General features: G+C 39.6%; 2 protein-coding genes across 6 annotated transcripts; both read right to left on the minus strand.

Moving 5' to 3' along the window:
- Positions 1-2,566: 2,566 nt before the first annotated feature.
- On the minus strand, positions 2,567-106,983 carry LOC104911596 (amphiphysin). Of its 5 annotated transcripts, none has more exons than XM_085226667.1 (22): positions 106,835-106,983; positions 62,749-62,829; positions 50,923-50,977; positions 44,730-44,824; positions 42,177-42,272; positions 40,833-40,940; positions 40,342-40,427; positions 38,447-38,522; positions 37,478-37,560; positions 34,552-34,690; positions 32,983-33,111; positions 29,247-29,354; positions 26,073-26,096; positions 24,519-24,542; positions 21,866-21,898; positions 20,454-20,504; positions 18,098-18,214; positions 12,759-12,815; positions 9,267-9,401; positions 8,023-8,274; positions 6,291-6,392; positions 2,567-3,735 (listed from the first exon to the last, which is right to left on the minus strand). In XM_085226667.1, the coding sequence occupies exons 1-22, from the start codon at positions 106,901-106,903 to the stop codon at positions 3,628-3,630; spliced, it is 2,028 nt and encodes a 675-aa protein (XP_085082793.1). In that variant the 5' UTR covers positions 106,904-106,983; the 3' UTR covers positions 2,567-3,627. The 5 variants fall into 5 exon arrangements, with proteins under 5 accessions (XP_085082793.1, XP_085082792.1, XP_085082795.1 ...); XM_085226666.1 differs by having other exon boundaries at positions 9,252-9,401; positions 106,835-106,979; XM_085226669.1 differs by lacking the exon at positions 18,098-18,214 and having other exon boundaries at positions 9,252-9,401; positions 106,835-106,978.
- On the minus strand, positions 21,906-24,456 carry LOC146544181 (uncharacterized). Its single transcript, XM_085226672.1, has one exon. It carries the CDS (start codon positions 24,188-24,190, stop codon positions 22,415-22,417), a length of 1,776 nt encoding a protein of 591 aa, XP_085082798.1. The 5' UTR covers positions 24,191-24,456; the 3' UTR covers positions 21,906-22,414.
- Positions 106,984-129,620: the final 22,637 nt, after the last annotated feature.

Consider the following 129,620-nt stretch of genomic DNA (forward strand, 5'->3'; position numbering starts at 1 on the left):
TGCTAGGGCATCAGTAACCAGAGCAGCGTGCAAACAAGTCCCACGCAGTTCAAGATGGTACCCACAGCACACTTTCTCTCCTGGTGGCAGGGACAGATGCATCCAGGTGTGAGATAGGGAAGGGGTGGGACAAGGGCAGGGGGGAGGGAGAGGAGGAGGAGCAGGAATGGGACAAAAGTGCCATTCATCTTGCACACTTTCCATTATTCGTGAAAGGTTGCAAACTGGAAAGGCAAGCTGCAAATACACAGTTTGTCAGTTTGCTCTCATGCAACGCTCCTCCATCTTCAGTTACTCTGACTTACTTCCAAGGCCACACGTCCACAACCCACAGGATCAGGACATCGGGGCCCTACATATTCTCAGTGTTCATTCAGTGCAGAAATAAAAATGATAGCTGCTGTAGGTTAGCAGTGTGTGCTGTCCTAGGCATAAATAAGTCTCTGGAGAAATCAAGACACAACGGGCTATTGCTTTACAATCACCTGGAAAGCATAAAATCTGGTAATTCACCAAGTCCCATAGAGTGCGTTAAGCAGAGAAATGCAAGAGTGGGAAATAGTTCTGGGCTAACACAGCTCTGGGGAGGAGGGTATCACTTGAATGTTACAGCAAAACAAACAAACAACAAACAAGAAGAAAATAGAAAAATTTCCCTTGCTTGCCCATGAATAAGCTCATATAATTCACCAAGAAATACATCTATTTTATTCTACGCATCTCAGGAGCTGCAGAAATAAACGTGTCTGAGAGAGAAGTCTGACTGTCTGACGAAACACGACTGAGAAGAAATCAAATCTGAGAAACAGCTCTAAATTCCAAATGATAAATCTTTCTATTCACCAGCTCCATATTTCAGAGGGAAAGTTAGGACAAACAATAGTTTGGCTAGTCCATCAATGTCCTTCCTTTTGCATCTATCATCTTGTTATGCGAATTTTTGCAAGGACTTTTAAGGATAACAGTAATAATTCTCCTCATCCTTCCCACAAGAAGCTTCCCCCATTTGCTTTGTGGATCCGAGGTGTGGATGTGAGATGGAAGATGTGCTTCATGCCAGCACGGTGTCATGTCCACGGTAACCTGCAGCACATCAATCACACGTGCACCACGTGCAGTAGCACGGCTGCTGGGACGTTACCTGTACACCTTGGTACTTCCAGCAAATAATGACAGTGCTTGCAGCGAGAGGCAGTCGTTGGGTGGTTCTTGAAATTGTATTTTTCTTTGCACTGAAGAGATTTTTAGAAACACAGAATAGGAGTAAGAAGTGTTGCTGAAGAGCTTATCAGAGGGAAGCACGACAATTCTTTGCTGTAGATCAGGCACCTTTCCCATCTACGTGCAATCTCATGCGTACTCAAACCCCTACCAGTGCATTTGCACATACACCTATACCAAGGTCTTAGGAGTATCAAGGTCAGGAGTGCTACATTTGACTTGGGTACTTCTAGCAAGAGGGCACAAAGATAACTGCAGGCAGACATCACTGGATAAAGAGATTCCTTGGGGATCTCACACAGTCTTTGCTCCTTCAGCAACACGGCTGTCATGACGGACCTGCCTGATTGTCTGAGAAGTGAGCACGCAGACTGCACAGGGAAATGGAGGCTCCTCTGTGGGTCATCTGCAGTGATCTGTAGAACAGCTATTGCTGAAAAGCGGACGTTGAGATCTAGGTAAGCAGGAAACTGTGGCCTGGAGGTTATCGGAGTTGCACCACACATGAGGTTGAACAGGTCACTGTGACAACCCGCTGCACCGGAGTCTGGAATTTGCTGTAACATCAAAAACAGATGAGAAGTTGTTCCCCTGGACAAATTCTTGGTCCTGGATCACTATCGAAGCCTGTTAAAGGGAGGAAAAGAAAACCAAGGAGCTTCCCACAACATCCCAAGACTCCAGTTGCTCACTGTAACATTTTAAAGCCAAAATCCCAGCCACCACAGTCGAGCCACTCCACTTCTCCACAAAATACAGCTACCATCAAAGTTCCTTTGCAAAGCTACTGAATTCAGTAGATACCAAGAAAGCAACTTCCCTCCTCCTTCGGAGGAACAACAAAATTCTCTCTCTTCAACTGAAGTCTGACAAATCAGACTAGAAAGAACTTACACGCACACAAAAAAGCTCCCAACCAAAACATCACAACAAATAACTGAACTGCTAGGAAAATGTGGGTGCTCCTAAATGCTTGCAGCTTCCACGCACCAGCAAACAGAACAGAGCAGACTGATGGAGAATTTTCTTTTCACACAAGAGAAAGGGACGAGCAAAAACGAATAAGAGGTAGCAGTCTGAGTGACAGCTGGGCACAGACAAGTTCCCTTGTTGCTGCTGGTGGCCACAGCCCATGTCCAGGAGGAGCAGCCAGGAGATGTGCTGAGCTGGGAACCGGACCTGTTGGAATCTTGAGGTTGAAAGCAAGAGTTTAGATGGTGCACCAGTTGCGCTGTGTTGCTTTGGGAAAAGAGGTATTAAATTAAAATTAGATTCCCTACTAGAACACGTGAGCCACGCGAAATTCCTTGTAACAGAACTTCAAAAGCATCACAGATGAAACGTCTTTGGATCAAAGGTTTATTTTTAATGACACAGCACTGGAAAACATAAGTTACAGATGACTTTTTGATACAGGATACATTATATATCTTAATTTAAAAGGATTTGTGAAGGTACGCTGCATAAATACTTATTGTGAAAATATATTATGTTTATTTCTCAGAGATTAATTTTGCTGTGGTTTTTTTTATTCAGCCAATTAAATAAAAAAGTATAGATGAGCATCACAACAGCTCCCCTTCCAGATTATCTCACTGGAACTACTGCAGCCGGAAGAGGAAACTGAGCCATGCCTTCTCAAAGGTTTAGCAGCCTTGAAAACGATGCTATTCATCATCTCAGAACAAAAAGTTCACATTACTAACACGGATACTGTTTGATGTTTTGGCAATGGAGCAGCTAGTTTTGCTTTGGAACAAAACTGTTTCCTGTAATGCCAGACAGTGAGAGAGCAATGCATGTACTGATGACACCACACAGTCAAAGAACTACAATGAAATTGTTCAAATGCATATATACCCATATGCACTTACATATACACATTCAAGTTCCTGTGTATATATATTATGCATGTCCAAAAGTAACACTGAAAAACGTTGCAGCAGTTAATTATATTTTTTCAACACATGAAACTTAGAATAGTTTGACCTCATTACTACAGGATTACTCATTAAATTTTCTGCAGTGCAACTCAATACAATACACTTAGTGCAGAGAAGTTAAGGTTTTGGTACCAAGGAGGCTAATTTTGGATTTCATGGGAAAGGACCAAATACAGGATCACCATAGCTCTGACAAAGCACAAACAAACCTGTTGCCACGTACATGTGAACAAATAAGGACATTTCTGTTTGTATGTGATTTTTTTTCACGCACTGCTTCAGAAATTGCTAGCTTCGCTGTTTGCACTCATGCTCATTTTGATATGCTTCAACAAGCTTTGTCTGGCACCAATCTGTGAACCATTCGCAGCCTGAACTACAAAAAAGTGGGCTCCTGTGTTTCAAAGAGGTTAAGAACCTACTGGCTGGGCTTCGTACCACATCCGTGTGCCTGTGAGAAGAACTATTCCAGGTGGCGTGTGAAGTTCTCTGGGAAAAGTCCTTTATAGCTGTTTGCATCTCTGTACTGAAGCCACTCAGATTCCTTAATGCCTGTCAACCAGCCGGCCTCCTGCAAGGAAAAAGACAGAGCATCTTCAGTTTCAGGCCTCTCCCATTCCTTTCCACCTACTCCAGGCCCGGAGAAGTTTTACAGTCATGTGGCTAAAAGAAGTGGTGGTTTGGTTAAATAGTGTACTCTGATTTTGCACAGATTGTTTTCTCTGTTCTGCCAGACCGTGGTTTTGTGAGACTGACTGTGAGCATATTATATGGCCTTTATCCCACCCGACCTCCAGCTGAACTGAAAATTGGATCATCAGCCTCTGGAGTCACCCAGTGCCATAGCAAGTCTGCATTTGTGCAAGTGCACGGGGAGATGTTGTCAACGTTCTCACAGTAATATTGGGATACCTGCACAGTAAGAGCATAGCAGTGTGCTGCAATCATTGCAGGATGCCACAGATGAGGGGAACAAAACCAATCTTTTTATCTGATTATTTTTTTCCGAGCGGTCTTTTCTCTCGTTCCCATATTGACAGTCAGAAGAAATCACAGTTCTTGTTTTCTCTGCCATCATAATCTCTAGAAACTAAAGGTCAGCTGACGTTCAACTGCCTTTTTCAAAAACTCCTGGAAACTTCAGCCTAAGCCAGATCTCGACATGCAGTACTGCAATCCAAATCCTCAGCAGCACAATCACTCAAAAGGAAGATTTCTTATTGGAAAGCGCTGGGTTCTCTTAAGTGCTATCCATTTCACCTGGAACAAAATCCATTCTGTATTTGTTGCAGAGATCAGCCTATTTTCATCTCACCAAGTGACTAACTCTGTGCTTCGTTCCTTTTAAGAACAGGAGTCAGAGTAAAGTGATGACTGATTAACAGGCAATTTCTAATGCTGATTCGTTATTATTCTACAGAAAGTACAAAAAGAGATGGAGTAACTGGCAGCATGCTTTTGAAGCTCATGTTTTGGAAAACCTGAGACGGGGGAACTGAAGTTTTCTACCGTGGGCAGAGTGGATTCTACTAAGGACTGAAGTTTTAATGGATAATAACTTCAACTCAGTGATTACGGAAAAAAATGGAAGTCACCGGGTGGGATTAGTTGGCTTTGAACAGGGAACACAGGCTGACAGCACTAGCTGTGTCAGAAGGATGCTTTTACACAGATCAATTTTGCAGGAGAAAAAAGAACCAAGAGAAAACACTCTCTGTAAGTCAACAAAGTATCTGGTAAAAGAGAAAAATTAAGTTTTATGGTGACGTTAAACATGAAGGGCAAATATGCACTGAGTAATGAAGATATGAGCAGAATGATCTCGGAAACATGAAGACATGGAGCTTTATTTTCTCCATCACTGCACACGATTTACTCCAATCAGTGCTAATGGGATTTGGATGCACACCACAAGAGAAAAACAAGTAAGGGATTCACCAACTGAAGGTTATATATATTTGATACAAAACATCGTAAGGAAAAATAACTGAGGACAACCTATTTTTATATCCTTAGAGTGGCATTCTGCAAATACTGACAATAAAATCAGTTGGACAGCCCAAGAGGTACGACGCAGCACCGTCTGAGTAAGTATAAGAGAATCTGCCCCTACAAAACTAACGAAGTGTCCTAGTGAAAAGGAAAATAAAAATAATCTCTTGTATTAAGAGAGAGTTCAGCTTAGATAATGAACAGTCTCTGGCTCTCCAAATACGCTCTAGACAGTATTTGGGCATGTTTTAAGCAGTGTTCTTCATTCAGAGCAGAGCACTGGCCATCTCACTGTGCAGGATCCAGACCCCAACCTCCCAGCCCCTACTTCAGTGGGATTCTTTTCATCAACACTTCCTGCCACGACAGCCACAAAGTGGCTCGTACTAATTGTACAAGATGGTCTTCTCTTAAAGAAATAGTCAAAAATTAATTCACTTGGCTGCAATCCAATGCAGCATGTGGAATTCAATTGTTTAAAAATTAACCTGGAACACGCCGTTAAAACAAAATATCTTAAATGACACTGAACTGCTGGCTTCTTGCATCAAAGACAAAGTGATTGCTGGTGCAGTTCAAGAGCACAGCTGTGCGAGGCTCAGGTTCCAAGAGGCACACAGAACATGTAGGAATGCCTCTGTGCCACTTAGCTGCAGCACAGAACTGTTTGTGTGCAGTCTCAGTGCTCTCTCTGGGCAAATGTATATTTCTCAGGATCTCCACGTAAGACTCTGAACGTGTGGGGAACATACAATCAGTTCTGACTCGATGTTACAACAAAATGACAGCAACAGGATGCACAGTTTGTAAGCCATCTTCTGTATTAAGCCTGTGTAGGTATGTAAGCCTGTATAAAATTCACTACCAAGTAACATAAAAGCGCCCTAGAAAAATGTACTGAAGTTGGATCCTGTTGGTAGTATATACCTGGGACTTTAGCTTAGTTAACTGTGCTGGTTGGTCACAAATTAAACCATGTGAAAGGACAAAATAAGGACGTTGGTGTTTTCTAACAGTAAAGATGTCTTGAATCAACATTTCAAATTAACTGTAAACAGTGAGAAGAAAACTGAGACGAAGGGAAACACGAACAACAGAAATAAATCATATAAATCAAATAAATGGTGTTGTTACCTGATCAGCCGTGGTCTCAGAAGGAATTACTAGCACAATATCCCCGCGTTTTAAATTAAGCTCATCACTGTTAGCTGCCTCAAAATCATGCAGGACTTCAACCTAAAGGAAACACCAAATATACAGAAATGAGCAAAGTAGAGACATTGTGAAAAAAGAAAAACGTACTCTTTCACTTCTTCCTTAATGGAAATATATGGCCAGAGATAAGTACATTCAAGCTGTTAATGTTCACATCAAAGTTTCTATTTATAGTTTATGAAACAGGTATAGCTTCAGTAAATCCTCCTGAAACTACTGAAAGAAAGCAAACATCCTCTCCCAAGGTTGCAGAAGCCCACAAGTGCTGCCTCTTGGACAAGTCCTGTTCCATTATGCCTACCGTGCAAGGAACTTGCTTCCATTTCCCACCATCATTACAGGACCTGAGGAGAGGGATGGCAGGATTTTGCTAATAAGCTTGGCAAAGAATCACAGGAAATGTTACTTCAGACCCTTACTTATGCTGTCTGCTAGATACTATTATTGGTGCAAACATCCCTGGAAATCAGAGTGAGAGGTACAGCACCAGTTTCCAGATAAGATAAAAGAAGTTAATAATGGGAACCACAGCTCCTGTTTGTCCTGGAAAGAACTCCCACTTACTGCCAGATAGGAATGCCAAAAATACCTCTCTTCCAAGAGGTGATTATTAAAACATCTGTGGGGTTAGCACTCTGATCATTTGAACAGATCATTTCAACTAAACGGCTCTTCCTCCTTAAGAGAGACACTACCCTAGTTTTCCCAAAGGCACAGGCAGTTCCGTGGTAACTCTGCAGTAATGAAATAATACAGCACCGAGAGCCAGATGGCAGTCATATATTCTGCTGCTTCTTATTTATGTTTGACCCAAGGAAGCGTGACAAAAAACAAAAGATGAACTGTGGCAGCACGTCTGCATCAGAACTGCACAATCCTGGTCACTCTAACCTTAATGTTATTCTCACAGTTTGCTGAAAATCCTGACCAATGAAAATGGATCAGAAAGAATGGCGTATCTATGGAGTGCTATGGGACCGATTAGTCTCAAGTATGCAAATGACAGCAGGAAGCATCTAAAGTTCACCTATCCTCAAGGAGCGTTTCTCCTGCTCGCTGATTCTGAAGTGGAAAGAACCTTGTGAACCAGGAATCCCTGTGGGTCTTACCAGCCAGGGAGAGCATTTCCCTCAAGCTTCATTAAACTTTTCTCTCTGACTACCCTAACAGTTTGTAAGTATAGTAATGCTAAGGACATAAAATAGCACTTCAACTTCACTACAGTCAATTGTTGAAGTCCCACAGATTTCAATAGGGCTGGAACTTCCTCCACGGATTCTCAGGCCAGAAAAATGCCTTTTTGGTATTGTTAGCAAACGGCCGTATAATATTGCTGACTAAATCGCTGGCAATGGAATTTTACTTAAAAGATTCCCTGTCAGTACTGATCTGGGGAGATGAAAGGAGAACTTCAATGATTCTTACAGCTACAAAGGGATATGACCAACAGAATCCACGTGCAGAAAATAGATTTCTCAAAATTCACGTATGGAGGAAAAACACAACCAAAGGTTGGGTGAGTGCATGCGCATGCAAGCAGGTGGCTGTGAAGCTAGGCGTCCTCAGGAAACCTCATAAGGACTCAACTGTCAGACACATCCACAGAAGCTAGCTCTGGAAAGATGTCTAAAAGAAAAACAAACAAGCAGACCTTAAAGAGAAAGCCCGGTGGCATGTCAGAAGCTGTGTCTCCTGCAGGCTGATCTTGAGAAGGTGCAGCCTGGATTTCTTCAGCTGGTTTCTGCTCACTTCCAACTCGGGAAGTTTCCCTGTCAGTGCCCTGAGTGCCCGTCTCTGCTGCAGCATCTTTGGACTCATTCATGATGACATCATGTTCTTCTCCTTCCCCTTCGTTGTTCGATGCTGGCTCTATTACTACTGAAGGGATGCTGCTGACCTTCTCCTAGGAAAAGAAATAAAATACAACAAAAGCACCAAAAGAGAACTTAGTCCTTTACTTCAAGTTGAAAAACACGTTTCTTTACTTCTGCTGAAGGTGGGATTCTTACATCAGGACACAGACAATAATTGTGCAGAAAAGTAAAAGTTCTAAGAGCTGAGAGGAACACGAGGTGCAAAAGCAGAAGTGACCTGAACCTCTTTCAGGGCTGTCCCAGGGTCCAGGTGTGAAATCCATCCAACACCAGAGCACCTTCAGGACTGAGGGAGGTTGTTGCCAAGAGCCACGGGACACACATTACTGTACAAGACTTACTGTGGGATGTTTAAGGGAGAAACCAGAAGCAGTGGGTGGATTGAGGTGATTGGGGAGGAACAAGTGTGGGACAACAAAGGCACAGATAACAGGATAAATGGGCTGGTTGCAGGTAAGCAGTGGATAGTTCAAATGTTATCTGGCCATGCCCTGCACCTGAGGAGTGTGGTCTGTCCTATCTTCTCATTAAGTTGCTTGCTAACTCTTCTCCGGGGTGAGGGCTGTCTCTTGTGTGTACACCAGGGTCAGACCATGGATTGGAGGGCCTGTGTGCCCATCTGCCAGCTGCATGAGAGATCCAGGTGCCAGCCACTGGAGACACTCAGCTGAGTGGACTTGAGTGACATCAGCATGTATGTAAGAATATATACATTCTCACTAGTAGATCTCTACCCTGCTCAGCCAGAGGTGAACGTGATGAGGCTTCTGGTAATGCTTGTGTTTGTGTGAGTACCCCGTGTGTCTGTCTGTGATTTCCATGGCTGTCTGTGTACGTACAAATATCGTGTCTACGTGTGCTCTGTGTGTGACCACTGAGGATACATGCTCATCCTCACTGCTTGTTGGACCCTGGGGCGTGGAGCTGCATCAGCCTTGCCTGTGCTGGGAGCTGCTGGCTCTGCCTGGATTCCTCTACTGCTGCCCCACACAACAACAGGAGGTACCTGAGAAGCATCAACCTCCTTTTCTTCTCCCTGAGGTTTGTCACCTTCAGCAGCAGCCTCCTGTGCAGTGGGAGCAGCACCCTCACCAGCTCCTGCTGCCACCACCACGCCGTCTTCCACTGCCACTGCCCCATCCGCAGCACTCACCACCTGCAGAACAAAAGGAGAAACCTTTCAGGACATGAGCTGTGAATATCAGCCGCAGATATCCTGTGCTCTGTGATCTCCTTAGGTGCTGCCGGCCCCTGGCTTTGGTTTCATTGGGGTTTCTCCTGACCCAAGGGGGAAAGCAGCACTGCAGGCTGCCATCCTATACCTGAAGCACCATGTAGGGAACACAGGGGTAGGCTTGCACAACAAAGCTGATCAACAGGCACGAGAGGGACATTTACAAAACCTTCCTGTGAACATGCAGTAGAGTTTCAGATGGCTATTGCTAGTGTAGGAAAAATTTCTCAAGGCTCATGTGTTTTTCATTTGTCGTTACTCTGTGTTGAAAAGTTAGCGTGCATTTTATTTCAGTCATGAAAGGTGGACAGAAAAGTACCTTTCTACAGGCTGTTGTTAAATCCTTCCTCCAGCAGAGAGAATTTATCAATCACCCTAACATCTGTGTCGGTACATACTGGTATTTGCTTACAGTAATATACTTGAATTAAGTTGACTGTAGATTCATCTTAAGGCTTGATGGTGAAGGTAAATGAAACACCACATTCTGTCAGTTCAATCGACTTCGGAAAGTTTTTAACACTAAAGAGAAGCTATTTTCTAGGTACCAACGTCAAGCTAAGTTTAGCAGAAATTCAGTTAGCAGCCTGATGCTCTGTTTTCTCAGTTTGATTTTCCACCCATGAATGAGACTAATTCAGCCATCTGAGCTCAACTTGAACTACCTGCATTTGTTCATGATCATTCATCAGTCATTGTTTTTAGCTGTACCTACCCCTAGTGACTGATATTAACTGATGTGATAAATCAATTCTTCTGCAGTCCTTGAAAGCAGAAAATACTCTAGTGTTTTGCAGAAATCACTGGAGAAGTTTAAGCTTGAGCTGGAAATTCTGCTAGGGAAGGATGCTCTGTCACAAACAGAAGTAATATCAAAAGACGTGGATGAATGTTGACATCTTCTCCTGTGACTTGGAAGGCATGCAAGCCTGTCTCACAGAATATTACCAATTTAGCAGTCTTGACCCAGGTGAGTATTCAAATAAATGGTGGATGTAAAAGCCTTGGAAGAGACCAGCATGAAAGAAGGGGAACAGAATGCACAGCAGATTGATTTTATAACATGTGCTTCTAACAGCATGCTGCAGAAATTGATCTTGCTGTCTGTTGTGATTAGGACCAACATTTACTTTCTATTTATTGGATTTGTATAGCCAATTTTCTTTTACTGTGGAGGTGAATTTTAATTCACATGAGTCAGCTCTCAAATAGTCAGCACTGAAAGAGTGATGCTCTCAACAGCTGTAGCTGTAACTCACTGAATGTACAGCACATTCACATATGCAGAACTGTGTATTTCCCGTGTCTTAGAATACAAAACCAAAGAAAGATAGATAATTAAAAAACGGCTTTTACAAAAGTGTGTTTGCTAGTGCTGAATAAATCTCACAATTAGTATCAAATATCTTTGATTAAGAAGAAGAAAAAAACTAAACTAAACTAAAAAGAGGGAGGCTCAATTCTACTGAAATCAGAACAGCAAGAATCCCACTCCTAGCTATAATGGGCCACGTACTTTCAGGTATTTCCTGTCTTCGTTTGAAGAACCAATTCTACAAACCTGTTTTCCATAACATTACACAGACTAAGAGCTATCTACAGAAGTGTTACTGAAATTTGCACAGCCACACAGGAGAAAAAACGAGGGCCATCCAATATAATGAAGGCTGTGATAAAAGAGCCACATGACTTTTAGTTGCAGTAAAAGTGAATGCTTCTTTACCCAAAGTGCAGCTGATCCACACGGTTGGATTATCCTCTAATTAACACCACTGTCAGCTCAGTGCAATGCCACAGATTCAGCAGCAACATGAATGAGGCCATGAAGAGGAGGAGAGCTATGAGTCTGCAGCTAGGAGTCTGGGAGGAGCTCACTGAGCTCTCCCCATTTTCCAGAGCTGAAGATCTTGCTCCACGGCTTGATTTAGAAAAGGACTGGGTAATTTTTATGACAGTTAGTCATAATTATAGCTAAGCCGTCTAATATAAGATCAAGAACTAATTATCATGCTTTAGTGAGCACACCAATTGCTTGCAAAGTCTTGGAAGGCTTTTGGAGTAATACTGAAGAACTGGTTATGAAAGTTGCATCAGAAGGACAATCCCACTGGAGCCAGGATATCATCTTAGCAAACAGTTTGATCCCTGACAGCATCTCTTCTGCATTCAGTAATACTGCTCCTCTAAACAGGTTAAACTTACCTGATAAAAGTACCTTTACAAGGGCATGTACTTTGGAAAACAGAGGAAAGGTGCATTTCAAAGGCCTAGCCTTTATGCTCAGGGGATAGCAAGGCGTTTCTTGGCCCAGACTTGGTAGTGATAAGACAATGCTAGAGAAGCAGTGCAACTCACATTTGCAGCGCATCAACACCAGTAGCTATAGAAACTGGATTTGATCTACCTCTCCCATTTGCGTAAATTCTTTTAGTATAATTCCCCTGGTTTCTAGACAGCAGGCTGGTGAGGATTATGGCACCAGTGAGTCAGGGCTACGGGTCACAGGAAGAAAGCAGCCCATAGAAGTCGGACCTCATCCTGGCTCAGCCATGCTGCCCAGCAAGGACAGCTGCTGGCAAATCTTGCTTCCATGCAACACAGGGTACCCTGGGTAGCCATAGAGCATAGACATATCCCAGATTCCAGAAGGGCTAACAGTGTAACAAACCCAAGCTTGTACAAAAGGATTCATAGTGTCTTGCTTTCTATAAGCAAAATACAACCATACCATCCTTAGATTTCAACATGCCCACTTAAAGAGAAATTAAGTATGTCACAGAGTTTTTCAGTTGCTTTGTAGTTTGCCTAATTCAATGCCAGATTTTTATTTTAGAAAACGAACTTGTAGCATGATTATTTTCATCTGTGCTAGGAAAAACAAATGATGAATCAAAATTTCCTTTCTTTTTTTAAAGATGTTTAGAGGAAGGCTAGACAAACAAATTCAAGGAAAACGTAAAAGCTACTGTGAATCTATGCAGCATATTCTCTCTTTACCACAAATGCCAATAGAAACAGCATTATACCACTTTCTTTTCAGGGATCAGTTTCATGTATTGTTTTCTGTCCCAAAATATTTATCAGTCCGTACTGCTGCAACAGTCAGTTTCAAAGATAGGTCTTGCATTGAATGAGAAATGTTCTGGTACCACAGCTGGCTCACAGTCATATTGTATTGCCTGCATATTGATAACATGCAAATGACATATATATATTTTTGCCACACTCCTCTTGAAGATACTAAAGCAAAACCATATTCCTGAGGCTCTTCATATGTACCTCGCTCTCTTTCTCAGCAATTCCAGTTGTCTCCTTATCCCCTGCCTCGATACTCTCCTGTATAAAGAGGAAATATGGTCATCATCTTACTCATGCTGAGGGAATGACTGCAGAGAAATTGGCATTAATCAAGCTTAGTGGAAGAATGGCATGTATGGGATGCAATGGAATGAATGGTGGGAACTAAATGGGATAGTATACAGTGAGTGGAAAGATTCTCGCTGCTACATATCTGAAATAAAAGTAGCTATAAGATATAAACAAAACAAAACAAAACCACAGCAAAACACCATGAGAAATAAAGCCTGTTAATTATATAATGATCACCACACTGGAAGTGCTAATGTCAATTTTATTTACTTTTACTATCAGTATTCTCATAATAGCACCACACTGGATGAATTTTTTATTAAGCAACAACCCAGAACACTGCTGACCTTACAGTTTTCCAGCTACCTCAAATTTCTCCCACCCAAGACTCAGAATGTTCCCATTATAACCTGCTGCTGCCCCTGTAACTCACCAGTTTCCAGGAAAACTTTCTAAAACACTTCTTCCACACACGTTGGGCTGAAACACATTTAAGGGGATTGTTCAAAGAGGTGGGTCACAAAGTTCATCAGTTTTTGCAGAATCACTTTTCTCTAGGTCCATACTCAGTAGTACATGCAGTGAGTGCCTGACATTTAAAACATTAGACATGTGTTCAGTGGCTTTCTAAATCTGGCACCCATGAAGATGTTCAAGGGATCAATTGCTCTGAGCAGTAATGGGCTCACTCCAAACAATACTTTTTACAGCACAGATGATATCTAACACAAGGTCCTTTTCTACAGAAGCTGTAGAACTGCATGAGTTCCACGTTTTGGAAGCGGAAAAAATGTACAATTTCCTAAACTCTGTGGGACAGTTGTGCCCCTGCTGGTATTCAATTCTACTGTATCATTTTGGGATTCAGTCAGCAACATCCCTTCTGCTTGAGCTTGGATTCAGTTTTGGCTGTTGCTCAGCCTAGATCAAGAGGTCTAGTTTAGGTCAACAAACAGTCTTATGGCTATAATTCATGTCTCGTTTGGAATACTTGGAAGTGCTTTTCTCTTCTGTTCAGTCTTGGCTTCCTGCAGAGTGCAGGATATTTCAAAAGATGCTTTTCAGAGGAAAAGTAAATCTAAGCCCCCTTATAGAAATCTCTTTCACTAATAAATGTTGAGGTTGCTTTGCAAACATACATACGTCAGATTTTTCAAAGGCCCTGTAAGGGTGAAGACAAGTCATGCAAATCTAACTGAGTGCATGGTAGATCAGATTGCCATCTTTAGCAATTGTGATAAGACCTCAAGTGCTCAGTCTAACTGCCTCCACACACCTGCCACACCAAAATTTCTACAAGTTTCATCTGAAATGCTTACATGTTATTTTTTATAATAAAAGGATGCTGAGTTATATCCAAACTTCACATCACTCACGTGTTTTCTAATCTAATCTTCCAGTATTGCCTGCAGTCACCTCATAAGACCCAGACATGTCCAGATACCAGGGCCAGGCAGTTGCTGACAGCAGCGTTACCATGGAAACCCCTCATAGCTTTATCCTGTTAAAATTGCAATGTTACATAACCCTTTCTTTTATATGTATAGGATTAATTCTTCTTTCAAGCTGCCAAACCATGCTGTGAAGTCCTGATTTTTACGTTAATTTTAAAAGAGGCTGTAGAGAGTCTTAAACAGAAAACAATCCCATGAGCTTCAACTGCAAAATATAATTATTTCTTACTCTAGCAAAGCATGCATGCTTGCTATAGCATGTTGTTTTGTTTTTTTTTTTAACAGGGGAGGTAAACAAATATTTCTATTGCCTCATTAAAGCTATGCGTCTAATGGCAATGGCAAGTTGGTACACAAACACTTTTCTGACTTTTAATATTAAAAAGTGCTGAAATACTTCAATAAGCTGTATTTAGAAGTCAATTTGTCTTCAGAAATGAGCACTGTTCTATGTCAGGAATGTGTTTATCCCTACTCTTCTCTTATCAGTAACCTGGAAATTCTCTCCCATAAGAATTCCATCAATCAAGCTTACAGCTTGGACCTCATTACAAAATCTGATGCATTCATACATATACTTTCAAATGAGGGCTCTGTTCAAGCGTAACTGGAAGCAGATTTTGTGGGAAAGAGAAAAGTAAGCAGAGATGCCCTTACTTCTTAAGGATTATTTTGTACTAGGAAAATTAGCAGCACTGATCTTTTTGAGGAGTTGGGATGGTAAGGATGACCGAATTTTAGAAGGGAAGCATGGTAATGCAATTTTTATTTTTATGCCGTACTAGGCGTAAACGTCTAGAAAATAGGATTACTAAAATAATGCCTAAGTAATGCTGCAATTCCATAAACAGAGTGAAATCTGCTTCTGCTGACGTAGAACAGAAGAACACTATTCTACATCAGTTCTCTCCCATTTTTGAAACAAATATTTTAGTCTTTAAATGGCCTCATACTCCAGTGTTGTACCTGTACTTTGCTCCATGCTCAGCTTTTGGACACAGTTGACCACTCTTCTATATCTGACCACTGGATTGCTCTCCCAGGTTATATTATTTGCAGTTTGGGTGCCACGAATTGCACCTACCATGGGATTCAACCATAATTAGACATCTGTAAGCTGAAGGCTCTTTCTTGGCCTCTGTCATTGTTCAGTGTCTGAGAGAGCTGCCAGCTGTAGTTTCATATGTGCCTACACAAAGCTTTGAAAATCACTGTGTCTAGCTGTGTGTCTGACTGATTTAATGAGAGAATATTAAAGTCCAGGCAAGCATCAGACCCAAAGCACAAAAAGGCTCTTTCCAAACCAATGAGCATACTGGAAGTCAAAAAAGCTGATCTCTGAGTAATGCTGTGAACTCTGGGTGCAGGATTTCACAGATAGGAGAACAAAATAACAAGACTTCCTAAGATTTCTCTTTGTTCTGTACACTTGCCATCTTTGCCTGACTTTGAAAAATTGATGTGGTGAGAGGGATATTATTATTTGAAACTGAAATCAATCAGTGGTTAATAAACTATACCTTTTAGACTGCATCCTTTGGATTTTACATACTATGGAAATAAGGAAACAAAACAGTTTCTGAGGGCAAAAGTCCATGCAAGAAGGACTTTTTACCATGGTTCGCTTCAGCTCTTCTGGTGCACGTGGTGATTCTGTCCCTTTAATTGTGAAAAATTTTGTTCCCAGCAACCAAGATAAGAATCAATGGTTGCCAGCACCTAATAGAAATTTTATTTGTTCTGTGGCCGCCAATGGATCAAGACAAGAACATGTAATAAGATTCCATGTAGCAATTAAGATGAGCTCTTGGAATGAAGTGTTTGGCAATACACTTCAGGCAGATTATGAAACTGTAAGTAACAGAACCCAAACAAAACCCAAAACAGAGCAGGGAATTGTACCCTATTCTCTGGACTACCCTCTCCTCAGTTTAAATGAAAGTCCTACCAGAAAATTCACTCAAAACTCCTACAACAAGTAATTAATGCCATACATTCTATGAATTAATGTGGTCTGACAGTAAATTCACCACAGAAAAATTGTGCTGATTAGGGGCTGTCACCACAAACTTGAAATTACTAAAATCAATAGAAGATTCCTATCGGAAAGATATTATTAATATTTTACCACTCCACTTTTAAGTTAGTCGTCACTCATAAAGTGAATGAATGCTCAACTGCTGCTGAGAAATGACATGCTTTCATATTTTGCATCTCAGTAAAATCTTCTTAGCTTTGATCATGGTTGTTGTTAATCCTGATGTTCAAGACTTTGCAAGTTCTGGAAAGCAATTCCTGAAATAATAGCCCCTCAGAGCCAAATGAAGAATAATTCTACTTCTGAATTTTTAAGAAATCAACACTTAGCTTATTTTCCTAGACATCTCTTCCAAATTGATACAGACAGCTTTGTATTCTAAAGGTAACAAAAAATGAAAATAAACCTAGTCAAAACTGTCTAACTTCTATTTAATGCCTATGACCTTCCTCCTGGATTGCCACTAAGTTGCCCATCTCTCACACTGTCTTTCTCTCCCCGCCCCCAATAGCTCTGCACCATTTGGAGTGTGAAAGAACATGGACTGAGAATGCCTCAGTAATGGTTAGGCAGCAAAACAGGTCACAGGGCAGGGCCAATAACTGGATGAGTGGTGCTGAACCCCAGCCTGTCATCTAATTAGCACCTCAGACACTGAAGATTTTAGAACTTTGTCTTAGTACAAGAAAAGGAGTTGGCTTCCTTTTAGAAAAAAATATTTCCATCACAATTTTTCTTTCCTTCATGAAATCCTTACAGAATCCTTACAGAAAAAACAGACTCAAACCATACAGAAACAACCTTTTAAGCTTCTTTGATATCTGTTCTTCACTTTAATTACTGCCACTCAGTTACTACAAGGGACCTCCTGACTAATGACTGATGTCCCATCCTTCCTCTAATCACCATCCTTTCTTTCTTCTTTATTCCAAACCATCAAATTTACTCTGTCTAGCCATGAAGGATTTTCTACAACAGTCTGTCAGAACAATGTGCTTCAGATAGACAGTTTCACTGTTTGCTTTACTTTAGAGTTGACAAGTTATTACAGTGATTTATATAAACTCAAAAGAAAACACGCATAGGGGAAAAGCCTGATTCACATTCGATACCAGTTTTTAATCCAGTGACACAGTTGGAACTATCCAGGCAAAATCATCTATCTGTCTTTGAGGAGTTGTTTAAACTACAGCTGTACTCCATAGCCTTCTGCTGAAGACAGTTTGCGGGGTATCACGAGTGGCTTTTGCAGTGATCCAACACCACCAGCAAACAACCAACCTGACACTGGTTGAGTAGAGCTTCATGCCATTTCCAAGCCACTCCTCGGTTCTGTTTGTACGCTTTCCTAATGCTGTTCCCCCGTGTTAATAAATGTCACAATCAGACTTGTAGTGCCTGAGCCATTGCCACTAGCAGGAATGTGAAACACAATCAGCTCCGCAGACAGATCCATGCAATGCTATAGTGTCTGCATTTCTGATAAGCCTTTTGTTGATGCTCTGCACTGACCTCTGACTGCCTCTAAGACCATTCAGGTGAACTTCCAGCTAAAATGCCAGTCTTAAAGGAATGACATTTTAGGACCAAAAGGAGCAAATGTTGCTGGAGAGGCATGCTGTGACACAGCTGGACGCTGAAAAATCCAGCCATGATGAGGAACGGAGAGGATGGCTGAAATACAGCAGGCACATTCACTGTGATGAGAGATGGCTCAGATGAGGCTAGGAGATGGACATAGGGGACAGATCACTCACCGCAGCCTGCTCTGTTGGCTCATCTGACTCAGCAGGGATGGCCTCCTTTTCCACAACAGCAGCAGTAGGGGTTTCCTCGACCTTGAGTTCCCCAGGTGGAGCTTCTTCAGCCTCAGTCTTTTGTTTTATTGATTTTTAAGTAAACAGTGGAAAATTTGTTGAGGAGCACGTGATAGTGGAGAGGGAAGAAGGGAATGGGAGCTCTGCCTGGCATTACAGTGCTGCTTCACTCCTAGCAGACTCAGTCCCACATGACTTTGCCAGGAAGAGGACAGCCTTACATTACTAATTAACATCTACAGAGCATCTTCATTCTCAGTGTCCTGTACATAAACTGAGTCAGTCCTACATCCCTCCCTTGCAAGGAAAGAGAGTGCTAGCTGCTTGAGTTATTGAAAGCAGCAGCAGAAATGGGGGAGAAGTAATCAGTTTGCTCAGAAATGCTCTAGAAAGTGAGGACAAAGTGAGGAGTGTCCCAAATTATGATTTCAAATATGATTTTTCAAAATTATCTCCTATCCCCCTAATTCTGCTAGTTCTCAGACAAAAAGATCCCTTCCCTGTTGAAAGTAGAAGACATTTTGCAGACTCTGTTTTCACATAGGCATACACTAACTACATGAATTCTGACATTGAAAATCATATAATCATCGAATGACTTGAATTGGAAGGGACCTTAAAGACCATTCAGTTCTAATCCCCCTGCTATGGGCCACCCATTAGATCAGGATGACCAGGACCCAGAGGCATCCAGAGCTTTTCCAGGCAGCCTGTTCCAGTACCTCACCACCTTCTGAGTAAAAAATCATCCCTAGTTTCTTTTTAATGTTTATTTCATCCTGAGATCTCAATCACCTACAAAGCTTCCATTTATTGGCTAAGCTTCTGGAATTCCTACCCTCTAAAATTCTGGCCTATGCTTATTTTTTAGGAAGTGTATCTAGTAAACATCACCAGTCCTGCAAGATGTTTGGTCCTGTAGCAAAACAGCTTCCAGTAAAAGTAAAGTACTATTTCTGCTAGGGACAAAACCTTGCAAACACATACATGCTAAAGGAGAGAGCTGCAAGCTGTGCTCAGCATATTCCATTTATAAAGTGGCTGACTCAACCAGATAAAATAACCCCAGTAGATTAATTTGCCATGAACAAATTGCTCAGCATAATATGAACCTCAAAAACTATTTAGCTGCTTTGCAGTTGATAAGATGCAGCTGGTTAGAAGTCTTCTGTAATAAAGAGACATCTTCCGTGAAATTCTTAAAAATACTAAAGTCTTCTCCCTCGCGTTTTTCAGAAAACAACAACAAAGCAAAACCGAACAGAAAAACCCACCACCAAACCCAAACATATTCTTTCAATTCTTTTCTCACATATTCTTTTAGCAGGCTCATTTTTAATGAGGCATAGAGAAGTCTGCCTAAGCAACACCTTCAAGATTTGGCAAAGAATAAAGAAACATTCATTATATTATACCACACCGTGCAGAAGTCTGTCTTGTGTGATAATACCAGTTCCAAGGAATTTCACAAAAAAAAAACATGATTGTAATGAGAAACAAAAGACAGATTTATCCCAGGTGAGATGGCTGATGAGTTTCCTGGGGCCTAATACTGGAAGAAATTTTCAGGCTTAAAATCAGAGGTAATATGTTACAATGCAGACTGTACTGATGCGCTTTGAGTCACTTGTGGACAAGCAGTCTGTAGACTACTTGCCACATTTGAACTACAAATAAAAATACTAAAAATGCTCTCAAGGTATTCAGTAACCAAAGTCGCATTAAAAAATAGTATCACTCTTCTGCTCCTAAGTAACGGTAGCGATCACCCAACAGTGCTGCTACTCCATATCCTTAATTCAGGCTAACCGAAGACAGCAAGAGGAACTAGGAAACCACCAAAGTATGATCACTTTCAACAATATTCCCACCCCTAAAAGATGGTACCTACTAAAATGTGGAGGATAGATAAAGCTGTAGTAATATTAGAGGTATGTGTACTGACATTACACGTGAGCACTTCCTTGCTGTACACTGGACCATAGTACTCATTCTTGCTGTTCCTTAAGTGCAACAAATAAGTAAACTGACTATACCTCCAAAAATTAAAAGTATCTAGGGCATCCTGTTTTTCCTTTTTTGCAGTGCTATCCTTGTGAAAGACTTTTAAAAAGTAAAGATTTACAGCTGCAATGGTATACCCACCTATTCTTTCAGGTTAAGATTTAATGAATTAGAGGATGGAAAACACCCATGTTTTTGCACAAAGCAGCAAATATTTTTGTACAAAGAAAAAAACAGTACCCTTTTTTTTTTTTACACAACATTTAGAAAAGAAGCAAAATCCACCACTTACCAGAGTCTCTGTCACATTCTCATTTGATTGCACTGTAAATGCAGCTGTATCCTACATATAGAAAATAAAAACAACGAAGCAACAATATTTGACACGGGATGTATCTAGTAAAGACCTGATTTTTTATGGCTTACTCAGGCATAACCATCAATAACTGAGCTTAGATGGAAAAACGATAATCTAAATAGGTATGAATATTAACATTAAAGACCTTCCTTTTTCAAATGTGTTCCATGATTCTAAAATGTTTTAAGTTATTCAAATCAGTGAAGAATCCTTCGCTGAATACAAGTGAATTGCAGGGACTTTGCTTCAGGCACACTGCACTTCTAAATAGCAAACACCAGAATTTTATTTTGCCAGACTGCATGCGCAAAGGGAGTTCACTAGCTCTAAGTTACTTACACATCCTCTGGATTCTGGGCTTTTATTTGAATAGCACATACACTGCTAAGTAATTAGAGATGTGAAGCTTTATATGCATTAATAAGGCACAGAAGCTGAGAACAAATTTTCCAACGTCTTATTCAGAAACAATTTGGAAAACACTTATGTTTGTTCCTTCTGTGAGAGTGGGAAGGATCAAATTTTTGTTTCACCCCCAGGTGAACACTTTCCCTTAAAGAAAGTGGTGGCAGCTTTGTATTTTAGCCCTTCCTTCTGAATACTTTACTAATGTAAAAGGCCTGTAGCAAAATTAATAAGCACTGAAAGACTCATTTTCAGCCTTGCAAATGCCCAGCTTTTTTTGTGCAAATCTAAAAAATGGTGTGCAGAGAGTGCTGTGGGTAAGCCAGCCTCTGAAAGGCTGCTGGAATTTAAGAAGGCCCCAAATTATCTGCATTATCACTTGGGATGATGGCCCTGGAATTTGAGAGCATAAACGTGTACTGCACTGCTGCAGTGCCTCATGCAGTTTGTCAGCATTATCATAGCAGTAAATAAACAACTCAGATTTAATTCCCGGACTAAAACGTATTTTAAATGAAAACAAAATTGCAGAAACAAATAAAACTCATTTTGTAAATACACAAAATACATAGAGTCACTGAACATGTGTGAAAGCTATGAGGAAGCCATGCTTTACAGGATTTTGAGATTGTTAGAAAAATCCAAAAAAGAGCAACAAAAATACTAATCCAGTTCTTTCATATGGAAAATAAGAAGACAGTCCTGCTAAGCTAGTGGGTGTTTTCCAATTAAATTCAGTTAGGCCAAGAGTGCCAAGAATATTAGCAACCTTCTAGGAACATCCAGGAATACATTCTGAGGGCAGACAAGTTCAGGATTTGTGTCAGCGTGACATTATTGTGCAGCTGGTCTGTAGAGCAGAGATTTCAAAACTGTGCAGCTAGTCTTAATCTCTTCCCAGCAAAACAGAAAAAAACTCTCAAAATTTGCTTGTTTCTTACCTGTGCAAATCCATTAAATGCCGTGCTGGATGCCTAAGTAGAAGTGAAGATCAGAACAAGTTATCACATGTTTACTAATTGAGAACATGGATAAAATGTTTCTATTTACAAAATAAAAATAGGCCAGACATAAAACAAAATAAATAACAAAAGGAAGGGCAAGGCAGAAAGATACTTGATGACAGTGCTATTCGATAACAGATTTCACAGGCTTAAAGAGAGCACCAAAATGAATACAAAAAGCGGAGTGACTTAAGTATTTCTATAAAAAGAAAAAAGAAAAGACTGGAGATGCATTTAAAATTATACATATAAAGTACAAAAGCTATGAGACACAGTGTGCCTCCACAGCGTGAAGCTTCCTTCACCTTTCTGAAATGCATTTTTGTCAGCCTGCTTCATTACATGGCTGAAGGGCACCACACTATGAACAGTTGCGTGACAATTTTTTAGAAAAAGAATTGCAAGGGCTTAGGAGGGGTAGCAGGAAACACACAGGTGGATTGGTTTTAAACGACAAGGTTATGCATGACCTAAGGAACTCTTTGTCTAGACTAGGCTACACACTGGGGTAGGTACCTCTTCTTTATCAGCCTCAATTTCCTGGTACAACAATCCATATCTCCGGTTAGCAATTTCATCTTCAGATAAATCTGAGTTGTTGGTCTCATTGTCTTTAGGACTAGTTGAACTCTCGGTGCTAGCATTTCGGGAATTTCCCATTTGAAACAGAGCCAAGGGTCTAACTATCTCACTGCTAAGTCCAGTATTGCTAACACTTGCCTGCTCCCCAGGCAAACCTTGTTTTATTGGTTCCTCCTGATTTTTATTGCTTGTGCTTACACTTACTTCTCCCCAGATGTTATCAGTCCCTCCCAGGTCCTGTGTAGACCACTTATCACTAATGCCTAACCAAGCATTTTCCATGTTACCTTCCTCTGAACCTTGCTGGTCGGGGAAAAAGGGCCAATTATCCAGTCCATTGGCTTGGCCATCTGACATATTAGAAAACCCCCAGGAATCATTAGTAACTGTTGGATCCCAGTTTGCAAGCCAGGGGTCTGTTTCCAAGGTTTCAGGAACACCACTGCTATGAGGATGCTCTTCAGTGGCTGCTGCTGCTGCCCTACCTGTCATTTGGTCTTCTCTATTATCTAGGCAAGGATTACCACAGATTGTGCTAGCAGCATGAGATGTTTCGGGCATCAATTCTTGTGGACACTCTTTGTCAGCAGCAGCTTGACTTTCATTGGTAGCACTACCATTTGAGAGGATGCTGATGCTACTGTCTTCGGCTTCTTTACCAGACTCTTCTGCACTGAATAATTCAGCATCACAAAGAATATTTCCAGTATTTGTATGGTTCTTTTCTGCGTGGTCAGTGACCATCACGTTTATACCCTCTGTGGATGTATTCTGTCCAGTAACATTGTCAGCTTGGTTTAAGCCATCCTCAAATACTGTTTCATGGCCCTGATTCCAGATACCAAAGACTCTCTCAGGTTCATTGCCAGTGCCTTCTGAAGTTTTACAGCTGTCCACTACTACTTTGTTCCCATCTTCCAACCCTGCGCTCAGTAATGGTTTTTCTGAATTTGTCTCCTCAATGACATTTACTCCTTTGAATTCTTTTTCCCTAGGGATTTCTAGGTTATCAACACTAACTCTTCCAGCTTCCCCACTGCTAACTTCCAACTCACGTAAACTGTCTATCTCAGTGCTGACTGAAGTTTCACACTCTGACTCAGCTAAGCACTTATGAAGCTCTGCCTCACTATTTCCTTCCATTTCACCACCTTGCTCTTCCATTTCCTCTGTACCTTCTACCTCCTTGTAGTTAACAGCTCCATTCTCTACCTTTTCACTTGGCTTGACACCTGCCCACAGAGATCCTTCTTCCTCGTGCTTTTCCTCTTCCTTTTGCACATCACATGGAAGGGGTTTATCCGATAAGCTATCAGTTCCCAGGATAGGTGTCTCAAAACCAGTTATGTTCTCTAAACGCTGACTGGTTGCCACATCTTCCCATGGGACATTCTTAGCATCCAACAGGTCCTCCAGCGAAGTCCTCTGGTTTTCATTTTCTGAAGCAGACCCTGGTGCAGCATCCTCCTGCTGACCTACAGCAGGCCAAACACTAGCAGGTGGAGTACCCATGGATTTGCTTGAGGTTTGCTCTGCCCCAGGGAAAAGCAAAGAACCGCCTGTAGTAATTTCCTGGCTGACACTGGGTGTGCTAACATCTAGGCCCCAGTTGAGTGAACCTAGATCAGTTTGGGATCTGTTAACATCTTCTGATGACCCACTGTTTGGGATTTCCTCCATGACCAGGTTACACAGGGAAAGACTTTTTGAAGAATCAGGCTTTAAGCAGACAGAAAAGCAAAGAAAAAACACAAGATGAAAAAGATAAAGGCGGACTTGATGAGAAAACACAAGATTTATATTTTACTACAGCAATTTTAATCTAAAGAATGAAAGTGACTAAATTAAGCAGTTTAAGGAAAAGCTATGTGGCTTGCAACATTTGGAGGCAGTAGATTGCAATCTAGAAGAGCAGCACCGATAGACAGAACAAAAAACTATATATTAAATCACATTGATTAAAGCATGCATATAGAGCAGTTGCAATGTTGGGTGGAAGTTTGCTTACCGGCTGCACCAATTCGCTTGTTGTCTGTATAGAAAAAAAACATTTAAAACACAGAAAAGAAGAATACAATTTTTGTTGTTGTTGTTACTAGATCAGCAGTTAATTAATTATCTGTTCTCTAACCAGCACCAAACTGGTGTAGGGAAGCAGCGAATGGTTCTTTCCTGCCCCTCCAGTGAAGGCTAAAGACAGACTCCTAAATTTAAGTCTTCTAGCCACTGGACTACATTAGAAAAGAAGTTCTACAGATACACTGAAGATTTATCATTTATACCTTGCTTTCCTGAGACCCACTGACTTCTTTATCACAGGTACTCTCAATAGAAAGGAGGAATCATTCCATTGCACAGTGAAGAAGGAAGGAGGCAACAAGTGGTGTCAGTGGACAGTTTTGATACTCTGTCACTGTGCCATGAAGAAGCATTTACAGCCTCACACACACTATGGAATCAAACTATATAGCCAGCTGTCTACACCACCACTTTGAAGAGATACAAATACTGCAAGGAAGATCAACAACTATTCTGCATTCAAAATTATGAGAAAAACTGTAAAGGTTGAGTAGCCTTAACTTCAAATATTTAGCTGTGAAGTTTGATAGTTCCTTTTTTGGTTTTAACTAGAGGAAATAGGAAAATAATTACAGATATAATATTAACATGCTATAAGTAAACCTGTGAAAGGAAGAAATTGACAGAGATATGTAATGTTAATTTAAAATTATACATTTGAAACACTTCTGGGTTATTTTAGCTAGTCTAGATTTTGGCAACCTTGAAATTTTGGCTAGACTGCATACACAACTCTTTTTCAGACTTCTTTTAAACCATCCCAATAGAAAGAGACGAGCACTTAATACGCATCACATATGCTGTTATGTTCACAAGACAGTGCTGCAAATCTAAATGCATGAGAAGCATCCACAGATTTCTGTGCTAGATGAATTTGCAAAAGGTCAAAAAAGGGTCTTTAAGGCTTTCTGTCAAGTCAACCCAACTATCCTCACCACACAAAGGCAAAAGAAAGCTCACAAAAATTATCTGTTTTCTTCCTGCAGATTATTGTATTTGAATAGACACCAGGAGGTGGAAGGAAGCATTTCTGCAGTTTCCTAAAGCAGCAGCTGCTTTTGTGAGCAACCCCAGTTCACTGTACGCAAACTATGAAAAGAACAAGTCAAATTCTCTCTTCACTCCCAAACTGTGAAAAAAGAGTTGCCCATTGGGTTAAAATCCTATTGGTTAAAGGAACTATGTCTTCAGATAATTAAGAGAGGTAGCTAGCACACATTCCTACACCCTAAAAACTATATAAGAATTTTGTTAGCCTAGATTTCAAACATGATTTACGTTTTGTAGACCAAGCAACAGTGATTCTTTTTTTCTGCTTGTTTTAATAGATCCCAGGTGGCTTCATATACTTTAAAGTACTCGTTATAGTCTGTAAATTCTTTATCTTGGCTTTTGGGGAAAGCGTTATAAATCTGAGTTCAGAGTATTACAAAATCAGATGCACAAAAATATCCCAGTTTACAATGATAAATGTCAGTCGTACCGTCCACAGATCCCATGGCAATGTCTGAAAAAAGGAGAAGAAAAAAGATGCTTTTAGAAAAATACTGTTCATATATTGTGTGTTTGATATGCTACATAACTAACATGAAAGAAGAACATATAAATGCACTTATTTATAATACATATATTTTATATTTGAGTGCATGTTTGCAGAATATGATTTTTGGGTAAGTAGGATGAGCAGTATGTGGTGGATTGTGGTATTCTCCACTTCAAAGCAGTAGTTGTTTTCCAGTGGACTCATACCACTGGCTATTTGAATAATAAATGCATTCTGAACTGGTGATTCTGTACGATGTTCAACAGGTGCAGGAATGCCCACAAGGAATAACTTTAAGAAGCTTACACAGGTCAGCATTTTTAGCCAGTAAAGAAAAGATTCTGCTATCCACTGAGAACAACTTATTCAAGTTCTTATATTCAAACACAAGAAAGGAAAACTGCAAAATTTTGGGGAAAGAAAACAAGAGTGTTGATCAATGTTTTCATTTTCTTGTCCAGTCTGTTAAATATTCAGTATTAATGACTTTTCAACAGAAGAGCTGAATGGACAGATGAAAGCAGAAAGTAGGTATGAGGTCTGTTTTTGAATGGTCTGAGATACTTTGAAACACATCTATTACATTCACATCTAAGTTAAAGTCCATGAAAGATAAAAACTAGTGACATTCATAAAATAAAACGTAAAATTGTTCCTGAAACATTTCCATATGTTAAATGTTACATCTAACACTCATAAAGAGAAAGGATTGCTGGATATATCTTAACTTTTTTTTTTTTTATGACTACAGAATGGCTCTCTGAACAACCCCTGCTTTCACTTTCACAAATAAAAGACACAGTAATAAATCATTACTCAAATTTACAACAAATTAACATCAATATCCATTTCTCATTGAGTTTAAGTCCAGGTGTGTGCTTCCTCTGTGTTGGTGTAATTCATAAGTGTACCTGCTTACTCTGGCATAACCTTGTTAGATGAACATCCAAACTTCAAGGCAAAAGAATAGCTCTTTTCTAATAGCCTTAACTGTTGCAAACTCCAAACATCCTACTGGGAAGGAGACTGCTCATTTTCATTTCTTCATTTTTCTTTCAGTGCTCACAAGACAAGAGGGAGGGAATATGATGAAGGAAAGGTGAAACAGACCATAGCTAGCAAAAGGAGGTGAGTGTCAGCCACATTTAGAAAGGACACTTCTGAGGCATTCATAGAACCAGAAAGCAAGTGAGGAAGGGCAGGCTAAGGCTCTCTTACTGTGATCTGATCACAGCAGCAGAGTAGTGGAGGGAAGTAGTTAAATGATCAATAGGGAAGTCAAGCCCGCCCTCCAAAGGCATCATGGCACAGACAACTCTTGCCTTCAGTTCACTGCTTCAGCACAGTTTTCTGAAGGAAAAATAACCACAACTGAGGCAAAACCAGTACACATATAGAAAGAACACTTCAGGCTGACTTAATCTCCCTGCACAGGGGCTCCAAATACTGCAGTCACAGACGTCAATCTGTCAGTGATCCCACTGCAGTGATGGTGTCATATCCAGTGGGACTGAAACTAGACGGTAGGGCTATCCTCTCTTTGTTAAAGATGTGGTGCTCTGACTCATCCATGCGCGCTTGTGGTTGTTAACCACTTTTTCTCATGTGTATTTGTTGAATGAAAGGTGAAAGAAGAAATGGAAGGTGCTCAGTGAATGCTTCCTGTGTACCCAGATGAAATCTTACAATGTACTCTTCTACATTTAATTACATTCAGTATTTCAAGGCACAGACGAACCTAAAACAATTTTTTTTTTCCATTAAAACAATAAACTGCAATCTATATAGTATCATGTCAAGACAAACTGCCACCACAGTTAATTTTCTGGGAGGTTTAATTATTCCACTGCTCTCATCAGGTTTATTCAAGACAAGCTGAAATGGCAGAGTTAGCAAAGGCAAAGCTAGAATTTTCTGTCACTGCTGAGTGCCAAGAGATCATTTCCTTTCTTTTCTTGTTTCCAGAAAGCAAGAAAAATAACAAGATGCACAAAGCCTCTATGACAATTAAATACTCATAGCAAAGAACAATGAGAAACTTCCACTGATGTTTGGAGTGCTGACAGAGCACTGTTTTTCTAACAGTGCGTAACCCATTAGAGATCAGGGCAGATCTCATTATATAACTAGGACTGTATAACAAATAAGAAATTAATTAACCGAGATCAAGGGCTTCCTCAGCCTTAAAGCTCCTTGTTTGCTCACTCCTTTCCTAGTGCTGCATTACTGAACAGCTTATTAGTCTTCTCATGTCTTGCAGTACAAGCTAGGTTAGTGATAGCCAGAGGGATAATAGGTTTTGCTAACAGTGTGTTAATATTGCTTCCTTGTCTGTGTACAATGCAGAGCTCCAGCTCTGCTGGCCAGGGAAACTACCATAATATCAGCCCTAAGGATAGTGATTGTGAGTTCTAGATCTTAAAATAGCAGATGCCAGGTGCTTTAGGGCAAATCAAAGCAACTTTCATATGTGCTTCTTCTTCTTCTTTTTTTTTTTTTTTTTAATGTATTGCAGAGAGAAACTACCATGACAAATATTATTGTAGAAACAGAATTCTTTAACACAGCATCCTTCAAGAGAACATGCTATTTCATTCTTTCCATGAGATTAGGTCTGAAATAGATTTATGGAAGCAAAACACTCAGATCATATTCCTTGCTTGGTAAAGAAACTCCATCACAGCAAGAAATTGCGTGTTGACTCCATAAGACCTCGGTCCCCTGACATCTCTTTCCAGACATGAAATGTCAAAGCTGGGTCAGACAAAAACCTCAGGAAAAAAGGCATCAGAGGATTATAATATTAGCATGAATAGCTGTTTTAAGAATGGGGAGTAACGGCATGCCAAAGACAAGGCTGGTGTCCATGGTCCATGATGACCATTCTCACTGGCAGACATCTTGTTTTATCACCTATTTCCTCTTCTTTCAGTACATTATCAAGTACAGGGTTAGTGAAGGGGAAAGATAAATGTCTGACAAGAGCTTCTCAGGAAGATCAAGTGTTTCAGACACTGTAGACATACTGCTCTTTAGTACATCATGCAAACCTCTGCTAACAAACACAGGGCTTTGCATTTTTATGCTGTGCCTGTTTCAAAAGCAAAGAGATACCTGAGACATGGGTGAATGAGTTACTCCCGTTGATACAACCTCTGGCTTGAAAGGGTCGAAGTCCAGATCTAGCAAAGATTCCTCTTTCTTAGTTTCAGGAATTTCGTTCTGTTAGAAGAGAAAAAAAAACCCTCTCAAAAGTGGTCCCAGGAAATACAATATTGAAAGGTCCAAGAAAAACAAAAAAAACAAAAAGCAAACAAGCAAACAAAAAAAGAAACAAATTTTCAAGCTGCAAACAAGGATGGGAGGAAGCTCTGAAGACTTTCCTGAACTTTTAACCTTATTTTTATGAGCTTCATTTTTATGATGCCTTTGTTTTCTGCGTAGTGGACCCTTGCCTTTTCAGGCTAAACAAATTTTAGCCCTCTTGAAAAAGTGCCAAGTGTTCACTGTTTGACTGTGAAAGCCATTTTAAGTGCTCTGAGTTAGACACCAAAATTGAAAAGCTGCATAAATTGTATCTAGTGTCCTTACATTTTAATGCGTGAATCTCTTCGCAATTACAAATACTACTCATAAGTCAATACAGGAGGACACAAATGCATTTGAATTAAATTTCAGTTCCGAACATAAATAAGAATTCAAATCTATTGGTGCACCTAGCACTAAACTGTAGGAAACATCTTATGTAACTAAATAAATCTTGGTACCTTGATCTGCTCTTACAAAACTGGATTACACAATAGAACCTTTTTTTGTTTACAATTAATGAATTAATCAAGGCCTCTGAGGTCAGTGTAAATACCTACATTGGTTCAATGGACTACAGATCTTTCCCTTTGCAAATTAACCTAAGCAAATAATTACCACGCATCAATGCAAAATATTATTTTTAATCAGTGTGAAACTATAGCTGAGGTGTAATTATCACTAATGATAAGTATTCTGGGCACACATCTTAGTAACAAGGCTAATTCTGCCTACTGCTAGTTGTTCAGTGTTTATTAAACAGCAAGAGAAGCTTGCCTTCAATGTATAGCATATACAGGCCATAATGAGTCAGAGTGCTATTATGAAAAATGTTCAGATTGGAAATGGTACCAGTGGATATAATTTGTACACATACATTCATATGTAATCTCACAAAAGAAAAGTAAACAGAGTCAGACCAAAAGGGCACACAGTCCAAACTCCTGCCCCTGTCTATGGCTGAAGTGTGAAGCAGGGGAAGGCTGCAAGAATAGATCAGTCATAAGAACATCAATGCCAAGAAATAATTGGACTCCAATTACTCCGTTCTGAGCTGAAAATGGTTGTAGGGTGGGAGATTTGGGATTAAGGCAGGAGAGCAGCCCTGTGGAAAGGGATCTGAGGGTGCTGGTTGATGGCAAGTTGAATCTGAGCCAGCAGCGTGCCCTGACAGACCAAAGGCCAACCGTACCCAGGGGCTGTGCATCAGGGCCACTGCCAGCCCAGCGAGAGAAGGGCCTCACCTCGAGCAGTGTGGGCAGTTTGGGTGCCACAGTATAAGAAGGACATGAAACTGTTAAGAGAGCATCCAGAGAAGGGTGCAAAGATGGAGATGGGTTTAGAGGACAAAGTCTGTGAGAAGGAACTGAGGGGAGGCCTGATGGTGGCTGCAGCTCCTCACAGGGAGCGGAGGGCAGCGCTGAGCTCTGCTCTGTGTGACAGTGGCAGGGCTGAGGGAACGGCATGGAGCTGTACCAGGGGAAGGGCAGCTGGGGGTGAGGGAAAGGTTCTGCACTGAGATGGTGGTTGGGCACTGGAACTGGCTTATCAGGGCGGTGATAATGGCACCGAGTTGCTAAAGATAAAGGAGCTTTTGAACATTGCTCTTGGACATAGAGTTTGAATTTTGGGTGATGCTGTGTGGAGCCAGGAGCTGGACTCCACGATCCATGTGGGTTCCCTCCACCTCAGGGTATTCTATGATTCTATGAGACTTTAGGAGAAGGGAGTATAACTTTGCATGCCTTATTTTATATTCTTCCCTTGGCCTCTGTCTTTGTACACTGGTGATGACAGATAACTGGTATGATCTGCTGATGCTGGTGCTATGTTGTCACACTTTGAAAGGTCAAAACCAAAACAACCCTCCCCACCAGTAGCCTGTGATGTGCTCATTCTCCTATGTCTTTCATCTGATGTGTTCAGATTTTATCAAAACCGTCCTTGAGGCATTAGAATCATAGAATTGTTTTAGCTGGAAGGGACCCTTAAAGATCACCCAGTCCAACTCCCCTACAATGAACAGAGATATCTACAACCAGATCATGTTGAATGTATCCAAAGACAAGGCATCTACCACATGTCTGGGCAACCTATTCCAGTGCCTCACCACCCTTACCATTAAAACCTTTTTCCTTATATTCACTCTAAAGCTCCCCCCTTTTAGTTTGAAACCATTTCCCCTTGTCCTGTCACAACAGACCCTGCTGAAGAATCTGCCCCCTTTGTTCTTCTAGCCACCCTTTAGATACTGAAAGACTGCTCTCAGTCTCCCCAGAGCTTCTCTTCAGAATGAACAGCTCCAACTCTCTCAGCCTGTACTCACAGGAGAAGTGTTCCATCCCTTGGGTCATTTTCATGGCCCCAGTGATGTTGAGGCTTACGCTGCCAACCTTGTAACTCCTAAGAACTCCTATAACAATGATGAAACCAGATTGCAGCCCCCTTCCACAAGAGCCCGGCAGTGGCTGTGTTTATGCTTCCCAGTATGGGAGCTGCCATTAATTTGTTAATTGTGTGGGAACTTATTTATAAATAACTCTTTGTTCTTCCAAATATATACCTGTGGAATAGATGGCAGTGCCTTTTTGTCCTCTACAAACCACCTGCTCAAATTCTCTGAATTTTTTCTTTCATTGCTATGCCTACATTTTTGTGTGCTGTCAAAAGAATTAGTACAAAAACAATAATTTCTGTGAAAATAAAAATTTGTAAACACTCAGCGTAAGTTCTAGATCTGCATATTTCTCCACAGTCTATCAGACATAGGCTAGGATTTCTTGTTGTAGTTACCATAATATAAATGGCCTATTATTAAACAACCAATAATTACCATATCTGCATGAAAGCTGAAAAACTAAATGCAAATTATACATATTTATTTTACACAACTCTGGGTCTTGTTTGTTCTATGCAATTATTTTAAATTTCCTAGTTTAAAAATAATAAAATAAAAGTAATTCTGATCACTTTTTAGTTGCGTAACTAATGTTCCTATTAATCAAAACCAAACAAATGATGTATGTAGTTGGCATAGCCTTTTATACCTGCGAAGGGTTGATTAAACGCGTAAAGCTCTTTTTAAAAAAAACGCACACCCCAAATAGGTATATATTTAATAATTTTTATGGAAGAAACAGAAACAGACAAGAACAAGATGTTTGGGATTTAAAAAAAAAGGCATCTTAGGTTAACTTTCCCTTTGTGATGAAACCTGAATTTAGTTAAATATCAACTGTAGTTGCAATTCATAACATTTTTAGTCAAATATCTCACCAGGGAATCTCATTTCTCATTTGAAAAATCATTTTATTTTCCCACATGCTAGCAATTCTATGCCTTTAGAATGGTTATTCAAGACCTGTTGAAAGACAAAATATTATGTTTGTGGAGCTTTGAAGACAGTACAAAAGGGTCATTGCGTCCCTGCCTTCTACCAGAACTCTTTGCCTCCCTCTCTGTTGAGGTCAGCCATACACCCTTAGTATTGGAGAACTTCAGGTGATTGCCAGGTTGGACCCATACACCATCCTCTGAAGCTTACCTGTGATGGAGTTGTCACGTTGATTTCTGGGACAAAGTTGTCATCAAAGAGGTTAATGATGTTCTCCTGTTGCAACTCCTTTGTGGGTGTGAGCTTAGGCAGTGGTGGAACTGGAGGACCTTTCCTCAGCTAGACAGACAACAAAAATATCACAGACTAGTTCAGGGACAAATTAGAGACTTAAGTCTAAACAGCTTGAGTTAGATTTTTGTCTCTGCTACTTCCCCTTTAAAGTAGTAAAAACACATGGAATCAAAGGAACTTTTTGGCTGCTCATCATCAAGTGCCTTGAAAGAAACACTGCATGAAAAGCAAACCAACTCTATTTTTCAAACTCAAGTTTCAAGAATTCACACAAAAGCATTTATTAGATGAAATTTTTCTGCTCTGACAGGAATACAATGCTGTGCATTTTATTTCCTATGCAGTACACTGTTGGATGAGCAATACTGAACAGAACAAAGTCTTTTCAGCTTTTTTGCTTCTTAAAATCATTTCAGTAATCTTTGGGATTTTCTCCCTGCCTACCTGTTGCTATCTTTTAAAGCCTACTTAATGCTAAGAATATACCACTCCTATGAACCGCTGCACCTCAAAGTGCTTAGGTCACTAATTCCCTCTGCTCTCCAGAGATTCATGTAACTATGACAAATGTATTGCATGGATTAATACTGATCACTGGATATTTTTAAAATGATGTTAAAAAAAAAATAAAATAAAATTCCTCGGATGATGCAACATCAGTAAGACTAAACTGAGTTTTATTCAGTAAATGTTCAGCCTCTAGAACATCACAGTTTGGAAGACCAAAGAAAACAGGTATGCTCACATGTTTTCTAAATGCATAAAAATCAACACAGAAGCTATGCTCAATTTTGAAAACATCAGCAACATCAAGTCTTGTCTTCGATGTTTTCACGGAGTATCACATACAGTTCTCATGGTACATGCCCTCTCATGCCCTTCATGAAACTGACAAGTTCACTGATACTGGGAAGAACAGAAATGACTCCTGCATCATCAAATTTCTCAATTTAGTATTGGTAACAATTAATAAGCCTCTAATTATCAGTAATCATATCACAGCAGTATTTAAACTAGCTCTGTTATTTACTGTTTCAGATGGAAATCCATGTTGGCAGACCAGCAGTAATTGCTGGCTAGGTGTTTGTTTTTCCCCTGTAGTGAGTATGAATTTGAACAAGACTGACGGGGTATGTATTGAAATGTATTGAAATTCATGGGAGTTCTAGAAATGGATTTTTCAAGTTATCATTTCTGGGTCTTTAGAGACTATGCAAGTTTTTGAAATGTGTTTTGCTTAGGCAGAACAAATGCCTCCAGTTCACCTGAATTTTCCTCATTCTTCTTTATTAAAAAAAAAAAACATTTTCTACCCATGCTTGAGACACAGAGATGAACACCCCCCCGCTGACCCACATAGAGCACAATGGAGCCAGTGGTCTCCTCACTGTTTCTCAGTCCATCCCTAGAATTAAAACACCACTGTATACATTATCTCAGCTTACTTCACAACAGGCCAGTCTCTTTTGTTGAGTTTCCACTTACCTGTGTGGGTGACTTAGGCCGGGCTGGTGCTGGAGATGCTGGTGCCAGCATGTGATTGGGACTAGCAGTAGGGCTAGGAAGGGGAGAGACCTCCTCTGGTGGTGATGGTGTTTTTGCAATGCGGAGTGGACCTGAATCACTGGGCAAGAATCAAAGTAATGGTCAGGACATACACATTATGCTAATTTATTACCTTGGTAATTTGAATAGTTGAAAGCCAGTGAGCACAAAAGGTGATATACAGCGGAGATGAACCAGATCATTATATAATCACTAAAATTAAAACTGCAATTATATATAATCAAAATTCAGTGATCTATAGTTTCAAACAACATTTTAATTTTTGAGTGACCTTTATTTTTGGAACATCTACTGCATCTGTTTACCTGATTATTATAACTTGATGGAGACTCAATTCCTGCATTTTTCTTTTTTTTTTCTTCTAAATTTGAAATGATGTTTTATGTATAAGTTTGTAACCATCATAAAATGGGAGCTGGAATTACTGCCTTCATTTCACACAGTTCTCAAAATAAAAGGCTTTAAAGATAAAAAATCCCAGAAGATGACATGCCAATGAATAATGCAAATAACACTAAAAGCTCAGCAACTTCAGGAAGGTTTCAATAAACCAAAACACAAACGAGATTATTATATAGCTGTAACTATTTAGATGGGCAACTCACCACAACTATAAACAAGCAGTAGTCAAGAGACTTCAGCAGAGCTCTGCTGATACTAAGAAAAGATCTGATGAAGTCCTGTCCTGTAAAAGGATTTGTTCTTTCTGAGAAAGGACCTGATGCAAACACTGGGACATACTCAGCTACTTAGAAATGCTGAAAGCTTACAACTCAGGGAGGCTATAATCTACAGCATTCAACAGTCACAGTACTTGGTAAGAGAAGAGCGAGTCCTACACATATTTAGCAAGAACAGAAGCACTACATGATGGAGGGAACCACGCCATAAACATGTTCCTAACACAGGTGCAAGAAAAAATAATTCCTTGGAAAGGGCAAAGTTCACACTCACCACCTCTTTCTGTGGAAATATTAAAGAAGAAAAAATAAGCAGTTATTAAGAAATTTCTTTCCTAGGTACAATATTTGTCTTCAAGATAGAATATTCAGTAGCATATAAATTTTTAAGATGGTACTCTATTTTTATATGGTACTCTAAAGGAAAGATAATGTACTTGTCTAGTATCTATTTCTCACATATTTAAAAAGGAAAACTGTTTCATCTCAAAAAGGCTCATTCCTGAGTAATATTGTAGAGCACTATAAAAATAATAAAACTCAAAATTTGTCTTGAATCTCACGTAAGGCTCTGTGAACAATATACCAAAAATGCTACACTGTGTATGAGCTGTCAATTTCACAGAAACAAAAAAAGCAAACACAACAAACCACCACTTAGGGCTGATGACCTATAACTAAAACTTTCTCACTTGGGATGCAGCAGAGCTCAAATAAAAGAGTAACACAGTAAGTAAAAAAATTTTTAAAAGGCATTTTTAAATAAGGATGTTACAAAGCATTAATCTATGCCTAGTCATTTGCAGCTAGAATCCTATTATTTTTTTCTCACTGATGGGAAGAAAAATTCAGTGATAACAAGAACGTGTGCATGCTGGGCACAGTCTAAGAGATACATGTGGCCAAATACTTGTTTATTACAAAAATTACTTTAAGTTTCCAATATTATATCATTTTTTATCCCATAACAGTATTTTATGAATGTCTATGGGAGATGTAGCCATCCTACAGGGACTGGAAATGGTGCTAAATGAGGTGTCAGCTCAGGGAGTAAGTGTGTATGATCGCAGATTAACACTGAACTAATCCAATACGAAAATTTTGGACACATTCTTAATATCATAGTTCTATATTTTGCAGTAGGATGGAAGCTCAAATATTTTTTGTCCTTTTAAAATGAGATAAAAAGAAATATAGAAATGTCAGCCATATGTCTGAGGCAGATGTTGTGCTCTTGGACAGTCTTAATTGTTGCTAATGTGAGCCTGGCTTGAGGGCAAATTAACAGTAGCCATAACATTGTTCTGACTGCTTCTGGATGAGCTAGGATTGGCTTGAAATTTGGGACTTATGCATTCGCTCTAATTATCACTATGTTTTGATAATTTATAACTATACTTTTATAATTACAATCTTTTCTGCCTATCATTATTACAGTACTGAGATCAAATTCTGTCAGAAAGGCTTTGCTCTTTGCAAGTAAAAAAATCAGAAATAGTGCACTGGCTTCCAATGAACTTAAGAAAGCACTATCTGATTTTAAGCTTTCTTGGTTTTGCTTTTATTTTAAGGCAAGATTGCCCTTGGAAGTCATTAAAAATATGGCATTTCGTGACATTCATCTTACTTCGGCTTTTCAGCTTTTATGATATACTCAGATCATATTTCCTGACTTTTCCCCATGAGCAGAGGAGACAAAGCATTACGTAGAAAGGTCAAGATTCTCACCTAATCACACGCCTTTAGGTGCTAAAAACACATCTAATATTTCAAGGCCTTAAAAATATTCTGAGAGTTAAACTCAGAACATTACTCAGAATAAACTCACCGAAGGCTAACCACTTAAGAGTAAATGGACTACATACTAAGCAGGTGCAAACTGGTATTCTGTGCTACAATGAAATAGGGTAAATTGCAACAACAGAAAATATTGTCCTTTTTCTTTTTTAGAATGGAAAATAAGTAGGTGATGAAGAAAATTCTGCAGCTTCACTTATGTTGAAAACAGCAACAACCAAGGGTACTTTCATCTACCCTCGTGAAAGAAGAAACCCAGTAACTGGGTTGTATGGCAAACACTATATATTATGTAGGTGCTTACTTCACGTGCTGAAATCCACAAATCTTACTGCAATGCAATTCACTAAAATAAGAACCAAAGTCACCTTGGTGCCCCTTGAATGGTGAAGGCCTTGTCTGCATGCTGATCTCCCAGCTTCGTCATCACTTCATACAGTTTGTGACATAGCTGAGAAAATAAAACACTTGTCTGAGTTTAGATGAAGCATTACAGCTGTGATTAAAAACATAGCTGATAAATCCGGTCTGGTTACTGCTCTCATTTCTTTAAAATTGTAAATAGTTCCTTCCAAAAAATAAGCAGTGCTATACATAACAAAAGTCTAAGTGGAAACCTATTGAAATGCATAGAAATGCTCTCAAAGATAACAGTTTTTTAAAAAAACTGGTTTTCAGAGAACAAGTTTCTAAATGTGACTTAGTGCTGTCAGCTTTCTGATAGAGAAATGTGTAGCAGAGATGATTCCTGCTCTCCCCTCAAAAGCCTGATCTCAACTTGCATGGGACTTTGGTCAAACAAGTTTTCCATGCCACTTGGCTTCCTGTAAGTTAATAGGTTATATAGATAACACACTCCCAATTAGTAAGGTATTTAATGCATTCAAAAGATCCTTATTGAAACTGCGTATTTGCCTATAGTGACAGATCTAATGTTGCATTTCTGACAATGGATGTAATGGCCCTGAAGGGTATAATTGACACATTTCTCATGTACTGATTAAAGCAATGAGATGCTTAGCAATTGGGTGTGGAAAAATGCTGTAGGCAAAGTGTGCTAGGAAGAATGGAGAAGATATTAAAATAAAAATGTATTTTAATGTTGCAGTAATAGCATTATTGTTGCTACTATATTATGGACCATTTACTAAGATTGCATGGGTTCTTAAGGAGAGTACAAAAAAGGCAAGTAGGAACCAATACGAAGATTATAGTACAAATCTGGATCTAGGGCAACTTTTGATCTGCTGCTGCTAGTTTTTTATTGCTGTGTTACATTTGTTTGCTGTTATGCATAGCACATACTCCATTATACATGAGACATTCATTTTACTTACTAAAGCTATTTCCTTGTGAAACTTGGCTTCAAGGCTGGATACATTTTTGAAGGTGTTCACATAAAAGCCAACTCGCCTATGGAAGATGGCACAAGGAAAGGAGAAAGAGAATAAAGAATGGGGATAGCAGAGACACAAAAGAAAGTGAATTAGTTTTTTTCCAGACCACAAGCAGAATCCTTGACTACTGTTCTCAGCAAAGCATAACACTGGGTTGAACATCAAAACTTCAAACTTATTGTTCCTTACTATTTCTGTTTGTGTTTCACACTGCATAGAGCAATCGAGTTGCAAGTAGCCCACAGCAGAGGACTTCAGTTTGTTTAAGTGCATCTAAGTGATGCTGGGTGTGTTTTGGGACAGCTATAAGGTATACCTCCCAGGGGTAGATGTCTCATGCTCAGTCTACCCTAATGAAACCAATCCTGAAATATACGCAGATGAAAGAAATTAATTTCTAATACAGACATTTTTCCACGTGCATTCAAAAATCTGCCTTCTCAGGGTGAGTGTTTGTATGTCCTCCATACATTTTAAAAGTAAGGGGCGCTGCCTTAGGTTATGGATTATTCTTTCTCCTATTTAAAACTTTCAAGCGCAATTTCTCCAAGCTTTTACTAGCCAAAATCATCTTTGGCATAAGAATAAGATTGCAGTATGTCAACACAATGAATCTTTTTCTTCCTGAATTACTGTGATATTTAAAAATATGACCATGAAAGCATTTGCTATCTAAAGCACAGTTTCTAAACTATGCATATTACTCAAATTAAATTTTATCTTTCTCTGAGAGAAGTTAGTGGGCAATATATATTAAAATAAGAGGGCCTTTACTCTAAATAATATGCAGTTTTATCTTTTGCAAGCCCGTAAAACAAGCATCGCAAAGAGCAAAGAAGTTTTTCAGCCTGAACTAGGCAGAAACACAGCAGGAGAACTCTCTAGTGATCTCAAATTTAACAGGAATTAATTTAGAAGGCAGAGAAGACAAAGTATACATCAGTAATTCACAACATAATTTCACTCCAGACTGCCATTCGTTAAAGGACACGGTGCACTAATGAGATGCTTATTTCCATATTGTCTTTGTTCTCCTGCTCATTTTGTGTGCAATTTCTGTATAAATGCAGTCCATAGGTACACATCCCAAACGGATGATCAATTCCATCGAGTGCCTTTACATCAAGAACATATTCAGTGCAAAACTATGAAATAATTATATGAAATAATATATATTTATATATATATTATATTTTATATATATATAAATATTATATAAACTATGAAGTAATTATAATTAAATATTGCTTTTCCTTTCTTACACTACTTCGGTAGTATTTTTTAGAAGACTGGAAACAACAGTTGCCATTAAATCTTTATACCTTTGTAAATGTCTTTGCTTTAACACATTTTACAGAGAAAATGACCTATAAATAAACTAATTGCAAATCTTCTGGAACAGTGTGTGACTGCTCTATATGGTTGCTCTATATATTTGAACCTTTATCAACAAGTGGCTCTTTTTTTTTGTTGAAAGGATCAGGTATCTAGCATCACGGTTTCTGAGAAGGGTGATGGAAGCAGTGGGTTTGAGTCATGATTTGCCATTTTGTGCTCTGCCAGAGTTCTTTATCCAGAAAAAATGAAATATTTTTTGCACCTTATAACAAAATGTGACAAAGAATTTTAAGTACTGAGATATACTGAAAGAAATAAGCATAAGTACTTTTACAAGAAATATAATAATTTTCAATCATTATAAGGCATTTTGCTGTAATGATTTCAAAAGATGACAGATGGAATTTCAAAGACTTTCTAGCAGCTTGTTAAAATCCCCTCATTCCCTTTCCTTAGTCTCCCCTTAGGCCTCTAAGGCAATATCTGCCGAGGCTTACCGTGACCACAGAGATGGCAATTCTTCTTGCAAATCAGTGTTAAACTCTTCAAACACTTTCTGTGCTTTCTGAAACTCTTCTTCTGCCTAAAACAAAAACAGAGTGACTTCTCCTATCACTGTAATACAGAGTAAAACCTGGAAAAACTGTTTCTGTCACAAAGTGGGATTTTTTTTTTTTTTTGGTGACTCAATTTGAATTTTTATTGACAAAGTATGTAATTTAGTCACAGATAACAAAGGCCAACACAGGGCTTGCTGTCTCCTAAATCGCATCAAAAGATAAAGTTTTAGGAGTGAGTCAAACAGGACTCACTCCTAAAATCAGCTGTGTTCCCTTCCCATCCACCAAAATACTTAAAATGCTTCTATCCTTAAGGATAATCTCTCACTAGTTCTGAAAGAGGAAAAAGAAGAGAAACTTCATGCTAAGTCTCTGCACAGAACTGGAGTTCTCAAAGTCATCAGCCAGCATCCTTTCCAGTGCACTACCTTGGTAATCCTGCCTTCGTCTTTTCTTTTGGAGCTCTGCAGGGCTTCTAGATGATGCCTTGCACTGTCGTAGTCCACTAGCTTTCTGCTTCGTTTTGCAATACGTGTCTGCACAGAGATAAAAACGAAAGTCAGTACAATTCACTTCTTTTTCAAGTTATTTTGCCTATGTAGTCATTTAACATAACAGTACCAATTCTCCTTCGTCTGCCATTCAATACCAGCTTACTATAATGTCACTAAAGAACACTGGCATGCAAAAAGAGAGAAACTAACAATCTTATTTTAAAGAAGAAATATGTATACAGATGGTTTGAAAGGCTGTTCTGTGGGTGTGGTGAGGTAACAATGTTATGCAAGACTTATCTCATTCTCCAGAATAAGTGGACCTGTTAAACTCATGGTAACACTGTCCTTTTACCTTATATATAGTGTGCAAATTTAATGAATAGTTAACAGAGTGTTTTTAGAGTAGGAAAAATTTTTAAAATGTAGTTCTCAATACAGTTGCTCTGGTGCAGAAGTTAGATATAATATAGAAGGAACTTTTAACATGAAAAAAATGTCCTCCGTTACAAGCTGGCTTTACAAAGTTCCATATTACAAGTGAGTTTTTCAGGCTGATGTAGCAGCCTGTCTGAAATTGAGTATCAGTAACATAGGGATTTTTTTTCCTGATGTAAATAGCAAAGGAAATGGCTGTAGGATAACTGACTGATTCTAAATCCCCACAAAGAATTTCCAGTTTTGTCCATATAGTGACATGAAAATACAAATGCTTCTACCTCACACTTCTAATGAATCTTTATCCTCATTTAACAACCATCTCCTTGAACTCTACACCAGGAATGATCGGTGAGAAGCTAGAATCCGAATTAACAGTACCACAAAATTTTACTGCAGCTAATTACAAGCCAGGAACCATAATGTAGTTAAGAGAAAGTTATTTAGATACCCACAGGTGTATCTAGTCAATAACAAAAGGCCTGCTTTTCATGTTATCATTTGTCTGGCATTTTAACAGCTGAAGAACTTGATTTGTCCCTGTGAAAGTCAGTGAGAATTGTCTCATAGCAAATAAAAATGGAACAGGAAAAAACATTGTAAATTTTTGTTTGTAGGCTAATTTACATACAAATCCTACAGCATGAAAATTATTTTGGAAAATGAGTGCAGACGGATGCCAAAGATTAGTTTACATAACAAGACTGGGTTCACTGCAGAAACAAATGACCCTCCCCATTTTTGTGTTTGTGTGTGAAATCTAATTCTATGTTTATTTTATGACTCAACAGTGACTGGTGATATTTACAAATTCTCCATTGTAGGTAAGCATTACTGTACTTTGATATCAGGAAATTGTCCTAGATATGTATCCAAAGTCAACAACGACCCATCCACAAGTTTTTGATGGAAGTCTTCCCAAAGTTCATCACATTTCTGTAAAGACAGATTGAAAGAGAGAAAAAAAAAAAATGCGCTTAATAGTTTAATTCCACTTCAAAAGTAGGGGAAATACACCCATAAATGGTAAATATTAATATTTCTGAAGTTTTAAAGTGTTCTTTTTATGGCAATTCTTCAGAATGCAGCTATAAAGTAAACAAAAAATTGCAACTTGGTATTGCAAGCTTTAATTAATAGCAAAAAAGAAGTGCTAGTTCAAAAATTAGGGTTTTTTTTCCCCCCATTTTTTTCAGATAGTAAATGTTTTGTGAAAATAAGGGTATCATGTATTCAAGGTCTTCCTCAAGATTTCAGATTCCTGAGGATTACCGCTGCCGAATCTGAAGTGGCCGTAGCATGGAGTGTGCTCACTGATGATAAACTTTCCTTACAGAGAAAGGAAGGACAACTAAAAAAGTAAATAAAAGAAAAAAGTGAGATTCTGATCAGCAAGTTTTTCTAAGCTTAGTTTGGGGTTTGAAATTTGGATTGTCCTGTGTGGAGCAGGGAGATGGGCTCAGTGATCCTTGCAGGGAGATGGGCTCAGTGATCCTTGAGGGTCCCTTTCAACTTAGGATACTCTATGATTTTTAAAATAAAACTTGTGGAGATTCACTCTAAGAAAGGTCCGTAGTTCTACCCCATAACCTTTGTGCCATTAAGGTGCATCTGATGAAATGTCTGGTTTACAGACTGAACTCTACCTCCCACTGCTAGAAAACTGGCATTACAGATCTGAAAGTTACCAACAAGCAGAACAAACAAATCAATCCCAGAAGCTATAGCAATTTTCCCCAGTCCTCTTTGCAGCTTCTGGGCAGCTCTCCTTGGTAGCTTTCAGTTTTTTAAGAACATGTTAGCGCAGCTGATGTGACAAGGAACCCAGGGACAGCTGGATGCAATTCCTTGCCAAAAGCAAAATCCTATTACATAGGTACAAAGGTCTCCAGGTCCTGGATTCTCAGCTAAGCAAGTCATTAGCATGTGTTAAACATCCTGTTCCCCTTCTCTCTTTGCACATTTCAAAATTTTCCTTTGATGGGAGGGAGGCTAAAGGGGGCTATTATCCTCAAGTCAAGTCCAAAAGCTATTCCCTGGTGTTTACTTTATCGTGAACCACCACAGGGCACATTGCAAATGCTGTGTGATGTCAGCATTCCACTCATTTTCTATACCCTAATAGAGTCTCTAAGGGATTATCACAATCTATTAATCATACTTATAAAATACCTCATTTATTAAGGCAATATATAATCATGGTGGTGTACAGAATAGCACAGCATTAGATGGTAGAAAGCAACCATGAGTCCTGTGTGTTTGCATCTTGTTGGTATGTATGTTAGACAAATTAAGATTATGGAGGTTTTCTGAAAGCTAATGGGACCAAAAACATTGGTCCTTTAGGCCATCATCTTTCCTTCCAGGCAGAACTAGGTCATTTTGATGGACCCCTCTTTGAATAATTATTTATATCTGACTGCACAAATAAGCCGTTCTTATTCCAGGTTGAGAGGTGCATAAATTTGCACTTCTGGTCATACTGGGAGAAATCCAGAAGCAACAATTTTGTAATATTGCCCACATGAGTCCCTTATTAAGATGATAGATCTGTCATTTATCCTTATACTTATTAGAGACAACACAAAATTTTGGTCCTTGCATGTGCGATTACAAATTTCCGAGTGTAAAATCTAATAGTCTGCAGACACACAGTGAAGTGCTACAGCAAGATGCAGTAGCAAATCATCCAGCCATTTAATCTAAGTGGATATAAATGACGTGGTATCTCTTCTTACATGTTTGGACATTGAGTGTTTTTAAAATCAAAAATATGTCATGCCTTCAATAGCAGGAAAAGGTAGAAGAAGCCACAGACAAGAAAGCAATCATTCAGCCGATTTGGGAAGACTGCTTTATCTTCCAGTTTCTTGTTTATCATATTATCCAGGAGGCCTTGCACACTGAACATCACATGATTTAAAGTTACGTTGGTAATGTTTAGAGCTTTCTTGTCACTACCAGCACTTCTGCTGACAGAATTCCCTCAGAATTAAGGATTTTTACTTAAGCAATTGAAAGTACCTCATGTTAGACTCCCTCATGTCTTCTAGAAAAGCCTGTATTTCTCTAATCATTGGAGGAAGCTAGACAAGGCTGTAGAGAGTAGCACAAACTGGTCCATCAGATGCTATGAGGACCAATTCTGGTCATGGTAATGCTGACCTCAGAAGGAGCTTATGCCAACTACTTCATAAAACTGACAATGCAAATAGGGCTTCTAGTAAGGAGGAGGTACACTTCACAAGATCAATAATTTCTATGCTCAGAAAATTTGATTTCTCACACAATATAGAAGTAAGGGAGATTTCAGATGTACTCTTCTACTTGATAGCTCAGATGAATCAATTTGCAGTGGAAATACTACTTCTTTCATCTGGCTACATATCTTACCTCACCAATCATTTTCACATCTTCTCGTCCATACCAGTCTGGCTCATACACTTCATGGAGAGACTCGGTAAGCTTTTTTGAGGCATCTTGCATCCCTGTAATTAAACAGAAAAAGGAATACGTAGGTGCAAACTACAAGAAATAGTTGATAAATAGCTTCATTTTAATCTATGTGTACTCACTATACTATTCCCTCTGGCATGCTTAGAATGCAATTTTCAAGAGCTGAAACAAAACCTTTATGATCAATCAACTCACCCAGGCTAGTGAAAATCTCCTTCATGTCAGAATTATCCCATATTTATGGATGAGAAAAATCCTATTAGATTAGGAATTTCATTTGCTGTTCTGAAATAAATCTATTGGAACATGAAAACAACATGGAGGGTTGTCCTGTCCCTGAAGACATTTAATACCTACTTGAAAGACCATCACAGAGAAGCCAAACAAATAGCAGCATGTCTGATTATTCTCAGCTCTTCCATCCTACAGGATAGTTTCCTAGCTTGTCCACAATGAGTCCATGTCTGCCTGCGTGCAAGATGAAGCATTTCCAGGGCTGGGTGATTAAATGGTAGAGATTTATGGGAACTGCTGTATCTGATCTCATATAAGACTCTAAGTTCAGGATCAGTAACTTTAAAATGACAATTTTGTTTCAACTTCTTTACGAAGTCTAAACGGTGACTACTAAATATTTTTCACAGAATCACAGCACGTCAGGGTTTGGAAGGGACCTCAAAAGATCATCTAGTCCAATCCCCCTGCCGGAGCAGGAACACCAAGATTAGGTCATCCAGAAACGTGTCCAGCTGGGTTTTGAATGTTTCCAGAGAACACCCCACAACCTCTCTGGGCAGCCTGTAAATTTTTGTCCTGGCATTACCTTTAAGCAAAAACTAAAAATTACTCCAAGTCTGTTCGTTGCAGCACATCTGTGCTTTCTTGAAAATATCTCCAGTGTTATTCATAGAATTGCTTGCTCAGGTTGGAACAGAACTTAAAGATCATCAAGTCCAACTGCAACAGTAGTTTTTTAATCCGATTTTCAGATTAAACTGCTAAGTGGCAAGATTTAGTGTCAATAGCTCTGTTTTCTTCACAAATAAATATTTAGGAGCAGAAGATAATTCACTTGGAACTTGTATGTCTAGAGGAGCAGTTTTGACATTGTCAGTTGCTATTCCAACAAGCACTCCAAAACACACATTCAGGATACGAGAGGAAAGTAAATGCAAGACTGCACACTTCCTAATGTAGAAATGGTAGGAAAAAAGAGTATGGAAAATGTTGTAAGTAGACGGCTGTCCCTCAAGGGAGGGAAGGGGGGAGAATACTTACAAAGAAAGGGAACCATGAGTTCAGATGGTACAGATTTTCAGCCCTTAATCAAATGGTGCTCTGCCAAACTGGAATATTTAATTTTTTTCAGGGGTTTTGGTGGAGGTGCTTCTGAACGACAGAACTCAGCTTGAAGAATTTGTACAACATAAGGATTTAAGACACATTTCTTCCTTCTCTTCTTTGTGGTAAATATTAAGAATAATTTGTCAAGTGCTCGGAAAGAATTACTGAACAGAGGTGTTTTTTTTTTTTTTGTTTGTTTTATTTTTTCTCTTTTGTATGGCAGATTACACTAAAACACAGATAACATATTTTTTCCCAGAGAGCACTCATAAAAAATCTTTTTTAATGTCACTATGAATTAACAAACTCAGGAGGTGAGGCAAAAGCAGCACAGTATTAAGAAGGCTGTGCTCTGTCCACTCAGGGCAAACACACAAGCTAGGAAGGTCTGCACATCCCTGCACATCACCTGATCCTTTCTGATACCTGAACTTCTGCCCTTCAGGACGCTGCACTCTAAATCTGCAGCTTATGTTCTGGTGGCAGCCTGCTAGCACAGCTTTCCCCTAATCTCTCCTGCAATCTGCATTCAGCTCAGTCATGGGCTTGCCTTGCGTAGAGCACCTTTACATACACAAGCTTTGTTAAATACTTCGTTATTTGATAAATACTACAGCACTGGAGCATGTATCTCTTAGGAGAACAAGTAAAAGACACTTAACAGCCCTTTCTTGAGGGACATCAGCTTACACCAACTTCTACATTTCCTTCACTTCTGAGAATCTGCAGGCTTTCAGTCAAGCATATTCCCTGCAAAAAGCATCAGACAAATCCAGCTGCAGTGTGAAGCAGATGCACATAGCAACATTTGTCTCCCTTGGTCAGAAAGCTTCAGTATGAAATTCCCAAAGGACAAGATCACCCAGGCTACTATTTTCCTACTAAATCTATACTGTGCTTACTACTATTTCTCAAAGGAATGCAGAGGTGAGTACTAACTCAGTGCCTTCTCATTCTTTTTTGTGCCTACAGGTATAAACTTACAACGTTCAAAGAATTTTTCATTTTGGCTGACTTTCACATTGAATATTTCTTACACACAGATACCTTTTATGTATTAATCACCACTAAAGTTAAGAGGATTAGTGTCATCCATAGACTGCAGGCTGTCTCTCTCTGCTGTTTTCAGCTGCAGTCACTGAGAAAGATAAATTGTTTAGAGCAAGTCATGAAGGCACTATGAAATGTGAAAATATTTTTTACTGCTGGTGAACACTTAGAATTTTATATTTAATATCAACTGTTTCATTAAGTACTACTTCTTGATAATTAAATCACTTAATAACCAGAAATAATTGAATCATTCAGGAAAAAATGATGCTAAATAATTCCATTGCTGAAGTTTGAGACACTTGAGTGAAATATTATCTCTTTCTTTGGAAAAGAGCCTCTGTTCCTGGACTCCTAGAGGCACGATATGCAGTAGGGATCCTCAGAGGATGTATGTACAGGTGTTCCCATCAGTGCCCTAGGGATGGAAGAGAGCAGGTGACTTTCCTATCACAGTTCCAACATACTCAAGTTCCCGTGGAGACTGAGATTGGCCTGGGAACCCATGCTAATTTCAGGACCAAAATACTGTGGCATCTCTTCATGTCCCGGCAGGGAAATCTAGGCAGGATTAAGGAGAAAATTCCATTTTCCTAAATAAACAAAGCATCTTATTCTGGCTTTATATTTTAATATTTTATTATTTGAGTGGAGAAGAGAACATTATGTAAGGTTCTCCAAGGAAATGGTCTTGCCATTTTTGCTCATTTCTCATTAGAATTTTCACTAGAACAACTCAATCACTTCATAATTCATTGCTAAACTTCGCAGAAAGATGATGAATAGTTTTATTACTTCCCAAGAAAAAAAATGATTGATTTTAAGATTTGTCTGAAGGATATCTGTAATTTTGTCAGCCACAGACTGACAACTAGGTAGTAAAACTGCTTACAGCCCTTCAGAATCTCCACTTCTCTCCCTATAAACCAGTTACTACTTTACACTACATCAAGCTACTTGAAAAATACTCTATTTTATGAAGCAGGATTCCTTTCCACCTCTGTCAGCTTGTTAACTTCAGGCAAATCCCGGGATATATCTACTCATCTGCGCTTGTACTTGCAAAGAGCTTATGGTAGAAACTGGGAGGCTGATTTAGGGTTTCTTCAACTACAAGCCTGTAAAACTTCTGAAATCTCCTACAGCTCTAAAAAGCACAAAAAAGTATCATGGAGTAGAGAATCCAGATGCATGTTGCCAAGGAGATAGGAAGAGGCAAAGACTGAGGCATGAGATGACTACAGCTACGGGAGGTAGCACACAGCTTTGTCAGTACAAACACAACTGATGCGTAGCAGACACGAAACTACCATGCAGGTTAAATAAAGTAGCACATATAAACCACTCAGATTTACAACAGCTTCATTCTATGCTTCCACTGGGTCCTTAAGTAACAAGTAGTAAAGGCAAGACTGAACTGAGACTAAGAAGCGCATCTGAGTTACGGATGGAGTCTGAATACAGCAAAAATTCTGTTTAAGAATGTGTGCTAATAAACCCCAGAAAATGTTAGATAGATTAGAACAAAGGGGTAAAGGGCTCTACGAAGGCTCCTTTGCTTAAATTTTGGACAGATCTTACACTTTCAGTTTCCAATATTCAGTCACTCAAAAGTCACGCTGCAAAATGGCAATTTTTACTAGAGCTGACAACATTCCAGCTTCATAAAATGCATTTAATTGGAGAAAGGTTAGCTATTTTGCCATTCTTTGAAACACTCTAAAATGAACCCTATAAAGTGAAATGCTTTTCTTCCATCTGTAAGAACACAAAGATGCATTTATATGATCAACCTCCTTCCCTGCAAAATGAACTCCTGATCACAGTGTACTTTCAAAGCCCAGATGTCCTTTATACTGAAATACCACTCAGGACCTGAATATCTGTAGTGGAGGTTCCTATGCTTTTCTGAGTAGACACCTCAAAATTTTTGATGGTGTCTATTCTTGAAAGAATAGCAATTGTAGATATTTTCCAATTATCTCTGCCACCCAAAATCTGAAGGGGTTTTCACCGCTGAGCTCATAAGCTTTGAGGATGCCCCAGAGCTGTGTATCAAGGAGTGCTGCCCTGGGCTGTTGTCCCAATTTCCAGCAGAAATGCGTTCCAGCATATGTGCCAAAGATGATCACCAGTGGCTTGTTGGCTTTGGAGAACAACATTTTTAGGCTGTTATGAGCTGCTTATGACTGGGTCTTTTTTAGGACAGAAAGATAACAAGGTGTTAGCAAGCACTTTACATTCCCAGGGAGAAAGACATTTTCAAATATGATCTTACAGGCTGTGAGAAGAGAAAGATGGGGAACAGAAAAGCACAGCTAAAAAGGCAAAACTTGCACAGTGAAAAAATTCACATGAAGTTAAAAGTAAAACTCGGTGGAAAGAATAGCCCACTATAGAGTAAGCCAGCAAAAGGATCACTAATGCACAAAGTGCGAGGGCAAGAAGAGAGTCAGAGAAAAAGAACATGAAATGTGGGGAGGAAGGTTGTTGTCACCAACATGGAAATTGAAGCAGCATGTAAACAGTCAGCCTACATGACAGAGAAGCCATCTGGCCAAACAGCCTCATCACACGGCTTCTGGCTATGCATACATCTGATAATGTGTGTGGGGAATGGAATGACAGAAAAATTAGAATATAAAATCAGTGTCCAATGGGTCCCAAATAAATGAAGAATGTTGAAATTCCTTTCAACCTCCTTCCACCAAAAAAAACCCCACCAAAACCGAACACTGTGTAAATCCCTACAAGGAGAATTACCTCTTGTCTGGTACAGGCTTTCCCTTTTCCAGCCCATGCAGCAAATAATAGAAAATCAAAGATATTAAGCTACTGCTTTGCTCTCCATCCTACACTTCCCATGGAAAGGAGCTTCTCTGCTTGTTAATGGCTTCCACAGATGTCGGAACTGGTTTATAACATTTTTCCCGCAGGACTGGGGTCAGGCTAAAAATAAGTATGCATACAGATTTTCTTTATTTATCTCAAGAAGTTATTAACGAATCTACAAATGTCACAAACTCTTATTCCTTTTCATTTAGGACCTTGCTTCCATCTCCTCTGAAAATTAGTGGGATGACAGAGAACAATTGCTGTGTATAGTACTAAATTGAGTATGCTGGATTTATGAGCATCCACTAGGATTTAAACAGCTCTTTACTTATTCTCTGATATTTAATCACTGAGCTTCTGTTACTTGGATCTTTATTATTAAGAGATCACATCCTATTTTCAATTAAAAAAAATATAATTTTGAAAAAAAAATAAAAAATAGATCCATCAGTCAGAAGCTAACAAGAAATCACAACGTCTTAGGGAACACGAATTCAGAAAGAGAAGACCTATCATCCAAATAGTAACACCAGGAAATGTAAGGAAACCTGGAAACCTGCGAGGGATCTCTTGCTTTGCATGGAGTATTTTGTACTATAGCATTTAAAAGATGAGTAATGTATAGATTTTGTTGGGGCTCCAGGCGGCAGATTTGCACACAAAGGACAGTTGAGAATAAGCCATGAGTGCAAGACTATGTATGCACATGAGTTGTCATCAGAAGAAGCAGAAACTCTAGCAACAGATTAAACAGCCCATGCCAGATCCAAAACAGAAAAGTAGATTATTAATGACTAAAGCAGTTGTACTTGTCCTTGCCTTTGTATATCTTAAATAGGAATATTTATCTCAATTTTATCAAATTTGCTTCATGAAAACAACTTAAAACATAAAAACTCACCTTTAATGGCTGCTAAATATCCTCTCAGCTCTCTCTGGAGCCTGGAACCCTCTGCCTGGAAAAGAAAACGAACAGATAAGAAAGACATCTAGTAAGTAAAAAAGACATTACAGTTATGTTATTGCAAATAAGTTTCAGTTACATTTTACACAGATACAGTATGCCAGACTTACAAAAAAAAGAGCTGGAATTGCTTCCTGATGAATAGTGTTACATGATGTAAGTATGTAAGATGCAACTAACAGGCCACCAAATGTATTCCGTATGCTAAAATTTCTGGTTTTGTTTTACCAGTTACTTGGATGGAGAAGAATTCCAGTCAAAGAACAACAGATATATTTTACAGCTGCAGTCTACTTCAAGTCAACCTGGCTAATGTCCTCAGAAGGACAAAGAAGTATAACCAAGAACACTGTCCTCCCTTTTGAAACCACTCAAAACGAGGCCATACTAGATTTACAGAAAGTCCATGCCCTTACATACATGGCTTATTATTTTTTGAACAGTATTCCAGATGTTGTAATACTTTGCAAGCATATAGCTCCTAAAAAAACCAGTAGTGTTAGTAATTACGTTTAGTTTGGCTACAGCAGTTTGCAGTGAAGTCTCAACTGTTTCTTTGGCAAATGCATCAAAAGGATCTTTCTTTATCTGATACCAATAGTCTTTTAAAAACTCAAGACTAAAGGGCAGAAAACAGACTGCTCTACTTCATCTCTGACTGCATCGCAATTTGGACTTCACAACTCATAGGATTAAAAGTAAATTCTGTACTAAACTATAGCACATAACTTCACTGCTACAAAGCTGCCCTCCAGGACACTCTCAGAAGTCTGACGATTTTGGAAACCATCTATGCTTATTACCTATCAATATCCTTAAAAGTGCTCATTTAAGTGCTCAGAATCTATAAGAACATCATCCCGCAGTCACATTTTCTCACATACAGCTACGCCATATGGAATCAGCTGCAAAATATGAGCGATGGTTTGGGAATTTTTTCTCATGTTTTTCATGTGAGAGTTAGACCTCAAAAGGATGTGTGTGTGAATACAACAGGAGGCAGAGTCTCAACTGGTATGAACTGTTGTGACTCTACCGAAGCCAAAGGACTTCTGATGTCAGTAGAGCACTTATCATTAGTGCCAGCAATGGTCAGGGCATTCAGAGGCAGAGAATCGTAACAAACTCAGATTGAAAGTGATCATCTTGGTCTTTCTCAAAAAATACTCACTTGCACAGACTGCACGCACATTGCAACACACAGGTTACATATGTGCCAACTCACTTGCCTGTCCCTGTCTACAGGGAAATGAAGGCCTTTATATCTGAGAATCAAATGTCCCTAGCTTGCAATGTACCAGAAGAGAGCACATGCTTTACAGCCTTGGAAATACTAGATCAGGAAAAGGCACTTATGGATTTTACAAAATGAAGGCAGCTTTCACACTAATTTTATCTCTAGAAAAACTTTTTAAACCTAAATTAATTAATCAGTTAAATTCCGAACACAGGAAAAGACCCATCAGGATGATGTTAGGGAAGATGTAGAGTGATGGTAAAAGCACAGGAGTGCCCACTCATCTGCCTTTGGTTTAGGACTACTTTCGGTGCTCCAAGGAAAGGCAAACCCTTCCCTTGCTTCAGGACTGGAGTTGCACATCAAGGAAGGGGTCAGACAGGTACTGGTTGCAGTAATCAGGGAATTAAACCCCAGATTTAATGGTTTACAACACAACAGAGAGTAAGTTTTAAGAGCAGTGGTATCTCGATATTGTGTCCCTTATGAAAATATACACACATACATCTTCATATTGGTTAGTAAAAAGTACCATCCTCACAAGTAGCAGCACATGTTATTGTCCTATGTAACACTGTAACATCCTAATGCACTGCGGAGGCAATCTTTTCTCTACTTCTTTCCATGCTGGAAAGGGAGGCAGAGAGGTGGCAGAAGTCGACACTGACAGGGAGGAAAGGAGATGACTGAGTTTCTCACTGGAAGACGTGAAGATGGGTATCTGTAAGCACACAACAGAAAGAAGAGGAAGCTCTCCTTTCGTACATGGCATTCTCCTTCTGGGAAGATACCTTGTGCTTTGGAATCATGCAAAGGCACAGAATTATCTTTCCAATTTGTATGTTCTCTAGCATGAATGCTTTTATAGCCTCTTGGGAAGAGAACGGGAAGTAGGTTCAGCAACTAGATTCTTCATCATGGTTCAGCTGAACATGTACCCTGATGGTAACAATTTTTTAGTTATTAAAGATTTCTGATGTTTTGGAACCAGTAAACAGCAGCTAGAACATTCTGAACTCTGTTATCTGCCTTTAATTCTGTTATCTGCCTTTAATTCCATTAAAAGCCCTGTACACACACATGACATTGCATCACTAAGAGTTATTCTATAGTAAGCTAGTTAGTTTACAACAAATGGCATGCAGTGGCCACAGATCACTCAAACACTGTTTATAACTGGACTGCTGTAGCATTCTGCTCCTGCTGTCCTGAATCACTGAGAGATCTTTTGGGCTTCGTTAGTGTTACGAGTCATCAGCAATCACTGCTTAGGAGAATGTAGAAGAAGAAGTCAAGAAGCAGTAAAACAGGATGCAAATATTGTGCAATAAGTTCTGCTGCAAATTCTGGCAATTCATTCAAAAGAATAATTTTGAACGTGGGTCTCTATAAGCCTCTTATTAGTAAGTCACAAAGCTGTTTGAATATATAGGCTACATAGAGCCATATGAAATTTCCTTCATCAGCAAATATTGTATGACACATCACATTAAAGCACCCACAGACAAGGGCCAGCTTTCATTGAATTTGAAAGCAAACCTCTCAATTGCAGTGGTTACAAAATTACACTTTTCGATTAAAAAAAAAAAAAACAAATACAAATTTGCATAAGAAATCCTTGGCCCTGAGAATCTTGCAAAATGTGCTTCTGCTCTACACATTTTGCAACAGTAAGCTCCCTATTAGTAAAGGTCATGCACTTCTATCACCTAACAGAATAATCATTGATCACAGAATGAAAATACTGCATTGATGGCTTTGCATCCCTTGCAATTCATCACGTACAGATCATAAAAAATACTGATTTTAAGACTGTGCATATTCAGTGCAATTTCTAAGTTTCCTATATATTTAATTTTCCCCCTTACTGATACAATCTTTCTCCATTTTTGATCTATCAGATGAAGGCTTGTGGTGGCTCTGAAACCACAGCCTGAAATTTCTTCATTGAAGCTGTCACTTTCATTAATAGAGATGAAGCATTGTGAAGGAGAAAGAAAAAAACAGATGTCATTCTGCAGATGTTGTGTTGCTCTGAAATGAGATTTCCCAAGACAGCTCTGTAGCTTCATTTATTATTTCATAATTTGCTTTATTTGTTTTACATGATGCAGCAAAATGAGTCAGAGTATCATAATATGCAAGAAAAGTCCAGGGAGATATCTTGATAGTGTACATAATAGCAAATTTCTCATGGTCTGGTTGTTTGAGAACAGCAGACACTTCTCATCAGATGCCAGCAACAGAAACCAAGAGTTCCTACCTCACCTGGTCAAACTCAATATGCAGATTCCCAAAAGTCTGTCAAGCAATCCAGGTAGTCTTTACAAATGAGTGGTGGGGTGTGCTGACCACCTAAAACATCTCTTACTAGAAAAATCAGCAGAGCTCTCTCCAAGCAACAATTTCTTATTTTGAACATTACAGCACAGAGTCAGTACTGCCTGTCAGATGCTCTTTTCTGTCTGCTCTTACTATGTGATCAGTACTATGCTGCTGGTAGAGACACGATTACCCAGTGAGATAAGGAGGGTCAGTATTTCAGGAGCATCTGTTGTCTGCAGTCACAGCTCTTACAGACTTTTACAGAAGCATTAAGCACTTTCAGCAACACTGATTTCTCAGAATGTATATTTTTGGTCTTATTTTATTAAAGAACAGTACTTAGGTATGTCTTAGTACTGGAATTAAGATATTTATAGCACAGTCACCATAGGTTGAAAGAGTGAAAAGGCCTGTAAAAACTTTCAAATACTAACACCGTAAAAAACAAGGTTTGTGTCTTTACTAGCTTATGCATCAGAAAAATTGTTTCCACTCAGAAATTAATGGCCACGTTGTCTGCACTTAAGCTGGAATTGGACGACCTATTGGGAGGCTCATTCACTTACAGCTTTCCAGGCAGAACAGAAGACTATGATTTTTCCATCATGTCACATACAGGATATAAACACAATACATCTTTAATAGAAAGGTCAAAACAGTGTGTGCTTGATACCAAAATCAAATAAATCTCTCCACTTTAGCTGAAAGCTGATGCTGAGGCTGGAGCACTAACTTGTCCCATAGAAATGCAGAACAGGTAATTATTAATGCAGCTCAGATACTGGAATTTCAGCACTAACACACTGGGGAAACTGTTCATATGGAAGCATTATTTGTATCAGCTGTCAGAGACCCTCTAGTGCAATGTGCAGTTATTAGCTGCAATGTACAGCATGGCTGTCACTCTGTTTGCAAACAGGTAAGTAGTATCTACTTGATGGGTCTTATAGGGAAAAGTATAAATGCAGAGGTCTGTGTAATTAAGTGAAGCTTGACAATTAAAGAGACTACTTAGATGCTTCCATAATTCAGTATGAAATAGAACTGAGTACTATTGTACCCTATTTAATTGTTTTTCTCCCCTCTGTAGTTCCTAGAATTGTCTTTCAAATTTAAGCTTTTTTTTTTCTCAAGTAAATATATTCCTTCTTTTCTCTTTCTAACAGCTGTGAAACAACTGGTATTCAAACTACTTGTCCAGTGCATTGAAAACTGAGTTTTTTTGGTATGCCAGTACCTACCAAAATTGTGGTCACCACCAAGAAGGTTCAAGAGCAAGAATTCAATCACTCTTAATCAGTAATGAAGTGACAACATGAGTGAAAGGAAACTGCACCAAATCAATCATGCTCCTCAAAGAGCTTGGACTAATCCAAAAAGTATCAACTTTATAGGTAAATGCCAACATCCCCTGCCCCACAATAGCAGTGGTACCCAACAGATCAAATAAGAAAACTCACTGCCTGCTGCAATGCTCTAACTATCATTTTACTTTTGACTCTCGCTGCTAAAACCAATTCTCACTGCTTCAGATGAAGACAGAGCGGAGAATTCTTGGTGCCCTCCCTAAACAACAACCCAAACCTTTTGCTTTCAATTTCCAGTACCTCACAACTAAACATCTCCCTTCTCAAGCTAGGATTCTGTCTTCATATCTATTACCTCACCCTACAATCATACTCACGTTCCCTAATTAGAGCTCAAACTAATGTTTTCAGTGGATGTTTTGGGCATGCAAGGTCAGCAAGCGTAGTCTACAAGAATATGGATAGAAGTATTGTATTCATACAGACTTTCTGTTTGAAGATTTTCTATACATACGCACATTTTCTGAAAACAGCACTTTCAGATGCATATTAATTTTCTGAAAACAGCCTACAGATGCATATTAATAACTGTATTTACAAGTGACATATATAAGCTATGTATTAACAGGTCTAGTAGAAAACTGTTCAGAACCATTTATAGTCAACTGGATGGTGCTCTGTTGGTGCACTGAATTACAGAGGTCAGCTGTGTCAACTTTCTCCAGGACCGGTTATTTCAAAGGGTTCCCAAAAAAAACACAGACCAGTCTGCTTCAAAAATAGTCAGAAAGAACTTGATAATTCAACCTCACATCCTGGGAGAAAACAATTCTCACATTTACCACAGCTGCAGAGGCATAATTGGTTAAATCCAAGGGGCAGTCGGAAGCAGCCCAGTGTGACTGCAGTTTAGACTTTAGATTTGGAGCAATCAATAGGCAGAATTGAAAAAGCATAACATAAGATCAGCCACTCTGTCCTTTCCAGTGGAGAATTACTTGGAAGGGATCTGGGCTGCTCCTGCAGAGATAATTTTGTAGCATAGAACACAGCACTTCACCTTCCTGAGAATCCTATCTGACTAGAAATTAGTGAGGTTCAGATTTAACTGCATGCTCTCTCTCTTTTTATTCTGGGAAAAATACCCTTTTGTTTGTAAGATAATTATTAAACATGCATTTTAAGATGAAATAGTAATCAGTGCAGAACATCCTCCCACAAGCCCAGAATAATCTGCACATTGTTTTATGGTACTTGGCTTTGTGGTCATCTAGTATCTGAAGTGGACCTTAGGATGGCCCCCGAAAAGACGTCAGTCAGACAAAGTCCCTCAGAACACAGCTTGCAAATACTTCTAGGCTTACAGAAACAAAAGCTCCCTTCCACGAGTGCAGATGGAGTTTTCATGTGTCCAGTTTATTTTGGGGGATCAGGGACATCATTTGGCATCAACTTTGTTTAGCAGTGGAGCCTCCCAGGGGGAGAGGTGTAGTGATCCACCTCAAGTTGTAGCTCAGCAATTATTAAAAATCCCCTACAGTTTACCGTGGGACTCCACAGACAACTAAGGAAACCTGCATACGAGCTAAGGGAAAACGGACTCTTCCAGTGAGAGTAATTTTAAAACTTGCACTTTTCATTTATTGCCCAGATTATTTTTTCTAAAGCCTATGCGCCACATCAGTAAAATGAGGGGTTTGAAGGGTAGACATGAGGTGCATAAGATGATTAATAGATATATGGGATGCATGGATACATATAGCTTCCAAAAGAAAGAAGGTTTTGCAGAACAGGTTGAATTTCTTGTGAAATGTTTTCATCGTGCTCTTCATTCAACCCCAGATCAAGACACCTGTGACTGCCTACACGAGTTGAGTGCCCCTCCTCCTCTCAGAGCTAATACAGATCTCTTTGATGCAGTCTATGGAGTCAGAAGGACAATTAAATCCTAAAGTCAAGACCATTCACTCAGCACAGCTCCCTAGTGTCTTTTGGGACACCTTGCAACACATCCACAAACACAACTGATCCTAAAGGAGACTCCTAGCTTTGTGGGATGGTGTTGGGGAGTCAGGGAGGGGTCTCACAAATGGCAGTGGGTGCTGACATTTAGAGAACACTAATTCACACTCCTCATGGCAACCAAGAGGGCTACGCCAGGAGCCACAAGTGAAATGAGGGTTCACTAACGCACCTCCAACCAAGAAGGGGATGAGTTAGATCCAGACGCTGCCTAGAAGATCCATCTGGCAGCAGCAGGAGACACAGCTGGGATGTATGTCCAGAGCCCTTGTGAGAAGCAGGACTAGGGACTGCATTTCTACAATATGGTTCGGGGTGGCAATAGATGGCTGGGTATGAGCTCAAATAGGACTTCTGGGTCCAAATGAAGGGCTGTGTGTCCTGAGTGGGATTGATTAGGGCCATTAAGGCTATGGATGCCCCCGGAAACATGATGGGTTGCCATCTTGGACCTTCTGATAACATTGCCTGGTTCAACACAAACAAAGTCAAATACAGATACCTAGATTCAGGGATTGCAATCTGGGAGTGGGTGAGCCTCCAGTGACAGAGTTCAGCTACCAAAACATGTCCCTGGAGATGCCAAGGTGTGCTTGAGAGGACCACAGAGGCAAGCCTAATGCCTGTGTGTAGGCCATGAATGTCATCTGTGCTGTCTTAGGTCACAGAATCACAGAATGGCCAGGGTAGGAAGGGACCTCAAGGATTACGAATCTCCAACTCCCCTGCCACATGCACAAACCTCCACATTTAATACCAGACCAGGCTGCCCAGGGCCCCATCCAACCTGGCCTTGAACACTTCCAGGGATGGATGGGGCATCCACAGCCTCTTTGAGTAGCCTGATCCAGCGCTGGAAGTTCTGTAAAGAACTTCCCCCTGACATCCAACCTAAATCTTCCCTCATTAATGAATAATAAAAAGTTAGTGATATGTCTGACATGAAAAGAATACTTCAGCATCTGTTAACTGCCCCACCAAACAGCTTTAAGTCAATGTCATGCCACAGCTATTAGGCAGCTAAGCAAACTTTCATGAAATGAAGAACACAGCATTTGAATTGTTACCAATTCCACCCACAGAGCAGCTCCTACTGTGAGGTGCACATTAAGTAAAGCAGGCCACACTTCTGCTTGCTCAACAGAAACAAAAATACCTCTTAATTTTCACCAAATTCTATAAACCACCAACAGCAGCACTCGACAATATTTGCTTTACTCTGACAATATTTCATGGGCAGATGCTTTTTTTTATAGCGGCAACTGGTGTACCTCTGTGTGTACATATACAATATATAATATTAATAGTTTAAACACTAAAACATTTTCAACTGTAGTCTATAAAATAAAATAAATCTCATAACTATGTAGGGAAAAATGATGAGAGTAAATATTCACAGATATGAAAGAGAATACTGATGCTTTACAAGTGCTGAGTCATTAAAATATAGTAGGGAATAAGAAAATTCCTACTGAACTTCCTGACAAAAAAAAAGTGCAAGATGCAGTTGCTTGAATGATGATATCTATACTTAAATATAGAGAGAAATTTTGGACTTGAAGATATTTTCACAGAGTAGAGAATTTTGCAGGAACTGCCTTTTTTTTTTTTTTTTTTTTGCCTGAACTTCAAGGTCAATTAAGGGGCTGAGAACATCCACAATTAGCTGTGGAGAAAGAAACACATAAGTCTCAAGTAAATTCTTGCAATACACTGAAAATCGGTGCCACACAAGTTTATATAAGGTCCACAAGTTTTGTTTCTATGTGGCAATTTCCTGTTCACAACTTAAGTGGAAGGTGAATAGCAGTTTTACTCACTGCTAAAAATCAAATGTTTTTGGTGTTTTTTTGTTTTTTTTGTGTTTTTTTTTTTTAAGCTGCAGCAGCTTACTGCTTCTGACAGGAAAATCTGGAGGCTCTCTAGAGCCACTGTTCTCTCCAGACATGGGATGACTCAGTTTCTCCATGATGATTCATCTGGTAATTCAGCTCTGAGTTCCACGCCGAAAGGGGGGCTCTTATCCAGCTGTACTCAAATAGAGATGGGAATGGACCACAGGGCAGCTTAAATGATGCTATCCTAAATAAAGTTATATTGATCTTCTGGATGTACCCTTATATTGAGCATCCTGCTGAGTATGGTAAACACTTATCATCCAACCTGCTCTTCAGGCAAGGAATTGCTTATTAAGATCTCAGTTTTTGCATTATCTGTTTCCTGGATAATAGGTGCTTTGCTCTTTTTCTGTCCTTTCCCTGAGCTAAACTGGGAGTCCTTATTTATTATCCTTGGAGAGTATCAAAACAGGATAATTCTATCCATAAAACCAGTTGACCTTCCAAGTGACATCAGGTCAATGAGGTGGAGAAATAAGACAAATAGTCCATTTTAACACCTTTCAATTTACCCAGAGCCCACATGTCACTAGCTCTGACAGCCTTCCTCAAAACCAAATGTAGGAAAGTGAGATAGCCAGGAAATGGAGCCAAATCACTGTTAAATGAGATTGCAAGAAACGAAGTTAAGCCTGAACTTTCTCTCAAGCTGCCTCTGTCACAGGAAGGACTACTGTAACAAGCAACCATCATAGAGAAAAATAATCCTGGAGAGAACTGGAAAGGATGGTGCAGTCTCTAGCAGGGGGTGGTTCTGTTTGGGAGCCCACCAACTATTCCGTGGATCTCAACACAATGATCCATCACCTCATCTGCCTTTTAACTCTTTAATACCTTGAGTATGATTTTTCTTTTTCTAAGGACTCTAGAATTACAGAGGTAACCTTGAAAGCAGGATTGAATGTAAACCAAGAAGAGATGGCTGCTTGAGTCCACAGAGGACAGCAGTTCTATAAAGTGCTGATCACTAAGAGTGATAATTCAGGTAATTCTTTGAATCTTTGCGTTCCCAGTCAGTTGAATATTAAAGCATAGGTAAAACTATGAAAACTTAACCAATTTATTTGGGCTACCTGGTAGAGACAGTGTTCTTACAGCATTTTTTCCCCTTTGTATTTGAGGAATTGAGTAAAACAGGATTATTTAAGAGCAAGACAAGCAGAACACAGCAGCATGCATTAGGATAATAAATGTACACATGATCTTTCATTTGTTATGCCACTGAATCTAACTTTTACTGCATGTGTCACTCAAATGAGTTGTAGCATTTCCTTCAGCACTCATTTCTTGCCCATTTCCTCCCGTGGCCCCAAGTCATATCTGCATTCAGATTTAACATCAATTCAGCTCCTGTGGAGTCCTTGACTGCTTATTACTGTCTCTCAGTACATCAAAGAAGGAGGAAATAAAAATGAAGAAATGCTAAGTTCCTCCTTAGCCCTTGGCAAGAGTTTCAGCTGAAAAATAACATTACAGAAAATTCTTGGTAGAGAATAGAAGAAACACACACTTGAAACATAATTTTGCTGATAATGACTTTTTTTCTCTTTCATCTCTTCTATTTTAATTGACTCAGAAGCTGCATCTAAAAATACATCCCACAGAATTCTATTTTTTTTCATGGGGATTCTCCAGCTGCTCCTCTCCTATCCAATAAGAGCCTTACAGATGCACCTTATTTCTAGTAACATAGTTTCTAGCTGTCCAAACATCTGTGTTATTGAAAACAATGATAAGCTACAAGATAAGAAAAATCAGAAAGAAAGAAAGAAATCCTCTATTGATATCTCAGCAGATTTGGAAAAGAGGAAGGTGAAGAAAAGGGAAAATATAACATCTCTAAGGGGCTTCAAAGCTTCTGAATGCTTTTTCAGCCTTATTAAATCCTAGCAGCTACCTGACCTTGGCAAAACTGAGGAAAGAACCACTCTCCTCAGAAAAACAGTTTCTTTTACTTCCCATTATCATCATTTCAGAGAAAGAATGAGTCCAGTTAGTCCTCGAGCCTCCCTGTCTTTCCAGAGATTGGAAAACAACTGTAAGTCACTGTAAGATGCAGAAGGGTCAATCAGAGTCTAAGCAGTGAGATTTCAGGGTTTGTGTTTATACAAAAAGGACAGAAAGGCATGTGGTAGATAGGACTGAGCCAGTGTGGGAATTGCAAACACTAATATGAACCAATTTTTGTGTCATGTAATTTTTGTGGGAGTAGTTCTCTCACCCTTCAATGGCTTTTACATATGAGCTCGGAAAGATAGCTCATGAAGGCTATCGATACCTCTGTATATACTAGCATAACAAGATTATTTCCTTGGTGACATTAACACCTTGGAGCTAAAAACCCCATCCAAAAAAGTGAGGAGTAACTGAAGTTAAACTTCAGGACTGCATTGGGAATATATTATAAACTATTCAGGGAAACTCAATTAGTATGTATGTATTTACAACATTAAGAGCAATCCTGCTGCCCTGTAGTGCATCATCAACGCTGCCACCACAGCTCTCATCACCCCTGCACTAGTGGGGAGTATGACAACACACAGCAGTCCAAAACTGTTCAGCTATTCGCTTAATATAAAACTAGTTTTACTACATACAACTGATGAAAATAATCCACAAGATGAAACCAAGGAAACAAATCATTTTCTTTGGCAGAAGGCAACTACAAAGCTGTATCAAGTTGAGGTTGGGTTCTGTTCTAAATTACACTGTTGAAAACATGCTGACACTCCAATGATCCCGACGGCATGAAGGGATTATGAATTATTAGAATATGCCCATTTAATACAAATGTATTACGTTTGTATGCACAAATGCAACTAATCTTTTTTTTTTTTTTAATTTCAGAATAAAATCTTACACTCATATAATTGAAAGCATTTTCTTTCACCTGTTACCCTTCACCATCTTCTTCAAAATCAGCAAGTTAAAATACACTGCAGCCTTCTTAACAGAAAGCAAGGAAGTAACTCACCTCTTGCCGTTTGAAATTTTGAACGTATTCTTCAAACTGTTCATCCTTTGTTTCATCTGCTTTGCCTAGTTTTTGAAGTACCTATGTTGGGAAAAACAAAAACAGATCAATATTAGTGTCACAAAACAAAAACGCTGTTACATTCAACACTTTTGTTCTTTCTGTGAGGCTGAAATTGCATTTCATTTTGTTGAAGTGCTACACGCACCACAGTTTGCAAAGTTCACCTGGGAAACCACTGTCAAAAATCAAAAATGGTGACTACAGACAAAGCAAAATATTTTGTGCATGAGCAGAAATATACTTTGCGAGGGCAGGTGTGTATATCATATACTTCATATACTTCAAAGTATGGAGTTTCTTGGAGGAGAGTGTATGTTGTTTTTGTTTCTTTCCTTTTCCTTTATTATTATTATTTTGTTCTAAATAAACCTATTTTTCCTCCAGCAAAAAATCCCAGGGTCTCAAAGCAAGGAAGAATTAGGTAAATTTGCTGGCACTGCAAGTTCTCTTCCCATTCAGTCAGACTAAAAAAATCAAGTCATATTTTTTGACTGTTTATGGCTCATTATGTCCAATGGTACTAACGCTATCCTTAGCTGCACGATTTTCAGCATTAAATGAGAATAAAGAATTGTGAGGCATGTTTAAAACTTCTATGGTTTCATATTTACCATCCTCATTAATTCAGAAGTTGACTGTCATCTGTTAAATTATAAATACATTGCAGTATGTCAGCAACAAAGGTTATTCATGTGATAGCAATCTCAAAAATAAATTGAACTGCTAAACTTTATACTGTGTTAAACTACAAAAAATATATTATGTTATTAAATCACACCATTGCAAGCCATTTTAACACTGAAGATTTGCATATAAAAGAAAATAGATTTTACCCTTGTTAAAAAAAAAAAACAAGCTTCATAGAACACTGCTAAAGGAATAAACCATCTCAGAGAGTGATATTGAGTTTGCTCTCCCAAAACAAAGCAACCAACTTTTCTATTTTCACAGAAAAAGCAAACAAACAAAACAAAACAAAGAACAACAACAAAAATCAACATAAAAATTCCACACTAGCTGATACCACGAATAAACACAATAAACAGCCCCAGTCCTGGCATACTTTGTCTCATTTCATTTGAATTTAAACTCCATTCTGCCTGGAGCCATAAAAGCCAGAATGCACAAAGGTGCAGAGAGCATTGCTATAATGGAAACCAGAGTTAAAGAAGATCAAAAAGCTGATGCAACGTGACCTGTGCACCTGGCATGTGGGACTTCAAGGAAGTTTTGACGTATTTACAGCAGAAAGAATGAATGACATCAGAAAAAGAAAAAAAAAAGACTTTTTCCGACCATACTCATGTTTTAAGTTTTTATTCCCATGGCTCATTTGGGCATTTTGGCTTGCTTTTAAGTCCCCAAGATCTGACGTGTTCTCATCACCAATCTTTTTTATAAAACATTAACAAGTATAACAGACGGCTTTACAGAGGAATCATTTAATTTAACATTTCAAATAATCACAGGAGTACCCATAGCTCGCTGTCACCAATGAGTCCAACTGTATGCCCCCAGCTGCAGCGTGCCTTTGATCTGCACCAAATGGCTCCCTGAAAATTGCACGTTTTCTTTCAAAGTGCTGGCTGCCAGGTAAACCCCCTCACTGAACCAAGACATTCAAGCTGTGTGCACAGGAACTAGTAGCAGGCACATTAATTAGTCATAGAGATTCATAACGTATGTAACAAACCAGGGCAAAAAAAAAACTTGTTGTGATAAATTCTTTTATCTTTCCCAAAATTTTCACAGCACACATTTATGTCTCCAAATGGATGCTCAGGTCCAACAGCACAAGGCTTAGAGGAAACAACCAATCCCTTACAGAATTTCTACATTGTTTTAATCTCATCTCTGACTTTTAAATTCTTTCTATTTTCAGCTACATAGCTAAAAGAAAGCTGGACGAAGAGGTGATGTTAGAAGCTGGCTTCTCCGAACAAGCAGAAGAACCAAAGCTGTTGCTGAGAATCTCATGGCTCAGAAGGGCTAGAATGAGACATGCACTCAAAGAGTCCAGGGTCAGTAGCTAGTGCACTTTTTTTCTTAGCATCCCCACACAGAAATAATGTTTAGGACTAGGTTTCAGAACATCCATCAGTGAACAGCCTATATTATTGAAAAATTTAAAGATTATATAGCAAAAAAAAAAAAAAAAAAGTTGAAGAAGAAGATGTGAACTCTGAGATGCTATACTGAGGGACATGGGTTAGTGGGAAATACTGGTGATAGGTGGGTGGTTGGACTGGATGATCTTAGAGGTCTTTTCCAACCTTGGTGATTCTGTGATTCTGTGAATCTCATGAAACATTCTACAGTCAACTATTCTGTAGTTTTCTGAAGAATGCATAAAATATTTAGTAAACTTGACCTGCCTATCTAAAAAGAAAATAGGCAAAAATGTTCCACATATTTCATTTAATTAGCAGAACTTGAAACAGTTGCTCTATTTCTTTCCAGATTTAACTGTAATTTACCAATGTGATACTATACGGTCCACATAATGCACTGAATTATGCTAAGGATCTAAAATGTATTAGTATTGGTATTGAGAATGAAGGTAAAAGCTGAATTTGGTCTGACGGTAAACCCTGATTCTGTTAAGTGAATACATGTACTGATTAATGGTCTGGTAATATGGTATCGAGATAGATAAATGACAGATTCAAATCATACACAAAATTTGGTAAGTACATCAACCATATCTGATATCATTTATGAATATTTTCATTTGCATATTTCCATGTGAGGATGTTGCATCTTCAGTTATCATTTTGGAAAACATGAGATTTGACAATTTCCCTTTTAAGTCATTTAAGCACCTTCGTTTACCAAAATCAATAAATTTCAGATCTATGAAGATCTGAACTGCTAGAAAAAAAGCATCAATAATTGGCTGATCTTGAATTAAAATGATGAATTGTGTAAGGACTGTGAAGTAAATATTGCTAAGTGTCTCCAACGTGTCAAAGAAAGGAAATTAATACAATAGAAAAACTTACAGATAGGATTGAGTACACTTGATTATATTGAAAACTCCTATCTTGTGGCAAGGATGACAGTGTTATAATAGCTGCTGAGACAGTCATTCTGAAGGGTTTATCCATCCTTCTTTACAGAAGTTTCCCAAGCTATGATACTTCAGGGAGGGGGGGGAGGGAGGGAAATAGTGATTTTCAGATCTGAACCACAGCTAATAAGGAGCTGTGATATTCTTAAAGAACAACCAACGTGTTCCAAACCACTTAAGGCATAAAGACAAGTTTGCTCAGATAGGAATACCCAGGACAAATCTTCATCAGAAATTCTCAGGACTTAAAAGCTTGAAAACATTAAGATAATCTAACTTGCCATAAGTACTATTAAGTAAGGATATTACAGAACAACTGCAGCATGAATAGCAAAACAAACACTTTTGAGTTACAGATCAGAAGTCACTGCCTTAAATCTTTTGAGAACAGCAAATTGCTCAGGACCTCAACAGAATGCAAACTCATGCACCTACGTCACTGTTCCACAATACTGCTTTGAACTTAACATTTTTCTCTTCTATAGCCTGTAAAAGAAACACTAAGGCTGGACGAATAGTACATGCAGATTTCTAAAGTAGTTGCAGTGTGGTACATCTGGCAGAAAGGATTTTGGAGGTACACATGTGCAAACCTTTGTAAGGATTTCAAAATGTGCTCACGAAAATGAGTAAGTATTTGTACAATAGAAAAACCAAAATTTTGAAGTAAGTGTCTTATGAGTCACATGACAAGAACACTTGTCTGAGGTGGAATAAAAAAAGACATGCAGAAGTTTGAAGTGAACGTGACCATATTTCAACTTACCGAACAACAAACGGAGAATTATAGAATGGTTTATGTTGGAAGGGAATTTAAAGACCATCCAGTTTCCATTACCTGCAATGGGCAGGGACACCTCCCACCCAGGACCCCATCTATGCTGGTCTGGAACAGCTCTAGCAATGAGGCATCCATAGCTTCCCTGGGCAGCCAGTTCTAGTGCCTCACCATGCTCAGAGTGAAGAATTTCCTCCTAAAATCTGAGTTAAATCTCCTCTCCTTCAGTTTAAACCCAATGCCCCTTGCCCTGTTTCTTCCTTCTTTGATAAAGAATCCCTCCTGTAGGCCCCTTTATGTACTAGAGGGCCACAATGAGCTCTCCCCTGAGCCTTTTCCATACAGAACAATCCTCACTCTTCATTGACCACTCTCTCTTCTTCCTCCGTTACCTGCAGTCAGGATCATTATCATTACTTACTGTAAGAAATGATGACACTTAGTTCAGGTTTTCAGGTCAATGCTAGCTGATCTGTAGTTATCACTCTATTTGCCCATGCACGCTTGCATGGACAGTATTTGTGATACAGAGAATTCCTGATCATTCAACATTCTGCAGTCAATTCTCATTGCTATGCAATGTATGCTGTATCTCTATTATTGTATTTCCAGTTGTTTCCCAGTCTCCTGTTCAGGGCTTGTCTTACACTGGGTATAATAAGCCTTATTTACCCACCAGCTCCAGTTGAATTTTACTGCTGAACTCTGGACGTGGTGGATCACGTACTAGAAGATAAGCCTCAAAGCAAACTGCAATTTGGGAAAATATATTTAGTGGAGGAATGCAACTTCACCACTGCTGTCCTAATAGATGACAATTTCTGCTGCATGGAGACAAAAAGAAAAGTCATATACTGAACATCATTAATACATGAGATATGGCCTAAGAGATGGAAGGGGAACCAAGTGCTCACCAGGGTGGAAGAGCATGAGAAGTACTCTACAGGTCAGACTAAGTACCTGTATGACTACCAACCTCTCTCCGGCCTTCCCAGGAGAAGATACTTAGGGAGGAAACAAAGCAATTGTGCAGTGGCAATTCTGAACATCCTTGCAGAACCTAGCAAACTGTTTCAATGATCTCCTGGTGTGGTGTCTTCAGGTTTTAAATCCCTGCTGGATTTTTCCTAATGACAGTCCTGTCCTTGTTAAAGTCAGGTTAGGTATTTGTTGTTTGCATGAATGTTCACTTTCTCATGGCTGTTTTTCTTTTGTTAATTTTATGTCAGAGTTTGCTTGCTGATGCTTTGAGTGCTGTAAAATACTACAATATATAGAAGTAATTATGTAACAAATGAGAAGAGAGCTAAATAATAACCAGACCAGCATAAAATGCTATGTTAAGATACATTCTCTTAAATGAAATTGAAAGAGGGAAATGTGATCTTTCTATACAGCCTAAATGACAAATGTGAACATTATGCTATGGGAGATGATTATAACAACTTTTCTGCAAATTACAGAATCTAACTGTACATCATTGACCAGATGATTTTAAAAAGCTCTAGAGAGGGCTACAAAATAAACACCATAGTTCTTTTCACAGTAACACCACAGACAGACTTCTATATCAGCCCTTGGTCATTATGCTAAAGCCAGAAAGTGCTTTACAGAGAGCACAGACCTGCAGCACAATGCTAGAGCATTTCTCACTGCTCTTTCCTTCTTGCACTCATAAAACTTGCTGTACTGTAACTAGGCACCTCTGCAACATCTAACGTGATAGGTGGCTATTGTTCTGCCTAAATGGATTCTGTGAGGCTGGGCAGTACAGCTTAGCTGGTCATTAGGAATTTAAGGAGACTTAAAGACAAACTTTGGAGATCTGAAGACTTGTTTTGCTGGTGAGAAAAGAAGAAATGTTAAGAGCAGTGGCAAAGTGTTGCAAAGGACTTTTTCCTGCTTGTCTCTGGGGACTTGCATGGAGTTTAATGCTATAAGACCCTCCCAGCTGGAAGGGTGGCTCATTACTCTCCACATGTGTTCTGAAAGGTATGCATACCTATTAAAAGTGAAAGCCTAGCTTCAAAGACCTGCAGTGTACTTCAAAAGTTAAACTCTGAAGAGGCCAGCCATGGAAATAGTTTTCCCCAGCGTGCTCCATGCACCCAGCCTGTATAATAGAGAAGGGCATCCGGGCAGAGAACCTGGGAAGGGGCATGGTTGATGACCTTCATGGGAGGCAATTTAAAGAAAAAAACAAAATGGAAAGAAAGGTTAAAAAAAACAAGGGGAGGAAAAAAAAAAAAGAAACCAAATGAAGAATTAAAAGGAAAGCATTACATTGAAGGTAACCTATAACAAAAAAACGAACATTGAGAAGCAGTTTATTGCTCACTTTACCACTGAGGAACCAAAGTACAGTAAGAGCAAGTAACTTCTTCACCAACTTCAGAGAAAGTTAGTTACAGAAGGGTACCAAATTCAGACTAGCATCTTAACTTCTGGGCCTTCCTCCTGTGAAAAGGAGTTTCTTACTACAGAAATTCGCTGTGTTTAGACCTATACAGAATAAAAGAGGAGAGAGAACAAAAAGACAATATGTTTGCCCTTCTCTAGCTATTGATGTTTGTATTTCTTGAAAAGATTGATCACTTCTTTGGTTGAACGGGAGCTAAATTTAACTGTCTGCACAATTAGCAATAATATCCTTGGCTGAATTTCCACATCCTTTACTGCATCCCAAATAAATAAAAGTACTGCCCTGCTGAATTAATAAAAAATCCTATCAATTGCCTTTACTTCTGCCTAAACTTACTTGTCTAGCTGAAAGTACTTGGTCCAGTATTTCAGACTTGTAAGTGTTATTTGTACATCCAGGCCTAGGTAAACTCATCACATTTTATTTCCCTCTTCCTTACCAGCTCCTTCACTTCCCTATTCCCTTACGGTTTATCCTCTACACTTTCAATTGAGCAGATATTTTCTTTTAGTGCACACACTACAGTAAGTACTAACAAGAAACATATTACTTCCCATTCTGACAACTATGCACTCAGTTCATGTTATAACTTCATTTTGTCAGTCCTCTATTCGCTTTTTTCCTATTTGTGCTGCAAACTTTACAAAGCAGAGAGTATCTGATACTTTCTTTTCACTGTATTGAAGACAAGGCAGTACTTATCTTGATTTGCTTGAAGGTCCTACCCAAAAAACCATGATTTTACAACTTACCTTCCAATTTAAATTTACCCAGTGACCAGCTAGTTATTTCACTGTTTACTTGAAAATCCTGGTCCTCAGAAACTCTGAGAGAAAAGTTAAAGCAGCCATTCAAAACTTTTTTTCATCGTATTTTCAAAGCATAAGAAGTAGCATCAAACCAATTGTAGAAGAATTACTATTCACAACAACTTAATGATCCAAATATGTTAAAAAAAAGGAGTAGATTGCCTATAAACAACTTTTTTTTTTTCTCCCAAAACTAATTTTTGAGCTCCTGTAAATAGAACATTGAAATCAACTACAGCGACATTCAGTGAAAAATTATTTAATCTGGAAAAAGCTGCAATACAATTAAAAAAACTGTCTTCTGTACAACAGTGCTACTGAATCTCCAACTTGCACATGGAAATTAATAAATTTAAATTTTAATAAATTAGTAAATATACCCAACTGTAGTCCTCAGCAGCAGCATTCTGTTATCTCTAAATTAAGCAAGCTTTTCCTAGGTCAGGAAGAAAGATTTCAAAGATAAAATTGCAATTTATCTATGGTTAGCTTAATTCTGCTTTCATATTTACGCATTTACATTCTACCTTGAAAAAGACAACTTCGTCCTTTACAGGCTCAGAATTGTTGCTCTGGATTCATTGTAGCAAGTATTTAATGATGTTTTATCTGTCTGTCTGATGGCAGTCAAATAAAAAATAATCAAGCAAAAAGCTCTTCAGTAACAAAGCCAAAATAAAGATCACATTCCATATGACAGACTTTGAATTTAAAAATGCACAGGCATTCTTCCCCTGTCTAGTTCAACAGGATATATATAGCAGATTCCTATTTTATTCTTTTTAGCTCTGATGGGATGCTTTCATATGCTTTCAGTGGATCAAACAATTCACAAAGAAACTTGCCTTTCACTTTAAGTAATGATGCTTTTCAAGTTATTCCTCATTCTACTTGCATTGCAGTACCTGATTTTCTGTACTTATTTCCAAGATTCAGGGACAACAATTTCTACTGGTTTTGATTAAACTCACCGAACAGAACAAACTTATAACAAGAGAACTGGATTTTGACACTAAATAGATGAAGAGTTAGTATTAAAATATAATGTCTCCACAGCAGGTTTATATTAAGTGGGTAAATTCCATTCAATAACTTTATAGGCATCTCTAGGTTAATTGTAATTTAAAAAAAGGCAAATGAAGGTCAATTTACAAAAGAATGTGACTTCTAAAATCTGGATGAAGAGCCAGAGAAAAATTTTCAAAAATTAATAAATTTTCTGCAATGGGAAAGAAAAAAAAGTATTTAAAAGAGATATTTCAGTTTGACCTAATGTGCTTTTCTACCCGCTGTCTGTGAGATCAGGAGAAATGGCTCCATTTCCTACTCTGCAGTAAGACTGCAATCCACATTCTTAGTCCTCGAATGACAAAAACATCCATAACCACAGCAATGATGGCAGAAGCAAAAGCTCAGCCGTTCCTGACATGGGTAACAATGCAGCTCACGCATTTCTCATTGTGCAGCCTCAGCTAGTTAACAGGTGAACTTACTTTCCTTTCACTGTTACATATGCAAGGCTAGTAATGTTTTTGTGTCTTACCCGTTTGGCTGCTAAATGAGTCCATATGCTGAATGCAGCAATACAGCTGCCTAATCTTGACTGCCTCCTCCAGTCTGAGCTGTGACATTTCCACAGATATTCTTACTCCTTGATAAAGGAGTTGTCTGAGGCTGAACAAAATGCTAACATCTGGTCCAGTGCAGAGCTGCAGTAATTGTCTGCCCAGAGGCTCCTTGAGGCCCAGTCAAGACAGGATTTCCTTGTTGAAGGCTCAGGGCAATCTTCACCACAGGACTGAGAGTAAAACCCTTTGGAAGCAAAACCAAGAGTTTCCACCGTGGTTTGGTGGCTTGCCAACAGAATATCTCACCACCTGCTAGACAGTTTCATGTCATGCCACACAAAGCAATGAAGAACATGAAGAACATTTCACCTCATACTTTGCAAAACATTTGCCAGGCTGATGTTCATCTGTGGAGGAATTTACTGCTTCTTCATGAAGCATGAATATATTGCAAGCTAAATACCAGTGACGTGCCTGACGTGGCAGCATTTGCTAATGAGTTACTTTTCATCTCGGGGATGTGCTAAAGCTTTCTCCTCTACCCTCATCCAAAGCAAGAGGAAGTGACCTGATACTTCCAGGTGAATTTACTCCCCTGTGTGTGGAATGATAATTAGGTCTCCGTTCCCAATAATTGAGAAAATTATGTCCCAGACATATGAAAAATTAGATAGATTCCATATACTTATTCTTGAAACTTGAAAACTCAGGAAATCATTTGTGTTACCCAGGCATTTCGTTCATTCTTTTTTTTTCAAAATAGCTTTTTCAAAAACTCACTGATTCACAAGAGAATTAATTTACCTACTGGAAGAGTCTGAGGCATTTCATAACAATCACAAATTCCCCAAAACAAGCTTTATAAATGAACAACTAACCAAGCATAACATGGTAGATTTGACTAGCACATAATACTAGTCAATACTTTTGGAAAATTACCAGCTTCCCATCTCATGTTTTTTTTAGAATTATTCAACATTTTTGCATTACTCATGGTCAAAAAACCTAAAGTATTCTGAAGAAGCCCATCTTATTTCTATATTTCTCATTGATGGCTACTAAGGATAAGCTTGTTCTCAGGAGATAATGTGCATCATTTCTTCATGCTCACTGCAGGTCATGGTCACCGGGTACTTGAAATGATTTAGACATTATTTCAGTACCAAGGAAGAAAATAACCACACTGATGCAGATAACTGAGGTTGGAGAAATAATACAAATTAAACAGGACTTTAAAGTGACAGGCAAAAGTTGAAGAAGGCTCTAAATTAATGCCAGTGTTAGCAAGGTCTATCAGCCACAGTAGCATCAAATACCCACATTTTGACACCCAGATTTTGCTTGAGATGTTGCAAGTAAACATGGCCCCACTCTCTCCTGCAAGATTTAGGGATGAGACCCCAGAATTAGCCTTTTCCCTGGCAGTTCCCCTAGACAGAGCTCATTGATGCTGAGCATGGAAATTGGTGTGTTTTGCTTGGATTCACAGCACCCAGAGCACAGTTAGGGCCCAATTTGCAATGAAGTTCTTTCTTTGCCAAGCAAACAGCAATCCTGTTCTATTCTACTTTGCAAAATAAACACAATCTCTAATAGATACGGTTTCCACACAAAAAGTTGTCAGGAAAAGTGAGCATATCTCCTAATGACAGAAAAGAACTGGCAGAAAAGAACACTACTTTTCCAAAGCCCTCACAGAGCTATGTCCTCCTGAAGTCCCCACTCAACTGGAGTTACATCCTTACATCTTTTAGTGCTCTTTATTTGAACTCGGGATTTGTTAAAAATACATTTTTGATAAATTGAGAGGGATAAAAATAACTATCACAAAGTGATAGGAAATACAGAAAATTACACTTCCAGAGCTCCCATGTATATAATTCTCCTCCAGCAGCAACAACTGAACAACACAAAGAACTAGAAAAGCATGTATGAGAGAGTACAAATACATAAAAAGGGCCAATCTTGCTTATTTCACTGGTGTGATTAGACTTGGGAATCTGAATATGTGAGAGAAAGAGGTAGGATTAGTTTCTCTATCACTTCCAGAAATAAAATGATGCATATGGCAGTGACTGCTTAATACTGTCTATCATAGCTACTCAAGCTGTCATAGTTCTTATAGCAAAAAATTAAAATTCAGTTTAAAGATCCTGGAGCAAAATAAGGAAATCAGAACTTGCTGTGGATAATTCTGTAAGTGTGTGGCATGATTAGATTTATTGATTCATTTCTTAATCAAATACTATCCTTGAAATTTTCAGCTGTGTAAAATAGCTTCTGCAGTATGTAATTTCTTAACAAAGACATTTTTAAAATGATTTTTCTTACATTCTTCCATAAGGAATGCTTTTCACAAATTGAACCATAACAGCAAGCAGAACTATAGGCATTTATAAATACAAATGTAACCTCTGGCTGCAGCTAACCGATGAGAAATGCACCACATCCATAACATTTTGTTCAGGTATATAAAGAGCGTGTCTAGGAATACAGACGTATTTATCACCCAAAGGTAATGAAAGAGGTTAGAAGTACTTCAGGAAACACATAATACTCTTGGGTGTCTTTAAAAAAAATCCTGTTTTTTTATTTAAACGTATAGAGACATTGTTTATGACTAAGGAAGATCAGTCCATGCATAGTAATAGCAGAAGAGCTTGTTTAAAGGAATAACTGAAATTATAAGGCCAAATATCTCACAGCTGCTGGGATATATATTTCAGATAACTTCAAGATTCACCTGACTGAACAAGACCAGAGGTTTAATCATACAACACCCTTCAGTGTCCGTGGGATTAACAGTAGAAGATACTGACTGCTGGCTACCAAGCTGCACAGAAGAGATGGCTATAAAAAGACAAAAAAGAGAGGACATGCACCTGTCCTACGTTGGGCAAATTCTTTTTCTGCACACAATGCTGAATTATTATAATAAAGGAGCATTATAGACCTCCTCCTGATCCAAAATACCTATGTAAGTACCTGAGCCTCCATCCATGTCTCAACTCTTTCTCACAGCTGAATTCTACTGACCAGCTTATTTCATACAAGATGGTACTTGAAGAGAGCAGCTCCCAGAAAGACTATGGTTTCCAGGGAAATAAATGATCATGTTAAGAACCTTCTCATCTACTGTTGCAGTAAAAAAAAAAAGCTAACTGAAAGATTTAATACACTCCACAGCTCAATGTCCAAAACAGCTGACAATTAGAAGCTGTAAAAGTTGTTCAATGTTTTCCTCTTTTATAATTTACCTGAGTAAAATTATAAAATTTATACTAAATTATGTACTGTAAGATCAGTCTATTAAATTTTTCTTAATGCTCATCTTAGAGTACAGACGATGAAATTGCTAAAAGTGTTAAAAAAAACCACAGTTTGTTGTGGGGATTAGGGGAGGAAAAGAAAATAAAAAAATTAATGCTATCAGTCAGTGGGATCATGACATGCCCTTTATCCAATTGTGTTTAAGGGGCAAAGTCCCTTCTTGTACTTGGAAACTTGCAAGTTGCTTATTCTGCAGCTGGTTTGTATCTTTAAACTGTGGAGAAGAGATTTTAAGATGCTGTCAGTTAAGCTTTTTCTCCATGAGGGAAAATGTACTCGATCGTTAGTGTTATAATTAGTTTGGGCTTCACCAAATTAACTAATCCCGACCTTGTTCATGAATTGTAACTACTGCTGCAGTTCTCTGGCTCCCACTTTCCTTCTAAATAAGCAGCATCTGCTGCCTTTCGGCAGAGAATGTCTTTTCCACTCAGAAGAACAACAAGTATTCTAGCAGTAATAAAATGTTTGTCTTTGCAAATATTGGAGTGGAGCCACTGCACTGACTTTCAGTCACAGGAGAAGTTTATCATTAAACAGCTTACTTTTACAAGATTAAACTTTACTGTAAGTCATCATTCTAGAGCAAGATATTTGTATCACCACTTTTCTGACCTTGCATGTATGTGATGCTCACTTTAGCTGCAGTGCTCCAAGCCTGCAAGGAATGCAGGGAATGAGGAATCCACGGACAATATCCATACACAGACACAAAAACATGTATATATATTTGGGAATATATATATATTTTTGTAAATATACAAATACATGCACATGCATGGTATATATGTAGCTGAGACCAGGATAGAATTTCTGCAGTGGATCTCCTAATCAACTCCACTGATGGTGCTTATGGATGAAATAAAACTGTGAGAGTGCTCTGGGAGCACAACTCCCAGCCTCACACAGGTGTTCAATTCATGGGATTACAGTTAACCTAAATTTAAAACAAACAAAAACTCCAGACCTCTTCCTCCCTGCTCCCTTAAAAAAACTCAAACCAAATCAAACCAAAACAACACAAAACAAACAGAGCAGAGTGCTAGGTCCTCCACACTTACTGTTTTGATCCAGAAACATATCCTTAGCAGTTCTCATTGCTCTCATCTTGGCCTCCAGGAAACTGATAAAGCCAAATTGACTGCACTGTATGCCAGCTTATTCCAAATGGGAGAGTTCTGTGGCCTCTTCAAGAATCAACCACAGCTGGGTGGTTTGTCATAAATTACTATCAGTTGATGTAGTACCTCTGATTGAAGATTTGATCCCCTCTGAGTCTCAAGTACTTCAGGAATGTCTAATCTTTTGGGATTTGTTAGTTCTTTTAGGACTCCTTGAAAAATATTTTTACTTCAAAAAAGTTTCCATCAATGCAATCATAAAGTGCCAGTCAATACATTAAACTAAGCAAAAAGGTTTTTTTTTTTTTTTTTTTTTTAAATCTACCTAAATTTGTCAAGTTTAATCAGACTTTTACAATGTAAAGAACTCAATTTGGACTGAGATCTGAACCACGACATTAAGGAAATCATTATCATGTACCACACACAAACCTCTTCTGACTTCGTAAATGTTGTGGGAAAATAAAGCAGGAAAATTTATTTCATACATATTATATACTCAAGCAATCAGCTGTCTTAATTCATAATAACTATCCCAGAGGCAAGAGACAAACACCTTGAATTATTTTATGACCTATCCTGTTGTCACTGAAGTTACAAAGCACAGAATACCCTGAGTTGGAAGGGACCCACAAGGATCATCAAGTACAGCTCCTGGCTCCACAGTGGACCAGCCAAAACTCAAACCCTTTGTCTGAGAGTGTTGCTCAAATGCTCCTCGAGCTCCAGCAGCTCAGGGCCATAATCACTGCAATGCACACCTCCCCTGGCACAGCTCCATGCCGTTCCCTCAGCCCTGCCGCTGTCACACAGAGCAGAGCTCAGCGCTGCCCTCCGCTCCTGTGAGGAGCTGCAGCCACCATCGGGCCTCCCCTCAGCTCCTCTGCTCTGGGCTCAACCAACCAAGGCACCTTAGGTGCTCCTCACACACCTTGCCCTCCAGACCCTTCTCTATCATGCAGACCTTCTCTGGATGCTCTCTCTGTTGGATGTTGCTTGCCGACTGGCAGGGCAAAGACTGGCTCATCACAGAAGTGTATCTGCATGAGAACTTCCACCAAACTGAAAAAAGAGAAATTAAAACTGAGCCACCTGAATCAGAAATGTCTTCTGCTTCTGATCCAGGGGAGCTGGTTGAGGCCTCAGGCTCCCCTTCTGTTCCTCCAGGATAGCATCTAGGAATAGCTTGGGATGCTGCTGCAGCAGCATGGATAAAGGAAGAAAAGGATTCACTTTTTCTGATGAAGAGGAAACCAAACATTTACTTCATACTTCTTCTGAAAAGAGCAAAGACAAAGCCAGCATCTTCTCAGCTTTCCACAGAAACTCTGACTGGTTGAAAGCGACCAATTTAAGATGATTTTGTGGGGTCACAGTGGAATCTGCTTTGTCCTCAATGAAGAAATGTTTAAGGTACAAGTACTGGGAAGGAAAGGACCTTTGAGAGTTTTTCAGTCTGAAAACATGAAAAACTTAATTAGTCAGCTTAATCTGTATGGATTCACCCCGTACTGCCCCAGTTGCACCTGCAGTTCTCACCAGGCACATGCAGGGGATGGACCAGCACCCTAGAATGGGATGCACTGCAGACAGCAGGGGCAGCAGCACCAGTTATAGGTTCATAAATTGAGAGGTCATAAATAGTCTGGAAAGATATTTGAGTAATAAACATTTTCTGTTGTCAGGTCCTTTTATTTATTTAACAATTCTGCAAACTAGGCAGATTTTATGTAATGTGGAGTGATAAAGTTTAGTAAAAAGAAGACATCTGTATCAGTGTTCCTGGTCTTTTAATGCCCCCTCCATTGTAATGTCGATGTGGCTCGTACTAATTCATCCATGTGATGTTCATCACTGTTATGATTCCTACAGCACTGCAGGAAAGGTGAGGAAAATGAATGGAAGTGGTTTTTTGAGGCATTCCCAGGCTGTGAAACAGAGCAAAGGTAAAGAAAGCTCATGAAATGAACGTAACTGAAAGGTTGCCTAAATAATGATGCTACTCCTACCAGGATAGCTCTTTTGTTAAGTAACCCACTTGCTTCTGTTTATGAAAAATAAAGGCTCTACAAGAAAATTTCATAATATGAAAATTAATAACAGGACAGAGGAAATATTAAAAGGAACAAAGCTAAGAATAAAAATTATATATATATATATATATGTCTTTGAATGTTGACTTTTATGCACTATACAAATTCTGTGATTGATAACTGCAATGGAAATCCTGGATGCTGCAAGAAATTATTTTAGCTACTCAGTAGAAACCATTGTTTCCTCAAATTTAAATTAATCCCAGTACTTCAGCTGGTTGCTAGGAGCCCATTAGAGATGCTACATTTTCATAGAAGTACCAAAGCTAAATCTTGTTAGTCTCAGGCGTTGATCGCAACATGTTTTTTCCTAGGAGGAAGAATAATTTCAAGTTCTTACATTGTACCTTTCTTAACTTTCTTCTCCATTTACCAGTTGATATATTCTTCTCTCCCCTTTCTCAGCTGTTGTCAGTGTTGCTGTGCATTGGGAAACACTTGCGACATCCCTCTAAAGGAAACTGCATTTCAGTAGTGCCTGAAATGGATTCGGCATGAAACATAGTGGTCCTCATGGATGATAAAACAATATAAATGAAGAGTTACACAATTAATGTAAAACTGTGTGATTAAGTGCAAGGCAGTGTGATTAACAGAGCTGCAACACATTAGTCCTCTGCTTTCTCTTTCCATAATTAACTTAATTGATTCTAAATTTGTTTCAAAATTAGGATGACACTATTTAAAGCATTTTTTCAGACTCAACGTACCATGTTGGTACAGCATTTCTTTTTCTAATCTCCAGCTATTTACTATTTTGCTTCAAAATAAATATACATCCATGAATGCTCGGAGATCTCTCACAGTGACACAGTAGCTGATTCCAGGGGAAAACATTGTGTGTGGGTTACAACATTTGGCTAAAAATAAATGCTTCAGAGATTCTGGGGTCACGTTAAGAGAAAAATTAGATTTACCAGAGTGATACAACATTCCCTATGAATATGGACAAGGAAGGATTTTTATTATCAAGTATGACAGTGGCATTTGTAAGTACACGAAATGCATTAAAAATCTGCAAAACGGATGGAAAAAAATTCTCAAACCCTGAAGCCAGATGGGAAGGAATCTAGCTTGGTTGTTCAGAAATCAAGTAGTTAGACATGCTCTGCTCAGACAAAAAACCTGTAAAAATCACTTCCCAAAGAAAATCACTTCCCAAAGCACTGTTGTTTCTTATGGCCACCTTCCTCTGTCCATCAGTGGGAAAACATGGACAGGTCACAAAAAGGTTACGTGGCTGCTGCAGGCAACAGAGAGCACAGCCCTGCCTTCCTCACTCACGTAGCTTGAGTCAGAGCTCGCTCTGCTTCTCAAAACCACTGCAGGCTCCAGCTGTTGTATAACAGCCCCAGCAACCTTCCTGTGCTGCAACCCGCTCCTCTGAATGGCAGCACCTGATGATGAATATTAATAGCCTGAAACAACAGATAGATTCAGTGGAGAAAGCACCAGAAATAAAAGGGAGATCCCAAGGGTTGTCTTTTTATTTATTTATTTAAAAAAAATGTCAGACTCCTGAAAAAATGAAGAACTTATGACCGTGCAACTGCACAGCATCTCAACAAGTAAATCACAGTAATGAAAGACATGCAGGTGAGAAAAATTTACTGCAGAATGCAAGACCTTGCTTCCTTGGCAGCATCAAGAAGCCTTAAATGTATGAGGAGTCACAGTAAATGCAAAATGCCTGCAAAATGCAGGCTTTACCACAAGAATGTGTACTTCAAATAAAGTAGAATTAATGCAAAGATTTTCATAATTATATTCTCTGCATTTGGGTACACATTATATTCTCTGCATTTGGGTACACAACAGCTGCAGATTGAACTGTGTCCCCAGAGGATCCCTTTCTGGAAGAAACAGCTCCCATGCTGTCCTACCTGCAGGGCAGCTGCTGGCCATGTGCTGCTGTGAAGTGCAGAGCATGTGCAAGGATGTGCTGAATAACCCCTGGGAAATCTGGTCTTTGCTCAGGGCGGATTCCCCATGACTCCCACATCTTCACGTGCCATGAAAAAAAGTTAAATGTATTTGGATTTTCAAAGCTTTAAGCCCATCAGTTCTTTTAGAGAACAAGATCAATAATAATAATAATAATAATCTCAAAAATAATTGTGTGTAAACCTTAATGAAAAAAAAATACAAATAATTAATTTCTAGCACAGATTGGAGCCTGGAAAGGTCAGGAACAACTAACTGTAAGTCAGGACAACTTGAAAAGCCATCAGAGTAAAATCAAATGGTTATCAGAAAGGAATCAATCAAGTAATCAAGAAATAAAAATGCAGCACCCAACTCCTCTGCCAGGATGAATTAGATGAGAATTTGAATCAGCCATAGGGGAATTTTTCCTGTTGCCTCGTTCAAGACAGAAGACACGGGAAACACAGGAAGGAGTCTTACACAAATTCAAGAGAAGCATGTGACATATATTCCATTATGTGCCATAAAATACATAGCATTAACTTTACAACATTTTACCCACAAATCTCAGAAATATAATTTCTACCCACACAATCATACAATTACAACCCCTTAGTTGCACTCAAATTATTTTTCTTCTGAGCAGATATTACGTTCCAAAAAGATGCCAGTAAAGATGACAAAAGAAAGAGATGAACTCTGAAAGAAAAACAGATGTTCGCAGAGCCAGAGCTTAATGGCTCTGAAGTTAAGTTACAGTAATAAATATTGAGCATCACACGGATGAAAATGCCCAGCTATAGGCAGAAAAACTCACCTTTGGATAAGCTGGAATCTTTTATCAAATCCAAAGCCTATAAAACCTTTTGCCAGTTTCCTAGGTCATGAGACAAATTACCCTCAAAAGGATTTTAGAATCTGCTGCAGTAAAATTTACTGGAGATAACCAAACACACCAACAAAAATAAATAAATAAATAGCCTCGAGCACAGATTTTTAAAGAGATTAGTCTGAACGCAGCAAACCCATTTCAACACTTTCTTCTGAAAAAAAACCCACAAACGTTCTACTGTGAGAAACCACATCCCTCTGCACCATATCACTCAACATAACAAGCTAGGAATCTCACACACAGCTTTCACGTAGATGAAGAGCCCTAGCAACCTCTGTGATATGAAAGGTAATGAGTATTCAGCTTTTCCAAGTTAATGCTTTGTACCCTGCAGAACTTGAAGGATTAGATATTCCTAAATATTGCAGATAAACTGTATATCAGGAGAAGGTGCCATGTTTGTGTGACGCCACCAGAACCTCTAGCTCCCACTTTCTACAGGCATAGTGCTGAGATTTCTTACTTGCTTGCAGGTCCTAGTTTTTCTTTGGAAGTCATAATTCCCCTTTTCTCATTTTGTGAAGGATTACTGAGTACAACAGATCAACTATAAACACACTATCACTTACTAAGGAAATAATAGCAAAAAAAAATAAAAAAAAAAAATTCCCCTTCCCTAAAACACAAGGATGAAACGATTTTCATTAAGTGCAAGAGACACGATGGATGTGGTTCTGCCCTGCAGTTCCAACCCACATTGCTTCAGTGCAGTTATTACTCATCTTTTTTCTGCGGGATCCAGAGAGTCTGATCAGTGTATGCTGCACAAAGAGGTCATTACATTGGCATCTTCAAATTTTAGCTGGAAATTGAGGTGAGAGCTGAGTAATTCCAGGATGAAAATTTTCTGAGAAGAACTAATCTGCTCAACTCACCATTTTTATACACATTTTAATGCAAGAAACTGAGCAAGAAGTTTCTACAGTCAAGGAAAATCAAAATTCACCAATCAAAGCCAGGGATTATTTTTTTCTTCTCTATCCAAAATGTCGCTCTTTTGAAGACCGATTCTGTGTGAGCTGACCTTCTATTCAGTAAATCTTGCTACCACGTGATTAAAACCCATTATAAAAATATCTCCTTACTTAGCAGAACAATTTCCGATGCATTTCAAGAAGCGTGTCTATTTTTGCCGAGCTTTAGAACACAATTATTATACCTCCCTTTGTTACATCTGCTGTGCTAAGAGAATTGGGTTATATTTTACATTACAGTTACCCATAGACTTTAAGAAAGAGGTTCTGTTTGAAAAATCTATTTTATCATCAATGACAGCAAGAACTTGTTTTAATTCCTACATTTTGGGTTGCGTATGCCAACTATCAGACCGGGGATTTTTTTTTTTTTTTTTTTTGATTGTAAATTGAAAAGCTTTATTCGTGAGAAGTCTGGCGAACAACTGTGCATCTGTTCAGTTGTTTTTCCCTCTTGAACAAAAAGGGCTTTTAGTAAATGAATATTTTTCACAAGCACGGGTTTGCAGCTTTGCTTCTGTTCCTCTGCAAGACACTTTGCTGACTCACCAAGTCCCTGAGCAAGGTGAGTCCTGCCAGTGCCAGCTCAAGGAATGGCTGAACATGAGAATGAAAATGCTTGTTTATTGTCATTGCTTGAGGAAACTGTGGGAAGGAGCATGCTGCCAGAAAATAAATGTATGAGCAGCTGCGCTTAGCTGAATGCCCCCACTGGAGGTTATCTGCTTCTTAGTTTTAGTACAGCTCAGGGGAGCACCAGGAAACACATCTATGCAGAGCCTCCACACACATATGTACACCAGTGACCTACAGGGTGGAACAAGTACACTGGTTTTTGGCAAGAACACAGAGTATTTTCTTCCTGAGGGAAAAAAAAAAGTACAGACAGTACTGTTTCGCATATGTAGTATTCAATTTATGCTCACCCATTATCTGAGTGCTGGGTCTTCGTATTTAAAAAATAATAAAATAAAAAATATAATAATAATAATAAAAAAATAACCCCCCCTAAATTCATTTTTGCTATTGCCAGGCCAGATTGGTGCAGAAAATTGTAATCCAAGAATATCTCAATTGTGAAAAACCTTCATATAGTTTGATATTTTAATTATCATGCTGTCAAATGTCTAAAATTGTTTGACTTAAAGGATCTGGAAGCTGTTGCAGCAAAGGAAGGAGGCAGATACAAAAGCTAAATGAATACCAGATGGCTTATCACAAAACATAAGTGTAGGGGTGTGCAGAGACACCAGGCTGGGTGGGTTTGAGTAGCTTTGCAAGAGCAGCAGCTCCATCCTAGTAAAATCTCAGCTCTGGTGGGGTGCTCCCATGGCCCCATAGCTCTTGGAGCTGTAGCTTTGGTATTTCTATGTACTGCTTTGTCTTTTTTCCCCACACAGGTACAACTGATAACCAATTTGGTTGAGTGTTAGCTATAGAAGCACTTGAAAAACAAGAAGGGAGCTTTTTAAAACGGATACAAACTACATGGGGAAACTCATGGTGGCTTTTTCTGTTGTAGCAGGATTGAGGAAATAATGACTGGCTTTTAGCTAAGTAACCTTTGCTAACCCAGGAAGTCACCTTTCAGAAAGCCCTTAAGGGTAAAATGCAATCAGATTTCTTCTGTGCATCATGCTTTTAGTGCTGGAAATCCCACTGACAACAAACAGGCAATGTGCAGAGTTACATCAGGATTTTCCGTCCTATTATAAATACTCCTGAGCAAAACTGCATCAAGTCCCCAAGGTATATCATGAGAGAAAACAACAAAATTAGTCAGCGTTTTTGAGAGAAAGCAACAGTTTTTCTCCCAAATTAAACACACATCTCGACATAAATGAGCAACGTGCAAACACACTGTTCAGCTCTGTTCAGTTTCCTTTCAGTCTCTTTTGTTTGTCTGTTATTCTGTTACAGCATCTCCGTGATTTTTGGTCCTTCGTCCAACTCTCTCTTTCCTGTCTCTCTCGAGTTTTCTCCCTAGCTCACCATCTTGGTCATCTTTTCTGACCTCCAACTAAAACCTTACCACACAGTCTGTCTTGATACTTCGCTCAGAACCAGATGCTCCATTTTTTACCTCCTGGTTTAAATTCGAAGGAAAATTTCATCAATATGAATATATAAATATCTGCTTTTTACTAATAATTTATTTAAACTACATGATTATTATTTTTATAAGTGTGTGACTATTTCAAATATTTTAAAACAAGCAAGTAAATCAGTTTTAAAGATCTGGTTACGGACAAGCTAGTAAGTGACAAAGTAATAAATAACTTGAAGAAATTGAAATCTGTTCAAAATCACAATACAAGAAGATAATCAGATTACATTCAGAAACATGACTGCCATCAAAATAGTTCATTTCACTGTAGACACCTGCTCACATTTTGGTGCTGCCATTCCCACCTACTCAGAGAGCTCCTTACAGTCACAGCGGTGCCAATCAGCCTCTTAGAACTGGGAATTGCCCCTGTGCTTATGCAGCAGAGGTAGGTTGGTTCATATTCATGCAAATAAATACCAGGAAGCTCTTATTTTTGCAAGAATAATGTTCAATCTGGTTTTCTTTCAGAAGGAAGATCGAGTTTTACTGCTTTTCTTGCTGTGCATCTCTCGCCATAGGGCCAAACAACCCCTATATTTTTGGACAGGATGATGAAAGCAACTATAAAGGAAAATGGCTTAAGTGCCTCCACACTGTACATAGTATTCTAGATATTGCTAACAGCAGCAAAGAACGGTAACAAATCTGGAAATTGCTTTAAAAACTGTGATGAAAATTTCAACAAAAATTTATATTAAAAAATTCAACAAAAATTATATAAAAAAATTTATTTTTTATTTCATACATCATTCCCTTTTTTTCCCTCTGCTCTGATTAAATAACATCATATCTCAGAGCTCTCTATCTGAACTAATTAGACCTCAAAAGGTCAAGTCTGCCTGTTTATTGCACTTCCAAATCCTCAGTAGCAACATACAGCTTAACAAGTTATGAAGCACTAATTGCTAGTTAACCATGTGAAATGCTTATTAGCAGTGTACAAATCAGTAGCAGCTAGGAAAAAAAAAACCACTCATTATTTAAAAATGCTTTAATTTACTTGTATCAGTTCTCCTTGTCTATCTCAAGATTTTATTACCTCTCCATTTAATAGCATAAATTGGTCCTCCAAAAACATTTTTTCCTTAAATGTAACTGCAACCTAAATACATAAGAACATCTAAGCCTATTTAGAATAAAATATAAGAATACTGCTATTCTTTTAAGATTGCACTATGAACAGTTTGTATACTATATTTTAATTAATATTTTACATATAATTACATTTAGAATATGAGAAATGAATCTTTTATGAGGAGTTTATATGCAGTTCCTTGACATGCTTACTCCATGTAAGCAAAAATTATTCAACAGGAGCACAGCAAGGTGAGAAGAATGCTTCACAGGACACTGCATCTCAACTCTGAAGATGCGAGGCAGCATGGAGAAGAGGGTACAGAAAGCAATCCAACCTATCATTCACATTTATGTATTTTCTGATAACTGCTTTTCTTTCTGAGAATTTATACACAGTGTGAGCCAACAGTATAAAAATGCAAGCTTTTTCTCAGTAGAGAAGGATTATACTAACCAGAATGAACAAAAACCAATGCAACTCAGGACTGATCTGTTCAGTCCCAAACTGGAAGAAGTTTTCAAAAAGAGGAATTTCAGTTTGCGTTTTCTTATTTGCCTAACAGTATTTTTCCTCTGTGTGAACAAAGGGTACAGCTATCACAAAATCACAGAATGGCCAGGGTTGGAAGGGACCTCAAGGATCATGAATCTCCAACCCCCTGCCACATGCAGGGCCACCAACCTCCACATTTAACACCAGCCCAGGCTGCCCAGGGCCCCATCCAACCTGGCCTTGAACATCTCCAGGGATGGACGGGGCATCCACAACCTCTCTGGGCAGCTGTTCCAGCACCTCACCACTCTCTCTGCAAAGAACTTCCCCCTGACATCCAATCAGGCACAATGCAGAGGCATGCAGAGCTACTTCAGCAAACCCGCAGACGAGAAGCATGGAGCCCCATCACCACAATTATGGCCAACTCAAATATCACCCCTTTTGGGATGAGAAACAAAACAAAAGAAACAAAACTGAAATGCAAACCCAAGTAGATACTAGGAAGGTGTTCCTGAAAATACCACCCTTGGACTCTTGTGCTTGGTGTGCACGAGGTCACCAACGACCACCCGTTCTTCTGAAAAGAAGTAAGCACAAGAGTACTGAACATTCAGTTGTGCCATGAAATTATCTGAAGACAGTTACAAAAAATGTATTTATAATGTAAACCTGCTAGGGATTCTTCAGTGCATGCAGAACCTTGGATGCTTGAAAGCACTTGGAAAAACACTGATGGCAAGGGGCCAGATGTTTCAGTGTTGTGATGCCAGGTGGAGAGAGCATATGACATGGAGAAGGTTTGGAAGGTGACCCTCTCCTCTTCTGTTTGTCTCCACAGACAACCAGCTGGTGTTTTATAGCCCTGGTTTCAGGCATGAGAGAGACACAACAACAGGTAGAGCTGAACACCTGAGTTACCACTCACTGAAGAGCTGTGCTGATACAATATCTGTACCTTAAAATGGATCTATTCCTCCTGTTTCTACTGACATCTGAATAGTTTTGGTTTAGAATGGAAAGAAAACACAGATGAACCAAATCAATAAATATCTGAAACACTCGAACAGACATACAGTATTCCCCAAACTTCTGGCAAATTCTCACCACTTAGCAGAGAAAGAATCTCACTGTGCTATTCTGATCATAACAAATCTTAATTTGAAAATATCCATATAGATGGTTGTTTCAAGATTTCAATTATTCATCTTGTTCAAATTCCTTTTGGTATTAAGAAGAAAAGAGCTGAAGAGAAAGCAAGAAGTGCTGTATTCTATGATGTAAATTAACACTTCTGATTATGTTTCACTCCACAGCAACACAAGACTCAGTGTTTCCACACAAACCATTGCTTTATACCTACACTACTCAGAGTGATTTTTCTAGTTATGCTAACTATTTCCATCTGATTTTTATCATGGCATTTTTATTCAATCTCATTTCCCATTCAGGAAGATATCAATAGAATTACAGGAATGCCAGAAGGATTTCATAATAGGTATGTGAGAACTGAACCTCACTCGGAGGGTGCGTAAATTAGCAAGACCATAAGGGAGTCAGCATATGCATACAAAGTCCATAAGCAAGCTGGAACTTGGATGGAAAACATTTTAGTTCAATGCTGGAGCAGTTTGCTAGTGGAGATCACAGATGCTTACCATCTTCCAGTATGAAGTTTGCCAGGCTGGTCACCTGTAACCACATAACTCCACTCTGGTTCAACAAAGAGGCATAGGTACTTCAGAGCAATGTGAGAATCATTGCAGGCATGCGTTTAGTTACCCATCACAGTTCTCCTCAGTTTGTTTCATGGCCTTTACAACAAAGGAAGTATTTAATCAATAGATGTCTCACTCAGCTGTCTGTGTCTACTCCTGTTCCTGATGACTACACATCTGGATTCATCAAAACTAAAATATGCTCCCTGGGTTCCTAGCTTCACAACTGAGGATTAAGAAAAACACTGTGAGCAATCAACACATTAATTCATTCCAGCCTTGGCAGAAGATGATAGTTTTCAATATTGAAGGTCAAGAAATAATTTATGCTCAAAATAAATAATTAAGAGCTCTACTGAGCTTTTGAGGTGGAGCCTGACTCTAGGAGTAATTCCTAGATGCACCACCAAGCTTGGGGCCTTCTGTACATTCAAAGGGCTGTTAGAGCAGGGCAGTACAATATCAGGCTTGAAGTAATTTCTTTCCATTTTTTCCCCTTGCAATTAAGCCACAGCTAGAATCTGACTCACAGTCCAGGTACTGCAAACAGATTGCTACAAGCAGAGCAACACATGCTTTGCTTTGTGAAAAAGGAACCCAACTGCATGACACCTACAAACTCCTCAGCCTGGTTTGTAACTGGAGAGATTGCTTCTAGCATATAACATCTTCAGGTTGGAAATTGTCTTCTGGAACCTCCCAGTGCCCTGAAGAGGTTCTGAAAGTCAAATCTTGAGACCAATATTTTTTGCTGTGCCACAACAGATCAACTTCTCTAGCTTGCATAGTGACAAATTCTGAGTCACATTAATACTGTTAACAGAGCAAAATCTAGAAAGAAATACATGTTACTACACTGTCTCTAAATTACAGAGATCCTAAATGACAGAATATTTTATGTTGTATTTTTTCCTTTTTTTTTTTTTTTTTCATAGAAAAGAAAGCTACAGTCTCCCCGTCGTTCACAAATCTGGTCTAACAGGAGACAACAAAAGAAATATTGTAAGCTCAGGAAAAGCCAAAGATGTTAAAAAATATTTAACTAAGTTTCCAGTAGGCATTAATGATTCCAATGGCTCACAATTTTATCTAAAATAGCAAAAATTATAAATATATAAATATTTATAGACCAGCTTTTGAACTTGTCATGTTCTAGTGCAGACTTTCATTAACAAACCAGGACAGAGGTTTAAGAAAAGAAAAAAACAAAGCTGCAGAAACACAGAAGATACAACAGTCCCCCTTCCATGCTCTATTTTGCATTTTAAATATGCCCAACTAGCAGTATTTTATTTCTTCCCATGTAAAATCATCTTACTGAACTCAAATCATATGTAGATACCCTTCAAGTCAAATCACATCTAATGAACAAAAATTTTAAAGTTGTGTGACAGTGAAATTTTACATATATGCTCCTAAGGAATTGACAGTCTAGAAAAGAGTTCCCATTAATTAAACAGATCCCAATCTGGTAATGGTAAATAGTTTCACATAGAAGACATCACCTCTGCACTCAGTGTTTCCTGTTCTAGACCAAGGAAAGTCAACTTCCTCAACACTTTGCTGCATTTCATTTTTTCCTCCTTGATCTCTGTATATTTTCTACTCACCTCTCAACTAATTCTTGCCCAAAACTGCACAGGTCATCAACTGAACTGTTAACATCAGTGGCTTGGCTTTTTTTTTTTTTTTTTGCCTTTTGCCTTTTCATAAATGTTACTCCACTAGCTCTGATCACTCCTAAGTGAAATTCTTGGACTGGCCTTGTACTGTTGACATTTGTTCATTTTTACCAAATTTCAGCTTTTTGGTCCTGTTTGTCAAATTAATCTGGATTATCATTTCATTTGCCATTCTGCCTAGGGCTTGCTGCACAGACTCAAGTCAGTCAAATACATCATTCCATCAAGCAGCAATACTTGCAGGGCCAACTTTGTGTGACAATGGGGACATTTGCCAGAATCTTTTCTACCTGCACCTTATCAGAAGTGATAATTTTAAGGGCAAACAATCCTTTCTGTATATAGATGTGTGTATATATTTATATATGCATACAGTTGCCCTCCTTGATTCTGCTCTATCCGTCTCCACTAAAAACAAGATCTGCTGACATCGCTGGATTTAGTCTCCTTCCTCTAACATATTTGATGTCTTCTCTACAAGTATTTACACAAACTCAAATTCTTAGTAAGCTGTTTTAATAAGTTTTCAACACTTCTATACACATATGGACTTCAGAGATACTGGACAGACTATTTAAATGTTGTTCCCTACCACCATCCCACCTGTCTCCACAATAACTCACACTTGAAGTCATTTAAAGCTATCTTCTGGTCATTCATGACAGATATCCTCTAGAAATATATGTATTTGCCCTAGGTACCTTATCTAAGATATATGCCATTCAATCCAGCACGTGTTAAGTCATTTATCTAATTTGCTATGCTGCAGCTCAGCATTTGGTTAACATCGTTGTTGTTTTTTTTTTCTCTGCTTGAAACATTTACATCATATCTACAATTTTTATGAACTTTCCTGGAGGTTCAAGCTGCACTCGTCCATAAGACATCTATAATGAACAAGTTTCCTGTCTGAACACAATTATATAAAATCATCTCCAAAGCTAAGCACTCCAACCTCCCAACCCCCGCCCTCCCCAACTAAAAAACAACAACAAAAAAACAGAGCAAGAAAAATAATCAATAGGCTCAGAATTGCAGACCAACTTCACCGGATCATCTGAGATTGCAAAGAAGGTAGAAAAGATCTACTTAAGTTCTGAAGCAGTCAGATGTTGTGCTTCTACCACATACCTAAATATTTATCTTATTAAAATAAAGAAAAAGCTTTTCCCAAAAACTAACTTAATAAGGAAAGATAGCCTTTTCATCAGTTTTGAATATAGCTGTTTTTCTGGTTGTATGGCAGTTAACACTGCCAAAGTGTTTTGCTCAGTTCATACAAGTTAAATGGAAATTGAACTTCTAACAGGAAAATTTTATAATAGTGAAGAAAATTAGATTGACCTGACTTCATGCTGAAGTCTCTAACATTTTATTAAGAGGCTTCTGGAACAGTAATAGCAAGAAGTAATTGTTTTGTTTTGTTATGAATTAAATGAAAATAATTTAAAGACATAACGAAAGTATGTCTTTAAATTATTAACAAACAAGACACGCTCAATGTTCAACACACTAAGGAGCATTTTTCAGTAGAAACTTCTGTTCTCAGCTCAGAGAAGAATTTCAGTGGGAAAACTCTTACCAGCTGTAATAAGTGTACTCATTTTCTTCACAATTTATACCAGAGGAATCACTTGTACAATATTCAAATTGCTTTGTCACTGTGCTTTGATTTGCAGATGCAATTAAAAATAATAAACAGGTAAGTTTCCCACACTCCCAAAGGTGACCTAACAGAACACTGCAACAAATACCTCAATACCAGAAAAATCTGAGAAGTGGTAAGATGAAAAAGTTGATGAGATTTAAAGATTTCTTGACATCTTTCCACTGTAAGGGCAAAAGTGCTGGCACGAGCTTTTTATCATCTGGGCTCTTTCAGGTTAATTGATTTCTGTAGCCCCTTTTGTTCTGGCCACAGAGAAAAACAATGACCTCTAATGAAAAATGCATGCATACACTCTATATCAGAGGTATTTTCTAACAACTGTCACTGGACTCAACCCGAGCTTATCAAATCAAGTTTCAGTGAAGTATTGATGGCATTATATAACAGAAGAGATGAAAGAAATCTGAAACACTGTGTTCTGAGCTGCCCAGGCATTAACAGTCTTCTGCCCACACCTTTCCCATTCTCCCCCATCCCTTCATAATTCAAGGGTGAGAGGTGGGGGATGTTTCTTAAAAGTAGAAAAAAAAACTTTTTTTTTTTTTTTAAAAAAAAAAAAGAATATGACCTATCAAGAAAAAGGAAAATGGATGCTACATTCTGCTTGTCCATTTCCAAAAGATGAAAGGATGCTACAGAGTGCAAAATGTAGATTTCTAGATATCTAGTGTCCAACAAAACAGAGTTTTATCACTGGATTTACGTTTGCTCTGCATTTTAGCTTTCAGTGTGCTAACTGCCCGTTAAACACAGACTGGAAACTAAAAAATAAACACTGCCTGCAAAATCAGGTAGCAAAAAAAAAAAAAAAATCAGGTGTTAGGTATAGGATGTTGGAGGTCTAACCCCTTCTCCAAAGCTTCTGCTTTATCAGAAACATTAAAATAAAGGAATACAAGAGAACTGAGAGCAAAACAGTTTGCAGAAGTATGAATATATTCAAAATCTAAATATATACATAGTTGAAAATCTATGAAGAGTTATTAAACATGAAGTTATAGTTTTTGGCAAAGGGGAATGGTGGAAGTAATGTTGCAGGTTCTACTGCCCTTAGCAAACCCTCCAAAAACACAAATACTGGAAGCCATAGAGTCTTGATCCAGACAAAGATTCAGGGTGGCACAAAGTTTTCCATAGCAAGGACATTAAAATTACTGTAGGTAAAATCACCAGATGTCAGCCAGATTTTCATCTGGTGTTAAAGTCAGTGAAGTCAGCAGGCTGACGGGAGCTGATACAGCACCACAGCACCTGAGAATATAGCCCTGTATTTCCACTGCAGAGTACAATAGGTTATTATCTTCAAATAAGTTGTTTTGATATATATCAAACACAAGATGTTTCCACACCATAGATATGGCATCACGACAGGTAATGTGAAGATGTGAAGGAACACTCCAATTCCTTCCAGGACTGCCATACCAAGTTCCAGTTTCAAGGCAGAAAGGTGTATATACTCCTGCATTGACTGCACTTATGAAACAACCATACACATGCAAAACACACTAACCTGAGACTACTTCTACACAGTAAATGCACCCAGCAAATGCCAAATGAAATGCAAAGAATCTCAAAGTCTCAAACGCATAAAGGAGTCTGTCTGTCAGAGTCTTTCCTCTCTGCTATGAGAAATAAGAACAATCCCACCTCTGGTGCATCACGTGCAGAATGATGATATTTATTGTTATCGGACTCCACAGAAATGTTACAGGAACAAGTTAACAGCAAAGCACAGATACCACAAAGCTGTTAGGTACTGCAGTTATGATTCTGATGAAGTTATGATATTTTGGATGCTGCTGTACACATGAAGTTTACTGGAACATAATGGAACTCTAAGATTATTGCATAAATAGTATGGAGTTAAATATCTATGAAGTAGGGCTTCTACATTTACCCACTCCCTATGGTCCCTTCCATCAGGGATTTCATTCATAGGTTAACTAATAGGCCATCTGGGCCTGAATCTTGAACTTCTGCACAGAGACATCGCCATTCTTTTTCAAGGCCATAAAGTAAAGTAAGAAGGAGCACTTCAGGTCTTGATTAAGCAAAAGCATTTTGGAGATGAATCAACATTTTTTTTTTTTTTTTTTAAATGCTCTCAGCTACACCAGATAAATTTCCATTGATTCCAGAGAACTCACCTACATGAGCCAAAGGTTGGCTGTGATCCAGAGTCTAACTTATCCATGTACAGTGAATGCCTACATTTTATTTTTGGAGCTGGTTTCCACTTCAGGGTAGGCAGTACCTTGCGCCTGCCACACTCAACACAACTCCCTGTCTCTGTACAGGCTGACAAAACACTAGAGTGGCAAAAGAGGATGAATACTTGTTTAATTTCATCAGCTCATTCCAGTAAGTCTCACACAGTCATCATGAAAACCACGAATGACAAGAGTTTCCAATGACTATGGGGGACCACTGGGATGCACAGGAGTCTGGAGCATTCAGCGTAAGAAAAGAGCTGGACCAGTTCAACCAGGAAAAGACTAAAGGAAGGAAATCTGTTTTCAGTCTCTGAATATTTAACTGGTCATTATAGAAAAAGCTGAGACAGGCTTCTCAGTGGTGTAAAGGAAAAGGAACAATGAAAGTTCATCATGAGATGGTGCAGTGCTCCGGGCAATCTCTGTCCTTCAAGGACATTCTTGAGATTCTACTCACAAGTGCACACAGCACTGAGCAACCTGACCCAGCTTTGAGGATGTCTCTGTCTTGAGCTGGAGATGGACTAGATGGCACCCACAGGTCTCTTCCAACCTAAATTATTCTACACTTCTAAATTCAAACTTACATGAAGTCTTACACTCTGTCCTGACGGAAATAGAGAAAGAAGCAGTGATGGGCACTGTGAGGGCTGTGCATGTGATTAAAAATTAAAGTGAAAAATGCTAATCAAAGGCAATGAGGGGAATAATTATTTGCTCCCATTTTCAGTGAATTCATGCTATGCCCTTAATAAGATGAAAGGGAAAACAGAAATTCCTATTATTCTTCCAAATACGAAGAATCCAGCCTGTCACTGTCCTTCCCTGTTGGCTTATTTCTTTTTTTACTATTTTGAACAGAACAACAAAATGTTGGAATTTACTCTGCAAAAGCAAAGGAGGTGATGAAAAAACATCCTTCAGGTCAATAATTCCTTAGGTTCAGACTAAACATTTTGCACCTTCAGGCCTCAAATGAAGTGAAACAAAATGAAAAGGGAGCAATCAAACTGCATGTACATTCCAACTGATGGGTACAAATATTAGCAGGGTTAAAAACAGTGACAGACTGTCCCAGACTCTTCTATTAAATCCTCTGTATTTGTGTGTAGGTGTTTGTTGCAAAGGTTGCAAGCAAAAGGCTTGAGGTGAACGTGCATATTCCATTGCTAAATCTTAGCACAGAGTCAGTGTCAGGCACTTTCTCTGTTGGACATTGTAGGTGTCCTGAAATAGTTACTATTAGCCACAAAACTTGAAGTATCAGCAAAACAGAACTGTCAACTTGTGCAGACAACAGCTAGGTCAGCCAGGAATTTTATAGAATCACAGAATCTAGGAATTTTATGATCACAGGTCAAAACAAGGAAAAAACAGGGAAAAAATGGCTTCTGATACTGAAGTAGAAGTTCCTCTTACATCAGAATATATGCATACATACGACCAGCTGTCATTTGCAGAAAATCATGCAACTAGATATGGCTAAATTCAGTCCCATGCAGAGCCAGTACAGAGACCGTGTAGCATTAAATCTTGTGCTAGCATGTTAAACTGGATCACATTTAACCAGCAGAGCCATATTCTGCTGCCAATAAAATCAACACAAGCAGGAAAACCTATATATGACATGTTTTAAGAGTCATTTGATAACAGGTTCATCACAATCTGTAAGAGAAAAAAAGGTTAAATACTGTGATGGATGTAATCGCTGTTTCTCAACGTGTGGCTCTGATCTGAATTCTTTTATTCAGACTGGACTCCTACACAACTCAACTCAAGATCAGGTTTTGTATTAAAACAGCTCAAAACATTTAAAAGAAATAAATAAAAAAGACAATGGGAGTAAACATAACCCAGGTGGGAAGCTGGCTGACACTGATTCGCGTACATTTCTTTCTGCTGTATGGCAGTCCGCCGCATGTCAGTGAGATTGCTAATAGAGTATAGTAACTCTTGGTATGTGTATGAATCACATAGATGCTTGTGCTGGGGAAGGACCCTTCCTCTCCTTTATCCAATACATATAAATCACTGCCTTTTCTGATGCAGGCAGTGAGAAAGGAAGAATTCTGTTATTCCTATGCTTGTCAAAGACTAAAGGATCAGTAAGACCCCAGGTGGGAGTAGAGGCATTTTCATGTGTCTCTGGTAAAATTAGCTACTGCAGATTTTATGGACCAAGCAACAATATGCATTTACGTGTCCTGAATTAGAAAACAACCCATTGTTTTGAAATTCAGCTCTTTACTACAAGTCAGGTTTACGTGACACAAATAGCAACTGGATTTTGTATTTGACCGCACTTACGCTCTTCTAGCTGATATATTAATTGTAAATCCTAGACATTTGTCATTTTTGTAATACTTCTATAAAAAACATTGCATAACTGAGTGTTGATTTTTCTCCATATTTGAACCCTTATTCCTTTCTTATTTTTCAGCATATTCAAAGAAATTAAGAAGTTATTGATTTCCCCTTTAATTCTAAATAGGTAGCCCCACTGAAAGTCAAATTCTCATCTAGAGGAGCTGACCTTAATCAACCATAGCATCACTTTAGTCTTGTACCAGCATTATCTCATGGGCATTGGACCCAGCTACTTCATTGTTTACTAAAATGCCAGTGCTTTAAGATTGAGCTATTTAATTTTCATGGAATCATAGATTATATAAAAGTAATGCAGCCATCTGTTTGGGTTCAATTTATATTAACACGGGTGTGTTTTCTCGCCTTATTGACATGAAGTTATGACAAAATTCTCTTCAGACTGCATGTGTGAAAGACTTTTTTTTTTTTTTTTAATCTTACTTCCTAAGTAACACAGAAAAGGATATTGCAGAGAAGACACGATGTTTTCCTAACATTTGCATTTCATTGTGAAAAAACATCTACAAAGAAAATCTACATGTACTCCATTTTGGACAGACAGATTCCTACAGCAAATGTAGTAAAGCAAAGGAACTCAGTTAGCACTTCTTTTATTTTGAACAAACACTGGTTGTCTATCAAATTTCCATTTTTACCAGCATTCCATTACATCTATATGTTCAATTAAGTCAATGCAAGGTTTCCCACTGATAATTCTCATTCACTGTGTTGGAAATGTCCAAATAATTTTGTCAGGACGGTATCTCTGATAAAAGCAGATTTTATTCTCGATTGCAATGGCAGGCGTCCTGCAAGCAGGAGTGTAACTATGGACACAACACGACAGTCTTTATACCCTGTTTTCTCCCCCTCCTTCCCCATTCCCCCGCTGGCTGGGTATTCCAGGTTCACAGTCTTATCAGAAGGTTTACATTTGTTAATTACTCGTTAATTTGTCTGCTATCTGGTGTCAGCCCTGTTGTCTCCAAGATGTCTCAACACTCTTCTTGTTCATATTGATATGGTGGTTTTGTTCAGAGTCCTTGTTAAACAAAGAGAACGGAGGGGAGGTGCCCAATCTTCCTCAATACCTGCTTCAGGCATTCCCTGAGGCATGTAACAAATTATCCTCTTAATTTGCGCAGGACACTTTTGCAATGTGCGTGACATATTCTCAGTGCTGGCTATACATAAGTTGTTACTAGCTTATATATATATATATATACATACACACATACACACACACATATACATATACACATACATATACATAATAACACACACACACACACACACATATATATATATACATATATGTTTTTAATTATTTAACTTCTTCTCCTTTAATTCTCTATTACTCAGGTCCTGTCTATCCAGCACCAAAAGCTAGTAGTTAGTAGTTAAAGATATTTATTACATCTAGCTTGCCTTTAACTGAAGGCCCAGAAGTTTTTTTTTTTTTTTTTTTTTTTTTTTTTTTTAAGATGGCTGGACAGACAGGAGCTTCAGTCTTTGTGTTTATAATTTACTCCATCTACCTAATCTCTACGGATACATATGCACATACATTACTTACTTATATACCAAGTATGTGTTGTTGGGGAAGATTTATCTAGGGGATTGCCAATGAAAACTTACCAGAGAACCCCAATAAAGTAGAAAGGCCCCTGAAAAGAACTGTTCGTTCTAATAAAGGACCCAAATGGCAGAGAGGCCATGAAATTAACGAAATTCTTATTTTGTTCTGATGCAGAAACAACATTCAGTTCCCACAACTGCATGTTGTGTTCTGATGTTTAGTCTGAGCGTGTCGCTGTCAAGTGAATGTCTTTTACACGTCTCTATTTTAGACCTGTTCAACAACTCTGCTGACGTGCAGTCTAGTCTGTTAAATTCTTCTCTTTTGTGTGTAAAAGCATTAGGATAGGGATTAAAAAAAAAAAAAAAAAAGAACAAAAAACAATGTGTTCTCCCTATTTATTTTGCTAATACTGTAAGTACCAGACAAACTATATTTAGGACGCAGACTCCATTTTTTCTTGGGCCACTGTAAACACAAATGCAATCTTTCTTTTCTGCAATGCACAGAGGTATGCTCCTGCCCAGGTGGAAGGCTTTACATTTTGCATTGTGCCTCACCAAATAAGGGCTTGGAGAGTTCTTATTTTACTAGAGCTGACACTGGATGAAGATGCAGACAGCACACTATGTCTTCATGGAGTAATCTAAATGGTTACTCTCAGTTCCTGCCTGGAGTCTCATTTCTAGGCAGCTGAAGAGTGCAGAGCAGACTTCACTTCTCAGTAGTACAGCAGCTAATTTTGACTCGATAGCATTTTTTCACTACTGCTACAGATAAAGCTGGTTTAGTTGTAACCTGTTAGTATTTAGTAAATACTTGGTTTTACTAATATTCTACGCTGCAGAACACAAAGGAGTTTGTGACACTTTCCAGAAAGCCTTTCCTCACTTTTCTGCTATTTCCACTTATTTTACTTCTTCAGATTTGTAAAAACTAATTTAAAAAAAAAAAAAAGGCAGAAATTCATCACAGCCCCCCAGAGGTGTGTTTTTTTTTTTTTTTTTTGGTCAATACATAATGATAATAGCTTGCCAGAAATGGAGCTGAAAATACCCTGAATTGCAGAGAGAGAAAAGGGGGAAATTAGGTGATCTGCACGCGAGATTCATTTTTTAATGCCTTTTTTCCAGATCCATTAAATATTGTGCAAATATCCCAAGACCCATTAATCTATAATAATTGTCTTGCTTGACTGGTGACTGTTTTCATGCAAGTAAAGAATCTTTCTATATAAAGTGTAAAAAAAAAAAAAACAAAACAAACTAAATCCTTTCAGCAAGTGGAGGGAGCAAGTGTGTGCAAGGTTTGTATTACAGCTTCAATCCTACAAACACTTCTGATAACACACAATAAAGAGCAATCCAACAACATTATTAAACAGCATATGTCAGCCTTTGGCAGGATGCACCGGTGGACATTAACAAACAGATACTGACACAAAAGCTTTGAGTCAAACTTGAAATTGGATTGTAGTAGGGGGAAGACCCCCCAAAATTTACTGCTCACGAAAATAGATCCTTCTGAACAGCAACTTGGCAGCCTAGATACTGCATAGGGACTCCTTTAAAATATACTTTTCCATGGGGTACAATTTCTTAAATTATTCTTCAGAGCGGCCCTCTCAGTAGAAGCCAGATCTAAATATCACAATTCAAGCTGAAACATCGATAAAAATACTCCATACTCAAGTTTGCCACTCTTTCAGCAGTCAGTAAACATGTGCTCTTGACTCCAGATATTTCTCAGGTTCCCCCCCCTCTGTCCTGCCACATTGCTCTTCTGACTCCTGGAGATGTGACTAGGTAAGACAACACACAAATGGCAGGAGTTTGTCAGCTCACAGTTGTTTTCATGCCCTCCCAGTTTGTTTTTCAGTTTGGCTGTCAAATCAGCCTAGGTTTTTGACCAATTTGTGAATTACCATTTATTTTTACCCTAAAATGTAACGTAGCACAAAAGATGCTGGCACTCTGCTTCAAACAAATATAATCTTGGGTTGGTGCTAGAAGCAAACATAACACCAGGGTGGCGCTAAGAATAAAACCCTCTTCAGCTCTGCAAAACATCGGCAAGGCCTGCCTTCTCTGAAACATGCTTTTCAGATCCTTGAGATGCAGATATCATAGCAAGTTTTTCTGTTTTTTTTTTGTGTTTGTTTTTAATATAAATAGGTGCAGAGAGCAGAAGTTCAAAAGTGCAAGGGTACACACAGCACCTTGACTTCACGGCATTGGGAGTAACAGCACTGCTGGGCTACACTCTAAGCCAATCATTTGGGTGAAATTCCTACAAAAATAATGCTTGTGAATGTAGCCCACTGCAGAATGCTTCAGCTTATACATTTGGTTTTTATGCACTGGTATCTTTAACTACTAGATAAATGTACTGCCTATGCAGTATTCTCAGCTTCCTATCAATGGGAGGGCATTGCTCTGCCCGTCAGACCCTAAATTAATAGCCAGGTTCCATCTGACCCACCTCTAATGCAGAACAGAAGGCAAATTAAAAGCAAGGAAAGGAGGATGGGAAAAGAAAAAGGAAGATGGAAGGTGAACAAACATGAAAGAAAAGCAACTGTTCTGATAGGATGAATTCTGCCCACATTTTTGCTGAGAATTAAGTAGGGCAACGCATAGAGATGAGCTATCAACAAGACACATTTTAGCAGTCTGCAAGACTGTCACATCATAAGGAATACGTTCACTTCTTTACTAATTAATCCAAAAGATTTTCACAGAACAGAGAGGAAAGAGTGTAGTATTTTTTAAATTCAAAGGAACTTCCTTGCACTGTTATACACTGTTATCCAAATTCCAGATTTTGAATTCCTGTCACAAAACGCCAGATTCATTTTTTAGATCTCATCCAGACATCTCACCTGAAAACCGACCTCGTTCTTTTGTGGTTGTTTCTCTCTTGCCATTTCTCACATAATGCATCTGCTCCTTTAATGCTTCCTAAATGTGGTCCCACAGTGACAGTGCTGTGGTTGCAGCATCTTGCTGTGCCTGCTCTAGAGTTCCTTTTGTCTTGCATCATGTGCTTTTCTCTCTGTGTGCTTCTCTCCTGATCAAGGTCAGCTTTGGAGACCACTGCTCTAAGCCAGCACTACACCAACCTGCTTCTGAACTGAGCCCTGCTCCTTTCCTCTCTTCAGGCCCGAGTATACATTAATTTTTTTTTTCCTTTGTTCAGCCTTTGATCCTAGTATTTCTGTTGTTCTTGTGATACCACTGCGCTTAGTAGAGATTTGAGCAATGTGAAACAATCGGTTAATTTTGTCTTCAATTAGCCTCATTAACCTTTTCACATGTAAAAACAGGCCTAATATTTGTCCCGTACCTAAAATTACTGATCATTTTATTTTGACAAAATGATTTCATGCTCTCAGCATACGCCTCATGTATTTAAAAAATCATCCATAGCGTGTAGACCAGCGTGAAAAGGTAAAACTGTTTCATCCACATAAAACTATCTGGAAGGGTATTTATCTGATAATGGCACCCACACAGAGCTCTACAAGTGCAATAAGTGTGCCACATTTTTATTTACTCCCTTACATGGAAACAAAATATTAACTCTCTGAATCTCAACTTAACATATGCATTTGATGTGAAAAAACCATCATCTCTCAGATCTCAAGTACTGATTATTTTTCACATAAAATGCAGCATCTTTATTCAGTTAAACGTATCTGAATGAAGCTTTTTATCTGGTTGTACTTTGTGCTTATGCATACTAATCCTTACGCAGGTGGATCACTTCTGATACAACTGTGCTTCTCTAGCACCGCACACCGCCATCTACCCCTGCCACACACCACCAAACCCTTCTACTTCTGTAAAAGCTAATGTTTGCTGATGGTCATGCCCTAGGAAAGAAAGTCAGATTCTGTGCTCCTTAGGCAATTTTTACTTCTTCAAATAGAATTTTGTTAAAAAGCAAAAACAAAGCCCACAGTGACATCAAGCTATTTTTGTAGTGTTTCTCAATTTGAAAGCTGGAAAAATAGGATTGCAACTCTTCTCAGCCTCTGTGTGTAGATATGTGTGTGTGTGTGTGTGTGTGTGTGTTACAATGATGGCATTTTTTGAAATGTTTCTGGAAAAATAAGGGTTTCTGTTTGTTAACTTAGACTATAAATTATTTTTCAAATGGCTTGTTTTAGTGACAACTCAAGACTTTGGCAAGCCTTCCTCTCCTCTTTTATATCATAGATAAAGAGAATTGATTGCAGCTTATGGACTGTATCACTGGGCTCTGTATCACTATAAAGACAGATTTAAGTCTTCTAGGTGAAAAAATAAATAAATAAATAAATAATGAGGTGAAAGTAACTGCAAGCTGAGAACTCAAGGAAGCATCAAAAGAATTAATCAGCTACAGAGGCAAGGAGAATGAAACAGGAGAACCTATCTGAGAGGACTAGTAGTAACCAGGAGCTTTTTTAATCAGAAAAAAAAATTGAAGGTGGGTTGAAAAACAAAAACAGGAGAAACAACTGAGAAGAAATAGCAGGGCACTGGAAGTCAGAGACTTGAAAAGTGGTCCAGCCCCTTACTTCTCTCTTGTCTCTGCCCAAAGAAAGGCCTCTGAACTCTCCCATTGCCCTACCACCATTCTTAGTTGGTACAGAGCTGTTTAGATGTTTTCAAAGTGCTTGTCCTCACCAGTCCTTAAAGATGTTCCTCTGCTACAGATACAGAAGAATATTACTGAGAAAACCAAGAAAGGTAGAGCAGCCAAGAAGAGGGACAGGCTACTTCCCACATTAGCTTTCTTGTTGCACAAATGGAACTTGAGAAATATGCCACATGCATCTTTATCATAGGACTATGTTTTACGCGACACTCAGGTGGATAAACTCCAATTAGCATTACAAAACTACTCATCTGCTTTTCCAAGTCAGCCATTGGTTTAAGAGTCTGGCAACTATTGACTAACCAGCTATTCATCAGGTCAGGATCAAGTAAGCCCATCTTCAAGAACAGCATAGGCTCAGCACCACACAGCACAGATGCTGGAGAATTTTCCCTAACCTCTTCAGAACCCCAGTGTTTGAAACATTCAGGACTGGAAACTCCACGCAGCTGACCTTGCAGCTGAGCCCAATGAACTAAACCAGGAAAAAGTTCCCCAAGGAAAACACTCTCCATCCTGAAGCAGTAGAGCCACCTGCTACCCTTCTCCCCTACTACTCTTCAGTTCCTGAAGCGAGTAGAAAGACTGGCATAGCAATCAGTGACTTCTGCCATAGGTTTTGGTAGGGATGAACTCCACTGTGCATATTTTAGGCAGGTGGAAGAATCCACTTGCTATCTCCAAGTGAGTTCAGAGAGCCACAGCTGTCTTCCTGGAGGAAGCTGCATGGGTGAATTGGAGGCTTCAAACCTATTTGGTGCTTGGAAACATGGCAAAACATTCCCTCGTTTCTTTGCAAGATTAGTTAAGTAGAAGGAGATGCCAAAGCTACTCGGAACCAGGTTGCTGACACCCCAACATCCCTCCTGTACACACCGTTTAAGTCTCACAGGCATGTGCCCAAGAACTGAAAAAGGAGATGGGCAAAAAATAAAAGTGAGAAGATGAAACTGTCAAGCAAGAATAGAGGAACAGGTCACCTTGGTATTGATGATACTTTGGTCAGTGAATGTGGCAATATTGATTCCCATAAAACTGAAGAAACAGCACTTTTATGCTGTTTTTGATGATTTGATGGAAGCTAAAGGGGAAGACATGGTGACTTACAGCATCATGGCTGTTACTGCATATGGGGAGAAAACTGGAAATGAGGAAACTGATTTCCTTGCTTCACGTAACAAGAAAATCTTCACAAAGGAATATAAAAGGAAGGAGCTCTGGCCATTTCCTCTTCCATTTCTTACACATTTGGCAGCCAGACTACTGCAATCTACTTCTATGTTTTACACTTCATATTAGAAACCAAAAGGATCAAAAGCAACTAATATTTTAAAAGCAGCTACTCTTTGGGCTGGTTGGAAGGGTCGTGCAGTAGCTTCAGTCAGATCAAAGGGCATACAGACAGTATGTGTCTGAAAATCACTTGTAAATTTTGAGGCAAAAAGAAAACACACCCTCAATATCAAGGGAAGAGGAGAATAAGGGGCCTAAATTGCAAACAGTGACACTTTTATTAAGTGAGAATAGAACTTTCTGATTGGAGTTACCTAAACAATGGCACAGATCACTTTAGGGTAAGTGCAAAATCTCCAACATCAGCTATTTTCAAAAGCAGGCAAGAAAAGCATTGCTATGGAATAATTTAAGTACAGCTGATTTTGCTTTGCTTAGAAAAATGGGCCAGATGACCACTTGTGCTCCCTCTTTTCTGCAATTTCTGTGACAGAGAAAAAAAGGTAAGTTCAAGTTTTTTATACTACACCCTGAAGCTAGAAACAAATCAGGGCTGCAGAGTTTAGACCACTGCATTCACATAAGAATTTAGTGACTTCTGATTGGCTTTGTTTGCCAACAACCAAATAGCTTAGCAAACAGCTCTTCACAAATGGAAGTGCCTCTTCCTTGCATGTGCCAATAAAAACTCAGATGTTGGAGTCTGTCATAACACTTTAATGGGTTCAGTGTGCTACATTTTATAGCATATGAGGGACAAAAGTTTTAAACCACTAGACAGTAATTTTCTTTCAAGAGCCTGAGGTTTCTAGAGCTACATCATCACACTTGCAGGCAGGTGGAATACACATTACATGTCTTTCGTGAATGCATTCCAAATGCAGATCCCCATTCAGTTCTTCAAGCCATTGTTTCAGTTACAGCAGAGCAGGTGGTGGGCCTAGAATTGTCAAATTACCTTCTTGGGAGTTATCTTTCCGTTTATGGCAACTCCTCCTTTGCAGTAACTTCAACCACTAGATACTCCTCCAAAAGCCCTAAAAGCATTTACTACTTTAACTTTTGGTGTAACCATACAGTCAGCTAACAGAAAGCTGAACATCTAATAGCACACCAGTTGGAATTTCAAAAGCTACTTCAGCTCCCAGGAGCGGGCCTTACTGAATTCAGATGTGTTGTGACAACTCTCAGTCTGTGCAGCTAAAGGTGTTAGGTTATGATGGGGAGGTATGAGTGGTAACCAGTGTTTCAAATTGGGTTGGCAGTTTTAGTTCAAGCTTTCAGAGGAATCCAGGGACACAAACTCAGTGTTTTCATCCAAGTCAACTTGTCCTCAGGATTGACTGAGCCAGCTTCAGTTACAAACACATCTGTTCAGTTTTCAGTGTAAGCAGACATTTAAACACATCAGTGTGTCATTTACTTTTATGACTAGCATGTAGGCTCCTGAATTGTTCTGATGCTTTTAAAACTCTAAACCAGATCCTTCAGCTGACTGTTGGCAGCAGCCAGCAGATGCTGCAAGCTCAGCACGTCTATGCTTCCCAAATAGAGGGGGAAAAGTCACTGAAGAAATGCAGGGGAGAACAGTGTAGTGTAGAACTACCAAAGTACGTGGGGCATTCTTGCATAAAAATAAAGCTGCTGTGGCACACATGCTATGAAAGTACCACATTCCAGTTGACACGAAAAAAAAAAAATGGAGTGACCAATAATTATTTCTGGTTTTTCAAATCCTGTCTCTTTTTGAGAACTGGCCTAGTTCAGCCCAGTATGAACATCACCTTCTTCCTCTCGTTAGCACTCTAAGCTCATGATTTCATTCTTTTTTTAATTTAGGCTATTTTGTAATGTCACCAACATACCAAGACATTGCTACATTTATCTCACTCATTTCCACAGTGTAAAGGAATCTACAAATTTTCTGGAACCCTACAAGGGAAAAAGAACATTACTGATGTTACCAAGTCTAATATAAAAATACCAGAGGTCTACCGTATCACAGATGAATAGTACTTGTTTTTGTAACTAGGAAAATAACTTCAAATGACACAACTGTGGAACTGTCAGATTAAACACTTCTAATGCAAGACAGCTAGACTTGTCCAAAAGGATTTGTTTCTCCATCAGTTATTTAGCTTTTTTCATATAAATAGTAAGCAGTCATGTATAGAGATATGTACACTACCTAGACCACACAACTAAAATTACTCCTAGATGACAAAAAAATGAAGATAATGGGTGCATCATTACAAAAACAGTTTCTGTAGATAAAGGCTCACATATTGTAGCCATTCCATATTTTTAATATAGCTGCCACACAATAACAAATAATAGAAACTATTTATAAATGCATAATAAACCCAGTTGACTGTAAGAACACATTAAGAAAACTGCAGGTGCTCAAATCCAATATAAGTAACAAGATAAAACAACTCAGAGTGCGTTTAAAATCTCTTTAAGCCAGCATGGTATTACGTACTCATCACAGAGCCATCCTGTTCACACCATAATTTAGCAGACTTTTAATTCCTAGACTTCTAAGTCTTGAAATTAAATCTATTCAATAACCAGTTACTCTCTATATAAACAAATACATACATATATATATATAAACAATTACATACTCATACACAAACACATATATACATATATATATATATTTTTTTTTTTTAAAGGGGGGAGGGGGTAATGGAAGGGGACAGAACACAAGCTGAATTTGCCACAACACCAGAACTTCAGGTATTCAAGTCAAGGTATGCTTTGTATGTTTCTACAGATCTCCTGTGGCTGAACAGACACACCTGGGAGCAATACATATGATTTTAAGACCTACACCTATGATTTACCAGATACAGCAACAATACCAGCAAATGACACTGACAAAGCCTGCAGGAAACAAATGGCATTTGCAGATCTCTGCTCCAACTGCTGACCCAGCTGAGCTTACATAATAAAATCTCCAGATCTGATAAAAAAATTAAAGAATTTGTGTTTTATCTGAAAATAGACACAGTTGATACCTTCAAGAAAGGCAATGCATCACAACTTTGGTATTGAAAAGTCCAGTACTTTATGACCTTGTGAGCTAGGCAGGAACATTGGAAATAGAAAGTTCATCACCTGACTGTAACAGTCTCAACAATTAGATTAATAAATAACGATATGACTACATATGAGTCTTTTTAAGATATAAATTGTGATTTTTATTCCCTTAGAGCACCTCAGAGCTCAGCGCACAGCACAGAGGCAGCGAGCAATTTCTAGGCAGGAAGATATGAAAAACACTGGCCATAAAGTAATCTCTTCTAATTCTGCAGAACCCTGTGACAGCAACACAGAACAACAACAAGACAAAACGCCGGCTAGAGGGGCACCGAGGCTTCATCAGCCCCCGGAAGGGCTGGCAGGCCACTCGCTGACTGCTTTGAGGCTGAGAACAGCTTGGTAACATAACAACCTTGCTGGTGTGGATGCTGCACACAGTCACATGCAATGCTTTCCTGCTTGGTTTGATGCCTGTGTCCATGGTCCTGTTCTGAGGCACAGAGCAGCTTTGAAGCAGAACGCTCACAGCTATTGCCTTTCATTAGCAGAGATCTTCCCTCAGAAACTTGAAAACCCTCCCGACTTCGCTTCTTGCTCGGCTCCTAGAGAGAGCGCTGCAAGAAGACCCGGCACCGAGCTTCCTAAGCAATAAACCCGGTCTGGCTACCCGACACTTCGGCCAACGCCAGGACATTCAGAAGAGATGTCCACAACTCCAGCAATCGCTGCGGAAGGCTGCGGGCCGCCCCAGCCCCTCTCCGCTTCCCACGGCGTGCCACCGAACCCGCGGAGGGGCGGCCAGGCCGGGAGAGCGGGGCTTTAGCCCGAGATGAGCCGGCGCGGATATTAAAGGAAAGGCAATCCTCTTAGGCGGCGTGTCTGCGGCGGAGAGAGGAGGCGAACCTCGCGCGTACCAGCGGAGGAGGGCTGCAGCCCTGCGCCCGCCCGGCCTGTACCCGCGGGGAGCCCCGATGGACGCGGAGGTGGTGCGGGCCGGACAGAACCGGGCAGCCGCTACCCGGATCCGGTTCGGTGCCCGGGCTCCGAGCGCCGCTGCGGCGCGGTGGGAACCGGGCCGGTTATGTAACGGCGGTTCCGGCCGCCCGTTGCAGGGGAACACCGGAGCCCGCTCCGATCCGCTCCGCTCCGCCCGCCCCTCGGTCAGGCTGCCTCTCCCCCGGCACCCCCCTCCCTCCCCGCCCCGCACCTTCTCCTGGGCGCGGTTGAGGCGTTTCTGGACGTTTTTGGCGAAGATGCCCGTCTTCATGTCGGCCATGGCTGGCGGCGGGGGGAGCGGGGTGGGGGAAGGCGGGCGAGGCAGAGCCCGGCGGCGGAGAGCGGCGGAGAGCGGGAATGGATGGAGGGAGGGAGGGCGAGGAAGAGGAGGAGGAGGAGGAGGAGGAGGAGGGCCTTAAAGACAGGGCCGGGAGAGGCGGGGCTGCCGGCGCCTCAGGTGAGCGGTGGCCCCCGGGAGGCGGCCGTGGGCCTCTTGGCCCCTCGGGACGGGCGGCGTCCCCTCGTTGGGGTTTTTCCGCCACATAACAAAAAATACAGAAAGGAACGGTCCGGGGACACCAGTGGTTTCCAGAAGCCGCCCGGTGCCGCCCTGCTCGGGGACTGCCTGCCTCCAGCATTCTAGCACCCGTCTTGGGGTTTCAAACTAACAGAGGGGAGGTTTAGACTGGATATATGGGGAAAAAAAAATACAGATATATATGTGATATAGGTGGTGAGGAACTAGAACGGGTTGGCCAGAGATGTGGTGGATGCCCTGGAGACACTGATGGTCAGGCTGGAGGGGGCTTTGAGCGATCTGAGCTGGCTGTAGGTGTCCCTGCCCATGGAAGGGGAGTTGAACTAGATGGCTTTCCAACTCAAATGATGCTATGATTCTATATAGTGGGGTGACCCACACCCAGGGCTGGGCCAAGTGCTGCTAGCGACAGCACTAAGCTCAAAATCGGCCTTCCTAGCTACTGTGGTGCCAAATTCCCTGCTGGCATTTATTGCTGTTGTCTGGCCAGGCACGGAGTTCCCTGAACCGGAGAGCAGAATGCAGTCACAAACGCTGCAAAGCAAAACACCGAGGAGCTCCAGGCTCTGAGCCTGTGCCTGTGTACTTGTATAGAGAGCTGTTCCATATTTGCAATACTTCCCATTGATTTTTCAGATGGGTGCAAAACACAAGCCAGAAGGTCATTCCCCATACCCGCCAAAAGACAACGTCTCCTATAGCCAGAAAATCAAACTATGTTTAATGAAACCTTGTACTTCTGACTCTGGTCCAGTCATAGACCTGCATCACATATTTTCCTGCAATATTAGGAAGCAGAATGAACATACCAACTGCAGCAGTAACAATGTCTAGTACAAACTTGTGACCCAAGGTATTTAATTCTTACGTAAGTAACTTTTAAAAACAAAAAACATGCACAAAACAAAAGCAGAAATGCAAGGAAAACACATCACTGCAACCAAGGAAAGCCTTCATTTCATTTCATTTCATTTCATTTCATTTCATTTCATTTTTTTTTTTTTTCCCAAAAAGTCACAGACTCTTACAACGTTGTTAGACTGGTGAAAGATCAAAACAAAATCCCAGCATACCAGTGGCTCTCCAGTTCTTTGTAGTAATTTTTGACATCTTCTTTTTGGCCAGTTTAAACTCCAAAAGGATCATAGCACTTTAATGTTCAAAAGTCCTACAAAAGAAGGGCCTTAATTTTGTGTACTCATGCATTTTCCTCAACAAAAGATAGGCAGCATGATACATATCACCAGCAGAGTATATCTGGTTGTGGGGCTGCATGCAGGCTACCAGGGGAATAAGGATCCTCTCCCATGCCTTTTAGTCCCCAGATATCTGATCTAGCAATAGTAGATCCCACAGTGCCAAGCCCCAAAATGCTTTTTCATGCTGGCAAACGAGGAGCATGGAGATATCAGCTGTACTCTGTCATAGATCCAGTCTTTTCCTACTTAGTCAGTCGACCTGCACTGGCTTTGCCCATTTAATGGCCTTGGACAAAAGCCAGGAATGGCTTTTTCACTGCTGTGTTTATGAATGTGCACGGTGCTCTAGATTTTGGAAAGTAATTATCTGCAGATGATCAGGCTGATAGATCCATATTCCCTGTGCTAGCAAAATCTCTGCCTGCCATGTATAATGTTTATCATAAGTCTCTCTTAAGAGAAAACTTCCTTTTAAGATGTGTGAAAGCGTTTTTTTCCTCTGTGTTACTTATAGCTCAGTCTGAAAGAGATAAGGTTTAAAAATGAGAAGCACTTCCTACAACACACCCTGCTTGTTTTTTTCCTAATAGTTGTTATAGTATTGTTTATTATTGGTGTTACTTGAAAATGTTTCAGTTTCACCCTTGAATAGCAAAGATGATAATCATTCACAGGAAAATGGAGTGGCTATTATTTTTAAAGAGAAAATTTCTGAGGTGTGGGGAGAAGATGCATGTTTTGCATCTCTTTAGCCAGGTGATGACCCTGCTTCACCCAAAATGTTAGGAAACAAACCCCATGTCTTCACTCTCCTGGCTCATCCACAATGGTTTCTAATTACATCTGTTTTACTGAGCACTCTTCATTCATCTAAAGCAATAAAATGAGAAGATACTGGTCCATAGCAGTCAATTCTACAGTGTCAGTAAGAGAAAAAAGTTGGCAAGTCTTGCAGCCATCTCCATTGGAATGATAATTACAACATAGCTATCGATTGCTTTGGAATAACAGAGCTGTACCTCAGATATTGTAGGTAAAAGACATCACCATGGTAAGCAAATCAGTTAACAGGTCAGAGAAGTGGGAAATGAAGATTTTCCAGGTGAAAGTACAGGACAGCCTGGGAGCCAAAATCACTCTGTAATTGGGGATTTCAGAGAGCAGAAGTCCTGTACCCAAGTTCAACACCAGTCAGGACATATAGATTAGAATTAGTGGGAAAATCAATGACTTAAAATGTAGTGGGCCTGCATTTAAAACATTTTTTTACAAACAACATTTCCTTTATAGTATGCCAGCAGCTTAATCAGGATACAGTGAGCAGAAAAAGACCCACTAAGTCATCGGGGCAGTTTCTGTAGGTCTTACTGCTCTTGGGATGTGGATCACAGTGAGGAGAACTATCTGACAGAATCATAGGAACAGGAAGGAAAGGAACACTGTCAAAAGAAAAGACAAATGCCATGCCAAACTCTGTAAAAATCCATAGGAAGATTTTAATAAAACTATGAATTAAAAAAAAAAAAAAAGACATTCTATATTTAATGACTTAACCATTTGCTTTTAATTACAATTGTTATAATTAAAGCTAAATGCAAGGTGTTCCCCCACTCCCCCCAACATTGTTTTCTTTAGATTAACACTTCTCTCTGAGTCATTAGCATGCTAACATGCATTGAACCCGCACTTGCCTTTTGGCATAGAACAGCAGTTCATCACTCAAAATCATTTATCTGAGAGGTGCAAAAGTGCCCTTTGATTTCAGCTAGATTATTTGAATCTCCCTTCACAGAGCTACACACAGGTAGGCTGTGCCTGGCAATCACCTCACTTTTTTCCCCTGGAGCAAAGTCCAATCCTACCACTAATTTCTGTCAGCAAACAGCTGGGGTGCCTCCTCAGCCTTCCAAACCTCTGCACATGATCTGGACAACAGCGCTAACGAGGGGCCTGCAGAGATCCCTCTCAAACTGAGCACCAGTGATGTTTCTGTAAGACTCCTGCATAGCACCCATGGTACACAGATGCTCATGCTATACTTTAGGATGCGAGTGTTCCTTGCCCCTTCTATGTCCTCTTCCTGGGAAAAGAAGGTATTAGACAAGTGAGTCTCAAAAAGAGCACTTAATACAATGATACTGAGTGAATACTGATGCCTTGAGGAGAATCTTTCCAGGTTTGAGACTGCTTTTGGACAAGACATCCAAATCCTTTTGGTTTAGGAGGTGGGGGTAGGAATAAGGAATAATCACTCATTTAGGCATTGTTTCTTTGTAAACAGTTGAAGTGTCAATAATATACAGACTTCAGGAAAAAGCTAGATGGTGAGAAGGAAAATCCTTGAGATCCACGATGAAATTCTCCATGGCTAGAGCTCCTGGGATCCACAGCTCCCTCCTCTCCGAGGGTTACGGTCAATATGGACTCCATTGCAGAAAGGGCTGCACAACAAAATTGGCTTTATATTTTGTCATTTAGATGGGAAGAGTGACTTGATCAGCTGTAAGTACATTGTCAATTCAAGCATTAGGAACTAATTGTGAGTAGGATATTCATGGTTTAGTAAGCCTTATCCTGGTTTGTCAGGTTTTAAATGAAAAACGGAGTAGTACAAAAAAAGGATTTTGGAAAATAGTGAGTACAGCTTATGAGCTCTCACACCCAAGCAGAAAAGATTCCAAAACACAAACAAACAAGCAAACAAATAAATAAGGAAGCTGCCAAACTAAGGAGTCTTTAGATGTGATTTTTCTGAAAATACCAGCCCCCCATGCCCTAAATTCAGGCTCCCTCAGTCTGTGAACTCAGCATTCGGAAGTCATTCAAAACTGCTTTTGAAAAATCTTGGCATAGATGTGCTTGACACATTTCATCTTCTCATTCGTAAGGTCACAGGCCAGAACCAGAAATATCTGCCTTTTAACTGGCAGCTGAAAAGGACAGATAGGCTTTCTGTCAAGACACCCTTTGTATGTCTCCTGAAAGAAAAAAAACAACCTTTTTGCTTAAATAGCATGCTCCCCCATTACACACTTCCCCATAGACCTCCTGCTCTCTTTTCCATCAAATATATTTATGATATTCCTTTATCTTTAAAGTGAGAATCTAGGAAAATCGCACTTTTCATTTGGGTAACAGCAGCAATGAATATTGTGAAGTTTAATGTTTCTGTTGTTTAAAATCACTTCCACCACAGATCTTACTTTCCCCGGTGAAGCCTTCACTGGCGGGAAGTTCCTCACTTAAACTAGGCACTTGTGGAGGGGACATCTGCACAACATCAGTTTGATTCCCTAAATGACTCTTTGCTCATGAACTGGAGGATAATTACGTCAGGAACACACGATAGGATCACCTATCCATTTTGTATTCCTAGCACTAATGCACATTTACACAGTACCATCACTTCCACCATTCACATTGTCTAAGGGGAGGAATGGCCTGAAAGATTTATAATCCTAATCTTGAAAAGTTTAAAATTTGATGTGAGGAGAAAGACAACTAAAGAGACATAACTATTGTGATTGCGTCTGCCTTTATTTGAAGTTGACATGAAATGTAAGGGACAAGTTCATTTTATTATAAAAATCACAGGACTTTTTTTTTTTTTTCCAGTGAAAAACACATGTACATAAACAACTGTGGGGTAATTGTTGTGGTTCAGCATCTCACACAGTTTTCTGTCAATATCAGAATATTTTTCCTCCTAGTCCCCTGCAGCCATACCATGGAGGCTGAAAATCTTCTCTCAAGCAGCAGATCTTGTTTGGACTCTCAGTGATTTCAAGGACAGTTAAGGAGGAGATACCTTTCCATTGCTACTAGCATGAGACCACATCTCCAAAAAAAAAACAAACCCCACATCTGGGCACAAGGAAGGCACTCTAGCAGTGAAATTCATATAACATGGAAAAGATTAACCCAAACTTCAAAAAGCCATATCCATTCCCAGAACTCAAATTCTAGCTTCTCTTGCTTTTGATTGTGCAGTCAAATTTCAGGTCAAAGGAACCATGGACTCTGAAGATCACACTGCCAGCTTTTGATTAAAAAGGATCCTTATTCACATCTTCATTCTTCTTTCTTTTTGCATAACTCATTCTTAATTGGTCCTCACTTCTCCTCAGTTTCTTACAATGAGTTGTTCCAAGGAATCCCAAATTGAACGTCATGCCTGCATACTGCATCAGAGCTTCAGGAATGTCAGCAGTTCCCCCATCAAAATCAGTAATAGCAGCATGCTGGGAAGTTACAACATACATTCCTATTTGCACGAGGAAAATCTTTCATTTACAATGGTTTCCATTGCCATTATTCCTCCCAAAGTCCTCCTGGACAGGCTCAGGGGAAAGCAGTCCCTGGAGTGAGTTAAAGCAGTCCTAAGCCTGACTGGCTTAAGAGACAGTTATTTAAATGTGGCCCATGTGTTCTTCAGCATATTTGAAAAGATGAGATTCTTTTCTTTTCTCTTCTCTTTTTTCTCTTCTCTTTTTTCTCTTCTCTTTTTTCTTTTCTTTTCTTTTCTTTTCTTTTCTTTTCTTTTCTTTTCTTTTCTTTTCTTTTCTTTTCTTTTCTTTTCTTTTCTTTTCTTTTCTTTTCTTTTCTTTTCTTTTCTTTTCTTTTCTTTTCTTTTCTTTTCTTTTCTTTTCTTTTCTTTTCTTTCACCCTTTATATATATTCTATAGCATTTAGAAGAGCTAGAAGCAAAGAACAGGGACAGGAAAACAGCCTATATCCAGACCCCCAGCAAAACTTTCTTGGACCTTTCCCTGAAAGCCATTTCTGGTCTGTGTCACCTTGTTATGGATGTATACAAGACAATGAGAGCTGCACTCTAAGTAACTGTCTCTGGAAAGAGATTTTCTGAAGTATTTCAAAAACTAGATGAAAAGATAATTTATATGCTAGGAGTTGCTGTGACAGTCACTATAGGAACCAAACTGCAACTGTTGCAGGCTTCCTAGTCCTTGGCATGCCAGACAGTGATTTTTCTCACACCATGGGGAAGTAAAAAAGTAGAAGTCTCTAGCTAATAATGTTATGCTAGTTTTATTTTAGAAGCATATTTTTGCAGGTTTTTTGCATCTTTCATCTGTGGCAGCCTTGGTAAAAGTTTAAGTTATACATCATCCAATTAAATTTTAACACCTTCTCCCTTCCTTTCTCCCTCCTCAGAACGGTATTGAGAAATGTTCACACATTGCTACTGTTCTCCCTGTTGTATATGGGAAGTGACACAGTGAGAGAACAGTGCTAACTATGCAGAGATGATATTTTATAATTTTATGTCTGTTAAAAGCAGTGTTTGTATTTTATTGTAAAAGAAAAAAACTATAGTAATGAATTACTATTAGATATCAATTAACTAAAAAACAAGAAGCAAAAAAAAAAAACAAAACCAAAAACCTGCAAATGCCTTTAGACCAGTACACCCTGTATAATCAATAATGAATGCTTTGCTCTGTAGAGAGAGGTCACGGACTTATTATACTGCTGTGTATTCCCAATACACCTGTAAAACAGGCAGATAAAATACAATCTGCCATGATAAGGAAATTGAAGAACAGGGTCAGAGAGCAGCGCTGTGGCAGGCTGATGGTTCAGGCCCCTTCGTGCAACACCAGAATAAAAAATTTTCGTTTTATGGAGCTTTGCAGAAAAGGAGTAGAATCTCATGAATATTCTTCACTGTGCACTTATTTCTCATCACCTGAATATGTTTTGTTAAAAAACAGTATTTTCAGTTACCCCACTATTTTTGTTCAAATCTGGGGAAGGGTAGTGAAATATAAGTTGAACATTAGATAAATTTATGTGTTAGAATTTTAAGTGCTGGTATCAATAGTTTCACAATGCCAGAGAACAGGATGCTAACCAGCCAATACTCACCTTAACAAGGAGCACAGGGCAGCTGGGAAATGGTACAGAGGCATGAGTTGAAACAATGATATGCACACTGGTTATCAATGTAGTTGATATCCACCCATGAACAAGTCTGTGAAGCCTACACTGCTTCCACACATTAAGTGCAAAAAAATGATTTTTCTGATCCTTCCCTTCATGTCTCTCAAAAAGACTTTTTTCCCCATAAGTCAGTATCTCCTAATGTGATTCTAAAATCCAAAACTGAGATGAAAATATATGGGCATTTCCAGGGAGGAAGGAGAGGAGAATCTTTTTTTTCTGTTGCAATACACAGGGAGAGACTGACATAATCTCACTCTGCCTCACTGGCATTAGGGAAAGCTGAAAAATCTTGAGCTCCACCTCGCAAGTGGGAGCACAGTTCTGCATATTAAACTGCCCTGACACCCATATTGGAGGCACTGATGGAGAGTCTCTCAAACAAGGGCAGGCACATGGCTTTTCCCCTTGAGTTTAACTCCCAGGGCAGGAATGGGATGAAAAATTGAAAGGAGATGCCATGATATCCAAAGAATTCCTGGACAAGTTAAAGATAAGAAGCTGGTTTTGTTTCATGAGGATCAGATCTATTAACCATTCACATCAAGTTCCCCCTCAAATGATACCTCCATCCCTTATCAAAAAGTCTGGGTTGCCAACAGAATCAGATCTCTCAGGCAGACTGTAATATCTGAGAGAATCCAGTCTGGCCACACATTTTTGGACCATTTTTAGGATTCCACTGGGAGTGGAGGGAAGTAAGGAACATCTCATGCCAGGAGACTCCTTGTAGCTCCCATGGTAGCCTCATGGATAGTCTTACCCTGTGCTGCTGCAGAGCCATTCCCAAACACTACTTGGAGCAGCCCCATATGGGCAGGTGCCCATCGGAGCCAGGAACGGCTGCTATCACTGAGCACATGATCTCTGGCCCTGGGGTCACAGCACTCCCATGGAGAGGGAGAGGTGAATCTTTTTGTAAAGTGCAAAAAAACCCAGCATCTCCCTTTGCAGAGTAGATGCTCCGAACGACAGATTCTTACTAGACAAGAGGATGGTAACAATCTCACCTCCTACCCTTCCTATCCGTAGAAGAAAACTCATCATTTAAGGCACTTAACAGCATCAGGTGCTGAGTCTCGCTTTCACAAACATGCCTCGTTACACCTACATTCACATGAGAAAAATCGTCCTTATCTTCAGTATTTCATCGCTGCTGGCAGAGGCATCCCTGCAGTCGGTGATGTGAGCCAAGGGCTGGTTTGGATACACACACAACCGGGCTCAGGCTCCTGAGACAGCGGCTAAGATGTGAGGAGAAGCTGTGAGGAAGCACAGCCGTGTGAAGCGTGGAAAGTAAAACTGCAGGCTGTTTTTTGGGACTGAGATAGTCAGCAAATGGAGGATTTCAGAGGAAAAGCAGTAACATGGAAAGGTATTAAGATGTAAGGGAAGAACAAGCAGTCAGAAGAGCAATGAGAAGATTCAGCTCTAGGAAAGAGGAACGAAGGGCAGATACAGGCCTGCCAAGACTCACTCAGTGCCTTGCTGCGATGGTGGTCTATTAGCCTTGTGTATCACCAGCCTTAGCAAGAGAGGCAATGTGTATGGTGACACACTGTGCAAACCCTGCTTTTAGTTTCCATCTACATACACATGGTAAATGTTATCTGAACAAAGTGACAGAGCCTGGATCAGACAGTCAAGGAGACCTCGCTCCCTCTCCCTCCCCTCAGAGCTCAAGAAACTTTGGAAACTATCTAGATGTGCTTTGCAGTGCAGTTTAGGCTCTGCAGGACTGAGTTGCTGAGCTTAGTATGTGCATGTATGTCTCATGACCTAGGTAGGAGATGAGAGGCAACAGCAACATATGGGGTGAATAGATCAGCAGAAGCAGACTGAACCAGATTGTTGTAGCGGAGATGTAAAATGATATTTTAAGCCACGGTTTATATTACATGACTCATCAAAATATTGCTTAACACGAAGAGTTTACATGACAAGTTTCCCACATACATTGAGATAAAACTCAAAACATCGATTCAAAAGAGCAGTGATACCAATTCCTGGGCTCCAAAATTAGTCTGCAGGAGTCAGAAGGGCAATTACATGGGATCACTCAACAGTGCAAGCCAACAAGACCCTTCTGTCTTAATTGCTTTTTAAAACTCCTTTATATAAGACTTTGGAAGTGGTAAACAGTACTAAGTAAGAGAGAAGAAAAAGTTGTCTATGCTCTTATTGAAATGTATCACGATGCAAATGAACAGAATCTGCTTTCCATACTGATTATCATCTTTAACGCTATGATATAACATATCTAACTTAGGTGTACCATGAAAATAGAATTACAGAATTGCTCAGGTTGGAAAAGACCTTAAAGATCATTGAGTCCAACCACAACCTAACCATACTGCCCTAACTCTAACAACCACTGCTGAATCATGTCCCTGAGCACCACATCCAGATGGTTTGTAAACACATCCAGGGATGGTGACTCAACCACCTCCCTGGGGAGCCTATTCCAGTGCTTAACAACCCTTTCTGTAAAGAAGTGTTTCCTGATATCCAACCTAAACTTACCCTGGTGCAACTTGAGGCCATTTCCCCTCATCCTGTCACCAGTGAGCAGAAACCAGCCCCGCTCTTGCTGTGAGCACCTTTCAGTTATTTGAAGAGCAATAAGGTCTCCCCTCAGCCTCCTCTTCCGCAGACTGAACAGCCCCAGTTCCTTCAGTCTCTCCTCATAGGCCATATTCTCCAAGCCCTTCACAGCCTTGCTGCCCTTCTTTGCACCTGCTCCAGCACCTCCATGTCCTTTCTGTACTGAGGTGCCCAAAACTGAACACAGCACTCGAGGTGAGGCCTCACCAGTGCCAAGTACAGGGACAGGATGACTTCCCTGGTCCTGCTCACCACACCATTCCTGATCCAAGCCAGGATGCCATTGGCCTTCTTTTCCACCTGGGCACACTGCTGGCTCATATTCAGCTGACTGTCCATCAGAACACCAAGGTCCCTTTCCATCAGGCAGCTTTCCAGCCACTCCTCCCCAAGCCTGTAGGGTTGCCTGAGGTTGTTGTGACCAAAATGCAGGACCTGACACTTGGCCCTATTGAAAATCATACAGTTAACCTCGGCCCATCGATCCAGTCTATCCAGGTCCCTCTGTAGTGCCTGTCTCCCTTCAGGCAGATCAACTCTTCCTCCCAGCTTGGTGTTGTCTGCAAACTTACTGAGGGTGCACTCAATCCCTCATCAAGATTATTAACAAAGATGTTAAATAGAAGCAGCCCCAGTACCGAGCCCTGGGGGACACTGCTCATGACTGGCTGCCAACTGGATTTAACTCCACTTAATTGACAACTCTTTGGGCCCGGCCATCCAGCCAGTGTGTATACCCATTTGAACATGGGCAGCCAGCTTCTCCACAGGGATGCTGTGGGGGAGAGTGTCAAAGGCTTTACTGAAGTACAGGTAGACCTTACCTTCATTCACTAAGTGGGTCACCTTATCATAGAATGAAACCAGGTTTGTCAAACAGGATCTACCATTGGTAAAGCCATGCTGGTTGGGCCTGATCCCCTGGTTAACCTTGTACTGGTCCATAATGGCTCCCAAGATTATCTGTTCCATAACCTTCCGAGGCACCGAGGTGAGACTGACAGATCTATAGCTACCAGGATCATCTTTCTGGCCCTTTTTGAAGATAGGCATCACATTTGCCAGTCTCCAATCCACTGGGACATCCCCAGTTAGCCAGTCAGCCTCCTCCTTCACCAGGGAACGAGACTGTGGGATCTTACAAGCACTGGCACATTACATACAGGCTCCGTAGTAATGACCCCAGTTACACCCCCACCCCCTTCATACCTGTCGCCCCAAGGCTCTGAAGTCCTTTTTCATAGTCTTTAGGGAAGCTCTTCCTATATCATCACTGCCTACTTGAAAGAACATTAGGGGATAATAATTTGAGGGTTGAACAAGTAAAGGAAGTTTCTTCCTTACATCTTTAACCTGGGCTCCAGGGATGCAAAGACCTTCCTGTGTAGAGGGTCTGGTCTACATATTGGCCCTTCTGCTCCCTTCAGCAGAGAGTCACCAATAACGATGACATGTTGTTTTTTCCTTTGCTGACAAGGTTTTGATGCTAAGTGAGGACTAGTTGGACTTTGGTAACTCCATCAAGTGGGGAGAACCATCATCCCCACTGCTGTCCAGTTGTCCCTGCAGAGCACTGTACCTGTTCTGCAGGGGCAGCTGGGGAGGCAGGGGAATCTCTGGGAGGGCAAGCCTGCATTGCTGAGCAGGGAGCTTTTGTCACTGCCCCACACCTCCTGATTCTTCACCACAGTTGCTAGGGGAGGAGAGGACACAGGGCTCATGGCAGCAGGAACACTGTCTGCATGCTGGTTCCCCTCTGTCACCTATTTGCAAGGCAGCAGGGGGTGATGTGCTCCATGTGGAGCCTCAGCTGCCTGACAAGATCTTGGGTCTCATAGAGTTTGTCTCCACCAATCCATCTACCTCTCACATTCCTTTATGCTCCTCAGCCTCTCCACCTCCTCCTTCAGGTCAACCACGAGGCTGAATAAGTCATTTAGCTATAGTTATAGAAGAAGCTTTAGTTATAGAAGAATGGAAAAAAAAAAAAAAAAAAAAAAGGAAAAAGAAAAAAAGGGAAAAAGAACTTGGACAAAAGCTTTCAGTCTTCTATGGGAGTCAGAAATAAAGGCCTACAGAAATGTGTGTAATTGTGTCAAGCCCATTGCCCAGTTCCCTCAAACAGATCAATGCCAAATTAGTGTAATCTGATGTGATGAGGAAACAACCCTTAGTAGAAGACCAGGTGGAATTCCTTGTATTTTTCATGGATTTTTAATTACAGTCACAAAGAACTACAAAGATCCTTTGAAGTACTAGGTCTTCAAGGCTCATCCTATCAAAGTCAATAAAAAAAATCCATTTGACTTTAATAAGTTTGGTTTAGGATTTCTTACTCCAAGGCAGAGGATACATCCACATATTTTGCCTTTGCACAACACAGCACAACATTAATTACAACATAGGCTTTGGTAATACCCAAGTTTCATGTGCAGTTGCCTATTAGGCTCCATTTAGAAAAATGTATGGAAGCACTTTCCTCATAAGGCAAATGACAGCAACTACTTACAGCCCAGACGCTACGAACTTTACAGCTAACATTTTAAGATGGTTAAAGTTTGGATTGATGAATCGAAGTCATCATCAAGAAAAGAGACAAGGAAGATTAAAATGAAGGTCTAACCAAATAGATAAGAGATTAGTGCCTGAGAGGCCAGAGCCTGGAAAAGGGGGAAGGAGAAGAGGTCAGGATGCATATCAAATGATGCTGCGGTATCTAGTTCAGCCAGCCTGGTTCAGACAGAAGGCTGCAATGAATATTTAAAGACGTGGCAGATGAATTGTAATGGAAGAAGAAGTGATGCTGGTGTCATCAAGAAACCATACAAAGGTTGGTAAAAGCCATCAGATCAGAAGTTTACATTTTCTTATAATGTTTTTTTCCTGTCCCACCTAACCAGATCACAACGTTACTTTGTTGCCATAATTTTTACATCAGTGATTTGTCATGTACAGGACATTTACACTGCTACATGCATAAATTCCAGATGTGCATCCCTTGTGAGGCATTCATAGAAGCATTCACAATATTTTACTGTAATATCTTAATAAATCAGGCCATACACTTTACGACTCTATGGGAACATTTGTCATGAGAGGAACATATTAGGAACAGTCATTTATGAATCCCAAGAGATGCTGTGCATAACTCATCACAGAGCATGGAAAGGCAGCTGCCTGAGAGCTGACATAACTTGAAACCAGACAAGACAACAAAGGGCAGCAAGCAGAACAGCAATACTTTTTCCTACACCTACAGAAATCCTTCTAAAGCACATAATTAACTTCATTAGGAAAATCTTCTTACTGGCCTTTGCTAATGCATCTGCCTATGGAGAAATTGAAAAGCTGAACCATCACACAGGTTTTATGTTAGCTATCTAGAATTGTGTGAATTTGGTCTAATTCAAATTTATTGAGTCTCTTTCAACCGCATTGTAAGAACCGTGGATCAAAGTCCATAATCCAGTGAGTTTTTTGAGTAATGAGCAGATAAGGACACAGTGCATGTGGTGACAAGGGCTAGTGATGAAAATATCTTAGTGCACAGTCGCCCTCAGCCTCTGGTAGCAGAGAAGGAACTGCTAAGGACAGGATAAGCTCAAGAAAGCAGGCCCAGCTGGTAACAAACAGTTATCTTAAAAGAGCATGTTGCATGCTCATTAATGCTAGCAGCTCAAACTGCAGAAGCTGGAAGTGTCACTTCAGAGAGGTTCTGTTTGGTGTGATGCTGGAGGATCGGGGTGGTGGCAAGGAAATTATTGTGATGTGCCATGGATTGTTTCCTCATGTATTCCTGCTTCCCTGAAGAGGTTAGAAATTGATTAAATGAAAAATGGATTTGCATGCAAATCAAAGCGCATCATGTGAAAGAGGTCTAACTGAAACATTTTTCCTTTGACTCTTTTCCTCTGAGATACTCTCTAAAAATGCAAGTGAAACTCACTCAGTTTGCAAAGCAGGTTGATTGCCACAGTCTGAAGAGTGCTTACCAGCAACCCAAGTCTACTGCTGACATAAAGAAGAAATCTTATTTACAAACTAATGCAACAATAAGAGGAGGATGAGTAGCTGATTATATAGCACTCTCTCCTTAAAACACGTGACCGAAAACAATCAGAATATCAGTTAAATAAGATGACACCATTTTATGGTGTTGTTCTTCATAATTTACTTAGACTTAAATGCTGCATTGCAAAGAATGGTGAATACTTGAGGTATTTAAAATCGCTGCAGTGATTTTGACTGTCGTTGTGCTGTGATTCTGCCTTTATAATTCTTGCTTTACACAGTTGATCCCAATGTAGTCCAAAATAACAAAAAATTGTGGACATAAAATTGAATATGTCAGAGAGACAGTGTCTGTGAAAGCCAGATGAACCATACTGTCCCATATCAGGTAAGACTACTCCTACTTTTTTGCTCATGAATCTCTGTCAAAAATCTGACAGAGCAAATCTGCATGCAACTCAGGCTGGGTGTTGTTACTCTGTTCTCACAGACAGATAACAGCCCCAGAGTACCAGCTACCTGCATAAGCCTTGTCCTTTGGACTACTCCTGACTCATCCCCACTTGCTGGGCTTTCATTTACACCCAGAGCAGCCACTATGCTGGAAACATCCCAGCAGAGTTGATGGCAGCAGCGGGTGCATAACTGCCAGGAGCAAACTGGCTCTATCTGAAGCAGAACAGATAGAGCATCCAGAATGCAGCACTGAAACCTCACCAATCTATTCTTACAGTGTAATCACATGATAGAAATATTCACAACAAATAAAAGATGCAAAGAGCTATGTTTGCTTCTTTGCAAAAACCTTGTGAAAATGACATGAACAGGGAAAAGAGGAAATTCTATGAGGACAAATTGAACCTTTGCATGGAGCCATTGTAATCCTGGCATGATTGTTTTCTGCAGCCTGTATTAAAGGCAGCAGAAGGTTTTTGTGGAAAGTAGCAGTGGAGAGAAGTGCTAGGATAAAATTGGTTACAGTTGGAAGCAATAAACACTGTAGCTATCCCCTGTCCACAGCAATTCCAGCATGCACAGCTCAACCTTTGGAACAACTATTTCTGTAGTGGGCAAGAGGTAAAAGGAGGCAGAAGAAATTCACAGGCTCAGTGAAGTTTGTAGTGGCAGTTTCTACTTGATCTTACAAGGACCTGGAGAATGTAGTGCTACTTGGAAATACAGAAAGCTGGATTGGACAGACCCATAGACAGCATCCTGGTCCTGTGGGGAGCAAGTGGCAGGAGGAGGTATTAAGTGACAGTGTTTCTTCATCTGTAAATGGCTGTAAGTTTTGGTAAATGAACATTATGGCCACAGACACAATATATTTGGAAAGATGCTTCCCACATCTCACAAAATGCCATTACAAATAGCAAAACTTTCCCCTGAATTTGGAAGCTTTCCCAAAAGTATTGGCCATATTCCAATTTACTCTGCAAGTATTTGTTTGCGAGTTCCCCAAATACTTTTATTTCTTTCCCTTTCCTTCATAAGCTGACTTAGAACACAGAATGGAGCCTGAGGTCCATGAAGCCTCATTAGAATTTGTTATGACCTTTTGAGATGGAAGTGTGGGTTATTGGGATTTCTGGTGGAATTTAGAAGTGAAGAAGCCAAGGAAATGCAGACCTTTTTGTTAATGCACTAGGCTATTCCTAATAATCCCCAAAAGCTGCTTGACTTCTGACTGCCACCAGTTGTTGCGGTGATTTGTAGGATTAAATGTAGTGGCTCCTGGGTCTCTATCCTCAGTCACAATATCTAATTTAAAATTCTTCATTGTCCTTGCATTTTTATTTTCTCTTGTGTTAAAGAACTCAGGTGACAAGTAAAATATTGCCCAGTCTCTGAACAAAATCCAATAAGTTCTTAATTATCTTTAAGTTTTTATTCTGGATTGCTAACAAATATTTTTCTTTTCCCCTTTTCCAGATCACCACTAATTATGTTGAAAAGATGGAGTCCTGGTGCTTATCCCTGTGGATAAAGGTCATCTGACATCATTTCTCAGTTTTAAACAGATATCAATCCATTAGAAACCCTTTGGTTCTTAGCTCAAGGTGATATTTTTCTCTCTCTCTCTCTTTTTATTTTTTAAGTGCCTGCAGAAAAACTTTAACATGAGGTTAATTTGTTTATTTCTCAAATCTAAAATCACAATTACCATCTGAATCAGTTATTGACAGGTTAATCACATGCTTCCAGAAACTCAGATAAACGTTAACTTCCATCTCCATAGTCTGTGCTCACTTTTTCCCAGTGTGTGATATAAAATAGACACCTTCATGTCTCTCTATTTTAGTAGCACTTGTACTGATTTATCCTCTGAAGAAGTAAGATTGACTAGTCTGTTTTCCTATGGATTTCTCTGGAAGCCTTTTAGAAAATGTTAGCAGCATATTTACTGTTTTCCATTCTTCTAGCACTAGGACTTAGTTTGAAGACAGCTTACATAGAGCAGTAGCAATATCCTGTCTTAAGATCCTTCAGTTTTTGGTGAATACAGACTGATGCTCATGGTTTCATACTATTGACTGATTTTTTCCTACCTATTTTATAGCTTAATTTCAGAAGTTTCCCTGTTAATAAAAGCTTCAGTATTCTGCTTGAGTATTCTGACAATAAATAATACTTCAAAAAACTCGTTTGATTTTCCTAGCGGGGTCTGTCTTTGCTGAAACCCTTTGCTCCAGTTTTCTATGGGTCGCCTTATCCCTCTGCAGCTTGCTGATGAGGTTCACATTGCAGGCTCTTAGTTTCAGCATGGTGCTTCTCACTGACTCTTGGCCCCATGTGATTGTGGCTAGGTACAAATGAGCTGCCAGAATGCAGAGCTCCTTCCCTGTGTCCCTTGACACTGCACACATATTTTGAAGGAGATCTGTTCATGTCTAAAATGTCTCTTCACTTTGCTGCCTATCTGAACTTGCTTTTGGAAAGACAGGATTCTTTTAAAAGCCCACTATGATGAATTCAGCATTTTTTGTATCACTTATGAATATTTTACAGCTTTTAATTTACTACTATATATATATATTTATTAAGTGTTAGCATTTACTGTGACAGATTACTATTTTGCTTCTGCACCTTACAAGGATATTGAATATTTTCCTACTAAGGACTCTCTTACTAAGTGTCCCTTCAGTTGTAACATGCAGGTTCTATGCAGTTCCCAGGGCTAAAATCAAGGGTCAGCTCCCCTTTTGTGCTCTCTGATCAGGTGTTTTGAGAGGCAGCCATTTGTAGCACAGAAAATGTAGTTATCTCACGATCCCTAAGCCTGACTTTCACAGAGTCAATTGGGAATGGCTGAGGTCTGCTATTGCTATTGCTCCTTTTCTTCTCCTTGACTCCCTGCATCCCACGCTGCCACACTGGTTGTGAGGCTATCACTGCAGAATCATAGAATCACAGAATTGGAAGCAACACTTAAAAATCATCTAGTCCAACTCCCCTGCAATGAACAGGGACACGTACAGCCAGATCAGGTGGCTCAGTGCCTCATCCAGCCTGACCTCGAGTGTCTCCAGGGATGGGGCATCCACCAGCTCTCAGGGCAACCTGCTTTATAAGTAGGCGTAACATTTCAAATCATTAACGATTCTGCATTACCTGTTGATGGTTTGCAATTATTTATCTCCTGTGATTCAATTTTTTCTTAAATACATACGGCCTGCTTTGCCTCATAAGGTTTTCTCTGATACTTCTACAGACACTGAACTCGGTACCAAGGTGTCTCAGCAATACCTTCTCAGCAAATCCTCATGCAGAAACCTGGATTAGATGACTGAAAATCCCTTCCAAACAGTATTTTTATGACACACGATAGGTCTTGCTCTGAATTTTATGTTCCCTGGTTACAGGTTTTGGGGTTTCCTCCTGTTAAGATTTTTTATTTATTTTTTTCAACAGTTTCCTACTTCAAATATATATATTAAAATGCCTTTCTGTTTTATTGAATAGTTTTCCATAACTTTGTCTTCGGAGTCTTCCGGACAGAGATTAAAAAACTTCCTTCTCAGGGGGTATTTTAGACCAAAACTAACTTCTTATTTCAGTGTCAGAAACTCCATTCCATACTGATTCAGATGGAACCCATTCCTTTTTCACAACACTATTTACTCAAACGTATTTTGGGACTCTGCCTTTTTATGTTTCATGCTTCTGTGACTACCAATATTCCAAAGTGTTACCATGAGGATTTTAATTTTAACTTTTAACACTTTAAACTGTTTAACATTCTTAGCCTATTCTAGGTTATTTCCCTTACATGATCATGTGCTGACAACAGTTACTATGAATATTCTTGAAACAATGCTTCTGCAATCACAGTGGACAAAAAAGCATTTTTTTTCCCACACAAAAAAGAGACACTTGGAAATTTGCATTAGGCCAGAGTTAAAGAAGGGCAATGCCACAACAGAAATCTGTGGCCATTTTGAGATTTCCATTTACTGAGATTCATCTTTGGCAAAATATAAAAAATCGTCAGCCCATTCAGTAGCACCATTTAAGAGCTGGATGCCTTCATGAAAGGACAGGTTGTAGTGAGACAGAGGAGGAGAGAAGGAGGATTTAATACCCAGAAAAATCAGCTTAAAAAGCCTGATAATTTCATTCTTGCACCTAATCTCATTGTGCAACAAAACTAGATTTTCATTCTTCAGATCCCGAAGTATTTGCCTTTCTAGTATAATGCTGCAATGCAGCTTACGAAAAGAAAGATGCAAAACAACTACAATCATCAACACACTCATAGTTCATAGGAGCAGCTGAAGGTATAACCTCTTTTAATGCTCTTGTAACTTTGTTTTAATTTGGTTTTGTAAGAAGACATTAACTAAAATGGTTTTCACTGTTTCCTAGAATAATAAACGACACTCATAAATCCCTTCTGCAATGAATGCTACAGATGACCACAAAGTTCTACTATTAACATAATTTCCTACTCCACGTTTCTAGGCTGTTACAGACTATCACAACCAGCTCTGAAGGAAAGGTTCCATATGTACGCAATTTTATGGCATACGTAATACAAACTACTATGAAAGGGAAGTCAGATTCTGTCCCCAGTTAATCAGGGGAGATTTGTCACTGATTTCAGCAGGAACAAAACTGTTCTCATGTTTCCAAAGTTCAGCACAGGCTTCCTCAATCAAAGATCCTCCAGACATCAGTGTTTCTTGCCTTAGAGCCTGCAGCTGCCAGGAGCTATAGCTATCAGAGAATCACTGAGTGGTCTGAGTTGGAAGGGACTGTTAAAGGCCATCTAGTCCAACTCCTCTGCAGTGAACAGGAACATCTACAGTAGATCAGGTTGCTCAGAGCCCTTCCTGCCTGACCTCAGATATCTCCAGAGATGGGGCATCCACCACATCTCTGGGCAACCTGTTCCAGTGCCTCACCACCCTAACCTAAATCTCTTTAAGTTTATAAGCACTTCCCCTTGTCCTATCACCACAGACCATGCTAAAGAGTCTATCGCTCTGTTTCTTACAACCCCCTGTAAGTACTGAAAGGCCTCTATCAGGTCTCCTCAGAGCCTTCTCCAGGCTGAACAGCCCCATGTCTCTCAGCCTGTCCTCACAGGAGAGGTGTTCCATCCCTTGGATCATTTCTGCGGCCTTCCTCTGGACACACACCAACAGGCCCATGTCTCTCCTGTACTGAGGACTCCACATCTAGATGCAGTGCTCCAGGTGAGGCCTCACCAGCACAGAGCAGAGGGGCAGGATTGCCTCCCTCGACCTACTGACTGCACTTCTTTTGGCGTAGCTCAGGGTATGGTTGGCTTTCTGGACCTCGAGGGCACACAGCTGGCTCATGTCCAGCTTGCCATCCACCAGTACCCCCTTTTTGGCAGTGCTGTGCTCTGTCTCCCAGCCTACACTGATAGTGGGGGTTGCTATAACCCAGGTGCAGAGCCTTGCACTTGGAAGGGCTGTACTGTGCAAGCAGAGTGCACACCAAGGCTGCCTGTTTTTCAGCCTGTTAGAGGTCAGTGGAAAATCACTGCACAGTGCAAAGCAAGGCACATACTTAGGTGAGAAGGGATGGGATAATGGAAGCAGGACATAACCCCCTCAGTGCATCACCAGGAAGCTTCTAGACACCACAGAGAATTAAAATCTACATAGCATAGAACTGAATTATGCCAGAAAGATATTGTTGGCTCAGCTTTAGAGGTTCCACAGACACAAAAAGAATGCTTCCCAATACTGGGTTTCCTTTTAACTAAAAATCACCATTACTTTGTAGAAATTTCAGATGAGGACTCTTAGTAGCTGGTGATAGACACCGTCAAGAGCTTCAGTGGTGCTTGTTCTAGCACGTGCAAAGAGCTGCTATTCAACAGATCCTGCAGAGCAAAACATTATTGCCACCTCCACCTTCCAGCACTACTACTTCACTGTGTGTATATATACATGGTATGTGTGGGTGGTTGCTCATTTTTTCGAAGACATTTCCCCAGAGCTGCTTATTGGGTGTCTCATCCCTCCTGCGACCAGAAACAGAAACCTGTATCCTATATGAACCATATTTGGAACATGCCATCCAGCTAAAACCTTGTTAAAGGCAACTTTGCAGCCATCACACACCATCACTTTGTCAGCCTTGCTAGACTTAAGTCCTACCAGGACAACACTAAAACCAAAGGGGAAGAAGGACAGATTAACAGCTCTCTGCAGCTCCTGCTGCTTCCTAGCCCTGAATTAATCTGCTGCATCTCTCTCTCTGCCAGCTTGTCCTGGCCACAGCAGAGCCCAGCTCTCCTGGCACTTGTGCTGCTGCAGCTCCTGCTGGTAGCTCTGTTCATTCAGAAAAACTGGAAATGCTTTTGCAAGAAAGCTGCAGACTGAACACAGAACGGCCCCTAAGTAAGACCTGCTCCACTGCAAAAGGCTAATTTAAGACTCAGTTTGAGTTATTTTAGAGCTTCTCACACACCCCGTTTTCCTGTGTGTTTGATATCTCAAGACATCTCAGATGTCCTCTTTTCAGCATAATTTAATGTTTAATTATAGTAAAAAAAAAAACATGAATTGTCTTGAAGAACAGAAAAAGCATCACCTAGGGATTTCTCTAATGCTGAGAGAAAATAAATATTTCATGGCACGGAATAAAAAGTCAGTCCCCAAAGTATATAATCGACAATAATTCTCTAGATTTGGTGCTTTCTCAGTTTTGTTTAAATTGTTCCAACAGTACAGCAATTGCCTCAGAGCCAGAGTTTGGCAAAGGTCTGCTTGAGGGAGGAGTTCTGGAGAGGAAGACACAATGATGCTGTCTCCAGTAAATACGGGCAAAAGCTGCACGGATCTGAAGTCAAAGCATACAACAGATCATGAGAGGGGAAAAATGGCACCCAGTGATATTCATTGACACTTGGTGAACATTTATGGAGACCAAAGAGTGGAGTGAGGCTGTGGGTGGTGCATTTCAGCAGTAGTGACAGCAGGTCACCTCCACTGGTGCACATTTCTACAAGCACAGCATGCAGGCTCCTGTTCACTGCTGGCAAAAACACACAGCTAATAGTGGTGACTATGCTGAAAAACAGTGTTTAGTAGATGAGAATTTGCTCTATCAAATAGTGTTACTGCACTTTTTGTACCTGTTGCAGCTTCCACGGAAAGAAATAGGAGACATTACTTTCAGAGCAATAAACATAGGTGCTGACAACTTATTCTGTTCCACCACTGGAGACCCCCTGCCTGAGGCTTCCCAGAGGTCAGCACCTGAGAGATGTACTTGGGACACAGCATGGCTCCTTGAAGCATTAACTGACCCACTGGCACCTGTAACAAGGAACAGCAGATTCTTGTCCACTCACCACACACAGCTGATTCCAGTACATCACTGCTCAGGTGAAAGAGCTGAGCCCACTGAGACACGAGTAGTAACCTGCAAACACAGCTGTAGGAGATGCAGAAGCCCATCATGCACCTCTCAACGTCAGTGACCTCAGAAAGATCTGCAGAGGTTTTCCCAGCCCCTTCAGACGTTGTCTATCAGCCACAAAAAGAGCATCCAAGAAAACCCCAAACAGAAAAATTTTCACAAGAACATCCACCCTGTACTCCCCCCACAAATTAACATCTTAAATGAGCTCTGGTGAGACTGGAGAAGTATCATGCTTTTCTGCAGGGTTATGCAACTTTGAGGTTACTTGTTAGGCAGAACTCTTCTCCAGAAGAACAGCTCTCGGGTGACTGAATATTTTAGACTCCAACCCCAGACTTTCTGTGATGTGAAGGCTTCTTAGGAAGAAAAGTGAATCAAAGCCAGGACCGTGAGCCTCTTGCTGAATCTTAATAAGCAGATTCAGAATTCAAGAACATGAAAAGGGCTGTCCCTGAAGCCCAAATGAAAGAGGCTTTGGATTTAGAGGAGATTTTGATTAGGTTTTCATAAAGTGATTTAAAATTACCTGCATAATGCAAAGAATATGCCAATGTATAAATGCAACGTGATTGCCAGTGATGGCAAACTAGCAAACTGAGCCACTGAACACACAAATGCCTTAGGGAATTTAAGGTCAAGCTGAAGTAAACAACATACTTGCTTTAAATTGTCACACAAGTGAGCTACAGAACACCTTGTGGCATAACAGTGTAAGAGCAATTCGACTTTTCTCCTCCTGCAAGCTGACAGCATACGGTATTGCACAGACAATTTTT

Source organism: Meleagris gallopavo, chromosome 6, assembly GCF_905368555.1.
Source record: "Meleagris gallopavo chromosome 6, MGAL_WU_HG_1.1, whole genome shotgun sequence".
Lineage (NCBI taxonomy): Eukaryota > Metazoa > Chordata > Aves > Galliformes > Phasianidae > Meleagris > Meleagris gallopavo.

Bases quoted from the DNA above. Each gene is read 5' to 3' on its own strand.
- LOC146544181 (XM_085226672.1), bottom strand. From the start codon at position 24,190: ATGGAGGAAATCCCAAACAGTGGGTCATCAGAAGATGTTAACAGATCC.
- LOC104911596 (XM_085226666.1), bottom strand. From the start codon at position 106,903: ATGGCCGACATGAAGACGGGCATCTTCGCCAAAAACGTCCAGAAACGC. The intron at 40,428-40,832 runs GTAGTGCACTGG...TTTTTGTTTTAG, and splicing joins ACGAAGGCAGGATTACCAAG to GCAGAAGAAGAGTTTCAGAA. The intron at 34,691-37,477 runs GTGACTTTGGTT...ATTCTTGCCCAG, and splicing joins ACCATTCAAGGGGCACCAAG to TGATTCAGGTCCACTCCGCA.